Source organism: Mobula birostris, chromosome 3 (assembly GCF_030028105.1).
Source record: "Mobula birostris isolate sMobBir1 chromosome 3, sMobBir1.hap1, whole genome shotgun sequence".
NCBI lineage: Eukaryota > Metazoa > Chordata > Chondrichthyes > Myliobatiformes > Myliobatidae > Mobula > Mobula birostris.
This window is the reverse complement of record NC_092372.1, coordinates 44520716-44664894: the sequence shown is the minus strand read 5'-3', so window position 1 is coordinate 44664894 and position 144179 is coordinate 44520716. Positions and strand designations below refer to the sequence as shown.

The 144179-nt window shown below is 41.0% G+C and overlaps 1 protein-coding gene across 3 annotated transcripts; it reads right to left on the bottom strand.

Annotated features, from left to right (window-relative positions):
* Positions 1 to 65449: 65449 nt before the first annotated feature.
* On the bottom strand, positions 65450 to 134598 carry LOC140194581 (uncharacterized). 3 transcript variants are annotated; one of them, XM_072251801.1, is made up of 6 exons: positions 134367 to 134598; positions 117986 to 118139; positions 105866 to 105978; positions 102938 to 103040; positions 94300 to 94413; positions 79806 to 80484 (listed from the first exon to the last, which is right to left on the bottom strand). In XM_072251801.1, exons 1-6 carry the CDS (start codon positions 134419 to 134421, stop codon positions 80418 to 80420), a joined length of 606 nt encoding a protein of 201 aa, XP_072107902.1. In that variant the 5' UTR covers positions 134422 to 134598; the 3' UTR covers positions 79806 to 80417. The 3 variants fall into 3 exon arrangements, with proteins under 3 accessions (XP_072107904.1, XP_072107902.1, XP_072107905.1); XM_072251803.1 differs by lacking the exons at positions 79806 to 80484; positions 94300 to 94413 and adding an exon at positions 65450 to 65782; XM_072251804.1 differs by lacking the exon at positions 94300 to 94413.
* Between the last annotated feature and the right edge of the window lie 9581 nt (positions 134599 to 144179).

Below are 144179 nucleotides of genomic sequence, written 5' to 3'. Positions count from 1 at the left end.
TACTGCACTTTGTCTGAATCACATAATTTCTCACAGTTTTTAAAAATGAATACAACTATTGATCAGTTGCTGACTCTGCAGTGTACAATGACCTTGGATCTGGATTGCTGCAGATTAACTTGTTCACATCCATTCAATATCATCCATACTTCAGAAATCTGTCGATAACTAAGGTTAAATCTCTTAGGTTAATCATTATATTTCTGTATGCCAAAGTCAAAGAATTGGGGCATTACTATGAAAAGTTGAAAGATATCTTAGATTGAAAATATGTAGCTACGAGTTCATCAGCTCTGCTGTGCAACATTAATAAATAAAGCACACTGAATTATAATTTCAAAACATACAGCTGAACATTGTAAATTGAATGTAAGGAAAATTACAAACACAAGAGATTTTTAGATGCCATGAAATTCCAATTGGTCTGAAATGAAACTGGAGTGTAATGTAATTTCACTGGGGTCAAAACTGAAGATTTATTCCTCCTTTCTCTCTACCTAACCCTCCCACTCTCCTTCCTCTGTGGGATTACCCTTGCATTCCAAACCATTCCACACCACCCTACTACAATATAACTCCTACACAATCTTTCCTAAAGTTTCCCATTCATTTCTCCTGCCTCCTTGCACTAGCATCATTTGGAGACAAATCAGACAGAGATTTCAGCAAACCACTAGAGGAAATTATGGACTGTCCAAAGCTAAAAGGGAGTGCAGAGTCAATAAGGCATTACCTTTTATAAATCTCTTTGTCTCCCTACTTTATTGAATTATGGAGCACATCAAATTCAACTACTTTGAAAATTATTGGAACACTGCATAGACATAATTCTGTTCACATTTAAGAGCAATACCTTCTGATCTGATGTTTATATGCACAATAATTTGATAAAATTTAAATTTAAAATGGTGAAACTCAGTTAATTTCAATAAATAGTAAGTATGTGGGATGAAATTCACAACCCTGAAGAGTGGCCAATGGTATAAAAACATAATTTCTCAGGAATGCCAATAAGAGTGCTCATTAGAATATCATGTACAAATGAAATGAAAATAAAGGCAAGCAAGCAAATGAGAATTGCAACAAGAAATAGCCAGTCAATTTTATTAAAGTGGAACTTCCCAAATGGATGACTCAGAAGTAACCTTTACAGAAATATTTTGAAGCATTTTCATATGAAAATATTTATATATTAACCAGTCACAGACATAATGCAATATTGTGGGTCTCCCAATGATATAGTAGATTGCACAGAGAGAGAGAGAATTTAAAAGAAGTGAGCGGGGGTACCTGGCACATTTCCTGCACCGCAGCTCCTGAGGAAACATTGGATTGCGTAGAGGGAGAGATAGTTTAAAAGAAGTGGGCGGGCGCAGTTAGCACATTTTGCATGCCACAGTTTCTGAGGAGACATAAGTAGGCACTTGGCAAGGTCTGATAAAAAGAAGTCAGGTTGTGGGAGTGGGCCAATGTTATGGAACGTGGGCTATGACTGAAGAAAAGATGGCAGCACTTTTGTGCAAGGGTGTTTATTAGATGCATCAAAAAATCAAACCTACAAAACTTTGCGAAAATAGCGAAAAGAAAACTGCCAATATTTACAAAAGAATATCTACCAGAAAACTCAACTACAGCTCCATACTTTGGCCAATGTGAACTTCCGGCAGCTCAATCTCTTTTTCTCCTACTGATAGTGATCCACCCCATTTATTTAGGCACCAGGACATCCCATCTTTAATTACCCAGAAAGTTAACTTTAGACCACACATAAATCAGATGCGATACACCCCACAATGTAGTTACAATCACGTTACAGAATAAACAGAAGCATCTATCTTAAGTACAGTACACAAACAGCATATAGACATTTACACAACCCCATTACGAAAGAAATTGAAAATTCCAAAGTGTATGGTGGGAAAGGCAACACAAAGTCAAACCCATTATCAAAATATACCAGGTGGGAAGACATTGAAGTAACACACTCAGCGCCACAGCAGCAGAATGTCAAGGCAGTGTGTGTGTGTGTGCGTGTGTGTGTGCGTGTGTGTGTGTGTGTGTAAGGGGTGTGTGTGTGTGTGTGTGTGTGTGTGTGTGTGTGTGTGTGTGTGTGTGTGTAAGGTGGTGGTGAAGGCCTGGTATGAAGCACCCATGCCTTTTAATGGAGAAGTGTACAAAACTAGTGGATCATGAGTAGAGCCTTCCTCATCACTAAGCACATCGACACTGAGCGCTGTCACAGGAAAGCAGCATCCATCATCAGGACCCCCACCATCCAGACCATGCTCTGTCCTTGCAGCTGCCATCAGAAAGGAGGTACAGGAGCCTCAGGATCCACACCACCAGGTTCAGGAATAGTTATTACCCCTCAAGAATCAGGCTCTTGAACCAAAGGAGATAACTTCATTCAACATCAACACTGAATGTTCCCACAACCTATGGACTCACTTTCAAGGATTCGTCATCACATGTTCTTGATATTTATTGCTTACTTATTTATTATGATTATGTTGATAATATTTTCCTTTTGTATTTGCATAGTTTGTTGTCTTTTGCACATTGGCTGTCTGTCCGTCTTGTGTGCGGTCTTTCATTGCGTTTGTATTTACTGTAAATGCCTGCAAGAAAATGAATCTCAGGGTTGTATATGGTGAAATGATTTGTACTTTAATTAGAAATTTACTTTGAACTTTGAACTAAGTAATTATAGATTTATTCTTTATCATAACATCAATAAAAGGCTTATGGATGGAGGAGAAACTATAGTCGGACAGATCTGCAGAACCATTGAATGCTCATTGGCCATCTAACATTCTTACTTGGAATTACAGTGAAATATTGAATTAATTCAAGATAAGAAAATGAAAATTGCTAAATATATTATAAATATTATCAGCATTCAAAAGTTAAAAAAAAGATCAGTTAATGTTTTGAACTAAGACAATCAATCAAAACTGATAAGGGAGAGTATGACCATTCCAAAAACAGGGTGGGAATGGGTAAGAGGGATTAGATAAAGAAATGTTATATATTATCATTCTCTTTGTCTCCAAAGTGTTCTTTAACCTACGAAGTACTTCTGGAGTGTGACACTGCTATATAGGGATGGAGGCAGCCAACTTATACACAATTGTTCGATTTTGATAATGGCCACATAATTTGTTCTGGTGAATGAGGGATAGATATCAGCCAGCTTTTTGGAATAATCTCCCTGACCTTCTGCAAAATTTTGCCATCTTGTCTGCTACATCCACCCTCAAGTATAGGTAATGTCTCATCTGAGAGGCAATATTTCTGCCAAAACAACACTGCCTGAGGACTGCACTGTATTTTTAAAAAAGCAGAGAAGAGGAAGCTAAATATAATTCCAAACATACAACTGAGAGCTACATAATGCTGATCATGTTGATACTCATGTGGCAAATCCGACTGCCTCAGAATGCTGGAATGTATAAACTAAAACTGGCCTTTCAAAGCTCCGTTTTATACAAATTATGTTCAACATGTTTGTTGTTCACTTATAAAGTTGAACATTTGTTTTAAGCACAGCAGCTTGTCTATTATGTACTTTGAATTTATAAACCTCGACTTTCTTTTGAATAAATTGGAATAACATCTACAAACGTTTGTATATACAGACTATTTACTTCTCAGAAGGAAAACATTGCCTCTCCTTTGACTCACTTATGATAGAAAGGCTTGTCATCAAAGTGAAAGTATAAACTTATCTCAGTCCTAAATAACTAAATGACTCTTATAACTGCGGAACGTAAAATTCCTCAGACTGATTAAGTGTGTGAGCCATTAAGTCCTGAGTGCTGCTTTGTAACCCAAAGCAAAATAGTACATTTCCATTTGTGTAGCCTTTGGACTTGTATGAACTGTCCCAATACTTGTAAATGACACCAGACCAACCCACAAGGGAATTTCACTGAACTACCATGCAGGAGCGATCTTCATTTCATCTCTTCATGAAGCATGTATAGCACAGTCCAGGCTGCAGGGTAAGGTCACAATCATTCGACAGAGAAGGTGCCTTATGCACATGGAAAGATGTTGGAGTCAGTGGCTAAGGATGAGGTGATGGAGTACTTGGTGACAAAGGACAAGATAGCACAAAGTCAGCATGGTTTCCTTAAAGGAAAATCTTGCCTGACGAACCTGTTAGAACTCTTTGAGGAGATTCCAAGTAGGATAGATAAAGGGGAGGCAATGGATGTTATACATTTGGACTTTCAGAAAGCCTTTGACAAGGTGCCACACATGAGGCTGCTTAAGAGCTCTTGGTATTACAGGAAAGTTACTGGCATGGCTAGAGCATTGACTGATTGGTAGGAGGCAGCCAGTGGGGTAAATGGAAGTCTGTGCCTTTGCTATTGCCTAAGTCACGCTTGTGCTCGGTGACAGTATCGATGTGCTTTTTTTTGCCGGTGGGGAGAGGGGTATCATTGCTCGCTGCTGCTTATGTGAGGGAGGGGGGACTTTGGGGTTCTCACGTTTAACTATTTTTCATTCTTTAGGGCACTTCTCTGTTTTCATGGATGTCTGTGAAGAAAAATCATTTCAGGATGTATATTGTATACATTTCTCTAACATTAAATTGGACGTTTGAACCTTTTTGAACCTTTGAAAAGGATCCTCTTCTTACATGAAATAATTGATTGCATAAGTATTCACCCTCCTTTACTATAATACATGAAATTATCACTGGTGCAGCCAAATGGTTTGGAAGTCACATGATTAGTTAAATGGAGATCTGAGTTTGAAGACCTGTGTGCAGTCAAAGTGCTTCAATTGATTATAATAAAAATACATCTGTATCTGGAAGGTCCAACTGCTGGTGAGTTAGTATCCTGGCAAAAACTACACCATGAAGACAAAAAAACACTCCTAGCAACTCCGCGAAAAGGTTATTAAAAAGCAAAAGTCAGGAGATGGATACAAGAAAATTTCCAAGTCACTGACTATCCCTTGGAGTACAGTTAAGTCAATCATCAAGAAATGGAAAAAATATGGCATAACTATAAATCTGTCTTGAACAGGCTGTCCTCAAAAACGGAGTGACTGTACAAGAAGGGGACTAGTGAGGGAGGCCACCAAGAGACCTATCACAACTCTGGAGGAGTTACAAGCTTCATTGGCTGAGATAGGAGAGACTGGGGATACAAACCTGGGTGCTTCACCAGTCGCAGCTTTATGGAAGAGTGGCAAAGAGAAAGCCACTGTTGAAAAAACTTACGTGAAATCCCAGCTAGAGTATGCCAGAAGGCATGTGGGAGACTCTGAATCAACTGGAAGAAGTTTCTATGGTCTGATGAATCTAAAATTGAGCTTTTTGGCCATCAGATTAAATGCTACATTTGGTGTAAGCCAAACACCACACATCATCAAAAACATACCATCCCTACCCTGAAGCATGGTGTTGGCTATATCATGCTGTGGGGGTGCAGCAGGCCCTGGAAGGCTTGTGAAGGTAGAGAGTAAAGTGAATTCAGCAAAATACAGGGAAATCCTGGAGGAAAACCTGATGCCTCCTGCAAGAGAACTGCGGAACTGCGACTTGGGAGAAGATTTGTTTTCCAGCAAGACATTGACCCCAAGCAAAAACCCAAGGCTACACATAAATGGCGTAAAAACAACAAAGTTAATGTCCTGGAATGGCCAAGTGAGAGTCCAGACCTCAATCCAATTGAGAATTTCTAGCTGGATTTGCAAAGGGCTGTTCACGCACAATCCCCATGCAATCTGACGGAGCTTGAGCAGTTTTGTAAAGAAGAATAGGGAAAAATTGCAGTGTACAGATGTGCAAAGCTGATAGAGACCTATCCACACAGACTCAAGGCTGTAATTTCTGCCAAAGGCACAGCTACTAAACACTGACTTGAAGGGGGTGAATACATATATAATCAATTATTTTGTGTTTTATATCTGTAATTAATTTAGTTCACTTTGTAGAGATCTGTTTTCACTTTGACACAAAAGAGTCTTTTTCTGTTGATCAGTGTCAAAAAAAGCCAAATTAAATCCACTGTGGTTCAATGTTGTAAAACAATAAAACATGAAAAGTTCCAAGGGGGAGTGAATACTTTTCATAGACACTGTATTGCAGAAAATCTTCATTTACTAGATCAGTTGCAAACACTGATAGTTTAGTCTGTAGATAGTTTCAAAGGAGGATTAAATGTTCCTCCAGTCTTACTTTGATATATATTCCTTCCTTCTGTTTTGCCATTTAACTGTAGTTTCACATGTCAGCACACGATGCATGTTTCATTTTCACAGTGCTTCTGACATTTTAAAGATTTATGTTCAAAATATCTTCTGCTGGTTCGTTCTTGTCTCAAGAAGAAATAGCATATGACCTTTAGTCAAACAACATCTTGTCAACAATCCACTTCAGCAAAGCCATGTCAACTAAAACATAAAAATACAAACTCATAAAGGAGGGTAAAGAAAAACTACACAAACACACAGCTTATATAGAATTGTCCTAAGTTTTTTTGGAAGAAAAAATAGATGGTATCTATAATGCCAATTTTACTCACATGCCATCAAAGAAAAAAATATCCTCTTCTCTCCTTTGTTAACCTATTCGTAATCTGTTATTGAAATGAAATGAATAATTCAGGATCCTATTCTGGGTACACGAAACATTTGTGATTCATTTGCGACCCACCGAAAGGACATCAAGTCCAAATCTACAGAAAATAGTAAATAGGACCCATAATTCTAAGTCCAAAGGAAACTAAGACTGCAGAGATTAATGGACTTTGTCCAATACGTCAAGGGCAGATCCATCCCCACCATCAGTGACATCTACATGAGGAGCAGCCTGAAGATGTTAACATCTGTCATCACAGATCCCCATCATCCGGGCCGAGCCACAGATCCTCACAGCTACCATCAGGCAGAAGGCATAGAAGCCTCAGGTCCCACACCACCGGGTTCAAGAACAGTTACTTCCTTTCAACCATTCAGTTCTTGAAGTAACCCACACAACCCTAACCACTAAAGTATAGCAACACTGCTATCACATTGGTCGCTTGCACGAAAATGAACTTTGTATTTTTGTGCAACACACACAAAATGCAGGAGGAACTCAGCAGGCCAGGCAGCACCTAGGGAAAGAGTACAGTCAATATTTTGGGGGTATTTTTGTTGCTGTATTTTTGTTCTTCCTGGTAAAGTTATGCATAGCTTATATCTAAATTATGTTTTTCTTTGGAATGCTGTTTGCATGATGTGCTTGAGTTGCTGCTGCAACTGATGACTTATTTTTTTCATTGCACCTATGCATACTTGTACTTATGCATATGACAATAAACTTGGTGTTGACATTGACTGTGAGAAAATATTGATAAAGGCAAAAAATAGGAAAATATGTGTTTCATAATCAATTGAAAGCTGTGTTATATAGGAAAAAGTGAACTGTAACTTAAATATCAATCACATTCCTAAATTTTTTTTAAGTCTTGAAAAGAACTTTTAACCCAAGATATCAACAATATTGTGAGGTGAGAGAGGAGATTGCCAGAGTCTTGCCTAATATCTATGTGTTCTCTCTAGCCAAAGGTGGGGTCCCATAGGACTAGCAAATAGCTAATGTTGTTCTATTTCTCAAGAAATAAGCCAGGGATAATCCTAGAACCAATTGATCGGTGAGTCTCATACCAATGGCAAGGAAGTTAACGGAAAGAACTCTTGGAATGGGGTTTATGAGCAGTTGGATAACTATTGGGGAGGGCCAGCATGGCTTTTTTGGGGCAAGCCATGGCTTACTAACTTGATTGAGTTCTTTGAGGAGATGATGAGGGTGACTGATGAAGGTAGAACTGTGAATGCTATTTACATGGATACTTGTACGGCATTTGACTATGTCCCTCATGAGAGGCTCATTGAGAAGATTAAGGTGCATGGGATCCATGTTGAGGTGCTTATTCTTGCTGGAGGTCTGATTTAACTGGTGTGCCCCAGGGATCTGTACTGGGACCTGTGCTGTTTGTGATGTATATAAATGACCTGGATGAAAAGATAGATGGATGGGTAAGTAAGTGAAACCCTTCTTATTGGGCCTCTGTGGAAATGCGGCTCGATAGCCCCTCTCTAACAGCCACTGGACTCGCGGCGAGACACCCACCTTCCTCGGGCTTCATATGTCTAGAGTGCATACGACTTTGGTCCCACCAAATCTGTGAGGTTGGGATGTCTCTCCTACCCAAACCCCTGTTTGTGTGAATGCTGTGTGATTAACTGCCCCCACCGGCAAGAAATAACAGATCGTACACTGCATACAATTATGTAGAACTATATTTAAGAATGTTAACTTAAGCAACAAGTTATTAAAGGAAAAAAAGAAATCAACAAAAAGGATCCATTATACTTAAACATGCAGTGGAGCTCAAATCTACCAGAAGCCATTGTTTTCAATGTACACACTGCCTTTTCCAAATGTCACTTGGAATCCATCTTGAACAAATAGGCTCTCCAATAAGAGCATTGGCCCTTCGTCTTGAAGCCATTCATTTGCACAAAGCACCTTGCGCAAAAGGGCCGACATCCTCAGCCACCTTCCCTCTTGTTTTCTCCCAGCTCCTGCCAACAAAGACCTTGACTCACACCAGTATCCCTCACAAAAACTCCCTGCCCAGCATTCTCTAGAACCTTCTTCCAATTCCACCATCCTGACTGGCTGACACCACATTTCAAAACTGAACAACAAAGCCCCTTATCTCAGCTCAAACCCAAACAGGCTGAAAGCAGAACAGACTGCTCTTACAGAACTACTAAAATGAAATACTTACAACATAACAGTAAAAATCTTAACCAGGATGTTACATAAGTTTGCAGATAATACAAAGATTGACGGTGTTCTGGACAGCATAGATGACTGGCAAAGAATACAGCAGAATATAGATCAGTTGCAGATATGGGCGGAGAAATGGCAGATGGAGTTTAACCGGACCGAATGTGAAGTGTTCTGCCTTGGTAGGTCAAACGTAAAGGGGCAGTACACTGTTAAGAGCAAGACCCTTAACAATGTTGATGAGCAGAGGGACCTCGGAGTGCAAGTTCATGGTTTCTTGCAGGTAGCTACACAGGTTGATAGAATGGTTAAGAAGGTATATGGCATGCTTGCCTTCATTAGTTGAGGCACTGAGCTTAAAAGTCAGAAAGTTATATTGCAGTGTTACAAAACTCTAGTTTGGCCATGGCTAGAATATTACATACAGTCCTGGTCACCCCATCATAGGAAGGATGTTGAGGCTTTGGAGAGGGTGCGGAAGAGGTTTACCAGGATGCTGCCTGGATTGGAGAGCATGAACTCTAAAGCAAGGTTGGACAAACTTGGGTGGTTTTCTCTGGAGCGGCAGAGGCTGAGTGCAGATCTGATAGAGGGTCATAAAGGCATAGACAGAGTAGATAGGCAGTATCTTTTTCTCAGGGTTGAAATGTCTAAAACCAGAGGGTATGCTTTTAAGTTGAGAGGCGGTAATTTCAAAGTTGATGTGAGAGGGAAGTTTTTTTCACACAGAGAGAAGTGGATGTTCTCAGAGAAGTTGGTTCTCATAGACCGACCACAGCAAGTTAGAATTGGTAAGCACACCTCCACCACCCTCATCCTAAAAATAGGCACCCCACAGGGCTGTGTGCTGAGTCCTATGCTCTACACACTCTTCACACATGACTGCACCCCCATCTACACCTCCAACTCCATAATTAAATTTGCGGACGATACCACAGTTGTTGGCCTGATCTTGGACAAGGATGAAACAGCCTACAGGCTTGAGGTGGATCATCTGACAGAGTGGTGTAAGGACAACGACCTGGTCCTTAACACTTCTAAAACAGAAGAGATGATCATTGACTTCAGAAGGTCAAAGAATAGACCCCCCTCCATATATATGGAGAGCTAGTGGAAACTGTGGAAATCCTAAAGTTTCTTGGAGTTACGTTGTCAAAACAGCTGACATGGACCACCAACACCTTGCTGCTTGTAAAAAAGGCACAACAAAGACTCTTCTTCCTCAGAAAGCTGAAACAGGCCAAACTCCCACAAAAGTTGTTGCTTAACTTCTACAGAAACACAATTGAAACCATCCTGACCAACAGCGCCACAGTGTGATATGCCAGCTGCACAGCCGCTGAGCGACAAGACCTGCATCGCGTGGTGAAGGCAGGCGGCCCAGTGGACTGTCAGGATGGAGCTCCCAGTACTGGACACAATCTACTCCAGCAGACTCAGAAGGAAAGCAATCAGCATAACCAGGGACAACACACATCCCAGCCACTCCCTGCTTGACCCGCTGCCGTCCAGCAAAAGGTTCAGGACGCTAAAAGCCAGGACAAATAGACTGAGGAACAGCTTCCATCCCCGAGCTCTGGCCTCCATCACACCACTCCCACAGAACAATGACTAAAACTGTGAGGACACACACGCACACACAAGGACACAAATACTTGCACTAACGGCACTTTGTGCATTACTGTGATGTTCTGGTGCTGCTACAGCTTATTTTCTGCTAATTATCTGTTTAATACTGTTTTTCTATTACTGTCTTGTTTTTATCTACCGCTTTATTGAATTGCCTGAGGCGAAGCCAGACAGAGTTTCATTGTACCTATGTATAATGACAATAAAGATCATTCAATTCAATTCAATGTTTGGAAAGTGCTGCCTGAGGTGGTGGTAAAAGCAAATATACTAGAGGCTTTTAAGAGACATTTAGGCAGGCACGTGAATGTGAGGAAATTGGAAAGACTTTTGTGTGGGCAGAAGATATTAGTTTAGTTATCCATCTAGTTATTAATTTATTTGGCTTGGCACAACATTGTGGGCTGAAGGGCCTGTAAACGTGTCGTACTGTTCTAGGTTCTAATTCCTGTCCCTCCACAGATATTACTCAACCTACTGAGTCGCTCTAGCAGATTGTTTATTGCTCCAGCGTCTTGTGTCTCTTGTGTCCCCTTTTTTCTTTTAGTAGTCAGGTAAGGACGGTGGACTTCCTTCCCAGAAGGGATATTAGTAAATCCCATGAGATTTTACAATAATCCAGTGAATTAGTGATCAATATTTCAGAGTATTAATGGATTTTAAATTCCGCATTTGCTATGTGGGAACTGAAGATGCCAACTAAGCAGATGGTTGGTGAGTAAGTACCACTTGATAGCATTGTCGTTGTGTCCTTTACACTTCACTTTTGGAAGCTCTTTCCCAATATCTCATGCGCGGATGAGACTGGCTGCTGTGTTGGTGGGGACATCAGGACAAGGCCAGGAGGCATTCAGACACTGATACATATAGTTGACAGGATGACGACAGAATGACTGACTAATTCCAAGGGATTAGATGAGGCAGAGTTTGTTAAGTGTGTCCAGGATGGATTCCTGTCACAGTATGTTGACAGTCCGACTAGGGGGAATGCCATACTAGATCTAGTACTAGGTAACGAACCGGGTCAGGTCACAGATCAGGTGAGCATCTGGGGGACAGTGACCACCGCACCCTGGCCTTTAGCAATATCATGGAAAAGGATACCATATAGATGATGATGATTTTGCAGGGAAATGTACTATGGACATGTGGTCGATGTTTAGAGACCTCTTGCAGGGTGTTAGGGATAAATTTGTCCCGGTGAAGAAGATAAAGAATGGTAGGGTGAAGGAACCATGGGTGACAAGTGAGGTGGAAAATCTAGTCAGGTGGAAGAAGGCAGCATATATGAGGTTTAGGAAGCAAGGATCAGATGGGTCTATTGAGGAATATAAGGAAGCAAGAAAGGAGTTTAAGAAAGGGCTGAGAAGAGCAAGAAGGGGGCATGAGAAGGCCTTGGCGAGTTGGGTAAAGGAAAACCCCAAGGCATTCTTCAATTATGTTAAGAACAAAATGATGACAGGAGTGAAGGTAAGACCTATTAGAGATAAAGGTGGGAAGATGTGCCTGGAGGCTGTGGAAGTGAGCGAGGTCTTCAATGAATACTTCTTTTCAGTATTCACCAATGAGAGGGAACTTGATGATGGTGAGGACAATATGAGTGAGGTTGATGTTCTGCAGCATGTTGATATTAAGGGAGAGGAGGTGTTGGAGTTGTTAAAATACATTAGGACGGATAAGTCCCCAGGGCCTGACAGAATATTCCCCAGGCTGCTCCACGAGGCGAGAAAAGAGATTGCTGAGTCTCTGGCTAGGATCTTTATGTCTTCATTGTCCACAGGAATGGTACCGGAGGATTGAAGGGAGGTGAATGTTGTCCCCTTGTTCAGAAAAGGTAGTAGGGATAGTCCGGGTAATTATAGACCAGTGAGCCTTACGTCTGTGGTGGGAAAGCTGTTGGAAAAGATTCTTAGAGATAGGATCTATAGGCATTTAGAGAATCATGGTCTGATCAGGGACAGTCAGCATGGCTTTGTGAAGGGCAGATCGTGTCTAACAAGCCTGACAGAGTTCTTTGAGGAGGTGACCAGGCATATAGATGAGGGTAGTGTAGTGGATGTGATCTACATGGATTTTAGTAAGGCATTTGACAAGGTTCCACACAGTAGGCTTATTCAGAAAGTCAGAAGGCATGGGATCCAGGGAAGTTTGGCCAGGTGGATTCAGAATTGGCTTGACTGCAGAAGGCAGAGGGTCGTGGTAGAGGGAGTACATTCAGATTGGAGGGTTGTGACTAGTGGTGTCCCACAAGGATCTGCTCTGGGACCTCTACTTTTCGTGATTTTTATTAATGACCTGGATATGGGGGTAGAAGGGTAGGTTGGCAAGTTTGCAGATGACACAAAGGTTGGTGGTGTTGTAGATAGTGTAGAGGATTGTCGAAGATTGCTGAGAGACATTGATAGGATGCAGAAGTGGGCTGAGAAGTGGCAGATGGAGTTCAACCCAGAGAAGTGTGAGGTGGTACACTTTGGAAGGACAAACTCCAAGGCAGAGTACAAAGTAAATGGCAGGATACTTGGTAGTGTGGAGGAGCAGAGGGTTCTGGGGGCACATGTCCACAGATCCCTGAAAGTTGCCTCACAGGTGGATAGGGTAGCTAAGAAAGCTTATGGGGTGTTAGCTTTCATAAGTCGAAGGATAGAGTTTAAGAGCCGCGATGTAATGATGCAGCTCTATAAAACTTTGGTTAGGCCACACTTGGAGTACTCTGTCCAGTTCCGGTTGCCTCACTATAGGAAGGATGTGGAAGCATTGGAAAGGGTACAGAGGAGATTTACCAGGATGCTGCCTTGTTTAGAGAGTATGCATTATGATCAGAGGTTAAGGGAGCTAGGGCTTTACTCTTTGGAGAGAAGGAGGATGAGAGGAGACATGATAGAGGTATACAAGATATTAAGAGGTATAGATAGAGTGGACAGCCAGCACCTCTTCCCCGGGGCACCACTGCTCAATACAAGGGGACATGGCTTTAAGGTAAGGGGTGGGAAGTTCAAGGGGGATATTAGAGGAAGGTTTTTCACTCAGAGAGTGTTGGTGCGTGGAATGCACTGCCTGAGTCAGTGCTGGAGGCAGATACACTAGTGAAGCTTAAGAGACTACTAGACAGGTATATGGAGGAATTTAAGGTGGGGTGTTATATGGAAGGCAGGGTTTGAGGGTCAGCACAGCATTATGGGCCAAAGGGCCTGTAATGTGCTGTACTATTCTATGTTCTATGATTTAGGACAGGCAGCAGAAGGAGTCTTTTTAATCCAGAGAGCAAAGAAGTTGTACAACACATTGCCATCAGTGTAATATCAGATCCACACAACTTCAGTACTCTCAGAGAAAAACCTCTATCACCATCTTTCAGAGAAGGTGTTATAGTAAATATAGCTTTGTCAGCTCTTTCCATTACTTGAGAAGAGCATCTCAAAGAAGTCGAGTCAGTGTTTGGTGCAGTGAGCATGATACCTCAGTACATCAGGTCAGTTTCTCAGGATGAAATCAGCACATTTAAGAAGAAATACCCATTTCATGTCAACTTTCTAAATTAGGGAAATGGTAAAATATTGAGAGGTGTAGTTGAGGACAAGCCTGTGCAGGAATTAACATCGTCTGTTTGGCTTTGTTTTCCTGTTGCCATTCCTATGAAATTCAAAGTAGGTATTTGCAAGGTGAAAATAAATTCCTTGTTATAATTAGCACAGGACAGAGCAAAGCTCAGAAACAAGACCGGGGTAAAGGTCACAGGATATCCGAGCTCACTTAATGAGGCAATGCTATTCCAAGAACTAACTGAAGCCCGAGGCACAGGAACTCACAGAGAGGTTGGACAAACTTAGATTGCTTTCTCTAGAGTGTCAGAGGGTTATAAACATTTTATAAAGGCTTATAAAATTATGCGAGGCATAAATAGGCCAGGATCTTTTTCCTCAGGGTAGAGAGATTGAATACTAAATTAGATAACTTTCAGGTGAGAGTGGGAAAGTTTAAAGGAGATGTGAGGGCAAGGTTTTTTATAGAGCAGTGGATTCCTGGGACCAGCTGCTAGGCGTGGTAGAGGAAGCAGATATGATAGACACATTTCGATAGGTACCTGAACATGTAGGGAATGAAAGGATATGAATCGTATGCGGATAGAAAGGAGTTTTTAATTCGGCATCATGCTCAGCCTGGACATGGTAGGCCGAAGGGTCTGTTCCTGAACTGTACCATTTTGTGGTCTATTTCATTATTGAACAATGGAGCCAAAATTCACAAAAGTTTTAGCCATCTTCCAGCCATTCACTGGATTTCCTGACTGGGTTTCCAGCTGACAAGGTCATCGGTACAGAAAGTCAGTGATAATAAAGTGCATGAGTTCCTTTGCCTCAGGCTTCAGTTAGGACTCAGAATAGCAAGGCCTCATTAAGCATGATTTCATTTGACACACTTTACCTTACTGGAGGAAGGGCGGCCTGGTTAGGGGTAAATGAATCATTTTTGATTATAGTTCTGCCTCTCCAGACAGTGTCTTCACCTTTCTGGCATGATCCTAGTATCCCTACTTCTGGATTGAAGGCTGAGGTTGCTGTTTCTGACTCCAAAACTTGAAAAACCCAATAATAATGGCCTAAAAATTCATCAAATTGTCCTTTCTAGTAAGCATTTACCATGGTTAATCTTTGTCAGTAAATGTCAACCAATGCCATAATAAAATTGCTGAAACATTAAACTAACATTCATTGCATCTGCTGTTTTGATCCTTAAATTAGTAAACATCGAAAGACATCCTTGTCATCCTCCTCCTCAAATCATCTCATCTTATAAACACACACCAATAACAGAGTTCAAGGCTTAACATTGCAAACACTCACTGTATACACACTACGTAAAGAGCATTCTGTTGTAAACAAACATGTTCCTCCATGATCTAAATACTCCGCTCACAACTTCAGCCGGCTAACTCTAGAACTCAAGAAATGAAGAATTACTAGCTGAAATCAACAATTTACTCTGTGCAGTTTTAAATTCTTATTGTCCTGCCAACACATGGGATGGAGACTCATGGGTTTCCAGCATCTGTTGTGTTGCTTTTGAAGAGATTGGTGCAGGAGTTGATGGTAGATCCTCAAGCCTGTTCCCCCTTCATAGAACGTAGAACGGTACAGAACAGAAACAAGCCCTTCAGACCACTATGACTCCACCAATGATGATACCAGTTTAACTAATCCCATTTGCCTGAATGGGATTCATATCTTTTTATTCCCTGTCTGTTTATGTGCCAGTCTAAATATCTTTTATCCATCACTGTAAAGTCAATCGTGTACAAGTGTGTCCCAACAAAACCATTCAGAGTCTTTCTCAATCAGAGCCCTGAATGAACCAAGAGATCCTCGATCTGCTGAGGGCCAGATCAGTGGCCCTCAGGTCTGGCAGCCAAGGAAAATACAAGAGGTACGGGTATGACCTTCGGATGTCCAACTCCCCCGAGATCCTTAAATCTAAAAATCTATCTCAGTAATGGATTAAGCAGCAATAATTCAGCAAAAAAATACTCCATTCACATCTCAGCCTCAGAATTAGAGTTAGAAAGTTATTCAGCATGGAAACAAGCCCCCTGGCCAAAATCATCTCTCGCACTCTCTTACCTCGAAACCTAGCAGTTCTAAATTCACATCACCTCTCAACTTATCTCCTGTCAAACCCCCTCAGAATTTTAAATAAGATCACCTCTCATCTTTCTTAATTTGAGTTTATCAACGAATGGTTCTAAATGAGACAACCTCAGTACCCAAGAGTTGATGGGCTCACCTGAACTTAAAATCACTAGTGTGGAATTTGTAGAAGTGAGTAATAAATACGTTACTCTGTGTGACACTTTTAATAACAACTGGCAGACATTTTGTGATGCAGCAGCAAGAAAGGAGGTTGGGGACAGGCTGGTATCCTCAGGGCATAGAATTCAAGTAGAGTGCAATTTCATTATCCAATTTATTTTCTTATTCCATTTACCAGGATGAGATTCTTACAAATAACAACTTAAGCCACATGGAGTATAATCAGAAAAGAGCCCACGGGACACTGGAAAATGTCAGACTGGATTCAGATTTGTTTCAGTAAAAGTAAAGAGTAATGGTCGAATATGTTTGTGACTGGAAGTCTGCCTCCAGTCGGTTTCTGAGTCCTTTACTTGTCCTAATAGTGTTATTTAAATGTAGGAAGCTACAACTAAGAAGTTTGCAAATGATACAGTTATGCCATAACCTCCCTGCTGATATAGTAGTCCCTAGGCTAATGATGGCAACTATCCCATAGGACTTTTTAACCACCTTTTCCAGTCTTCAGGGATCCTGCACACCGAGATCCCTCCGTTCCTCAACATTTTCTGGGTTCTCCCATTCATTGTGTATATTCTAGACTTAATAGTCCTCCCAAAATTCAAATTGGTTGTGGTTGATAGGAAATTGTACATGTAGAAAGATACCAATCCACTGTTTAGGTGATTAAAAAGTAGCAAATGCCTCAGGGGTTCTTTGTGTTACAGCAAACAGATAACTTGGCAAAGGCTAGAGCTGTAAACAGAACATCCTTTATTGAAGTCAGCAGCTCTTAACCAAGCAGCAGTGTCTGGAAGAGCAATGCACCAAACTCGTAGCTAAAGAAATGTATAGAGAGATTAACTGTAGGACGTTTAGACATCAGGTCATATTCATGGAGCAGTACAAAAGAGTACGTTTTCCCCCAATGATGGGAATCACTGAATATAGAACACACTTAAAACCTACTTGCTCATACCCTTGCTCTACCATAAACTACAAAGCTGCAACAAGAGCCGGTTATGGGATGGGTCAGGCATTGGCTGACTTGGACATGGTGCCCAAATAGTCTCCTTCAGAGCCTTAAACTTGGTTGCTAGGATCCTATGGAACAGTGAGTTCTACTCAACCTATAAGATTAAACTATAGGAGTGTTATTTTACTAAAATACCGTCAGTTCAATGAATAAACAAACTGCCTCAGAGCAAGCTGCTAAAATGTTTTTATATTGTGTGGCAAGGCTGCTAGCTATTTAGAAAATAGCTAAATAGAAGTATTTAAAAAAGGTTCTAGCAAAGACCCCTTGGGGACTCCATTGTACACATTCCATTTTTCCAAAGAAAACTCTTCATTACTTCCTTGTGCACTCCAGGCTGCTAGAGTGAGTCAAGAGACAGGTTAGTGGGAACTCGGACAGGAAGTTTCAAATCTTCAACCACAGTAAACACGAGAGATACCCAGAAGATAGTGAATGTGGTTTGCTTATTCAGCGAAGCATTAGGGATAAACAAAGTAATTGCAGGCCGCAGTGTCTAATGTTAGTGGTAGGGAAATTATTGGAAAAATATTCTGAAGGATAAAATAATGATCACTAGATCAGATCAGATTCGGAATAGATTCAGATTCAGATTATTGTCGTATACACCTGGCTGCAATGACATTCTTTCTGCCTGTGAAGCCCACAGTGGTAGTAATAAATACAGCAATAAATAAGGTCTTGAGTGCAAAACAACAATATGGTGCAGAGATTGCTGTGCAATCTGAAGTAATGTCAAAAGAAATGCTAAGGTGACAACAGTGAATAACTGAAGTAAAACTAGGAGTCTGAGAATGTGGCAGCACCACTGGGAAAGGGCTGTGAAAGTGGTACTTGGTTCAGGTCTGATAGCAGTGTGGAAGAAGCTCTTGTTGAGTCTGGTTGCTTCTGGTGGCTTTGCTATGGGGAGATCTGCCTGATTCATTCAAATGAAATTTTTGAAGAGGTAATTGAGTGTGTGGTTTGTATAGGTTACATAGATTTCAGTAAGGTCTTTGACAAGGTTCCTGATGGCAGCCTGGTCCAAAAAGCAAGAGTCCATGAGATCCCAAACAAATTGACAAATTGGATCCAATCTTTTCTTGGTGACAAGAGGTGAGGATGATTTTCAACAGTTGTTTTTACAAAAGGAAGAGTCGTGAGGTTTACTATATACACTAATGACCTGGATGGGAACTTAGGAGATATAATTGGCAAGCTCACACAAGACTTGATGACTGATGACATTATTGACTGTGAGGAAGGTAATCTTTGGCTGCAGAATGAAACTGAAGAGTTGGGGAGATGAACAGACTAATAAGGATGTAAAAAGTAATCCTTAAAATTGTAAGGTGATGAATCCTGGGAGGACTAATCAGGTTAGGATATACACAATGAATGGTAAAAACCCAAAAATACTGAGGGACAGAGGGATCTCAGTGTACAGGATCCCTGAAGACTGGAACAAGTGGTTACAAAGTCACATGGGATACTTGCCTTCATTAGTCCAGGCATAAGGAGAAGAGCAAGAAGGTTGTCGTATAATTGTATAAAATATTAGTTGGGCCACATCTGGAGTATCCTTGCCATTCTTTTTGCCATACTATGAGAAGAATGTGAGTGTCTGGCAAGACTGCAGAGGAGAATCACTGGCATGTTGCCAGGAATGAAATGTTTCTACTAAAAGGGGAGACTGGATGGGCTGACTTAGCCTTCCTTGGAATAAAAGGAAGCCAAGAAGGAACTTGACTGAGGTCCACAAAATTTTGATGGGTAACAGTAGGGGAAAAATTCACTACCTATCCTATATCCAAAAATATTAGGCTTAAGATGTAGGTGATTTGCAAGAAATTTGGAGAAACAATATTTTTGTGGCTGAGATCTGGAAGGCTCTGTTTGAAGTTGTGGTAAAGACAGGTACTTATTTTGGTAGAATTTAGATGTGCATTTGAAATACAAAAGCGGGAAGCCTATGTATTAAAAGAGTTTAATGTCAACAAGCACATTGGAGGCAGCGTGGATCCTGTTTCTGTGCTATATGATTCTATGACTCTATCTCTACCAACTTGTGAGAACTCTACCAAGACTGCTCAAAATGGAGATAGATCACTTAGAATATCACTTCTTCACAAAAGCTCAGCTTCACCCCTCCCACAAACTTCTCACCAAGTACCTCCTGCTCCATCATTGGCATCTGTGGACCCCACATTGTCCTCATCAGTTACTGTAGAACCCACAGAAACAACTTATCCTCAACACTGAGGGACTGCTTAAGAAAAAGATACCCATTCATGTAATGATATCATATAATATATCTTGATCAATTTGCCAACTAGCTTGATCTTCTTATTATATTGTATGAAACTAACTTCTACATCTTTGATCTCCATTGGTTTCTATTTTTCTGGAAGGAGCTTCTGCTAGATAATGTGCCACCTAAAGATGGCAGGATTTGCAAGCCTTTCTTTCCGATTCCAAAAACTACACAGTAGAGATCATGTTATGAAAGTTCTGTTTAGCTGATGGTGGAAGATGCTGTCCAAGTAATTACAGTATAGAGGCTACCAGTAAATGGGATTAATGTAGATAGGTAAATCAGGTGGCATGGATGTGCTGAGCTGAAAGACCCATCTCTGTGACTCAAAGCCAGTTGCTTAATTTCAGTGTTGAATAAATTTTTGGAAACAGTCCGGAGAGGTTGTATAAACTTTCAATTAGAAAGCCACTAATCATTCAAGCACAATCACTATGTATTTATTAAGGGAAGGTCAAATCCAACCAATTTGATTGATTTTTTTTTGTGGTGTGTGATTCATCTGAAATAGTCAACAAAGATTCCAGCAGGAATTCTGACAAGATCCCATATGGCAGGAAGGTCAGAAAAGGTAAAACTGCATGAGATCCAAGGAAATGATGTAAATCGGATACAAAATTGACTCAGAGGCAGGAAACAGTAGGTAACGATTCATGGGTGATTTTATGTCTGGAAAGCTATTACCAGTGAGCTCAGTATTCGGTCCTTGGCTGTCTAGTTGTATCTGTTACGATTTAACCTTTAATGAAGAGATTATGACGTAAAAAAAATGCATATGATGCAATTACATGCCCAAAAATCAGGCAGTGTTTAAACATCAAAAGGTATTGATGGTCTGCAAGTCAGAAAGCTCTCTATCAAATGCCGTCTTTCTGTGTCATAAATTTCTATGATACTGCTAAAGGGACTGATGGAGAAAATCTTCTTTGTCAAGGAAATTCAGTTCTTACAAAGCTTTTAAACACAGTTTGGCCTTTGCTTTTCACATCACATTGTGCAGAGTTTGAGCCTGTAGTTCAGAGAGCTGTCATCAGCTCGCCTGGAGAAGTCAATATCAAAGATCAAAGCCCAAAGGTCAACTAGAAATCTGGAACATGAGGCCTAATGGCTGAAGGCAGGAAAATTGAGACTGGAGGGTTTAGACGACTGTCCTTCAGTGAGTGTGTGTGGGTGGGAGGGATGAAAGGGACTCGTTTTGTTGTTTTTGTTTTGTTGTTTGTTGCATTCTGTTTTGTTATTTTCTGTTTTGTTCTTTTGAGCACTGTGGGCATGCTACTCTAGCACCGGAATGTGTGGTGGCACTTACAGGCAGCCATGAGTACATCCTTGTGTTGATTGTTAATGCAAGCGGTACATTTCACGGTATGTTTAATGTACACGTGAAAAATAGATGGATCTGAATCTGACAAAGAGAAAGGTCAACCCTTACCCCTACTCCCACTAATCTCAAACAATCTAGGAAGAGTTTATTCAGTTAGAGAGGAGAATATACTTCAACTATAAAATAAGTCTAATACTTATTATGATTCTTCAGTTGACAAAAATCATGTTGTTTGATGAGTTATGCTAGGTTTGCCAATGAAAAATGTATGAAGCTTGCAGTGCCAATGAGAATAGAACAATATTTGTTTTGATTACATTGGAGGCTTGGAAGTGTAGCCCAGGAACTGTGAAAGTCCGTTCTAGAGTGATAATGCACCTGGAATTTTCCAAGACGTATTCAAATGGAATGAAAAGACTGAAGTGGTTCCTTGTGCTGCTCCCTCCTTGAATCTAGTTGAAACGGGCTCTTTCTATGTTTGCTTAGAAACAGCACTGCTCCTTTTTTCAGTCAACAGGACTTTGTCATACCCTACTAAAATAATATCCGAACGAAAACTGTCGATTGATTGCATTCAATAAAAAGTTTTGGGCACTGGATGCTGATAAAACAAAAGGCCTTTCAGAAAACATCGTTGTGATTCATTGAAAATCTCAGAGGACTCATTTATCTTGCCTCCACGCTTCCGCGCTAGATCCCACCCAACACATTCAAGGCTGTTGAAGGATCTTTGGCAAGCAACTGAGGTAAAGCTAACCAGCCAAGAGCAGCAAAACAAAACATTCCAGGAACTGCTACACACTGTCCAGCTCCCTATCTGTTGGATGATGGTTTTACTGAAGGCTGAAACAAGTAAACAGAATAGATGACATCAACACAGACAAAATGCTGGAGGAACTCGGCAGGTCAGGCAGCATCTATGAAGGGAAATAAACAGTCAATGTTGTGGTTTGAAACATTACCTGCTAATTTCTGTCTTTAGATGCTGCAGAGTATCTTGTGTTTCGGGATAGACAATGTGATGTCAATGGAGTGAAAGGGAGCTATGCCTATATTTTACCATAAACAATCAAAAAGTAATCATTTGTTATAATGTAACTGAGGGAAGGAACTAGAATGAGATAGCTTCAGGCAAAATGAGAGGAAACATGAAAATATGTAATAAATCATTTCACAGATTATTCCTACAGTATGTTTGGGATTGGGACAATGTTGTGGGGTAACAGTGCTTTCCCTCAGCACTGTAGGCAACACAAGATGTGGCCTACAACGTTCCGCAGTAAAATGAGGCTAAGCAATAAATGCATGACATGCTGTCTACATCGGAACAAAACAAAAGGATTAGAATCAGTAGATTCAGAAAGGAGTTAAGTGGAATTAATCAAATTAAAAACAGTGAAATAAGGCACTTGGCTTTATAGCCGCTGCTCCTGTTTACTTTTATAAATGCAGAGGCTCTACCTGACTAACCCAAAGCATCCTCAGTTCCAGAAGGCCTGCGAAGCCAGACTTCTGGCAAAACACTGTGGAAGCACCCACGCCCTCCCTCATAAAGCTTTCAACAATCCAATGTCCCTCTTATTCACTTCAGTGAAAACAGAAACAGTCAGGAACTTAGACTGCAATGGCTATGCCAAACCATTTTGTGACACTAGCCCACATGAAACTGTACATAAACCGTAGTTTTAATAAACAATTATTTTCTATCGGATATGATACATGTTACATCATACTTCTAAGAAACAGAATGAAGTGATGGTGTTGTGGTTGGATCCAGGCATCAGTAACCAAAGTCTGGGCTAATTAATTTACAGATGTGAATTCGAATCCCTTCAGAGTAGGCTGTCAAAGTCAATTAAAAAGCTAGTCATTAATGGGAGGGTGAACCGAATCTTTACATTGGATGCACTGCATCCTCATGAGCATACACTGCAACATCTTTAGTCCTCCCTGGAGGCTTTAATAGCAATGACCTTAAGTGGCTTGTTATCTCTGCACACATATGCAGCTCTGTCTGAAGTGCGCTGGGAAAAACCTATTCAGTCCCAAGATCATCAAAGGAAGCTCTTTTTCAATTTATGCAATACGTGTCTCAAAATCTGTCTGTTCATATAGGCCGTCAGCTGACTATCCTGCAAGATTAGTGCCCTTTTGTATTATCACATCTCGGCATGCTCAGACTTCCGTAAGATCGACAATAGTCTTCAAAAGGAATTGTACTATGAAAATGGGTGGAGATACATCTCTATTAAAGGGGACGTAAAGTGCTCCTTCCCTCGCTAGCCTGCAGGTCACCCTTGGGCAAGGTGTAGCACCTGCTTAGCCCCCCGATCAGGTTCACGTGAAGCCATAGGAGCAGGTGCTGGATGCCCGTATGAGCAGTTGGTGCATATCACAAGTCCTGGTTATGCAACCACCGACACCAGGCAGACAATCTCTGAAGAGTATTAATAATGGCTGAGGTCACCCTTCTGGTAAAGACACAGCCCAGAAGAAGGCAACGGCAAACCAATTCTGTAGGAAAATTTGTCAAGAACAATTATGGTCATGGAAAGTCCATGATCATCCATGTCATATGACATTAGATTAGATTAGATTATGAGGACATGCAGTCCTTTTTTATTGCATGTAATGCATGCATTAAGAAATGATACAATGTTTTTCCAGAATGATATCACAGAAACACATGACAAACCGATTTAAAAACTGACAAAAACCACATAATTAAAACATATAGTTACAACAGTACAAAGCAATACCATAATTTAATAAGAACAGACCATGGCACGGTAAAAGTCTCAAAGTCTCTTGAAAGTCCCATCATCTCACGCAAACAGTGAACCTCCAGCGCCGCAAACTTGCCAATGCAGCATCCAACCACAGTCCGACTCCAAGTCCGTCCAAAAACTCCGAGCCTCCGACCAGCTCTCTGACACCGAGCACCGAGCACCATCTCTACTGAGTGCTTTGACCCCAGCCCCGGCAACAGGCAATAGGCAAAGCTGAGGATCTGGGGCCTTCCCCTCCGGAGATTCTCGATCGCACAATAGCAGCGGCAACGAAGCGGACATTTCAGAAGTCTCTGCAGGTGTTCCTCCGTGCTTCTCACGGCTGTCTCCATCAACTCAGGATTGTGCACGGCCCCTAGTTACACATACAATATCATTTGGAACGGCCGCACACGCTGTGTCGTGCCGCCATCTTCCCCTCCCTCCAGGCACATAAGTGAATGAATGAACTAAAAAAAAGTACAACACTAAACCTACTCCAAGAACCATTGCCTTTTTGAAGTGTCTGCTTTTAGCCCCAGCTGATTCTCATTAAAATATTAGCCTGGAAAGGCTCCTTGATTTGTTTCGACTGCTTGATCATTGGTGTCCAATTACCTCTATTCCAAACTGAAGGATTACCTAAAGTTAGTGTTCAAAATAACAGGCAATTTATTAGAAACTGATGCATACCAGGAGAACAGCCAAAGCAGGAATTTGGTACAAGTTTTACATTCTCAGTTGACGAGATTGACGAGGTGATAGAACTATATTTTGATAATGGAATAGAACATAGAGTAACTCTTAATTAGTTAATAGACTAGGTCCTGATTACAGAATAAAATGATTATCTAAAGTCTAACAATAAGTCTAATTTTACATTACAGCAATAGGTGCATGCTAGAACATAATTAGTGAAGTTCCTGCATTCGTTGCTGCTGCATTTCATGTCTCTACTTTTGCCTGTGGTTCCCTGTTACCACATTAGCAGGATCCACATCACTATTCACTAGTCCTCACTTTTCTGACCCCTACAAGAAGTAGGTTTGTGAACCTCAGAGAGCTTTGTACTGCTGCGACATCCATTGGGCATGGTATCTCCCTCAACACATTGAATTTTGTCAAATCAAACTAATCAATAAGCTTCAAGACCCAGGCATCAATACCTTCTTGGCCAATTGGATCTTCGATTTCCTCACTTGCAGACCCCAGTCTGTTCAGATTGGCAACAACATCCGATGACTCTTGTGGCTAAACACAGCTCCTACACCATACTTAAGTTTGCTGGTGACACCACTGTCCTAGGCCGAATCAAAGGTGGTGACGAATCAGCATGTAGGAGTGAAACTGAAAACCTGGCTGAGTGGTGTCATAACAACAATCTCTTCCGCAGTGTCAGCAAGACTAAGGAGCTGGTTATTGACTTCATGAGGAGTAAACTGGAGGTCTGAGCCAGTCTTCATTGGGGTGTCAGAGGTGGAGCGGGTCAGCAACTTGAAATTCCTCAGTTATCATTTCAGAGAGCCTGTCCTGGGCCTAGCATGTGAGTGCCATTACAAAGAAAGCATAGCAGCGTCTCGACTTCCTTAGTTTGCAAGATTCAGCATGACATCTATAACTTTTACTAACTTCTACAGGCGTGTGGTGGAGAGTATATTGACTGGGTGCATCACAGTCTGGTATGGAAATGCCAATATCGCTGAACAGAAAATCCTACAAAAAGTAGTGTATATGGCCCCGTCCATCACGAATAAAGCCCTCCCCACCATTGTGCACATCTATATGGAGTGTAGTCACAGGGAAGAAGCATCCATTATCAGGGACCCCCCAGCATCCACGACATGGTATCTTCTTGCTGCTGCCATTAGAAGGATTGCATAGGAGCCTCAGGATAAACCACCAAGTTCAGAAACGGAAACTCAACCATCAGGCTCTTGAACCAGAGGGATAACTTCACTCAATTTCACTTGACCCATCATTGAAATGTTCCCACAACCTGTGGACTCACTTTCAAGGATTCGTCATCTCTCGTTCTCAATATTTATTGTTTATTTATTTATTATTATCATTTCTTTCTTTTTGTACTTGCACAGTTTGTTGTCTTTTGCACACTGGTTATCCACCCTGTTGGTACAGCCTTTCATAATTTTATTATGGTTCTTGGATTTATTCAGTATGCCCACAAGAAAATGAATCTCAGGGTTGTACATGGTGACATATATGTACTTTGATAATAAATTTACTTTGATCTTTAAACTTTGAGATCAAGTATCCCATCAAAAGGGGATAGCTGCACTCATTTAAGGACTCTGTTATATTGTTATGTCATACTCATTATGTATTACTATTTATTTATATCTGTATTTGCACAGTTTGTTCACAGTTTACAGTTCCTGATATTTACAATTATTGTTCTATCAATTTGCTAAGCATGCTACAGAAAAAAAATCTCAGGTTTGTATGTGGGGACATGTATGTACTCTGATAATAAATTGTATTTTGAACTTTCAATGCTATGAACTTCAATTTTTGTTAACTTCAGTTGTATCTCCCAGGATCTGTTCACTCTGGTCCACAACTCATGATCAACCTTGCTCTTTCATTGGTTCCTCTGAGACAAATTTGTCATCTGGTTTTCCCACTGCAACCTTAAAGTACTGCACACAGCTTGAGTCAAAAATAGTGTGTTAAAAATGGACTCTCGTCATCAAGCTTTCAATACCAGAACCCATTCTTTACATCCACTTCACTTAAAGGTTTTTCCCTACTCAGATTTGGCAAGATATCTTCTCTTATCTTCATATTCTACATGTCCTTCTTCAGAACTCCATTAATATCTCTTGGATCTAGACAAATTTTCAACTTCTCAGTTTCTCAAAGCAAACCTTCCCAGCTACCCAGGGGTTACTATTTCATTCTGTCTTTCCTCTGGACCAATCAGAACACATCTAAGTGAACGGCTTCTCAGCCCTTCCACTCACCTTGGACTTGATGCTATTTGAAACAAAAGTAGTAAAAGCTGGAAACACATAAGAAACATCTTCATATTTGTAAAGATTTCCACCTATCATTGCATTGAAGGAACCTTCAAGATCTTGTCATGATAAACTTTAATCCATCCCATCTCTGGATTTCATCATTTCAAGTATAAGCATAACATCTTTCTTGTTTGCTCCAGTGAAGTCCACAGCATATGTCTCTTGATTCTTTAGCACAGCGCTTTACAATACAGGCAACCAGGGTTAGATTCCGCAGCTGCATGTAAGGAGTTTGTATGTTCTCCCCGTGACCATGTGGGTTTCGTCCAGGTGCTCTGGGTTCCTCCCACAGCCCAAAGACTTACCTTTTGGTAGGTTAATTGGTCATTGTAAATTCCCCTGAAATTAGGCTAAAATTAAATCGGGGGGATTGCTGGGCGGTGCAGCTTGAATGACCAAAAGAGCCTACTCCACGCTGTATCTCAATCAATCAATGAATAAATAAACAAACAAACAAACAAACAATCTTTCAGAGCTCACCCCCAGGCCAATATCTTGCTTGCATACATTGTGTTTTTGAAGGTTAATTCTGTTTTACCTAATTGTTATTCCCTTAGGAAGATCTGCCAGGTTCCACAAATAACCTGTAAAATTGCATCACCTTCTAGCAATCATTTCTTTTCTGAAGTAACAAAATATACTCTCTCTTCCTTCTTCTGAGTAACAGTCTGCTGTTTCATTTCTAGGGGATTGTAACGTGTGTGTAATTTACCTAATGAACTCCCAGTTTCAATCACAAGAATAAGGAGGTTCTAATCTCACAATTGCATCCAGATATAGAAATCCTTTTATATCAAGGAAGGTAGAAATAAATTACTTCCTTTGCTGGGAGAATGCAGGAACAATGCACAACAATCTTAAAATTAGACCTACATCACTTTGCAATGAAATGCGCTTGTCTTTATATAACATTTGTCTTTGATAGCTATATGGACAGGAAAGGAATGGTGGGTTATAGGCTGAGTGCAGGTCGGTGGGACTAGGTGAGAGTAAGAGTTTGACGCGGACTAGAAGGGCCGAGATGGCCTGTTTCCATGCTGTAATTGTTATATGGTTATACATAAACCCAAAACCTGGAGCATACTTCTCCCAAAAGGCTTTGAGCACAGGGTCAGCTGAAACGTTTAAGCAATAATATCAAGGAAATGGAGCATAACTAAGCAAACAGCCTCAATGAAATTCGCTCAGATCAAGCTGAATAGCAGATCAGGCTAACCCAGCTGAATAGACCTATGCAATTACTGCATGAGCACAGCTCAGTGAAGACACATCAACACTTCCTCTAATCAGTAATCTATCTTATTGCCTCTATGAAATATACTCAGAAGATGCATTGTTTAATTTTAATGTAAAATAAATAATGAAGGAAAGTTGGTGTTAAAAAACGTTGCAAATATTGCATTGGTGTATTTTCAAGGTATTTTAGGATTTACCAAAGAACATCAAGACTCATTAACAGTTCTGCTCCATTGAATCCCGTTTTCAGAACTCTCCCACACAATTTGCACAAAGGTTTCAGTGTTCACAGCACATCTGGTGCAGATCAGGGAGACTGAGAGAGCTGCTTTTTTATTCAGTTCGTGTAAAAGATACCACATAATTTCATTTCCAAAGCATACAGGTATATAAAATGAACTCTGCTGTTTATATGAAAATAACCATTAGTAAAGCCTCCAAAGGAATAAATGCAAAGCAGCCATTCCAAGCCAAGAGAGCATTCCACAAAATAGATCACATCATATTGCCTTGTTTAATAAATAGATGGAATGAATAATTTCAGAGGAATGTCCTTTTATCATTATGATGGGGTTGGTTGGCTTAATGTGTTACACAGTGTATTTTCATTTCTGATTCCTCTGTTTAAATTCAGATGGATGGAAATCTGTTCTCTGAGGGTTCTAAGTAAAAATATAGTTGGGAAAACTCAGTCCAGTTGATCATGAAAAAAAATGCCTCAGCACAAAACCAAACTGAGTGGAGCATCAGTTTAAATTGTGACAGGGGACATGGATGGAGGATTGAACCAGGAAATTAGCCTTAGGACTAATTGGAGCAGATACTTCTGCATAGAGAAAAGGATCAAATATACATTTTCATGTGAGAAATGAAAACAAAAGCACAAGAATCATTTTTTAAAAAGTTATCTTTAATGAGAACTTCAAACTATTCCAGATAGTTGAATGAAATAAGCCAATTTACTTTCTGTATTCCTAAGTATCTTTTTATTCTTGTACAATCTCACTCAAATGCCAGAATACAAAACTGAAATAATCAATTATGAATAATCTAATTGTGTTGTGGCTTAACTGAGGGTGGCCTGTGCCCATAAGGAAAGTCACATCCTTATCCTTTGAATGCTTTCATTTTATAAAGCAGGACATAGTTGAGAATATATTTTTCATTTAAATTATATATATGCAGGAGTGAAATTGTAAAGTGTGCTTAAGAAAAGAAACCTAGAAATTAGATTCATTTGTAGCTGTTTTTTGCATTTTAATCATGCATAAAAAGCAAAGCTCACCAGCCTTTAGGTTCTTGAATGCTTTCACAATAGGCATCCTGCCTATTAGAAAATTGTAGCCAGCATTTCTGTTGCTATTTATGTTGACATAAGTACACTCATCATGTTTTACACATGATGACTTCATTAAAGGCAGAAGCTGTGTCAAAAACAGTGCTGTACCTGCAACCTTTCTAAATTATTCACAATAAAATCAGGAAAACTTCACACTGAAAGCAGTGGATGCTGCATGAAATAAACAGACATTGCTGGAATACTGTGATGATATTTTAGCAGTCACTCACTGAGTTTTGCTACTTTAGAAATGCTTGCCCGTCATGGCAAAAGATCCCCTTGTGGCTCTTGCCTCATCCCCAGCCTGAATGCAGCCAATGGTAGTTTCCAAGCTCAGGCCTGATGGCTGCCCCAGTCAATACTTATCATGATCATGGCCTGTAGTGGCCACTAGTTCATCCCAAACCAGTTCATCCCCTGCGCTGATCATCACTCATTGAACCCTATAGCTCAGGAGCCAACTTGAGTCATTCTGGTGAGCTCCAGTGAGTTCATTTGGGTCACCCAGGAATTCTGTTACAGCAACAGCAACTGTGAAAACCGTGAGACAGGTTTTAACAACTGTTAAATAAGGAAAACCATGGTAATAATTCCTCAAATCAAGGGCTTCTTGACTGTGATTTTTGTGACATTTAGCTTTGTAGGCATGCCAAAATAGTCCAACGTTCAGTTGCTCCATTCACAACTCCAGTGAATTTAAAAGTAGCCCTCTATTCTACAATTCTACAATAATCCTTTACTGCAAGCATCTGGAGTTCATATGGAAGATGTTACCTTATGTAACTTCACTTACCTCAGTCCTGGGTTTTCCAAGGGATTCCCATTATACTTCGAGCACTTGTTGTAAGCCCTTGGAATCCCAATACTAACATGTGCAAGGAAAATTCTAAATCTGGACTTGATTTAACTAATGTAACTACAGTAATTTTAGACGATGAGATATAGGAACAGAATTAGGCCATTTCGCCCATCAAGTCTGCTCCGCCAGTCAATCAATACCGATCCTTTATTCCCCTCCTCAGCCCCACATCCTGGCCTTCTCCCTGTAACATTTGATACTGTGTCCAGTCAAGAACCTATCAATCTCTGCCTTAAATGCATCCAACAACCTGGTCTCCACCCAATGACCTGGACTCCACAGCTGCCTGTAGTAATAAATTTCACAATTTCACACCCTCTGGCTAAAGAAATTTCTCCTATCTGTTTTAAATGGACGCCCCTCTATCCTAAGACTGTGCCTTCTTGGTCAAGACTTCCCTACCATGGAAAACATCCTTTCCACACCTACCCTGTCTAGGCCTTTCAACATTCTAAAGTTTTCATTCAGAACTCTCCTCATCCTCGTAACTTCCAGCAAGTACAGACCCAGAGCCATCAAACGGTCCTCATATGATAAAACTTCCATTCCTGGAATCATCCTTATGAATCTCCTCTGAACCCTTTCCATAGGCAGCACATCCTGTTTTTGATAAGGAGCCTAAAACTGTTCACAATGCTCAAGGTGAGGCCTCACCAGTGCCTTATAAAGCCTCCGCATCACATCGCTGCTCTTATACTCTAGACCTCTTGAAATGAATGCTAACATTGCATTTGCCTTCCTCACCACCGACTCAACCTGCAAGTTAACCCTTAGGGTGTTCTGCACAAGGACTCCAAAGTCCTTTTGCATCTCAAATTTCTGGATTTTCTTCCCATTTAGAAAATATTCTACATATTTATTTCTTCTACCAAAGTGCATGACCATGCATTTTCCAACATTGTACCTGAAGGAAATATGAAAGATCAGATAATTATTTAAGTGGTAAAAGACTGCAGCATGCTGCTGTGCAGAAGGACTTGGGAATCGCAAAAGGTTGGTTTCCAGGTGCAGCAGGCTGTCATGAAGGCAAATGGAATGTTGGCCTTCATTGCTAGAGGGATTGAATTTAAGAGCAGAGAGGTTATGCTGCAACTGTACAGGGTACTGGTGAGCCCGCACCTGGAGTACTGGGTGTTGTTCTAGTCTCCTTACTTGAGGAAGGATACATTGACTTGGAAGCAGTGCAGAGGAGGTTCACCAGATTGATTCCAGAGATGAGGGGGTTAGACTATGAGGAGAGATTGAGTCATCTGGGACTATACTCGCTGGAATTCAGAAGGATGAGAGGAGATCTTATAGAAACATATAAAATTATGAAAGGGACAGATAAGATAAAGGCAGTAAAGTTGTTTTCACTATTATGTGAGATTAGAACTAGGGAACATAGCCTCAAGATTCGGGGGAGTAAATTTAGGATGGAGGTGAGGAGGAACTATTTTCCCAAAGAGCGTGAATCTGTGGAATTCTCTGCCCAATGAAGCAGTGGAGGCTACCTCAGTAAAATATATTTAAGACAAGGTTGGATAGACTTTTGCATAGTAGGGGAATTAAGAGTTATGGGGAAAAGGCAGGTAGATGGAGATGACTCCATGGCCAGATCAGATGAGTCCATGATCTTATCGAATGGCAGAGCAGGCACGATGGGCCAGATGGTCTACTCCTGCTCCTATTTCTTATGTTCTTATTTGGCACTTTCTTGCCCATTCTCCAAATCTACCTAAGTCCTTCTGAAGCCTTCCTGTTTCCACAACACTACCAGCCCTCCACCAATCTTCGTATTATCTGTAAACTTGGCAACAAAGCCATCTATTCCATCATCTAAATCATTGATACACAGCATAAAAAGAAGCAGTCCCAACGCTGCCCCTGCAGAGAACCACTACTCACTGGCAGCCAACCAGAAAAGAAGCCTTTTATTCCCACGCGCTGCCTACTACCAATCAGCCAATGCTCTAGCCATGCCAGTAACTTTCCTGTGATACCATGGGCTCTTAACTTGGTAAGCAGTCTCATGTGTGACACTTTGTGAAAGGCCTTCTGAAAATCCAAAAATACAACATCCACTGCATCCCCTTTATCTAGCCTGCTTGTAATCTCCTCAAAGAATTCCAAAAGGTTCATCTGGCAAGATTTTCCCCTAAGGAAACCATGCTGACTTTGTCCTATCTTGTCCTACACCATCAAGTACTCCATAACCTCATCCTTAACAACTGACTTCAACATATTACGAACCACTGAGGTCAGGCTAACTGGTCTATAATTTCCTTTCTGTTGCCTCCCTCCTTTCTGAAAGAGTGGAGTGACATTTGCAATTTTCCTGTCCTCTGGTACAATGCCAGAGTCCAATGATTCTTGAAAGATCATTATTATCTTGATATCATTTAATAACTAGCTTTCATATTTCAGCTTTTCCCTCCTATTGATTCTTTTAGTTACTTTCTGTAGGTTTTCAAAAGCTTCCCAATCCTCTGTCTTCCCACAGATTTTTGCTTTATTGTATGCTCTCACTTTTGCTTTTGCTTTGAATTCTCTTGTCGGCCACGGTTGTACTATTTTGCTATTTGAGTATTTCTTTGTTGTTGGAATACATCTATCCTGCACCTTCCTCAATTTCCTCAGAAACTCAAGCCATTGCTGCTCTGCTGTCATCCTTGTCAGCATCTCCTTCCAATTTACTTTGGCCAACCCCTCTCTTACTCCACTGTAATTTCATTTACTCCACTGAAATACTGCTACATCAGAGTTACATTTCTCCCTATCAAATTTCAAGCTGAACTCAATCATATTGTGATCACTCTCCCCTAAGGGTCCCTTTACCTTAAGCTTCCTAATCACCTTTGGTTCTTTACAAAACACCCAATCGAGTATAGCTGATCCCCTAGTAGGCTTAACGACAAACTGCTCTAAAAAGCCATCTCATAGGCATTCAACAAATTCACTCTCTTGAGATCCATTATAAACCTGATTTTCCCAATCTACCTGCACGTTAAAATTTCCCGTAAGTATCATAACATTGTCCTTTTGACACACCTTTTCTATTTCCCTATGTAATCTGTAGTCCACATCCCAGCTGCTGTTTGGAGGCTTATATATAACTGCCATCAGGGTCCTTTTACCCTTGTAGTTTCTTAACTCAACCCACAAAGATTCAACAACTTCCGATCCTATGTCACATCTTTCTGATGATTTGATGCCATTCTTTACCGGAAAAGCCACACCATCCCTTCTGCCTATCTTCCTATCCCTCTAATACAATGTGTAACCTTGGCCATTCAGCTCCCAATTACAACCATCCTTCAGCCATGATTCACTGATGGGCACAACATCATACCCAACAATCTGTAAAAGTGCAACAAGATCATCCACCTCATTTGTCATACTCCATGCATTGAGATATAACACCTTGAGTGCTGTATTTGTTACCCTTTTTGTTTTTGCATCCCTAATGCACTGATACTCACCCTGCCAGCTGCAATTTTGTCCTGTCATCTGCCTGCCCTTCCTGACAGTCTGACTGCATGCTTTCTTTGCTTTTATACCGTCTGTCCTATCCTGAGACCTTTCACTCCAGTTCCCATCCCCCTGCCAAATTAGTTTAAACCCTCCACAACAGCTCTAACAAACCTGCCCGCAAGAATAGTGGTCCCCTCAGGTTCAGGTGCAACACATCACTTTTGAATAAGTCATACTCTCAGCCACGCATTTATCTGCCAAATCATTCTGTTCCGACCCTCATAGGTGCATAGCACAGATAGCAATCCAGAAATTACTACCCCAGGGGTCCTGCTTCTCAGCTTTCTGCCTAGGTTTCTAAATTCGCTCTTCAAGACCTCTTTGCTTTTCCTTCCTATGTCGTTGGTACCAATATGTACCAAGACATCTAGTTGCTCCCCCTCCCTCTCCAAAATGCTGTGAACATGATCAGAGACGTCCCTGACCCTGGCACCTGGGGGAGGCAACATACCATACAGGTGTCCCATCACATCCACAGAATCTCCTGCCTGTTCCTCTGACTATTGAGTCCCCTATTGCTACCGCTCCGCTCTGCTCCCTCTTTCCCTTCTGCACCATGGACCCATGTTCAGTGCCAGTAACCTGGTCTCTGTGGCATTCCCCTGGGAGGTCATCCGCCACAACAGTATCTAAAATGATATACTTATTTTTGAAGGGAATGGCCACAGGGGTGCTCTGTGTTAACTGCCTATTCACATTTCCATTTCTCCTGACCGTCACCCAGCTACCTGCCTCCTGCAACTTCGGGTGACAACTTCCCTGTAACTCTGATCAATGATCTCCTCACTCTCCCATACAAGCCGAAGGTCATCCAGCTGCTGCTCCAGATCCCTAACACGGCCTTCAAGGAGCTGCAGCTGGATGCACTTCACACAGATGTAGTTCCCTGGGGGACTCCGGGTCTCCCGAGACTCAAACATCCAGCATAAAGAACACACAATAGCCATTTAAACTACACTAAGTACCCCTGACACATTAAGTAAAAAGGGAGACTTAACAGAAACTTACCCGGACAACTTACCCAGAGCCAACTCCTCTTCTGAGCCAAAGCCTGACCTTCCCACTGGCCCACTCCCAACAATTGCTGCTCCACTTGTCCCTCCAGTACTTTTATTTACTCCTCTCTGCACTGCTCCAGCAGCTGACTGGGCCGCCAGAATGACACCGAACGCCCGCGAATCTCTCATTTTAAACGAGCACGACCAACCTGCAGGAAACCTCCTCGTTGATAGTTAGCAATGATTTTAATTGCTTATTTTTTTCTATCTCTGTCCTATTTTCCTCATTATTTCTATTGATGAAAAGTTATCAAAATTAGCAATCAAATATCAAGAAAATTATTATAATAGCCAAAGATTGATTTTATCTGTATTTATTAGTGCTGGAAGAACACAGCAGGTCAGGCAGCCTCTGTGGAAGCAAAGGGATGGTCAATGTTTCAGGTCAAGCCATTGCATCACGACTGGATAAATGAAGCAGACTTCCAAGTAAGACAATAAGATCTGTTTTTTTTTAATGTTTTGTTTTGACTTTGCTGTGTGTCAGTAGGCGAGATACACCTCAACAGAAACAACAGTTTCCAAGGTAACAAAGAAGAATTTTAACATGAATAAGTAGACTTGGCTTTAATTGGGAAACTTCCTGAGTGCGTCTGGTAGCTGTCTCCAAGCTAACAATATCCACAAGAGGGAACAAGAGGCTAGAGTGGTCAGTAGAGTGGCCCCTGCTTTACTTGCTTTACACTTACTACTGTTTGGCTAAGCACAGCTCCAATGGGATAAGCACAGTCAGTATGAAGGATTGTAGTGTAAATGGCAGAAAACATTGAAAAGGATGATAAATTCAGAACTGAAGGCATTATATGTGAACCCACGCTGCATACGAAATAAGGTAGATGATCTTTTGCACAGTTAGAGATTGGCAGGTATGACGTTGTGTGTATCACGGACTCATGGCTGAAAGATAATTGTAGATACAAGGATACACAATTTACTGAAAGGACAGGTAGGTAGGCAGAGGAGGAGGAGTAGCTCTGCTTGTAAACACTGAAATCAAATCAGTAGAAAGAGGAAATGTCAGATCGGAAGATGTAGAATCCTTGTGGGTAGAGCTAAGAAACTGCAAGGGTAAGAAGACCCTAATGGGAGTTTTTTCACAGGTCTCCGAACAGTAGGCAGGATGTGGTCTACAAATTAGGGTGGGAGTTTGAAAGAGGATGTCAAAAAGGTAATTTTATATTAATCATGGGAGATTTCAATAGGCAGATAGTTCAAGAAAATAAAATTAATGCTGGATCCCAAGAGAGAGAATTTGTGGAATGCCGCTGAGATGGCATTTTGGAGCAGCTTGAGGCTGATCCCTGTAGGGAATTAGCAATTCTGGACAGGGTGTTGTGTAATGAAATGAATATGATCAAGGAGCTTAAGGTAATGGAACCTTTAGGTAACAGTGATCACAATATGATAGAATTCACCCTGCAGCTTGAGAAGGAGAGGTTAAAGTCAGATGTATTAGTATTACAGTGAAGTAAAACGAATTACAGAGGCATGAGAGAGAAGCTGGCCACAGTTAGTTGGAAGGGGTCACCAGCAGGGACAATGGCTGGATTTTCTGGGAGCAATTTGCAAGGCACAGGATAGATACATCCCAAAGAAGAGGAAGTAACCATGGCTGAAAAGGGAAGTCAAAGCCAACATAAAAGCAAAAGGGAGGGCATGTAATAGAGCAAAAGTTAGTTAGAGGGATTGGGAAACTTTTAAATACCAACAGAAAGCAACTGAAAAAAAAAACATAATGTAGGAAAAGATTAAATATGAAGGTAAGCTAGACAATAATATCAAAAAAAATACCAAAAGTTTTTTTTCAGATATATAAAGATATTGGACTGCTGAAAAATGATGCTGAAAAGGTAGTAATTGGGGACGAGGAAATGGCAGATGAACTAAATACGTATTTTGTAACAGTCTTCACTATGGAAATCAGTAGAACATAGAACATAGAAATCTACAGCACATTACAGGCCCTTCGGCCCACAATGTTCTGCCAACCATGTAATCTACTCTAGAAACTGCCTAGAATCTCCCTACTGCATAACCCTCTATTTTTCTAAGCTCCATGTACCTATCTAAGAGGCTCTTAAAAGACCCTGTTGTATCCACCTCTACCACCTTCACTGGCAATGCATTCCATACACCCACCACTCTGTAAAAAACTTACCTCTGACATTCCCCTTGTACCTACCTCCATGCACCTTAAAACCATGTACTCTTTTGTGTTAGCCATTTCAGCTCTGGGAAAAAGCCTCTGGCTACATACACAATCAATGTCTCTCATCATCTTATACACCTCTATCAGATCACCTCTCATCCTCCCTTGATCCAAGGAGAAAAGGCCATGTTCACTCAACCTATTCTCATAAGGTATGCCTTCTAATCCAGACAATTTCCTTGTAAATCTCCTCTTCACTCTTTCTATAGTATCCACATCCTTCCTGTAGTGATGTGACCAGAACTGAACATAGTGCTCCAACTGGGATCTGACCAAGATCTTATATAGCCATAATATTACCTCATGGTTCTTGAACTCAATCCCAAAGTTGATGAATGCCAACACATCATACACCTTCTTAACAACACTGTCAACCTGCTCTCTGATCCTCCACACTGCCAAGAGTCTTACCATTAATATTGTATTCTGCCTTCAAATTTGACCTTCCAAAATGAACTATTTCACACTTATCTGGGTTGAATTCCATCTGCCACTTCTCAGCCCAGTTCTGCATCCTATCAATGTCCCGCTGTAACCTTTGATAACCCTCCAGACTATCCACAACACCCCCAACCTTTGTGTCATCAGCAAACTTATTAACCCACTCTTCTATTTCTTCATCCAGGACACTTATAAAAATCACAAAAAAGGAGGTGTCCCAGAATAGTTCCCTGCAGAACACCACTGGTCACCAATCTCCACATAGAATATGAACCATCTACAACCACCCATTGTCTTCTGAGGGCAAGGCAATTCTGGATCCACAAAGCAAGGTCTCCTTGGATCCCATGCCTCATTACTTTCTGAATGAGACTCGCATGGGGAACCTTATCATATGCCTTACTGAAATCCATATACACTACATCCACTGCTCTACCTTCATCAATATGTTTTATTACATCTTCAGAGAATTCAATCAAGCTTGTAAGGCACGGCCTGCTGATGACCCCAAATTAGATTATATCTCTCCAAATGCTCATAAATCCTGCCTCTCAGATCTTCTCACTTTGCCCACCACTGAAGTCAGACTCATTGGTTTTCTTTAATCCTTCACACCAACGCCTTTTTATGGCCCTTTTTAGCTCTCCTAATTTCATTCTTAAGCTCGTTCTTGGAAACCCTGTAATTTTCTACAGCTCAATCAGTACCTAGTTTCTTGAACCTTTCATAAGTTTTTCTTTTCTTCTTAACTAGATTTTCTACATCCTACATTTCTACGTTTCTGTTGGACTGCTGGAAAATGACACTGGAGAGGTAGTAATGGGGGACAAGGAAATGGCAGATGAACTAAATAAGTATTTTTGCAACAATATTCACTGTGGAAGACAGTGGAATATAGACATCTACAATTCTTTTGCACTGCCATCCTTTCCCTGCCTCAATGGAACATACCCATGCAGAACACCATGCAAATGTTCCCTGAATATTTGTCATATTTCTGCCGTGCATTTCCCTGAGAACATCTGCTCTCAATTTATGCTCCCAAGTTCCTGCGTAATAGCATCATATTTTCCCCTACCCCAATTAAATGTTTTCCCAAATTGTCTGCTCCTATCTCTTTCCAGCACTATGGTGAAGGAGATAGAGTTGATATCATTATCTCCAAAATGCTCTCCCACTGAGAGATTTGACACCTGACCAGGTTCATTTCCCAATATCAGATCAAGTACAGCCTCCCCTCTGATTGGCTTATTTACATATTGTGTCAGGAAAGCTTCCTGAATACACCTAACAAACTCTACCCTATCTAAACCCCTTGCTCTAGTGAGATGACAGTCAATATTAGGAAAGTTAAAATCCACCATCACAACAAGCCTATTATTATTGCACTGTTCCAGCATCTGCCTCCCTATCTGATCCTCGATGTCCCTGTTACTATTGTGACGGTCTATAAAAAACACCCAGTAGAGTTATTATCCCCTTCCTGTTTCTGACTTCCACCCGCACTGACTCAGTAGATAATCCCTCCATGACTTCCTTCCTTTCTGAGCCATGACACTATCTCTGATTATCAATGCCATGCCCCCATCTCTTTTGCTTCCCTCCCTGTCCTTTTTGAAACATCTAAAGCCCAGCTCACTCAACAGCCAATCCTGCCCCTGAGACATCAAAGTCTCTGTAATGGCCACAACATCATAGTTCCATGTATTGACCCACACCCTAAGTTCACCTGCCTTGTTTTGTCACAGATATGGCTATCAGGGAGGCTGGAAGTCTCTTGGATATCCCACATTCGACACCCAGAGCAGAAAACTGGCCCTACAGTCAAACCCACTGTTCGTAAGTTAGAGGCAAACAAGAAAAAAGTAACTTACCTCCTTACTCTACTTGGGCCCATCCTTGCCAAAGCCCCAATGAGCCAGATCCCAGCTACTCTCTCTCACGCTTCTCCGTCGACCGCCACTTCAACGATCACTCCACTAGGCAGTGTCTCCTTTTTATCCCAGAACCTTCTCAGCTGCCTTGCACGATGATGAGCTACTGCATCTCAAATGAGCTACTGCACCAGTAGTAATATGCCTGAAGTCCAAGAGCATCGGGGGTAGAAGTGAGTGCAGTTGCTATTACTAAGGAGATGGTGCATGGGAAACTGAATGGTCTGAAGGTAGATATGTCACTTGGACCAAATAGACTACTCCCCAGGGTCTAAAAGAAGAAGCTGAACAGATTGTGGAGGCATCAGTAAGAATCTTTCAAGAATCACTGGATTCTGGCATGGTTCTGGAGGGCTGGAAAACTGCAAATTTAACTCCACTGTTGAAGAAGGGAGGGAGGCAGAAGAAAGGAAACTATAGGCTAGTTAGCCTGACCTCAGTGGTTGGGGAGATGTTGGAGTCAATTATTAAGGATGTGGTTTTCGGGATACTTGGAGACAGATGACAAAATTGACCAGTCGTCATGGTTTCTTTAAGGGAAAATCTTCCCTGACAAATCTATTGGAATTCTTTGTAGAAGTAACAAGTAGGATAGACAAAGGAGAATCGGTGGATGTGGTGTACAGGTTTCCCCCACCATCTGAAGGTAGAGTGTTCCTATGAAACGGTTCGTAAGCCAAAATGTCGTAGAGCGAAGAAGCAATTACCATTTATTTATATGGAAAAAACTTGTGAGCGTTCGCAGACTCAAAAATAACCTACCAAATCATGCCAAATAACACATAAAACCTAAAATAACGGTAACATATAGCAAAAGCAGGAATGATATGATAAATACACAGCCTATATAAAGTAGAAATATTTTTCCATAATCATTACTGCACTGTTCTCTGTAGCGAAAATCTCACGCAAGTGCTGTTGGCAAAAACACGGCGCAAGCACTCTCCGGTAACCTTTAAGCTATGAAGCTGCCAAATCATACCAAAATAACACGTAAAAATACACAGCCGATATAAAGTAGAAATAATGTATGTACAGTGTAGTCTCACTTACCGGAATTGGTTCAGTGCAGAGCACACTGATGATAGTGTGTTAGACTGAGTCGTCGCAGGTTGGGTGGTGCAGTGGCCCCTACCCTTTGGGCAACGAACCGATACCAATCCGCGAAGCATGCAGGGGTACAGCGGTAGCCGGGAGGCATCCAGCACATCTTTAAGAAGAAAGCCAAAATGAACACGCTAATTAATTAGGTGCCGCCCGGCACGTAATTGTCAGCCCAGATCAGAGACGATTTCCGATTGCGTCGTCTCTGATCTGGGCTGACAATTACATGTCGGGCGGCACCTAATTAATTAGCGTGTTTATTTCAGCTTTTTTCTTAAAGATGTACTGTGTACCTCCCAGCTACCGCTGCATTCTCCACGAATCGGTATCTGTTCACGGCCTGGGGGTTGGGGTGGTGGGACACTGGGGTGTCATCTTGTCGTCTGTTTCCATTAGAGCAGGCAGCTCATCTTCTCCTATGACTGCTCGCTTCGATGTCGAAGGTCGAGGTTCGTCGTCTGCTGTGGCTGATGTGGAAGGCTTACTTGACTGCTGAGCCTCGCGCATTTTTGTATCACACAGTTCTTTAATAAGGACTCAAACCATCCTGCAAATATCTCCTAAACCGACGTACCATTTCAAAATTAAAGTCATACTTTATCATTACTCATTCGGTTTCGATTGTTATCCTTTTTTCTTCCAATTGCATCAGCTCTTCATCTGTCAGTTCTTGGTCATGGGATGCCAAAACCTCTTCAACATCATCTTCATCAGCTTCCACAAGCCAAACTCACTTTGTCCTTACTTCGTTCACCACGATCGAAACATAGAAACATAGAAAATAAGTGCAGGAGTAGGCCATTCGGCCCTTCGAGCCTGCACTGCCATTCAGTATGATCATGGCTGATCATCCAACTCAGAACCCTGTACCAGCCTTCTCTCCATACCCCCGATCCCTTTAGCCACAAGGGCCTATATAAGGTAGAAATAATGTAAGTACAGTGTAGTATCACTTACTGGAATTGGTTCAGCACCGAGCCAATAAATATAGCCAAATATAGCCCTCTTAATATAAATATAGCCCTCTTAAATATAGCCAATCAACTGGCCTCCTGTTTCCTGTGGCAGAGAATCCCACAGATTCACCACTCTCTGTGTGAAGAAGTTTTTCCTCATCTCGGTCCTAAAAGGCTTCCCCTTTATCCTCAAACTGTGACCCCTCGTTCTGGACTTCCCCAACATCGGGAACAATCTTCCTGCATCTAGCCTGTCCAATCCCTTTAGGATTTTATACGTTTCAATAAGATCCCCCCTCAATCTTCTAAACTCCAATGAATTTAAGCCTAGTCGATCCAGTCTTTCATCATATGAAAGTCCTGCCATCCCAGGAATCAATCTGGTGAACAACAAACAACCTTCCTCCACTATGAGAGCGATGTCCTCCTTTTTTAAAGAAAGGGGCTTCCCTTCCTCCACTATCAACTCTGCTCTCAAACGCATCTCCCCCATTTCACGTACATCTGCTCTCACTCCATCCTCCCGCCACCCCACTAGGAATAGGGTTCCCCTGGTCCTCACCTACCACCCCACCAGCCTCCGGGTCCAACATATTATTCTCCGTAACTTCCGCCACCTCCAGCGGGATCCCACCACTAAGCACATCTTTCCCTCCCCCCCCTGCTTTTCGCAGGGATCGCTCCCTACACGACTCCCTTGTCCATTCGTCCCCCCCATCCCTCCCCACTGATCTCCCTCCTGGCACTTATCCTTGTAAGCGGAACAAGTGCTACACATGCCCTTACACTTCCTCCCTCAATGCCATTCAGGGCCCCAGACAGTCCTTCCAGGTGAGGCGACAATTCACCTGTGAGTCAGCTGGGGTAATATACTGCGTCCGGTGCTCCCGATGTGGCCTTCTATACATTGGCGAGACCCGACGCAGACTGGGAGACCGCTTAGCTGAACACCTACACTCTGTCCGCCAGAGAAAGCAGGATCTCCCAGTGGCCACACATTTTAATTCCACATTCCATTCCCATTCTGACATGTCTATCCATGGCCTCCTCTACTGTAAAGATGAAGCCACACTCAGATTGGAGGAACAACACCTTCTATTCCATTTGGGTAGCCTCCAACCTGATGGCATGAACATCGACTTCTCTAACTTCCGCTAATGCCCCACCTCCCCCTCGTATCCCATCCGTTATTTATTTTTATACACACATTCTTTCTCTCACTCTCCTTTTTCTCCCTCTGTCCCTCTGACTATACCCCTTGCCCATCCTCTGGGTCCCCCTCTCTTGTCTTTCTCCCCAGACCTCCTGTCCCATGATCCTCTCATATCCCCTTTGCCAATCACCTGTCCAGCTCTTGGCTCCATCCCTCCCCCTCCTATCTTCTCCTATCATTTTGAATCTCCCCCTCCCCCTCCCACTTTCAAATCTCTTACTAACTCTTCCTTCAGTTAGTCCTGACGAAGGGGCTCGGCCTGAAACGTCAACTGTACCTCTTCCTAGAGATGCTGCCTGGCCTGCTGCGTTCACCAGCAACTTTGATGTGTGCTGCATCAAACTGGTGAACCTTCTTTGTACTCCCTCTATGGCAAGGATGTCTTTCCTCAGGTTAGGGGACCAAAACTGCACACAATACTCCAGGTGTGGTCTCACCAAGGCCTTGTACAACTGCAGTAGTACCTCCCTGCTCCTGTACTCGAATCCTCTTGCTATGAATGCCAGCATACCATTCGCCTTTTTCACCGCCTGCTGTACCTGCATGCCCACTTTCAATGACTGGTGTATAATGACACCCAGGTCTCATTGCACCTCCCCTTTTCCTAATCGGCCACCATTCAAATAATAATCTGTTTTCCTGCTTTGGCTACCAAAGTGGATAACCTCACATTTATCCACATTAAATTGCATCTGCCATGAATTTGCCCACTCACCTAACCTATCCAAGTCACCCTGCATCCTCTTAGCATCCTCCTCACAGCTAACACTGCCGCCCAGCTTCGTGTCATCCGCAAACTTGGAGATGCTGCATTTAATTCCCTCATCTAAGTCATTAATATATATTGTAAACAACTGGGGTCCCAGCACTGAGCCTTGCGGTACCCCAACAGTCACTGCCTGCCATTCAGAAAAGGTCCCGTTTATTCCCACTCTTTGCTTCCTGTCTGCCAACCAATTCTCTATCCACATCAATACCTTACCCCAATACCGTGTGCTTTAAGTTTGCACACTTATCTCCTGTGTGGGACCTTGTCAAAAGCCTAAATGCTTAATTATGTCTAGTTTTACGCTAAGTGTAACACCCTTACGAGCTCTTTCAGGCTTTTCCGATACCTTAGAACTCATCTTGCAAACGGCTGCTCACAGGCACGTGTTTAAGCAATGCTGGCGAGAATGCCGTTCCGAATCCTGGGGAGAGCTGCTGCTCGGGGCGCGCGCTGCCTTTTATCGCGTGCTGCTTTTTTTTGGTAACAGTGAAAACACCTTCTGAAAGCGAAAACAGGGAACTAATGTAGGTCTTTCGTAACAGTGAGGTTTTGTAAAGCAAACATTCGAAAAGCGGGGGATACCTGTACTATGATTTTCAGAAGTCCTTTGACAAGGTGCCGCACATGAGTCTGCTAAACAAGATAAGAGCCCAGGGTATTACAGGAAGAAAACCAATGTGGATAGAGCATTGGCCGATTGGCAGGAGGCAAAGAGGGGGAAATAAAAGGATCCTATTGGTTTTGGCTGCCAGTGACTAGTGGTGTTCCACTGGGGTCTGTGTTGAGACCGCTTCTTTTTAAATTGTATATCAAAAATTTGGATTTGGATGATGAAATTAATGTCTTTGTTGCCAAGTTTACGGACAATACGAAGGTAGATGGAATGGCAGGTAGTATTGAGGAAGCAGAGAGACAGCAGAAGGACTAAGATGGATTAGGAGAAGGGCAAACAAGTAGCTCACCGTGGTACCTGCACAGCTTGTTATCTTTTGCACACTGTTATCCACATGTTAGGTGGAGTCTTTCATTGACTCTATTATGGTTATTGGATTATTGTGTATGCCTACAAAAAAATGAATCTTGGGGTTGGATGTGGTGACATATATGTACTTTTATAACAAATTTACTTTGAACTTTGAATTTTAGATTCTACTTGACAAGTTTTATATTGAATGCCTTTGCTTCCAGACCTCTGGAAGCCCAGAAGCTGCAGGGCAAGAGAAAAGAGTATTACAGTGGGAGTTTTGCTGTAAGCATTGGAGACAGTGAATCATTTCCGGCACCAACAAGCTATCATCACTTTTTTTTAACCTGTGTTATTTTCTAGGATCCACTACAGTGCTTGTTTCATTGAATTTGATCAGTGGACCACTTTGAAAAGGAGGATTTAGTACCTTTCATAACGTAAGCTTCACCAGAAGTATTTGGAGATGAACTTTAGAAGTGCTGGATTGGTTGCAATGCCAGAATCATGGCAGGTAATTAGTACACAGCAAGACTGCACACACAGCAACGCTGATAACCAGATATTCTGTTTCTTCTGATGATGGTGATTGACTGCCCAGCACATTTGAGGCCACTTAGGGTGACTTCCCCGCTCTCCTTCAAGATGTTGACATGAAATTGTTCACATCTACTTGAGAGAACAACGTTGCCATAAAAAAAACAGAAAATGGTGGAAATATGCAGCAGGCTAGACAGCATCTATGGAGAGAGAAACAACACTTAAGTCCAAGTCAATAATTTTCCATCAGAACTCTTGAGATTGTGCAGAAGTCTCTTTACTATGATGTGAAACTGCATAGCAACCATATGACTGGGAGTCTAAAGAGCCACCACTGAGCCACAGACAGCTCATAAAATTCCTGCAGTGTTACCAACAGCAGAAAGAAACTAAAGCACACATGTAGCATTTACCTAGTCTTTGCCTTCACCACAGTGTCAGACTAAAATTAAAACGTGAGGGGAAAAACAGAGTTCAAATTATAGAAAGCTGCTTCCGTGTTTACACCACAGATAACATTTAAAGATGGGCATTGAACTCATCAAATGCTGCATTTTGTGGGCTGAAATATATCTATTTGGATAGATTTCATCATCTCCTTTCAGTCAACTCGTGACTTTTAGTATTAATACATGGCGAACCGCAGTTTTTCTATTGCCAATTAGCTTCAGCGGGGTCAGGCTTCAGCATATTATTGGCTGCTATCCAGGAAATTCAGCAAAGACCACATACTTTGTTGGAAGTGCATTATTTATATACAGTGTATATAAATTTTAATTTTGCAAAATACTCTGGCAATTGCCCATCGAGCCATATTTCCTGCTCTGCGGCTAAAATTAGCCGCAGAGCAGAGCTGAGGATAAATCCAGGGAAGGCAACGGGCCCAGGTGGCGTCCCAGGATGGGTTCTCCGGGCCTGTGCAAGCGAGCTAGCTGGAGTGTTTGCTGACATCTTCAACTGCTCCTTGCTTCAGTCTAAGATCCCCTCATGTTTTAAGAAGGCAACGATAATCCCAGTGCCGAAGAAGAGCAAGGTGGCATGCCTGAATGACTATCAATCTGTGGCTCTGACATCAATTGCTATGAAGTGCTTTGAGAGATTGGTTATGGCACACATCAACCACAGCCTACCGGTCAACCTCGACACTTTGCAGTTTGCCTACCGGAGCAACAGGTCAACGGCAGATGCCATCTCTCTCACCCTACATTCCTCCTTAGAACACCTGGAGAATAAAGACGCATACGTAAGGCTCCTTTTCATTGACTACAGCTCTGCCTTTAATACCATCATTCCAAATAAACTGATTCCTAAGCTCCGGAACCTGGGCCCTAGCACTCAGATCTGCAGCTGGATCTTCAACTTCCTCACAGACAGGACCCAGGCTGTAAAAATAGGGGACAAGCTCTCCTCTACAATCACTCTGAGCACCGGTGCCCCACAAGGCTGTGTACTCAGCCCCCTGCTATACTCACTGTACACCCATGATTGTGTAGCCAAGTTTCCATCAAACTCAATATATAAGTTTGCTGATGACATAACAATTGTAGGCCGTATCTCGGGTAATGATGAGTTTGAGTACAGAGAGGAAATTAAGAACCTGGTGGCATGGTGTGAAGACAATAACCTATCCCTCAATGTCAGCAAGACAAAGGAATTGGTTGTTGACTTCAGAAGGAGTAGCGGACCGCATGACCCAATTTACATCGGTGGTGCGCAAGTGGAATAGGTCAAAAGCTTTAAGTTCCTCGGGGTCAATATCACAAATGACCTGACTTGGTCCAACCAAGCAGAGTCCACTGCCAAGAAGGCCCACCAGCACCTTTACTTCCTGAGAAAACTAAAGAAATTTGTCCTGTCCGCTAAAACCCTCACTAATTTTTATAGATACACCGTAGAAAACATTCTTCTAGGGTACATCACAACCTGGTATGGAAGTTGTCCTGTCCAAGACCGAAAGAAGCTGCAGAAGATCGTGAACACGGCGCAGCACATCACACAAACCAATCTTCCGTCCTTGGACTCACTTTACACCGCACGCTGTTGGAGCAGTGCTGCCAGGATAATCAAGGACACGACCCACCCAGCCAACACACTTTTCGTCCCTCTTCCCTCCGGGAGAAGGCTCAGGAACTTGAAGACTCACATGGCCAGATTTAGGAACAGCTTCTTTCCAACTGTGGTAAGACTGCTGAACGGATCCTGACCTGGATCTGGGCCGTACCCTCCAAATATCTGGACCTGCCTCTCGGTTTTTTTGCACTACCTTACTTTCCATTTTTCTATTTTCTATTTATGATTTATAATTTAAATTTTTAATATTTACTATCGATTTGTAATCCAGGGAGCGGGAAGCGCAGAATCAAATATCGCTGATGATTGTACGTTCTAGTATCAATTGTTTGGCGACAATAAAGTATAAAGTATAAAGTATAAATTAAATTTCCATAAGACCATAAGACCATAAGATATAGGAGCAGAATTAGGACATTCGGCCCATTGAGTCTGCTCTGCCATTCTTCCAGTCATCTCCACTCCCCTGCCTTCTCCCCACACCCTTTGATGCCCTGGCTAATCAAGAACCTGTCTATCTCTGCTTTAATTGCACCCAATGATTTGGCCTCCACAGCCGCTCGTGGCAACAAATTCCACAGATTTACCACCCTCTGACTAAAGTAATTTCTCCACATCTCTGTTCTAAATGGACGTCCTTCAATCCTGAAGTCGTGCCCTCTTGTCTGAGACTCCCTACTATAGGAAATAACTTTGCCATATCTAATCTGTTCAGGCCTTTTAACATTCAGAATGTTTCTATGAGATCCCCCCTCATTCTCCTGAACTCCAGGGAATACAACCCAAGAGCTGCCAAGCACTTCTCATACGGTAACCCTTTCATTCCTGGAATCATTCTCGTGAATCTTCACTGAACTCTCTCCAATGTCAGTATATCCTTTCTAAAATAAGGAGCCCAAAACTGCGCACAATACTCCAAGTGTGGTCTCATGAGTGCCTTATAGAGCCTCAACATCACATCTATATCTACAGAAATGAATACCAACACTGCATTCACCTTCTTCACCACCAACTCAACCTGGAGGTTAACCTTTAGGATATCCTGCACAAGGACTCCCAAGTCCCTTTGTACCTCTGCATTTTGAATTCTCTCCCCATTGAAATAATAATCCATCTGTTTATTTTTTCCATCAAGGTGCATGACCATATGCTTTCCAACATTGTATTTCATTTGCTACTTCTTTGCCCATTTCCCTAAACTATCTAAGTCTCTCTGCAGGCTCTTTGTTTCCTCAACACTACCCCTCAACACTACCTGCTCCTCCACCTATCTTTGTATCATCGGCAAATTTAGATACAAACCAATTAATCCCATAGTCTAAATCATTGACATACATCGTAAGAAGCAGCGGTCCCAACACCGACCCCTGTGGAACTTCACTGGTAACCAGCAGCCAGCCCAAATAGGATCTCTTTATTCCCACTCTCTGTTTTCTGCTGATTAGCCAATGCTCCACCCATGCTAGTAACTTCCCTGTAATTCCATGAGCTCTCATCTTGCTAAGCAGCCTCATGTGTGGCACCTTGTCAAAGGCCTTCTGAAAATCCAAGTACATCTACTGCATCTGCTTTGTCTACCCTGCTTGTAATTTCCTCAAAAAATTGCAGTAGGTTTGTCAGGCAGGATTTTCCTTTCAGGAAACCATGCTGGCTTTGGCCTATCTTGTCATGTGCCTCCAGGAATTCCGTAATCTTATCCCTAACAATCAATTCCAACAACTTCCCAACCACTGCTGTCAGGCTAACAAGTCTATAGTTTCCTTTCTGATGGCTCCCACTCTTCTTAAATAGCAGAGTAACATTTGCAATTTTCCAGTCATCAGGTACAATGCCAGAATCTATCGATTCTTGAAAGATCATTGTTAATGCCTCTGCAATCTCTCCAGCTACTTCCTTCAGAACCTGAGGGTGCATTCCATCAGGTCCAGGAGATTTATCCACGCTCAGACCATTAAGCTTCCTGAGCACCTTTTCAGTCGTAATTTTCACTGCACAAACTTCATTTCCCTGACACTCTTAAGTGTCCGGTATACTGCAGATGTCTTCCACTGAGAAGACTGATGCAAAATACGCATTCAGTTCCTCTGCCATCTTTGCATCTCTCACTATAGTATCTCCAGCATCATTTCCTATTGGTCCTATATCTATCCTCAACTCTCTTTTACCCTTTATATACTTAAAAAGCTTTTAGAATCTTCTTTGATATTAGTCACCAGCTTCCTCTCATAATTCATCTTTTCCTTCCTAACAATCTTTTTAGTTTCCTTCTGCAAGTTTTTAAAAGCTTCCCAATCCTCTATCTTCCCACTAGCTTTGGCTTCCTCGTACGCCCTCTCTTTTGCTTTTACTTTGGTTCTGACTTCACTTGTCAGCCACGGTAGTGTCCTTCTTCCATTCAAAAATTTCTTCTTATTTGGAATATATCTGTCTTGCACTTCCCTCATTTTTCACAGAAACTCTAGCCATTGCTGCACTGCTGTCCTTCCTGCTCGTGATCCTTTCCAGTCAACTTTGGCCAGTTCCCCTCTCATGCCATTGTAATGTCCTTTATTCCACTGAAATACTGACATATTAGATTTTAGTTTCTCCTTCTAAAATTTCACAGTGAACTCAATCATATTGTGAACACTGTTCCCTAAGGGTTCCTTAAACTTAAGCTCTCTTATCACTTCTGGATCATTGCACAACACCCAATCCAGCACAGCCGATCCCCTAGTAGCTCAACAACAAACTTTTCTAAAAGGCCATCCCTTAGACATTCTACAAATTCTCTCTCTTGAGGTCCAGTACTGACCTGGTTTTCCCAATCCATTTTCATGTTAAAATCCTCAACAATTATCATGACATTGCTCTTCTGACACACCTTTTCTATCTCCTGCTGTAATTTGTAATCCACGTCCTGGCTGCTGTTTGGAGACCTGTATACAACTGCCATTAGGATCCTTTTACCCTTGCCATTTCTTAACTCAACCCATAGAGACTCTACACCTTCTGATCCTATGTCATCCCTTTCTAATGATTTTATATTATTTCTTATACACAGGGCCACACCACCCCCCCTGCCTACTAACTTATCTTTCTGATACACCGTATATCCTTGAACATTCAGCTCCCAATGGCAACCATCCTTTAGCCAAGTTTCAGAGAAGGCCACAACATCATACTTGCCAATCTGTAGCTGAATTTCAAGCTGAATTTAATTTCTTATGTTGCATGCATTCAAATATAACATTTTCAGTCCAGTATTTGTTGCTTTCTGTTTTAACTGCACCATGCCTCTATTGCCCTGTAACTCATGCTGTGATTATGCCTCGTCTCCTGCTCATCCTTTCTATAACTCTGTTGCACGCCATCTTTGATTTATTTCAAATTTCCCCTTCCTCAGCCCTATCACTCTGGTTCCCATCCCCCTGCCAAATTAGTTCAAACCCTCCCTAACAGCTCTATTAAACCTGCCTGCTAGGATATTGGACCCCCTTGGGTTCAGGAAAACCCATCCTTTTTGTACAGGGCGTACCTCCCCCAGAAGAGGACCCAGTGATCCAGGAATCTGAAGCCCTGTCCCCTTCACCAGTCTCACAGCCACGTATTAATATGGCTGAACATGCTATTCTTGTGCTCATTAGCATGTAGCACAGGCAGCAATCCTGAGATTACTACCCTAAAGGTCCTGCTTTTCAGCTTCCTACCTAACTCCCTGAATTCTCTCTTCAGGACTTCTGTCTTTTTTCTACCTAAGTCATTGGTACCAACATGTACCAAGACTTCTGGCTGTTCACCCTCTCCCTTCAGAATACTCTGCACCCGATCTGAGATATCCCATACCCTAGCAACACACCATGCGAGTATTTCTATCAGGCTGACAGAATCTCCTGTCTGTTCCCCTCACTATGAAATCCCCTATGCCTACCGCATTCCTCATCTTCCTCTTTCCCTTCTGCACCATGGAACCAGGCTCAGTGCCAGAGACCCGATCGCAGTGGTCGTCCTCTGTCAGGTCACCCCCCTCAACAGCATCCAAAATGAGAAGATGATTACTGAGGGGGGTGGCCACAGGGGTGCTCTCTACTATCAGAGCTCTCCCCTTCCCTTCCCTGACAGCCACCCACTTATCTAACTCCTGCAGCCTTGGGATGACTAACTCCCTGTAGCTCCTATGTATCTCCTGCTCACTTTCCCTAATAAGCTGTAGGGCATCAAGCTGCAGCTCCAGATCCCTAACACAGTCTCTCAGGAGCTGCATCTAGGTGCACCTGGTACAGATGTGGCCATCTGGGAGGCTGGAAGATTTCTAGGATTCCCAGATCTGGCACCCGGAGCAAAACACTAACCTTAACATTTAATAAAATTAAGTTGCAATTTTCCCTTATATTCCCCCCTTGGATTAGAACCAAGCATACCATTTACAGTCTATCTGCTTATAGTTTTAAATCAGAAAGGAGTCAAGCATCCAGACCTATTCTCCACCTCCATGATAAATGAGCCATCATTAAACAGGAAGAAACCAACTTCTGAGGAAAACTGAGGTTTGAAACACCAGTTATCATTTTTCTAAATTAAAAAAACAATTACCCTGGGTAAACACATACAAAATGCTGGAGGATCTCAGCAGGTCAGGCAGCATCTATGGAAATGAATAAACAGTTGATGTTTTGGGCCAAGGCACTTCATCAGGAATGGAAAGGAAGGGGGAAGAAGACAGGATAAGGTGGTGTGAGAGAGGGGATGGAATACAAGCTAGAAAGTGATAGGTGAGTGGGGGAGGTCTATGAAGTATGAAGCTGGGAGGTGATAGGTAGAAAATGTAAAGGACTGAAGAAGAAGGAATCTGATTGGAGAGTAGAGTCAGCCATGGGAGAAAGAGAAGGAGAAAGTGCACCAAATAGAGGTAATAGGTGGGTGAGGAGAAGATAAGAGGTAAAAGGGGAGCCCAAGTGGGAAATCGAAGAAAGGGGAGGGGGAGAAATTATCGGACGATAGACAAATCGAGGTTCATGGCATCAGATTGGAAGCTATCCAAACGGAACATGAGGTGTTGCTCCTCCAGCCTGAGAATGGTTTCATCATGGCAGTAGAGGAAGCCGTGGACTGGCATGTCAGAATGGGAATGGATATTGGAAATGAAATTGTTGGCCACTAGGAAATCCTGCTTATTGCAGATGAAGTGATAAAGCAGTTTCCAAAGTTACAATGGGTCTCCCACCACCTTCTTATTCTGGCTTCTTCCCCCTTCATTTCCAGCTCTGAGGAAGGGCTTGGCCTAAAACGTTGACTGTTTATTCACTTCCATAGATACTGCCTGACCTGCTGAGTTCCTCTAGCATTTTGTATGTGTGTTGCTCTGGATTTTCAGCATCTGTAGGCTCGCTTTTGTGTTTGTGATACCCTGGGTAAATGTATATTGTTATCAAATTCATTTGATTAAAAAATCCTAACAACTACATGGAAGCCTGACCAATTTCACAAAATCATTCATGATTACAACATAAATAAATGGCATTTGGCACGTCAGTTTTATACAGAGATCTCTCAGGAGATTAATCCCTGTCCTCTCCCCATAGACCTCTGTATCCTTTCCTTCTGGATATTTGTCCTGCTCTCTTCAGAACTGAAGGATTGTATTTTCTGCCATCATCGTGCTTTGTGATTCACTCTCAGCAGTAAGCACTAACTGTGCAAAGTTTTCCTCATGCCCTATTTTGAATATTTGTTTAAATACTTAAACAGGATATTCCAAATTGTAATGATAGAGATGTTTACAAACATTTTTGTATTCCAGGAACTGTTAAACTACTAAAAGATTTTATTTATTAAACATTTTTAATTAATTCTTGGAGGTTGCTTTTGATAGTAAGACAAATATGTTGCACATCTCCAGTTATCTTGATATGTAAGCAATGGGCTCTTCCCGAGTCAGATTTGTTTTGGATGTTCTGAAGTTTTCATACAGAGTGGAGAATGTTCCCTCCACCAGAATGCTTCTCTGGGCATCTGATTCTACACTCCTACCTATCAGCAAATACATTTATGTCGGTGGGATTCAATCTAGCAAATTCAGGTTTTGACCAGTTAAGTTATAGGGACTGGTGGAAGTGCTAAAGTGTCCTTTGCAAAGCAAACTTTTGATGACTTTTGGAGAGACAAGAGGCTGCAGTTGCTCAAAGATGGAGTACCAAACAAAATGTTAGGGGAACTCAGTGGGTCACGCAGCATCCGTGGAGGCAAACAGACAATAGTTGTGTGGAGTGCAGACAATAGTTGTCTGAAGTACAGACAATAGTTGTGTGGAGACAAACAGACAATAGTTGTGTGAAGTACAGACAATAGTTGTGTGGAGTACAGACAATAGTTGTGTGGAGTACAGACAATAGATGTGTGAAGTACAAACAATAGTTGTGTGGAGTACAGACAATAGTTGTGTGAAGCACAGACAATAGTTGTGTGGAGTACAGACAATAGATGTGTGGAGTGCAGACAATAGTTGTGTGGAGTCAAACAAACAATAGTTGTGTGGAGTACAGACAATAGTTGTGTGGAGGCAAACAGACAATAGTTGTGAGAAGTACAGACAATAGTTGTGTGGAGGCAAACAGACAATAGTTGTGAGAAGTACAGACAATAGTTGTGTGTAGGCAAACAGACAATAGTTGTGTGAAGTACAGACAATAGTTGTGTGGAGTACAGACAATAGTTGTGTGAAGCACAGACAATAGTTGTGTGGAGTACAGACAATAGATGTGTGGAGTGCAGACAATAGTTGTGTGGAGAGCAGACAATAGTTGTGTGGAGTACAGACAATAGTTGTGTGGAGACAAACAGACAATAGTTGTGTGAAGTACAGACAATAGTTGTGTGGAGTACAGACAATAGTTGTGTGAAGTACAGACAATAGTTGTGTGGACTACAGACAATAGTTGTATGGAGTACAGACAATAGTTGTGTGGAGTACAGACAATAGTTGTGTGGAGGCAAACAGAGAATAGTTGTGTGGAGTACAGACAATAGTTGTGTGGAGGCAAACAGACAATAGTTGTGAGAAGTACAGACAATTGTTGTTTTGAGGCAAACAAACAATAGTTGTGTGGAGTACAGACAATAGCTCTGTGAAGTACAGACAATAGTTGTGTGGAGTACAGACAATAGTTGTATGGAGTATAGACAATAGTTGTGTGGAGTGCAGACAATAGTTGTGTGGAGTACAGACAATAGTTGTGTGGAGGCAAACAGACAATAGTTGTGTGGAGTACAGACAATAGTTGTGTGGAGGCAAACAGACAATAGTTGGGTGGAGGCAAACAGACAATAGTTGTGTGGAGTACAGACAATAGCTGTATGGAGAGCAGACAATAGTTGTGTGGAGTGCAGACAATAGTGTGGAGTACAGACAATAGTTGTGTGGAGACAAACAAACAATAGTTGTGTGGAGTACAGACAATAGTTGTGAGAAGTACAGACAATAGTTGTGTGGAGGCAAACAGACAATAGTTGTGTGAAGTACAGACAATAGTTGTGTGGAGTACAGACAATAGTTGTGTGGAGTACAGACAATAGTTGTGTAGAGGCAAACAGACAATAGTTGTGAGAAGTACAGACAATAGTTGTGTGGAGGCAAACAGACAATAGTTGTGAGAAGTACAGACAATAGTTGTGTGGAGGCAAACAGACAATAGTTGTGTGAAGTACAGACAATAGTTGTGTGAAGTACAGACAATAGTTGTGTGGAGTACAGACAATAGTTGTGTGAAGCACAGACAATAGTTGTGTGGAGTAGAGACAATAGTTGTGTGGAGTACAGACAATAGCTGTGTGGAGTACAGACAATAGTTGTGTGGAGTACAGACAATAGGTGTGTGGAGACAAACAAACAATAGTTGTGTGGAGTACCGACAATAGTTGTGTGGAGGCAAACAGACAATAGTTATGTGGAGTGCAGACAATAGTTCTGTGGAGTACAGACAATAGTTGTGTGGAGACAAACAAACAATAGTTGTGTGGAGACAAACATACAATAGTTGTGTGGAGTACAGACAATAGTTGTGTGGAGACAAACAAACAATAGTTGTGTGAAGTAGAGACAATAGTTGTGAGAAGTACAGACAATAGTTGTGTGGAGGCAAACAGACAATAGTTGTGTGAAGTACAGACAATAGTTGTGTGAAGTACAGACAATAGTTGTGTGGAGCACAGACAATAGTTGTGGGAAGCACAGACGATAGTTGTGTGGAGTACAGACAATAGTTGTGTGGAGTGCAGACAATAGTTGTGTGGAGGCAAACAGACAATAGTTGTGAGAAGTACAGACAATAGTTGTGTGGAGGCAAACAGACAATAGTTGTGTGGAGTAAAGATAATAGTTGAGTAGAGTACAGACAATAGTTGTGCGGAGTACAGACAATAATTGTGTGAAGTACAGACAATAGTGTGGAGTACAGACAATAGTTGTGTGGAGACAAACAGACAATAGTTGTGTGAAGTACAGACAATAGTTGTGTGGAGTACAGACAATAGTTGTGTGAAGTACAGACAATAGTTGTGTGGACTACAGACAATAGTTGTATGGAGTACAGACAATAGTTGTGTGGAGTACAGACAATAGTTGTGTGGAGTACAGACAATAGTTGTGTGGAGGCAAACAGAGAATAGTTGTGTGGAGTACAGACAATAGTTCTGTGGAGGCAAACAGACAATAGTTGTGAGAAGTACAGACAATTGTTGTTTTGAGGCAAACAAACAATAGTTGTGCGGAGTACAGACAATAGTTCTGTGAAGTACAGACAATAGTTGTGTGGAGTACAGACAACAGTTGTATGGAGTACAGACAATACTTGTGTGGAGTGCAGACAATAGTTGTGTGGAGTGCAGACAATAGTTGTGTGGAGTACAGACAATAGTTGTGTGCAGGCAAACAGACAATAGTTGTGTGGAGTACAGACAATAGTTGTGTGGAGGCAAACAGACAATAGTTGTGAGAAGTACAGACAATAGTTGTGTGCAGGCAAACAGACAATAGTTGTGTGAAGTACAGACAATAGTTGTGTGGAGTACAGACAATAGTTGTGTGAAGCACAGACAATAGTTGTGTGGAGTACAGACAATAGATGTGTGGAGTGCAGACAATAGTTGTGTGGAGAGCAGACAATAGTTGTGTGGAGTACAGACAATAGTTGTGTGGAGACAAACAAACAATAGTTGTGTGGAGTACCGACAATAGTTGTGTGGAGGCAAACAGACAATAGATGTGAGAAGTACAGACAATAGTTGTGTGGAGGCAAACAGACAATAGTTGTGTGAATTACAGGCAATAGTTGTGGGAGGCAAAGTGACAATAGTTGTGTGAAGTACAGACAATAGTTGTGTGGAGTGCAGACAATAGTTGTGTGGAGTACAGACAATAGTTGTGTGGAGACAAACAAACAATAGTTGTGTGGAATACAGACAATAGTTGTGTGGAGGCAAACAGACAATAGTTGTGAGAAGTACAGACAATAGTTGTGTGGAGGCAAACAGACAATAGTTGTGTGGAGTAAAGATAATAGTTGAGTAGAGTACAGACAATAGTTGTGCGGAGTACAGACAATAATTGTGTGAAGTACAGACAATAGTTGTGTGGAGACAAACAGACAATAGTTGTGTGAAGTACAGACAATAGTTGTGTGGAGTACAGACAATAGTTGTGTGAAGTACAGACAATAGTTGTGTGGACTACAGACAATAGTTGTATGGAGTACAGACAATAGTTGTGTGGAGTACAGACAATAGTTGTGTGGAGGCAAACAGACAATAGTTGTGAGAAGTACAGACAATTGTTGTTTTGAGGCAAACAAACAATAGTTGTGTGGAGTACAGACAATAGTTCTGTGAAGTACAGACAATAGTTGTGTGGAGTACAGACAATAGTTGTATGGAGTATAGACAATAGTTGTGTGGAGTGCAGACAATAGTTGTGTGGAGTACAGACAATAGTTGTGTGGAGGCAAACAGACAATAGTTGTGTGGAGTACAGACAATAGTTGTGTGGAGAGCAGACAATAGTTGTGTGGAGTGCAGACAATAGTGTGGAGTACAGACAATAGTTGTGTGGAGACAAACAAACAATAGTTGTGTGGAGTACAGACAATAGTTGTGAGAAGTACAGACAATAGTTGTGTGGAGGCAAACAGACAATAGTTGTGTGAAGTACAGACAATAGTTGTGTGGAGTACAGACAATAGTTGTGTGGAGTACAGACAATAGTTGTGTAGAGGCAAACAGACAATAGTTGTGAGAAGTACAGACAATAGTTGTGTGGAGGCAAACAGACAATAGTTGTGAGAAGTACAGACAATAGTTGTGTGGAGGCAAACAGACAATAGTTGTGTGAAGTACAGACAATAGTTGTGTGAAGTACAGACAATAGTTGTGTGGAGTACAGACAATAGTTGTGTGAAGCACAGACAATAGTTGTGTGGAGTAGAGACAATAGTTGTGTGGAGTACAGACAATAGCTGTGTGGAGTACAGACAATAGTTGTGTGGAGTACAGACAATAGGTGTGTGGAGACAAACAAACAATAGTTGTGTGGAGTACCGACAATAGTTGTGTGGAGGCAAACAGACAATAGTTATGTGGAGTGCAGACAATAGTTCTGTGGAGTACAGACAATAGTTGTGTGGAGACAAACAAACAATAGTTGTGTGGAGACAAACATACAATAGTTGTGTGGAGTACAGACAATAGTTGTGTGGAGACAAACAAACAATAGTTGTGTGAAGTAGAGACAATAGTTGTGAGAAGTACAGACAATAGTTGTGTGGAGCACAGACAATAGTTGTGTGAAGTACAGACAATAGTTGTGTGAAGTACAGACAATAGTTGTGTGGAGCACAGACAATAGTTGTGTGAAGCACAGACGATAGTTGTGTGGAGTACAGACAATAGTTGTGTGGAGTGCAGACAATAGTTGTGTGGAGGCAAACAGACAATAGTTGTGAGAAGTACAGACAATAGTTGTGTGGAGACAAACAAACAATAGTTGTGTGGAGTACAGACAATAGTTGTGAGAAGTACAGACAATAGTTGTGTGGAGGCAAACAGCCAATAGTTGTGTGGAGACAAACAGACAATAGTTGTGTGGAGTACAGACAATAGTTGTGTGGAGGCAAACAGACAATAGTTGTGAGAAGTACAGACAATAGTTGTGTGGAGGCAAACAGACAATAGTTGTGAGAAGTACAGACAATAGTTGTGTGGAGGCAAACAGACAATAGTTGTATGAAGTACAGACAATAGTTGTGTGGAGACAAACAAACAATAGTTGTGTGGAGTACAGACAATAGTTGTGAGAAGTACAGACAATAGTTGTGTGGAGGCAAACAGACAATAGTTGTGTGGAGGCAAACAGACAATAGTTGTGTGAAGTACAGACAATAGTTGTGTGGAGTACAGACAATAGTTGTGTGGAGTACAGACAATAGTTGTGTGGAGGCAAACAGACAATAGTTGTGAGAAGTACAGACAATAGTTGTGTGGAGGCAAACAGACAATAGTTGTGAGAAGTACAGACAATAGTTGTGTGGAGGCAAACAGACAATAGTTGTGTGAAGTACAGACAATAGTTGTGTGAAGTACAGACAATAGTTGTGTGGAGTACAGACAATAGTTGTGTGAAGCACAGACAATAGTTGTGTGGAGTAGAGACAATAGTTGTGTGGAGTACAGACAATAGCTGTCTGGAGTGCAGACAATAGCTGTGTGGAGTGCAGACAATAGTTGTGTGGAGTACAGGCAATAGTTGTGTGGAGTACAGACAATAGGTGTGTGGAGACAAACAAACAATAGTTGTGTGGAGTACCAACAATAGTTGTGTGGAGACAAACATACAATAGTTGTGTGGAGTACAGACAATAGTTGTGTGGAGTACAGACAATAGTTGTGTGGAGACAAACAAACAATAGTTGTGTGGAGTACAGACAATAGTTGTGAGAAGTACAGACAATAGTTGTGTGGAGGCAAACAGACAATAGTTGTGTGAAGTACAGACAATAGTTGTGTGGAGGCAAACAGACAATAGTTGTGAGAAGTACAGACAATAGTTGTGTGGAGGCAAACAGACAATAGTTGTGTGAAGTACATACAATAGTTGTGTGAAGTACAGACAATAGTTGTGTGGAGTACAGACAATAGTTGTGTGAAGCACAGACAATAGTTGTGTGGAGTAGAGACAATAGTTGTGTGGAGTACAGACAATAGCTGTGTGGAGTGCAGACAATAGCTGTGTGGAGTGCAGACAATAGTTGTGTGGAGTACAGACAATAGTTGTGTGGAGTACAGACAATAGGTGTGTGGAGACAAACAAACAATAGTTGTGTGGAGTACCAACAATAGTTGTGTGGAGACAAACATACAATAGTTGTGTGGAGTACAGACAATAGTTGTGTGGAGTACAGACAATAGTTGTGTGGAGACAAACAAACAATAGTTGTGTGGAGTACAGACAATAGTTGTGAGAAGTACAGACAATAGTTGTGTGGAGGCAAACAGACAATAGTTGTGTGAAGTACAGACAATAGTTGTGTGAAGTACAGACAATAGTTGTGTGGAGCACAGACAATAGTTGTGTGGAGTACCGACAATAGTTGTGTGGAGGCAAACAGACAATAGTTATGTGGAGTGCAGACAATAGTTCTGTGGAGTACAGACAATAGTTGTGTGGAGACAAACAAACAATAGTTGTGTGGAGACAAACATACAATAGTTGTGGGGAGTACAGACAATAGTTGTGTGGAGTACAGACAATAGCTGTGTGGAGACAAACAAACAATAGTTGTGTGAAGTACAGACAATAGTTGTGTGGAGCACAGACAATAGTTGTGTGAAGCACAGACAATAGTTGTGTGGAGTACAGACAATAGTTGTGTGGAGTGCAGACAATAGTTGTGTGGAGGCAAACAGACAATTGTTGTGAGAAGTACAGACAATAGTTGTGTGGAGGCAAACAGACAATAGTTGTGTGGAGTAAAGATAATAGTTGAGTAGAGTACAGACAATAGTTGTGCGGAGTACAGACAATAATTGTGTGAAGTACAGACAATAGTTGTGTGGAGTACAGACAATAGTTGTGTGAAGTACAGACAATAGTTGTGTGGAGTACAGACAATAGTTGTGTGAAGTACAGACAATAGTTGTGTGGACTACAGACAATAGTTGTATGGAGTACAGACAATAGTTGTATGGAGTACAGACAATAGTTGTGTGGAGTGCAGACAATAGTTGTGTGGAGTACAGACAATAGTTGTGTGGCGGCAAACAGACAATTGTTGTGAGAAGTACAGACAATAGTTGTGTGGAGGCAAACAGACAATAGTTGTGTGGAGTAAAGATAATAGTTGAGTAGAGTACAGACAATAGTTGTGCGGAGTACAGACAATAATTGTGTGAAGTACAGACAATAGTTGTGTGAAGTACAGACAATAGTTGTGTGGAGTACAGACAATAGTTGTGTGGAGTGCAGACAATAGTTGAGTGAAGTACAGACAATAGTTGTGTGGAGTACAGACAATAGTTGTGTGGAGTACAGACAATAGTTGTGTGAAGTACAGACAATAGTTGTGTGGACTACAGACAATAGTTGTATGGAGTACAGACAATAGTTGTGTGGAGTGCAGACAATAGTTGTGTGGAGTGCAGACAATAGTTGTGTGGAGGCAAACAGACAATTGTTGTGAGAAGTACAGACAATAGTTGTGTGGAGGCAAACAGACAATAGTTGTGTGGAGTAAAGATAATAGTTGAGTAGAGTACAGACAATAGTTGTGCGGAGTACAGACAATAATTGTGTGAAGTACAGACAATAGTTGTGTGGAGTACAGACAATAGTTGTGTGAAGTACAGACAATAGTTGTGTGGAGTACAGACAATAGTTGTGTGGAGTGCAGACAATAGTTGAGTGAAGTACAGACAATAGTTGTGTGGAGTACAGACAATAGTTGTGTGGAGTACAGACAATAGTTGTGTGAAGTACAGACAATAGTTCTGTGGAGTACAGACAATAGTTGTGTGGAGTGCAGACAATAGTTGAGTGAAGTACAGACAATAGTTGTGTGGAGTACAGACAATAGTTGTGTGGAGTACAGACAATAGTTGTGTGGAGTACAGACAATAGTTGTGTGAAGTACAGACAATAGTTGTGTTGAGTACAGACAATAGTAGTGTGAAGTACAGACAATAGTTGTGTGCAGTACAGACAATAGTTGTGTGGAGTACAGACAATGGTTGTGTGCAGTACAGACAATAGTTGTGTGGAGTACAGACAATAGTAGTGTGAAGTACAGACAATAGTTGTGTGCAGTACAGACAATAGTTGTGTGGAGTACAGACAATAGTTGTGTGCAGTACAGACAATAGTTGTGTGGAGACAAACAGACAATAGTTGCATAAAGCACAGACAATAGTTGTGTGGAGTACAGACAATAGTTGTGTGAAGTACAGACAATAGTTGTGTAGAGTACAGATAATAGTTGTGTGAAGTACAGACAATGGTTGTGTGCAGTACAGACAATAGTTGTGTGGAGACAAACAGACAATAGTTGCATGAAGCACAGACAATAGTTGTGTGGAGTACAGACAATATTTGTGTGAAGTACAGATAATAGTTGTGTAGAGTACAGACAATATTTGTGTGGAGACAAACAGACAATAGTTGTGCGAAGTACAGACAATAGTTGTGTGGAGTACAGACAATAGTTGAGTAGAGTACAGACAATAGTTGTGCGGAGTACAGACAATAGTTGTGAGAAGTACAGACAATAGTTGTGAGAAGTACAGACAATAGTTGTGTGGAGGCAAACAGACAATAGTTGTGTGAAGTACAGACAATAGTTGTGTGGAGGCAAACAGACAATAGTTGTGTGAAGTACAGACAATAGTTGTGTGGAGTACAGACAATAGTTGTGTGGAGTACAGACAATAGTTGTGTGGAGGCAAACAGACAATAGTTGTGAGAAGTACAGACAATAGTTGTGTGGAGGCAAACAGACGATAGTTGTGAGAAGTACAGACAATAGTTGTGTGGAGGCAAACAGACAATAGTTGTGTGAAGTACAGACAATAGTTGTGAGAAGTACAGACAATAGTTGTGTGGAGGCAAACAGACAATAGTTGTGTGAAGTACAGACAATAGTTGTGTGGAGACAAACAGACAATAGTTGTGTGAAGTACAGACAATAGTTGTGTGTAGTACAGACAATAGTTGTGTGGAGTACAGAGAACAGTTGTGTGGAGGCAAACAGACAATAGTTGTGTGAAGTACGGACAATAGTGTGGAGTACAGTCAATAGTTGTGTGGAGTACAGACAATAGTTGGGTGGAGGCAAGCAGAGAATAGTTGTGTGGACTACAGACAATAGTTGTGTGGAGTGCAGACAATAGTTGAGTGAAGTACATACAATAGTTGTGTGGTGTACAGACAATAGTTGTGTGGAGTACAATAGTTCTGTGAAGTACAGACAATAGTTGTGTGGAGTACAGACAATAGTTGTGTGGAGTACAGGCAATAGATGTGTGGAGGCAAACAGACAATAGTTGTGTGGAGTACAGACAATAGTTGTGAGAAGTACAGACAATAGTTGTGTGGAGGCAAACAGACAATAGTTGTGTGAAGTACAGACAATAGTTGTGTGGAGACAGACAATAGTTGTGCGAAGTACAGACAATAGTTGTGTGAAGTACAGACAATAGTTGTGTGTAGTACAGACAATAGTTGTGTGGAGTACAGAGAACAGTTGTGTGGAGGCAAACAGACAATAGTTGTGTGGAGTACAGACAATAATTGTGAGAAGTACAGACAATAGTTGTGTGGATGCAAACAGACAATAGTTGTGAGAAGTACAGACACTAGTTGTGTGGAGGCAAACAGACAATAGTTGTGTCGAGTACAGACAATAGTTGTGCGGAGTACAGACAATAGTTGTGAGGAGTACATACAATAGTTGTGTGAAGTACAGACAATAGTTGTGTGGAGTACAGACAATAGTTGTGTAGAGTACAGATAATATTAGTGTGAAGTACAGACAATAGTTGTGTGAAGTACATACAATAGTTGTGTGGAGTACAATAATTATGTGAAGTACAGACAATAGTTGTGTGGAGTACAGACAATAGTTGTGTGAAGTACAGACAATAGTTGTGTGGAGTACAGACAATGGTTGCATGAAGGCAAACAGACAATAGTTATTTCAGATTGAGACCCTTCATTTTACTTGATGACTTTTACCATTTTTGATTAACTTTGATTAACTACAGCGAGAGTGCAGAGGAGATTTACAAGGATATTGGCTGGATTGGAGAGCATGCCTTATGAGAATACGTTGAGTGAACTTGGCCTTTTCTCCTTGGAACAACAGAGGATGAGAGGTGACCTGATAGAGGTGTATAAGATGATGAAAGGCATTAATTGTGTGGATAGTCAGAGGCTTTTTTCCCAGGGCAGAAATGGTGAACACGAGGGGGAATGGTTTTAAGGTGCTTGGCGGTAGGTTCAAGGGGGATGTCAGGGGTAAGTTTTTTACAGAGTGGTGGGTGTGTGGAATGCACAGCCAGCGAAGGTGGTAGAGGCAGATACAATAGAGTCTTTTAAGAAACTCTTAGATTGATACATGGAGCTTAGAAAAATAGGGGGCTATGCATTAGGAAAATTCTAGGCAGCTTCTAGAGTAGATTACATGGTGGGTTGAAGGGCCTGTAGTGTGTTGTAGATTTTCTGTGTTTCTATGTTTCAGTACCTACAAAATTAAATTACCTAAATATAATGCTGGGAAATAGAGCAGGCAAGATATTTTAAAAATTGTTGTGAAATAGTTGTGATTTGATTCACAACATTAATACTAGAATGTTATTGTAAACAAGGTGGAACAGCAGAAACCTAATTGAATGATGACTCACCAATCAGGGAGGGAAGGACAACAGGGGTATAAATACAACTGGACAAGACATGCCCAGGCATCATCCCTGATGAAGATGGCAACGTTTGTCATCAAAATGTTGATTATAATCAATGCCTGTACTCAACTGGACACCCAGGAAGAGTTTATTTTTAGAACGTCATTAGGTATCATTTTTGAAAAAATTAAGTATACTTAAATACATTTTATTTTATATTTAAAATTTCTAATAACTTAACTTCTAATGGTTTCAATACAGTTAAATTTGATTACTCCTGAACATTGGTAATATTCAGAAAAATTCATTGTATTTTGAACATCCTCCAAGATGTATCTATTGCTTAAAAACTTGTCAAATTTTATTCACGGTTATATTCGTGGGTCGGACTTCTGCAGCTTCCTACTGCCCCTCTCCAGGTGGGAAGTTCTAAATGGCCAATCCTCACAAATTCAGAAAGTGTTTATGTCTCCTACTGACAAGAAAATCCAGGTCAAGCTCTCTTTGTTTTTAACGACCGCATTCAATTAAGATATATCTTTAATTAACTTTGCAATAATCACATGTATTTACTTTAATTTATTGACAACTGTAAAAATAATATACTAACAATGATATCAGTTTTTTGTGGATTGTTAATGGGTTTGCTGAAATACAAAATAATACACTGTACATCTCTAGTAGTTTCGCAAGGATTAATTTTCAAGATGATATACACTCCTAAAGACGTAAATTGTGGTTTTAATAGCCTTATATATACATAAATCAACGTGGTTATATTATTCTGACTCTTGTTACAGCCTAGGCGTATGCCAAGGGAATTGATTAATGAGGGTAGCTCAGGGCATTCGCAAATCAACAGCGCAAAATTGTTGTGTTTTGATTGCAGTATGGCACCATTAAATAATGCATGGTAATTAATCCAGAGTCTGTAAAGTTAAAAAAAAAGCTGAACATTCGGAAGCTCATTATTCCAAATGAGCATGCAAGGTGACTAGTAGTTAACCTCTACCTCATGCATAATCACGAGTTCCAAAACATAACACTTTTAACAAGGTGTTGAATTTATTGAAATCGTTAAAATTCCTTTATTGTGTTTTCAGCTTCCAAAATTGCACTACAATCAAAGAGACACAGAGTCATAAAACACAGAAACAGACCCTTCAGCCCATCGAATCTGAGTCAACCACCACGTATTCCTCTTTCTTTCAGTATTAACTGAAACCAGTCCACTCAGTCGGTTGAAGAGTGAGAATCTCTAGATATTGGAGTCTGAAATATCCCCAGTAATTTCTGTTTTATTTCCTCTTTAACACATTTTCTATTTTAAATAACAAATAAAAATGTGTAGCTATAAGGCACTTGGATTTAAAAATACAAATGTTCTTGCATAATTTGGACACATTCATGAACATTTCATATAATACTTCAGTATAACATGTCACGGACCCCGTGACGGGAATAAAGAACCAGCAGAGATGGAAAACACTTTGGAGTCCAGTACTGCTATTGACTAATAATATTTATTAGTAACTACGCAATACAGTAATAAAAATGTAGATAAATCAAACAGGTTAGCAATGATTATATATATATATATATATATATGTGTAAGTTTTTCAGTAAGTGTGCAAATATATGTATGAAAAACCAAGCTTCTTTAAGTCTAGGGGTAAAAAGATACAGTCTTACAATGAGGAGTAAAGTTCAGTTCATTTCAGTTCATAATATTGAGTTGAGTAGTGATGGAGAGAGAGGGAGAGATCTGAGTCTTCAGGTGAGCTGACGCCGTTGATCTTCTTGTTGTTCTTCGAAATCCTTTAAAAGCCATTGACTGTGACTTTAACAAAGGGGACCGATTTTCTGTGGTGGAGCTATCCCCCAAGCGAGGGTGGACACATGGATAACTCCCCACCAGTCAACCCCTTTTCTCTTTCCACTGCAAGAGCGAGGGATCCATCCGCCTGATCGATCCTCCAAAACCCACTTTTCCTGTGGGCACAATGTTCATTCAGTGTCCAAACATGTGTCTGAGGTCTATCATCTGACCTCCTATTTTATCTTCCTGTGCTGAGCATCAACTGTCATTCAAATAACTCCTCCTTCCTCTCTCTGTGAAGAAAGGCACAAGCAGGCGAACTGTCCTTGAGAAGTATCAACAACCTGTCTTCGGTCACCAGAGCAACTTTCGAGCTGCTCGGTGCCATCCCTCTCTCCAACTCAGCAGAAATCCAAAAGTTAACCAGTTCTTTCTCATGCCTTAAAGTGACAGTCCAACAGTTAATCTTCCTCTCTCTCTCTCTCTCTCTCTCTCTCTCTCTCTCTCTCTTTCAAAACAAGATGTTGGTGTTAAATAACTCTCTCTCTCTCTTTTCAAAAGCACAGTTAATAGGGGTAATTCAGGACCGTCACAAACATTACAAGTTGCCCACCAGTCTCAGGACCATTGTTTCCAAAGGTTACTTTGAATATGTTAGCGCAGCTTTGTCAGTGAGTTTCTGTGCTTATTCAAGTCCTTTACATAAAGTAAAAGATGCATTTGGTAGAGACTATAGGTTCTGATTCAGCTTCTTGCTGTAGTTTAAAAAAAATCATTTTGGTTCCCTCAGGGGATGATAGTATTTCACATTTAAAGTATTAAGTAATTTCATTTCATAAATCATTCTCAGGATGCAAGTGTTACTGGCATTGTTGGCATTCATTGTCCATCTGGTTCAGCTGGGTGGCATATGAATGTCAATCACATAATGTACAAATGCAGCCAAATATGAACCAGACCAGGGGAGAATTGCAAATTTCCTTTCTGGGTCCATATGTGAACCGGCTGGGTTCCTTTGATTAATTTGACTATTTCTTTTCCTGATAACATTCCTTTAAATGAATTTAAATTCTCAAACCTCTGCACTGAGTATTAACCAGGTGTAAGAAGTTTGCACGTCCTTCCTGTGAGTGTGTGGGTTTCCTCCAGATGCTCTGGTTTCTTCGTATGTTGTGGTGTGGCTCGTTAGGTGGGAAGGGCTAATTCCATGCTCTATCTCTAAATAAATAACAGAAGTACTGCAGAAGAGGACTAGTGAAGTATTGTTTATGGACCGACCAGAAACCTGAAGGCAGAAAGGAAGAAGCTATTCTTAAAACACTACGTGTCAGCGTTCATGCTCCTGTACCTCCTCCCTGATGGTAGTAATGAGAGGAGGGCATGTCCTGGGTTGTGAGGGTCCTTAATGATGGATGCCGCTTTCTCGAGACACTGCTATTTGAAGATGTCCTTAATGGTGTGGAAGCGTGGTCCCATGATGGATCTGGCTGAATCTACACCCTCCGCCGCCTCTTTCCTTCCTGTGCATTAAACCCTCCATACCAGGCAGTGATCCATCCGGTCAGAATGGTTCTGTTGAAATTTGCAAGAGTCTTTGGCGACAGACCAAATTTCCTCAAACTAGAAAGCAAAGCACAAAAACAACCAGGCCACACCAGATTTATCTTTTAAATCTGCCAGGCCACTGCTGAGCAACTGGCCAGCGAGATGTGGAAACTAGCACTTTTCCCAATAGGCAGTGGAGCGCCATCTAGTGCTTGCAGCTCATTGGCAACAAACAACAAAGCGGCCTGATCCAGGAAGAAGGTGTAACCGGAGTAACACACACACACACACACAAAATGCTGGAGGAAATGAGCAGATCAGGAAGCTTGTATGGAGGGGAATAAACAGTCAACAGTTCAGGATGAGGCACTTCATCAGTGCTGGAAATGAAAGGGGAAGAAGCCAGAATAAGAAGGTGGGAGAAGGGGAAGGAGGTCAAGCTGGAAGGAGATAGGAGAAACCGGACGAGGGGGAAGGAAGTTGGGTGGGGGGGGGGGGAGTGAAGTGAGAAGCTGAAAGGTGATAGGTGGAAAAGGTAAAGGGCTGAAGAGGAAGAGTCTGATGGGAGAGGAGAGTGGACAATGGAAGAAAGGGAAGAAGGAGGGACCGCAGAGGGAGGTGATAGACAGATGAGGAGAAGAGGTAAGAGAGGTTCAAGATGGGGAATAGAAAAAGAGAGATGGGCAAAATTACCAGAGGTTAGAGAAGTTGATGTTCATGCCACCAGGTTGGAGACTATCCAGACGGAATACAAGGTGTTGCCCCTCCCACCTGAGAGTGGTCTCACCATGGCAGTAGAAGACCATGGACCGACATGTTGGAATGGGAATGGGGATTGGGATTAAATGATTGGCCACTAGAAAATTTCCTTGTCGCAGACAGAGTGAAGGTGCTGACCAAAGCAGTCGCTCTTTCTATGTTGGGGCTCACCAATGTAGAGAAGGCCACGTTGGCAGCACCGGATACAGTAGATAACCCGGAAAGACTCACAAGTGATGTGTTGCCTCACCTGGAAGGACTGTTTGAGGCCTTGAACGGAGGTGAGGGAGGAGGTGAATGGGCTGATATAGCACTTCCTCCACTTGCAGAGGTAAGTACCAGGAGGGAGACCAGTGTAGAGGGATTGACTGGACAAGGGAATCACAGAAAAAGCAATCTGTGCAGGGAGATAAAGATATGTTTAGTGGTAGGATCCTGCAGCGGTGAGCGAGAATGATGTGCAGGTTGTGGAGATCATGGGATGGTAGGTAAGGGCAAGAAGAATTCTATCCCTGTTAAGGTGGTGGGAAGGAGGGGCGAGGGCAAATGTCTGTGAAATGGAGGAGAAATCATTCCATCACTTCCTACCTGTTTCAGTAGAAACCAAAGATTTCTACCTCTACTGTTTTGAAGAAATTTAATGAAACTTTATGATTACTCCATGAAAATTCATAAAGCCTGCTGACATAAATACATGAAATGGAAAAGTAATAGATGCCAAAGACTAAGAAATTGCTTAAAAGGAAAAAAAATATTAAAACAACCACAGGACTATAGCCAGGAAAAGCATAACTGGGCAAATGAATATTGGAGATTCATGGCTTGATTATGGTTATTTGCTTGCTATATGCTGATTCTTGGTGTTTCCAGTTTGTTCTACTGCCAAATTAATTCTTCATTTCTGTGACCATGTATAAAATCATCTCATTTGACTTTGCTTTGTCACTGCTACTGTGAAAAACTGAAGTTAATTTCACAAGTGCGTCTCTGACTTATGAAAATTATCCCAGTGAGGTCTCGTCTGTGTGTTCCAGCTGGAAGACAGACAGCTTATATTGGGAAAAAAAAACAACAGCAATTTGAGGAAGCCCAGGCAACCTTTCTTCAAAACTGGGAGAAGTTAGAGCAAAAACAAGCTTAAAAATGTGAAAAGTAGACTGGAAAAGAGAGAATAGGTGAGGTCTGTGCTAGAGCTGAGAGTGGGGGAGATTCAATGTTGACATGGATGCCGGAGGACTTGCCCATTACGTTCCAGATTTAATTTAAGCTGTACACAGAGACTTGCTTTTGACAACTTCAGACCACCATGGATATTTTTTTGCGTCATAGTTATAAGTATATTTATTACCAACATATGTATACTATATACACCCTTGAAATTTGTCTCCTTATGGGCAGCCACGAAACAAACCCAATAGAACCCATTTTTAAAAAGACTGTCAAACATGCAACGTGCAGAAAAAGAGAACAAATCACGCAAACAATAAAAGTAGGCAAATAATATTCAGAACTGAAGTTCATGGAAGTGAGTCCACAGTCACAAAGCCAGTCATCACCGTAGCTGATCCAGGTGTCCGCTTGTTGCAGGCAGGCCACAGCCTTAGCTCAGTGCACAGATGGGTAAACCTCACGAAGCAGCCAGATAAACTGGCCTACTTCTCACCTCCTGCCCTGGCACCCTGACCTTTTCAATCTGGCCTGGTGCTAAAATCATCAAAACTTTGGGTCATTCCTCATTCTCAGACCAAAGCCTTGCCGCTTTGATACGCTTTTCACCCCAGGCCCCACCACCTTGATTCTGCCTGCACCCGACTTTTCCAATTTGGCCTGGGACTTAAATCAATCAAACCTTGGGTCTCACCTTGCTGTCAGGCCTGGGAACAACAACTTTATTTAGTAAATTTATTCTTATGCAAAGGAGCCTGCGATGTCTGTGTCGGAGGCCAACATCAGAACAGCCTTCAAGAGGCTGAACCCTCAGTAGGTGCCAGGCCCCAAATGGCATACCCGACAACATACTGAAAACCTGTGCTGACCAACTGGCTGGAATGTTCAAAACCACCTTAAAGCTCTCACTGCTGCAGTCACCTGCTTCAAAGGGGCATCAGTCATACTAGTACCGAAGAAGAGCAGGATGAGATGCCCCAGCAACTATCACTCACATCTACTGTGATGAAATGCTTTCAGAAGTTGGTGCCGGCAAGGGTTAACTCCTGCCTGAGCAAGGACGTAGACCTGCTGCAATATGCCTTCTAGCAAACCAGGTCTACAGCAGGTGCTCTTCACTGGACCACCTGGAAAAAGGAATACCTATGTCAGGCTATCAAGCACAGCTTCATATACAACACCATTATACCTCAGTAATAAGTTTCAATACCTGGCCATCTACAGCTCCTTCCGCAGCTGGATGCTTGACCTCATCAGGAGATCACAGTCAGTGCAGGTTGGGAAAAAAACATCTCCTCACTAGCAATCAAGGATATGTGTTTAGCCCACTGTTGTACTCTCTGTACAGCCATGATTATGTGCTAAGGACAGCTCAAACACCATCTATGAATTTGCCGATTACACCACTGGTGTTGGCAGGATCTCAGAAGCAACAAGGTGGTGTACAGAGGCGAGATAGATCAGCTGGTTACGTGATGCAGGCAACGTCAGCAACATGCAAGAAAAGATAGTGGATCTCAGGAAGGAGAAGTCTGCAGAATGCACACCAGTCCTCATTGAGGGGTCATCTGTGGAAAGAGTGAGCAGCTTTAGTTTCCCGGCTATCACCGTTTCAGAGGATATCACCTAGTCCCAACACATTGATACAATCACAAAAAAGGCACGTCAGCAGCTATGCTTCATTAGGAGCCAGAAAGAGTAGCGACACTGTGGGTGTGTTGGTTGTGAACACAGACAACACATTTCACTGTATTGTTTAGATGCACATGTGATAAATAAATCTGAAGCTGAATCTGAGAAGACGTAGCAAATTTCTACAGACGTCCTGTGGAGAGCATTCTGGCTGGTTCCATCACCATTGGGAGTGGCGTCTCCAATGCACAGGATTAAAAGAGGCTGCAGAGGTTCATAAGCTCAGCCAGCTCCATCATAGACTCAAGCCTCCCAGCGCCTAGGACGTCGTCAAAATGCAGTGCCTCAGAAAGATGGCATCCATCATTAAAGGACATTCACCACTCGGGACATGCCCTCTCCTCAATAGTATCCCCAGGGAGGAGATACAGGAGCCTGAAGGCCCACACTCAATGTTTTAGGAACAGCTTTATCCACTCTGCCTTCAGGTTTCTAAATGGTCCATGAACACAATGTCGCTATTCCTCTTTTTCACTCTTTATTAATTTTTTTATATAATAACTGATAGAAATGTTAGCTGTACTGTCCAATTACACTTATGTGACCAATCAACCTACTAACCTGTACGTTTCTTGGAATGGGGGAGGAAACTGAAGATCTTATGCTGTAATTAAACTTAATTGTGATCTTCCTTGGTGTTTGATTGGCCTTGGACAGCTAAATTATAATAACATCTAACTTTTCTAACCCAGAGAGGAGTTAGTCATTATTAGGATGACAGAATCCTTAAAACGAAAGTTATCATTCATACCTAGCATTACACATATATGAAGAGTAAACACATTTCAAAATAATTCAATATTTCTCATGCAAAACATGACATCCTGAGACATACAGTGATGAACAAAATAGAGAGCTTTCTTATTTATGAAATTAACACGGATTTGATAAATTCTGGAGACATGAAAGTTTCAAGGTTTTGGGAAGTGTTGAGAGAACACACCTTGGCCATTCTTTCCCATAAAAAGCAGGTTTCTCTTTCACTGGTCATGACTAAATATCAACAAGTATAAAATAAGTATCCAAAATAACGTAAGGATCAGAACTTAATTGGAGACACAGGTTAACAGGGAAGATCTGGGCACTGGAACAAGCTGTGAAAGCAGAGAGTTAGATCAGCTGCTTGGGTGCACATAGTGTCTGAGAAGTCTTCAGTCTTCAAAATAGTTTTTAATACATTGTGGATGTTCAAAGGGAAAGGAACAAACGACTGCAAGCAAAAATTAGGAGTTGCAGATGGTATAGAGTTAACTGTGGTAACTGAAAGAACTCCTTGGGAGATCATCAGGTTGCCTACAGGCGTTGGAAAAGAATTTTCCAGAGTTTACTTACTCCCAAAGACTGTTGCTCTGTACTTAATGCCTTCACCATGAGAATATAGATAGAATATTGGGAGAACATAAAAAATATATTCATATTACCTGGACCTCACAAAGCATTTTGCAATCAAAATATTTCATACTTTACAAGCACTTTTGAAATGTTATATAGAACATGGTATCTAATTAGCAGAAAGCTAGAAACACAATTGATATTTTTCTGGGATTTATATACTTCCATTTTCATTTATTCAAAGATGATATATGTCTATGTTGTAAATTCTAATACAAGTAAACTTTATACTTTAAAATACAGTGGATTCTGATTAATTGGGACACATCAGGGACCAGTGCGTTTTGGCCCAATTAAGCAACTGCCCCAATTAGCCGGTTTCATGGAAATAGTTAACAATGTATAGAAAAGACAAACTTCCATTTTAATAAGTAACCTATTATATATTGAAATAAAATGAAGAACAAATTAGAACATTTCCAATGCGACAACAGTACTATAAAACAAAGTATTAGTTTCTAATAGTTTTTGACAGAGTAATTCAACAAGTGTATGTTGCCCTGTATGGAGTGTCTAGGGAGCAGTAGCACCTCTGGTGAAGGGACTTCTCGTGCCCATTCTGGGGCAGTTCAATCACCTTTGCTCCCCACTGAATATTCAGCTCTCACCTGTGGCTCCAAGTAGATGTTTGTGTGCGACGACAGCCATACCCCATTACACCACTTCGACAGGTAGGCTAAACCAGGTGAGGGTAGCTGGCAGGCCTCATACCCCAGTGAAATAGGGACATGCCTGTCTGAGCACATGAAGTCAGCTGCAGCAGACTGAGCGGATGAGATCAACAGCAAGATCCAATGGCCAGAAGATGGTTCTGCAATGCTTCATGAAGAGCGAAGGGCGTGATAAGTCACAGATGTAGTAATGGTTATCGCTGAAACCAAGGAAGACCCCATTTTGTACCAACTACTTATGCCACTAGATCTGAACTTCTGAGGTGGAGAGAGTGGAAATGGCCCAGTGCAACAGCTTTCCTTTCCTCTTTGAAAGCTCTCCCACACAGGTTTCACTGTCGTCATTGGATACGATGGACAACCAACACATTGCTATGTTCTTTTGCTTGACTGTAACTGAACAACATTAGTGCACCTACTGAAGATAATGAACAGTTTCATACAATGTTTTAGACAATTGCTTCCTCCAAATCTTCATTTTTATTGTAACATTCAAGATGATTGTCAATATCTTCAAATTCTTTGTACAGTTCTGTGCAAAAGTCTTGGGTAGATATATATAGCTAAGGTGCCTACAACTTTTGCACAGTACTGTAAAATAGGAAGGTGGCTGGGAAACAGAAATAAGAGTATTTATCTTTGTATTAGCTCAGTAGTATTAAGTGGTATTTGGTAACTGGAAAGTCATAATATATACAGTATTGTGCAAAAGTCTTCGTTATCCTAGCTAGATACACATACACACACCCCTAAGACTTTTGCATAATACTGTAGTTCCTAACTTGAAGTAGTGAAAGCATTTTATTTTCACTGCCACCAGTTTGTGACATCTCCAAGCCTGAATACTTGAAACTACAGTGAGCAAAACAGTTCACAATTGCCTTACTGCTTATTTTCACCATCAGTGACAAAGATCACTTTTTTGAACACAAACATACGCAACTGTTGCTATTTAAACACTGTTCAATCTAACCTGTCTAGCAGCCACACAAGTTCATGTGACTGACACTGATTAGAAATTGTTCAGTAACAGTCTCTTTATCCAAATTAAGTGGTATAGTGTCCCAAATAAACAAAGGGAATCCTGGCTATTTTCTTGATTAGTTTTTGTTCTGTAAGAGTTGTCCCAAATAAGCAGCTTCCCCAATTAACCGATGGACCAATTAACTGGAATCCATTGTCTATGAGGGAAAACATGTAATATTCTCTCTCCACTTCCTACTTACAGATACTAAAGTATAAAGCATTTGTAACATTGACATTGTCCGAGATGTGCTATATGAAACTGCACAGATCTGTTACCAAATGAAATGGGGTCAAAAATGGTATATGTGGAGATTCATACAAGAGTAAATGGAACAGAAAAAGGAATATTATTTCAAGCTTGATAAGCAGTGGGTAGTATTGGGACAAATGAGTAAGAGACAAGTTTAGAACTGGATCCTTGAAGTACAGCTGTCTCCAAAATACTACTGTAGTTCCTTTGACTGGTCCAGAAAGCACACCAAGAATCATTATTATTATTATTGATGAACAACTGGAATAATTTACCAGAAAGGCGATTGCTGACAAAACCACACAAGTCATGCAAGAAGCTGATCTAGAAGGATCCATTGGTTTCTATGCATGGGATAGTCTGAATGATCTTCAGTGACCTCTGACAGGCTGTAAGCAGCGATAGGAACAAATAGAAAAAGGATATGGCCATCAATGACAAGCAAGAACATATATGGCTAAAAATAATTTGTAGCTGTTACAGCCAAATATTTTCATGTCTATTTCAGTCTTTGCGAAGGCTATTTAAGTAGCAAATAACTGCCAAAATCCATTTGCTACCAAAATAAATAAGAAGACAGGAAAGGATGAAGTGATGGAGTGGCGTAATACTTGAATGGTCTGCTTAATAGCTGATAAAATGAATGAGCTACTGCAAAAAGTATCGGTGGTCTTGTTTGTTGATCCAAGGCAACTTCCCTTTAAAACAACAATGCAGCTTGCCAGCAAGAAGGTAGCGGCAGAAACCGCAGCTGAAATTACATTGCACTGGCAGTTCTAGCCCTAAAGTACACATTAGCTGTCTCCTTCCCTGCAGGAACTGGTCTACCTCAGTCTTGATCTCACTGAATATCCAGAGTTTCTCAGGAAAAGTCTTCTGACAAATCTGTTAGTGTCTGTAAGTGTAAGAAAAAAAGTGATGGGTTCTATCGCTGGTACATCCCAAAGCAGCTCTCTAATATTCCCTCCTTTCTCCTCTAATGAAAATAGGGATAGAATCAATCAAAATTAATTTATAATCAAAGTGCATATATATGTTGCCATATATTACCATATATGTTTCCTTGAGATTCATTTTCTTGCAGGCATTTCCAGAAAAATAAAGGAAAATGATAGAATTTATAAAAATTATACATAAACAAAACAACCATTGTGCAACAGAAGACAAATTGTGCAAATAAAGAAGCATAATTAATTAAAATATTAAAAATAAATTTAAAAATAAAAATGTGTGAAACATTTTCCCCCACTATTGTCACATCCCTATAGGTTAGGGAAAAGGTTTTATTAAAATTTAAAAACTAAATAAAAATTCTCTTCATGATATTTGATCCACAGGAAAATATGGTGCAGATTTTATATAACTGGGGCAACAACAATGTTATTTCAGCTCAAGCTGCAGGAGAATTCATGGGTGTCCAACTATACGACTCTCATTCACACATATCTTTTCAAAAGTTAATTGTATTTCCTGAGCTGCTTGTAAACTTGAATGTAATATTAAATTATGCGCTAAATAGACATAAGTAGTATGCTGCTGTAGGATTTTTTTAAAACTGCAAATAGTGGAAATTTGAATTAAAAGCAGAAATTATTTCAAACTCTCAGCAGGTCCCACAGCTTCTGTGGGAAGAGAAGCTAAGTTCCACCTCTGTGTTCTCACTTTGCTGCAGAAAAATGCCTTAAGTAATGTAAGAGCTTCCTCAAAACAACACCAATAGTCAACAGTATGACTACATTCATTCACAAGGAGTAAGTTTAGCCCCCCGGTATGCCTCAGGCTCACTCAACTCGCTGTCATGTAGGGGAAGCAGCCTTCGGCCCCACCAAACTGGGTAATTAAGTTTGTGTGGATGCTGTGCGATGTACCCCACCCCACCAAATAACAGACAATACGCCATATGTGATTAAATGATTACAATTTATAGATATTACTGGAACTATGTAATTAATGGAGATTAAATATAAAAGGAAAGTAAAAGGCGCCAAACTTATCAAAGTTCAACGACTACATGCACAACAATTGGAGCTCAAGTAACGGGGTCCTCTTTCCACCATTCCATCCCCTCCAACCCCCTCGACCCGCCACCTGGGACCAACCACGGTGGTTGACCAGATGCTCCACACAAGTCTGTCTTCGTCCCCTCTCCTCGCCAAAGACCCTGGGCCTCAGACTCCCACTCAAGGTCCATCCCGTCGGCCAGCTTACAGCATCGCGCCCACTCTCTCCGTCCCCATCGCGCCTTCTCCCCCAAAAGCCCGCGCAACACAATAGCCCGCAGTTGCCCTGTTCAGCCACTTAGAGCTCTCCACTACTCTTCCTTACTCAGCTAGAGAAAACATGTGAAAAGGTTGATTCCTCCCTTTGAATGGCCTTGAATTTATGTCTTTTTCACCGGTTACAACACTGTCCTTCCCAAACAATAAAAATGCTACCTAATATTCCAAAAATTATTCCAAGTCAATGCAAAACTTAAAGCAGTAACATCATAAAATGAGGTATTTAAGATGCAAGTTGCAAGGCAACTAGCTCACTACTCAACTTTTGACATTTATGCATTTCTACTGAAATGTTTTGGACTCATTGGCATGCGAGGACCCTGAGCCAACTGAGCTTTCTATTTGTTATCATTTGCACATTTTTATCCAACAACTCTGCATTCTATTAATAGCTGATCAAACTAATAATTATACAGACTAACCGGTTCTTTGGCTATTTGAGAAGTGATGAAGGATCATAATTGCAAAGTGAATTGTGGCTAACTTTTCACAGTTGCGAACTCAGTTTGATATGTCACACATCGGAGAGCTACATGCTTTTGTTAGATATTTAGATGATGCTTTTTTATTTATTCATTTATTTAGTTAGTTATTGTATTTATTTGGATACAGTGAGAAATAGGCCCTTCAAGCTGTCGCCTAGCAACCCCCGATTTAACCCTGGCCTCTGAGAATTTACAATGACCAATGATGGGAGAATTTACAATGACCAATTAGCCTACTGACTGATATGTCTTTGGACTGTGGGAGGAAACCAGAGCACCCAGAGGAAACCCACGTGGTCACGGAGAGAATGTACAAACTCCTTTTAGACTGTGGCAGAACTTCTTTTCTCTGGTGACTGGTCTCAAAGCCCTCAGAGGCAGGTAGAACTTGCAGGAGAAGGCAACGTTTCCTCTTGTTATTCACATTCATCTTCATTGCAGTCCCCTGCTTTAGTTCAGAGTGTGCAGGCAGCAATCATCTCTCAGCCTTTCACGTTTTGACCCGCTTACACATTTAATCAGTGGGTGTTTTGCATTTTATTTAATTCGCCCACTGATTTAAAATTGTTAACTCAAGAGATTCTGCTGATGCTGCTAATCCAGAGTTACTCACACAAAATGCTGGAGGAACTCAGCAGGTCAAGCAGCATCTGTGGAAGGGAATAAAAAGTCGAAGCTTCAGGCCGAGACCCTTCATCAGGATCGGACAGGAAGGGGAAAAGAGCCTGATTAAGGTGGTGGGGGAGAGGAAGGAGTACAGGCTATAAGGCATTACATCTATGATGCAGCATTCATTATTGTCTTAATTGCTTTTGCCAAAAAATATGAGGTCTTAGTAACATTAATGCCAAATAGGGGATGCCTATGATCTGCTGAACAAGATTCATTTGACTTGATAAAATATGCAGGCACTGGAAATGTACAGCCCTTTTTTATGGTGGATGCTACCGAATATTCCATGAGTTTCTCCAAGACACAGCACAGTAGTATGGTAAAGGAACAAAATTATGAAAAGCAGTTTTTTAAAATAAAAGTTATAAAGCAAAAAGCACACTACATTAGCACTTCAGTAAACCATTTTTAAATCCACTTTTGAAATTTATATATTTCTACTAAAATGTTTTGCAAATCCTTATGAAATGTCAGTCTTCCCAAGTCCTGCGAAAGCGTGAATTTATTTTGGAAGGTCAAATTTGAAGGCAGAACATGGGGTTAACGGCAAGATTCTTGGTGGTGTGGAGGAACAGAGGAATCTTGGTGTCTACATCCATAGGTCCCTCAAAATTGCCGCACAAGTTGATAGAGATGTTAAGGCGGCATATAGTGTGTTGCCCTTCATTAGTCAAGCGATTAAGTTCAAGAGCTGCTCTACAAAACCTTGGTTAGACCAACTTGGAATATTGTGTTCAGTTCTGGTCACCTCATTATAGGAAGGATGTGGAAGCTTTAGAGGGAATTATCAGGATGCTGCTTAAATTAGAGAACATGTCTTATGAAGATAGGTTGAGCTAGCTATGGCTTATCTGTTTGGAGCAAGAGAGGATGGGAGGTGACTTGATAGACTTGTACAATTTGTTAGCCAGAGATAAGTACTTTACAGAGAGTGGTGGGTGTGTGCAGTGGTGGTGGTAGGAGCAGACACATTAGGGGCATATAGGAAACTCTTAAATAGGCACATGGATGATAGAAAAATGGAGGGTTATGTGGGAGGGAAGGTTTAGATTAATCTCAGAGTAGGTTAAAAGGACAGCACAGCATTTTGGACTGAATGTTCTAAATGTGGGATGGGTTAAGAAATTTCTAATGTGATTGAGTAGGGACTGTTCTTAATATATATTTTAACAATGAAGTCTATGATTTAAAAGGTTAACTTTCAAGAACTGCATTTTTCAGAAAGCTGACAGCTAGGAAGTTCTTTAAGAAGCAGTTACTTATAAAATTTCTGAATTTTAACATTCCCCATCCAACTACTCGCTTGCAGGTTGATTCCAGGCTTCCTCCTAACAGGCTTCTATAGACTTGCTGCCATTCCACACGCCCACAGGTTGGAAAGCATCCAAGCCCCCTTTCCTCTCTCCATTTTTATATGGAATGGAAGTGCTTGTCTGGGACATAAAAATCCTCTCAGGAAATTCATCAATCCTCAATACCAGCTTTAAGTTCCTGACTGGAATCACTCATTTTCAAGTGCAAGAATGTTCTCTATATGCGCTTTTTATATTTAAAGGCCACCGCTAAGTGGCAATCAGGATCGGATCAAAATTGTCAGCTGTTTTCCTTTGTTCTAAGGAATTGAGATCAATTGCAATTTCTCCGTTTTCACCCAACCAAATGGGTACCACATCAAATTACCTGACAGGAGCTGAAGCTCTTCCTAATACTGTAACAGAACGATTGGAGACCCAAGTATTGTGCCAGGTAAAACCTCTTTAACTTAGCAGAAAATATTATGGAACCACAAAAATATTTATGTTACACAATACCAAACAAAACCAAATCTCCTCAACCAGGGACTCAATCAGCACCCTATCGCTGTCAATGTGACATCCTATTTATAAAGTTAACAGATAATATACTTCCATTTAGTTCCATCATTTAAAAGCTATTAGAAAAGATATAATAGTGTAAAAATATGAAAGGATATACAGCATTGTGCAAAAGTCTTAGGTACATATACAGTATATAGCTAGGATGCTTAAAACTCTTGCACAGTACTGTATGCCAATGTGGAGCAGAGAGAGAGTTTGTAAATCTAGCAGGGGCAAAGGACGTTTGGAATGGTGAGGGTGCCACGGTAGAGGTGTGGGACAGGCGGCAGAGAAGGAGTTCCAGGGATGGGAGTTGGCGCACGTGCAGGCACACCCAATCTTGAGTCACGAGGCAAGGTCATTTGATTCCAAGCAAGTGGTTTATTGATCATTACAGGATGTCTCTTTGGTGCTTCCAGATCCCTTCCTTCTTCCATCCCCTTTTCCCAACCAACCCTCTCCCTCCTCCTTCCCACTCTCAGTCCACAACAAAGACCCACATTAGAATTAGGTTTATCATCATGCACACGTCATGAGACTTGTCTTTTGTTTCTGGCAGCATTACAGTGCAATACGTAAAATTACTACAGTACTGTGCAAAAGTCTTAGAAACCCTAGCTATGTATAAATGTGCCGAAGACTTTTGCACAGTACTGTAGGTTTGAATTACTGTCAAATAATCGAAATGAAACACATTTTGAATGAATACAGAGTGACTGAGATGCAAAAATGACTCATAACGGTTGCTCTAATTCTCAACAGAAAGAAACCTACTTCTACTTAAAGATGAAATTTTTCAGTATAAATTTATCATCAATTGGGCAATGAATGAAATCAGTCTTCAAAAGGTTATGCTGGATGATAGCTGATTCACCACGCTCACACATAGATAGGCACTTCATTTATTTTACGATATGTGAAGAACAGGCTCTCTCTGTTAAGTAAAATAACAATCAAAAAATCTAACGTGCAAATAAGGCATCAAAGTTATTCTGTGCAACAGTCTCTGATAGTTCACCCAGCATTTTCTTCATTCATGCCAAAAATAAAGTAAGGAGCAACTTCTGCATTTCGATGGAGTCTAGATAAGAAAAAGAACCACATTGTTAGTCTTCACATTTAACACTTGTTTTACCAATGCAATGAATTCCTTAAAAATTATGACAAATTCTATTCCAAATGACACACAATTTTCATCAGGAAAACATATATACGGTATACTGACACTAGCTGAAAATGAAACTGGAAGTGCTTGAGGTTAAGCTAATTTTTATTGTGTTTAAAATTATACCTTGTGTATTTGGAAATAGTAACAAGAAGTTTTAGCAAGGCAGCCGGAAATAGGTAGTTTACACTTAATGTTGGGTACCAAGTCTGCTATCTCTGAGGAAGCCAATTTAAAGGCACTGAAAAAGACTTCAAAAAGAACTGCACTGAAGCTTTGCAGGTCTTGCCGCAGTACACAATTCTGCACTTGGTCCAAGTGAATTTTAAAGTGTAGCCACTAGAGTTATGCAGCAAACAAAATTATCACAATTTAAACACCCTGACTGATTCACTGTAATAAATTTCATTTAGGGTATTTTGCGAGTTTGAGTGCAGCCTAGAACTTCAATGTCAAAGATTATGGAAACACAACACAAGGTCTTTTGAGCTTAGATCTCAGTTCATGTTTTCAATTCATAGATCTGTTGCATTGGTTTGATAAGTTACAGTCGAACCTGGTACAGAATTAACAAAAAACTAGAAGGAGGAGGTACGGTGCACACGCTCCAGCCAATAATATCCAACTAGAAAGTCCAGCAATCACACACTGAAATTCTATGGCATGACCATCAAGTAGTCATATACACTATGTGGCTCCAAAAGCAGGACCCAGACCATGCTGAGTAAATCACCTCATAACACCCCAAACTTACTCATCACCTACAAGGATCACATCAGCAGTGTGATGAAATACTCCCTACTTACCTGGATTGGGCACATTCAAAGACAACACTCAAGTAGCTCAAAGCCACACAGGACATAGCAGTCCACTTGATGGGCACCCCATCCACAACTGTTCGCTCATTCCACCATGGACACACAGTAGCAGCAGTTTGCACCGCAAAAGCCTACCAGGACTCCTAGGCAGCATCTTCCAAACCCACAACCTCACCAGCTAGAAGGACAAGGACAGCAAAGACATGGGAACACCTCCAGGTGGAAATTGCCCTCTGAGCCACACACAATCCTGACTTGAAAATAGAATCGCCATTCCTTCAGCTTTGCTGGGTCAAAATTCTGGTACTCTCTCACCCGAAACATTGTGGGTAAGCCCATAACTCAAGGACCACAATGATTCACAAAGGGAGCTCCAGACTACTTTCTCAAGGGTGATTAAATGCTAGCCCAGCCCACAAAAGTCATATCCCTTGAATGAACAAGTCATTAAAAATCCATCATTTTCTTTGAGGAAAACTAATCTATATCATTTCAGTTGCTGTGCCTATGTACAACATAATGACGTTCAAATTTGAAAAGAATAGCTCTACCCTTTAAATACTTCTGGGAAGTTGCAGTAGATACAACTGCAGTTGTAGCCAAGGATTGAACTACTGATCAGAAAACACAAGTTTGAATCCTACCACAGCAGCTGGGAAATTTAATTTTAAAACTTATATATATTTGGAATGAAAAAGCAGTTTCAGTAATGAACAACTTGAAAGAATTAGATTTTCATAAAAAGAAACGATCAGATTTACAAATAACATGCAGGATGGGACATCTGCCAATCTTAACTAGTCCTGGCCTATATGTGATTTTACATTAATCAACACAGATAACTCTTCTGAAAGGACTCAGTGGCTCTTAGTTCAAGTGATAATTAGGGCACGATACAAAACCTTGTATCCTAAACAAAACATAGATCACTTTCTATGATCCACTTAGAAGTAGGGAACGAAAAAGATGGATTTTCATTTCTCAGACATGTGCTGCAACCATTTAGTAAGAGAAAAAAATGTTCTAAAACAACCAAGCATTTTATCTCTATTGGCCTAGGTACCAATGACGATTACCATTGAGATCTACAGAAGGAAAATGCATTAAACTGTTCAGTTATAGGTAATCCTTCATTAAATAATTTGTTAAAAAGCTGAAGAACAAATATTCCACTTAGACACAGAAATTTGAGTGCACTCTTGACAAGAGCATTAAATGGCCAGATTAGAGGTCTGCCAACTATAATTTGGGGCAGGAGCCTGCCATTTTAAATGTGGTGCTGAAGAGGGTTGCACCACCTTCTTCGGGCCAAAGGTTGGCCAACTGGGACCAAAGTCTGCTCTGGAGGAGAGAAAACATGAATGACCATGGACCCAACCTAAGAGGTGGAGGCTTGAGCAGATTTGGGGTAGTGGGAGCCTAATGAGAGCGAAGGGACAGGGCTCGAGATATCAGCAGCAGTGGAGATGATTAACATCATATATGTGCATATTATTTAGCTATCAAATCCCCAGTCCAATGCTGCAATATGAGCAGCTGGTTCTCCTGGGAGTGCTCAATGATGGTCAATGTCAAGGATAAATAGCCTAAACTCCCTTGCATTGCTCTGAAAGGAGCATTTCACCAGAAGCCCATCTGTTGTTGAATTCATCTCAGGCATATAATTGAGACCCATGCCGTGAAGTGCTTGATTGAATTTCCCAAATGAATTGGAAGGACCTGTGTTTGTCGGCAACTGCATTCTGTACTGTGTTAAATACACTCTCAATCACATTGCAGTGAAGCAGACAGTGCTAATTATTCTAATTCCAAGGCCATCCTGTGTTGTGACAGGGTACCTATAAATATTTGAAGATTCTGTGAACACCCAAACCTGACACACAAGCAACTAAAAGCCAACTTGATGCTAAATGACAATGGAATTAAAATGATAAGATACAAAGCATACACCACTGCCCAAGAAATGGGAAAATGTCTCTGTAATCTACTGAGAAAATTGATGTAATTGACCAGCAAGTACGGTGTAATAGTTAAATTTGGCACATTTAAGCATATGTCCCTGAAATAAGATGTTTTATTTTATAATGAGTACTTGTCCTTCCCTCAAAATAAAAGATCAGATAATATAGCTAGAATCTGCTGAATTAATAGATTAAACCTTTTGTTCAAAGTCTCTGCAAAATACAAATAGAGGTGTTAACCTACGTCTCGATAGACAGGGCTTAATCTTTGCTGGAAATCTGAAACAGATCTGATGAACAATCATTAACCTGAAAAGCTGTGTCCCTGCCTGACATGCTAAGTACTGCTAGCATTTTCTGTTTCAGATTTCTATTTATTTTAAATTTATCCTCTCACTTTAAAGTAAGCATGTTAACACTGGTAAATTACTTTACTATTGTCATATGCATCGAGATCGAGTGAAAACCTTTGTTTTGCATGACGTCCATACAGATCGTTCCCAAAGCATGTTGAGGTTGTACAAAGGAAAATCATAACAGAATGCAGAATAAGTGGTTTCGTTACAGAGAAAGTGCAGTGTAGGTGGACAATAAAATGCAAGGTCATTATGAGGTAGATTGCAAGACTTACCCTCCATTTTATCGTACTAGGCAGCCATTCAACAATCTTGCAGCAGTGGGACAGAGGCTGACCTTGACACTGCTGGTACGTACTTCCAGGCTTTTCCATTTTCTGCCCAGTGGGAGGGGCAAATAGCGACAATGTCCAGGGTGGATGGGAACTTGGATTATGTGGCTGCTTTACTAAGGCAGTGAGAAGCATAGAAAGAGTCCACGGGGAAGAAGCTGGTATCAGCTCTGTGCAGTTTCGTGCAAGGGCAGACGTCGTACTAAGCCGTGGTGTCTGTGGATAAGATGCCTCCTTTGGTGCATCTATAAAAATGGTCAAAATGGACATGCCAAATTTCCTTAGCCTCCTGAGGAAGTATAGACACTGGGGCACTTTCTTTCTTAAGGCCTCTACATGGAATGACCAGGACCGGCTTCTTAGTGATGTTCATTCCCAGAAACTTAAACAAGTCTGATAAAATTGTGCTTCTAAGCAGTCTTATTCGGCAGTGTGAAGTTCAGGATTCGCCTTTATTATTGACTAGAAAGCTTACAGCCTACATTCAGAATGTTTGATATTTTCTTTTTACTAAGCACACAAGTAGAAGCCAAAACTTTATACTCCATGGTTAATGAAGGCAAAGCAGTTTCGGAAGCAAACATTAAAGTAGTATCTTTACTTGCCAATAACAATGACTGGATGACGCTAACACACAGCTTTATAAGTAAACTGGATGTTTAAAATGGTACACCCACATATTGCCTGAATTACATAAATGTGACGCATCTCTGCTGGTAATCAACACTTTTTGGTCAGACAGTAACCCATCAATATGTGCCAGAGTCCAAACTGAAACCACAGGCAATTTCTTGTGTAATTACACAAACATATAGCAGGAAATTCACAACCTGGACTAATCATAACTTCTCCCAAAATACACAAAAACTTTTTTCAATCAATTTCACACACACAGCCAAAGACTTCCCAAATTTCTTCAAATAAATACACATGCTATTTTATATTTTTTTATATCCTTCTTTGAAAAGCAATTGAGTGCAGGTGAACTTTTCAAGTTATAGCACAGAAAACATCATTTTTGCTTGATTTCTACCTGCTGCTTCCAATTCCAATCCAGGCTCTTTGCCCCTTTTCCATATCTTTCTTCACTTTTTCTTTCCAAATACTTTTTTGAAAGTACTTTTGTTACAGTCTCTACATGAATAATCATGTTTCAGGAAACTACTAGGAAATATTTAGTTTCTTCTAGCAAAAGTATTTAGTCCTCTCATTAAGTCACTATTTAATTGTAAATTCACAATCATTTATATTCAGTTTTTCTTTTAACCGGGAAAACTCTTGCTCTCTTTAAACAACGAGAAATCACATAAAAGCAGCCATGAAGGTTCAAAGTAAATTTTATTATCAAAGTACACCATATACAACCTGAGATTCATTTTCTTGTGGGCATACTTCAGCAAATGTATACAGAAGTAACTATAATAGGATCAATGAAAGATCAACCAGAGTGCAGACGACAACAAACTGTGCAAATGCAAATATAAGTAAATAGCAATGAATCATTAGAACATGAGATAATGAGATAGAGTCCTTAAAGTGAAACATTGGTTGTAGGAACATTTTATTGCTGGGAAAATGAGTGTAGTTATCCCTTCTATTCAAGAACCTGATGATTGGAGGGGGGGGGGGTAGTAACTGTTCTTGAACCTAGTACTGTGAGTCCTAAGGCTCTTGCACCTTCTACCTGATGACAGCAGCAAGAAGACAGCATCACCTGGGTAGTGGCAATCTCTAATCATGGCTGCTGCTTTCCTACAACAATGTTTCATGTAAATGTGCTCAATGGTTGGGAGAGGTTTACCCGTGATCCACTACCTTCTGTCAGATTTTCTGTTCAAAGGCATTGGTGTTCCCATACTAGGCCAGTCAATACACTCTCTAGTACACAGCTACAGAAGGTAAATTGAGGATTGCTTTAAGGTGAATCCAACATTCACAGGTTGAAGCATTGAATATAAAAGTTGGGACATTACTACAACTTTACAAAATAATGATTAGCCCATACTGGGAATATTGTGTACAGTTTTAGTCGTCACATTATAGAAAGAATATGGTTCTGCTGAAGAAAGTGCAGAGGAAATTTAGCAGGATGTTATCTAGATTGGAGGACTTTATAGTTAAAGGTTATAGGGAGAGATTAGATAGGTTGGGCTTGTTTTCCCCAGAGTGAAGAAAGCGGAGGAGTGATAGATGTATATAAAATGATAATGTAATTTGTACAGATAGGTGGAGAGTCAAGTTTTCCAATTGTATGATTATAAAACCAATAGGGAAGAAGATTAGGAGAGGGGAAGGAGTTTTAAATATGATCTAAGGAGAAAGTTTAGATGAGATATGGACTGCACTTTTAGAATCAGATACCTCTTTGTTTAAGGGTCATAAAAGACAGGCACTTGACGAGGCAAGGTGTAGAAGGATACAGATGTAATCAGGCAAATGTGATTACTGAAGATTGCCAGAAATGTTGGGATTGGACACAATGGGCTGGAGAGCCCGTTCTTGTGCAGTATGACCATGATGCTATGACCATCAAGAAACTAACAGGATTGAATTAGCATCTAGGTCGCAACACTTCCAGTCATACTTTCAGTTGACCTCCATCGAGCTCTCGCTGAACAGTGCGAAAGTACCATCAGTTTTCCTGCGTCTCTGTACGTAAATTTTGGCCTAAGATTTTACTATTTGGAGCACACCTCTATTCCATGTTCTTTTTCTCCCTTCTCCAGACATTCTACCCTCCTACAGCATTAAACATCATTTGTCATCTAACTGTCCAATCCACCATCCTGCCTATAGATTCACATAATCTCAAAAGTTCGCAAATACCTAGGAATCAAAAACTGTTATCTTTGTCCCGTCTAACATATATACATGAACAATACCGCAAGGGGCATCACATTTCCCATTCTACCAACCTCAAAATATCTACTTTCGTCCACTATCTCGATCCATTCATTTAACCACAGCAATAATACCATTTGCTTTCATTTTCATAACTACTCTGATATGCTACTTACTACACATCACAGGACACTCACTTTTTAGATGCTGTCACTTTGTTTTTTAAATGAAGCATGACCTTCATTTTCCAGATGCATGCCAGCTGTCCCAGATTAACTTATGCCCTTCCAAATGTTCACAAATTTCACCCGTACATCGAGTCTTTAGGCAAAGCTAATTGATTTGTAATTTTCCAGTCTCTCTTTTTTTTGAAGAGGGGAGAACATTTTCCACCCTGCAGTGCTTTGGCTAAATTCACATTGCTGAGGCTCATGTTTTTAATCATTATTGCTATAATTATTTCTTCTCTAAACTATTTGGAAGCCCACACCATTCAGATTTTGTCATGACCTCAATCCTAACTGAGTTTCTTTTGATTGCACCATTTTTTTTGTTAAATTCTTACCTTAAGTGCTCTCGATCCTGCTGGGATTTCCGACATTTATGTTGTTTTATTAGAATGAGCATATTGCATTCAAACATTATTTTCTAGTTGATTCACGACTTCCTCCACCATTTTAACCCCAAGCAATTAAATCGGGTTTTAACCCCAAGCAATTTAATCAGGTTTTACCCCTACGCATTTACAGAGCACACAGGAATACTTTACGCAACAATCTCACAATTATGACAAAACTAACTATCTTATAAAGTTACTCTATTTCACTAAATTATCAGAAAAAATATTTTTGTACAAATCGTCTTTGTACATGCATTTTAGTTTATTCAAAATGAAAAGGATGCATTTTCAAGATTGAAATGCAAAATAAGCCAGAAAAATGTTCAAAATTGCCTCATCTTAAAATTAGCGTTGCAAATACTGAGCAAGTGATTGGAACAAATGTCAGCAAATGAAAGCAATATTATAAAACTGTTAAATTAATGCACTAAATTTATCAAAGCTTTTCCACAAATCCAAAGCCTTGCCAGAAATCTAGATCTTTGCTACACATATGCCTGACTTTCCTTCCTTTGTTATTTTAATAACTTTGAAAATCAGCATGAAAAAAAGTTAAATTGATGTAACAATAATGGAATGCATTTCAATAGTGAAATGCTCTGCATGTTTATTTCTTAAACTAAAGCTGTAAAGACAGGGTTAGTCCAATTATATTTGACTTTTATTTCAAATCAACCCTCCTTCTGCCCAATAAGCAGATGAACAATACTTAATGCTTCCTGTCACTAATAGGCATTCATTATCACCGGTCCATAATTTTCTACAGCTGCATGAAGCAGATATCCAATAAGGCAAAGAACACAGCTTAGCTGCTACATTTAAATGAACTTCTATTCAAAATGAAATTATTTGGCAGAAACAGCTACTGAAAGCCAATTTGTAAGGTTTTATATTTTTGCATTTATATGGTCATGTCTAATACTATCTCTGTCTTTAAATATTTCTCTCTATCCCAATCACTTAAGTTCCTTCCCTACATTTGAGTAACTGAAGCAGGATAGCTTATTTGGCCCTTGAGACATTTATTGCATTACTGTTCATCCTACAGCGTGCAATTCATATGCCAGCTTGCTATATGAACACTTTGTCCTCAGTCACTGGTTCATTCTAACAAAATCAATGCCCAATAAAATTGTTACAAGTCATTTCCATAGTGAGAAACGCGACACATTTTGACATATTGCCTAAAAAAATCACCTGCTGATTTAGTAGTGTTGTTACATAGCACTCCAAATATCACTTCAATTCTGAGTTCACCACAGTTAAGTTCAGCAGCACCCAAGATGCAAGGTGTCAGATCTTTGTTTGCCAGTTTCCTTCACACCCAAATGAAAATCGGGAAAAGCTGGAACCATTTGCAGATTGGTTGGAAGGGAGAAGGCAATTGATCCCTTGAAAGGCGGGTGGCTGGAATTGGAGCTAGTGAGATTGCCCGGATTTCACCCCAGTCCTAAACATGTTGCTGTTTTGTAACTATTTTGTATTTTTCAGTTTAACTTTCATGTTCAAGCGCATTATATATACATGTAGCAAGACAGAAATGCAAGAAACAGAAATGTGGCCATATTTAGATTAAAAAAATAAACATTGGTCTCCCAAAATTCAGCACATTTTGACATCAAGGAAACCAAATGACAAGCTGCAATAATAAATGGAAACCTCTTGTTGCAAAAAGTTTGTGGCTTTATAGGGAATAACCCTGTTCAGAAAATATGTTTAGGTAAATTAACTACTGTGACGAGAATACACATAAAATTAAGATGTTTGCTGGCCTGGGTTAGCATCAGTGGCATCAGCAGTTGGTCTGCCACCTGTCCTCAGGGGGAAGAAGAGATAAGGAACATGAAGCAGCATGTGGAGGTGTTAATGAAGGAGCCATCAGTCTGGGTATTGCCAAGATCGGTTCCCCCTTTGAACCCTGAACTGTCTGAAGTGATGGACAGGCGATACCCCAGCAGGGGGATAAAAAGGGACAGGTTCGCTAAGGCAAGACACACGACACCCGAGGTAACAAGACCCTGGAAGCGGTGCGCCTCTCACGAGTCGGTGGGAAGTACCGGACAACGCACAGGGTGGAAAGGTACGATCAGTGGAAACCAGGTGTGTGTCCGCCCTTGTTTGGGTGCCGAGTTCACTGCAGAGGATCGACCGCATCTGGAGGAGGGGTCACAGTCGGTGACCTCAGGTGACATCACCAAGGACCCGCCCGAAAGCTGCTTGTGAGCCATATCGCTGGTCTGTGAGTGGAAGCCATGTCTGAATGATCAGTCGTTCCCGTTCTCTCTCTCTCTCCCCCCACGTTGTCCATCGCCATGGCAACGATTACTGCGCACTGAACTAAATTGGACTGAACTTTTGTGTCACTTTGAAATTTGGTCATTTACCCCTAGACAATGATAGAGCTTGATTGATGCTGTTATCTTAATTCTGTGCACATGTGTGTTTATCATTGCTGAACTGTTGCATTTATTATCCTTTCGATTACTGTGTTGCTTGTTTCTTTAATAAAACTTTCTTAGTTCTAGTAATCCAGACTCCAACTGAGTGATCCATTTCCGCTGGTTTGGCAACCCAGTTACGGGGTACGTAACATAAGTGGGGTTCTCGTCCGCGATTTTGAACACTAAATTTGGGACGGAGTAAATTGGTTGGGTTAAAATTCCCGAAAGAAAGAAAAGACAAACAGCAGAAATGGAGGCTGAGGAATTTATAAAGGCGCCGACCTTGGAGCTGTGGCCAAACGGTTGAATCTTGCTAAGGTGAAGTCGACAATGAGGAGAGAGGAGATACACAGAGCTATTGTAGAGCACTATGTATCTAAAGGTGTGTTCCCCCAAGGCGAGCTGGGGGTGGTGTCTATTGAAAAACCTGCTGGAGACGCGGTACAGGTACAGCTTGAAAAACTGAGACTCGAGCACGAGTTCCGGGTACGACAGTTGGAGCGAGAAGAGGAGAGAGAGAGAGAAAGACAGTTGGAGAGAGAGGAGAAAGAGAGGGACAGACAGTTGGAGAGAGAAGAGAAGGAGAGAGAAGAGAAAGAGAGGGACAGACAGTTGGAGAGAGAGGAGAAACAGAGGGAAAGGGAATTCGAACTGGAGAAGTTAAGGTTAAGGGCAGAGCAGGGGCTTGTGCCGAACCAAGGTGGAGGGTTCCGGGCGACCCAGGAGGTTAGGCTGGTTCCCCCATTTGACTATACCGACGTGGATCGGTACGTTCTCCACTTTGAAAAAGTGGCTATAAGTCAGGAATGGCCGAGGGATAAGTGGGCTGTGTTACTTCAGAGTGTACTGAAAGGGAAAGCCCAAGAAGCTTACTCCGCTTTGTCCGCGGAAGATGCCCAGAGGTATGAGGTGGTAAAAGAGGCCATCCTCAGGATTTATGAGTTGGTCCCGGAGGCATACCGGCAGAGGTTCCGGAATGCGAGGAAGCAGTGGAGTTGTATTTGGAGTTTGCCCGTGAGATGCAGACATATTGTGAGCGTTGGTGCGCCTCGAAGGGGGTAGAGGGGGATTATGACAGACTGCTACAACTGATCCTGATTGAGCAGTTTAAAGGTTGCGTCCCTGAGGGTATGAGACCCTACCTCGATGAGAAAGAGGCAGCCACGTTAGCCGCAACTGCTAAGTTAGCGGATGAGTATGCGTTGACGCATAAAATGAAGTTTGCCCCGAGTAAAGGCTACCAGAAGGGTAGTCAGGACGGCGGGGAGAGTCCGCCGGAAAAGTCAGAAAGTAAGCCGGGGACGAGTGAAAAGGATAAGGTAGACCGGGAGCAGTCTGGTAGGAAGTCTCCTGGGATCGTCTGTTATAATTGCGGGAAAGTCGGACACTTTGCGTCCAGGTGCTTTGCCCCAAAGAAGGAGACGGGAAAAGGAAAAACGGCAATTTTGAATGGCTGTATCGAGCTGTTAAGCGAACCGCTAGGGAAGGACAGGTCTGAAAAAGTTCAGGAAGGGCGCGAAAGGTTTATCTCGGCCGGATTGGTGTCGGTGAAGGAGGGGTTAAAACCAGTTCCAGTGCGGATCTGGAGAGACACGGGAGCGTGTCAGTCACTAATACTGAAGAGTGTATTAGAGTTTAGCTCAGAGACCCAGACTGGGGAGGTAGAGGTCAAAGGTGTTGGGGAAGGGACAGAGTCAGTCCCTTTGCACCAGATACACTTACAAAGCAACCTGGTCTCTGGACTAGTCATGATCGGGGTGAGGTCCGAATTACCGATGAAGGGCGTGGAATTCTTGCTCGGTAATGACCTCGCCGGGGGAATCGTGTTCCCAATCGAGAGATTGACAGGTCAGCCTGCCAGCAGTGAGGCCCCGCCCATGGACTCACAGGTTCATCATGGGGCTGCGGTGGTAAATTTAGCTGAAACGTTTCTGCCAACCTTGTACGAGAAGAGGGTAGAAAATGGAAAGAAAGAGTGTAGTGAGACAAGAGGCAGTGAGGGAGCTGGGACAGACGTAGCAGTAGCCAGGAAAGAATTTGTGCCGACGCAGGAGCGAGACGAGGGGCTGATGGTTCTGGCAGAGACAGCTCTCTCCGACACAGCTTTAACAAGGGAACTAGTAGGCTATTGTGCGGAGGACGAAGTGCTAAGGAAAAAAAGGAAATCAAGTACAGTACCTGTAGATGAGGAGTGGGGGGTGGTGCAAAAGAGTTATGGGGATGAGATTTTTAACCTGGCCCACAAGGTACCCCCCGGTGGACATTTTGCGGTGCTGGAGGAAACGGTTGGTGGAATCATGAAAGAGGTTTACTGGCTGCCCAAGGGGAAGGATGTTATTGATCATGACCGACGCGAACTGAGACGGTCACAGGCTTTTGATATGCTAACAAACCTAGTCGGTGTTAGCATGGAAATTAATGAAGCCAGGGGCCCCCTGATAAGAGGAAAAAACCATTTTGAAAAGATTAGTATGGGATCGATCAGATGGGAGAAGGCTATTGTTTTGGCCAGGTCTACTGATAAGGTCTCTCCCTTAATCCCCGAACAAAGCGAATCTTTAGCAGAAGTAATTAAACGACTCGCACCCGTGTGCTTGATTGTCCCGAGGCGATGCAAAGAACTGGGACGTTGGGTGATGTCTGGTACAATAGGGCAGCCTAGCAAACAACATCCATATATAATGAGTAATTCAGTGATTAAAGGGCTGATGAACACAGAGGTGTGTATTGGCAATTTAATACAGCTGTCTGAAGCCAGCTTGATAGTGAACCTTGAAAAAAATGAATTCGGCCACACGAGGGTCACTTACCTGGGAATTGTGGTGACACAGGGGCAGCTGGCAGCGATGCAAGCTACAGTGCAGGCTATCGCTGACCTCCCAACCCCGACAGACAAGAGGGCCCTCAGAAGGCTCTTGGAGATGGTGGGGTACTGTAGGAAGTTTTGCAATAACTCTGCGGTCACTACCCCTCCCCCTCCTACTAAGCCCTTGCGAGAGAAAACTAAGTCGGAATGGGACGACCCTTGTTATTGTGGTCCGGGACAAAACCAAATGAGAGGTTACATTGATCGAAATTCATCAGTATTTTTGGCCACTATGAAGGTTGCTGAGTTGGAGCCTGCTCTAAGGGATTATTAATAACACATATAAAAGGGACAGAAAATGTGATGACTGTCTGTCAAGGTGCTGACAACTTCAAACTCGCTGTGTTAGCCAAATAGCTGATAAAGATGTATATTTGTGTGTGTATCAAATAATGTATTCATGTTTGTAATTTTTACCTCCCGGTAAAAATCCTTAAAGGGGGGGAAGTGTGACGAGAATACACATAAAATTAAGATGTTTGCTGGCCTGGGTTAGCATCAGTGGCATCAGCAGTTGGTCTGCCACCTGTCCTCAGGGGGAAGGAGAGATAAGGAACATGAAGCAGCATGTGGAGGTGTTAATGAAGGAGCCATCAGTCTGGGTATTGCCAAGATTGGCTCCCCCTTTGAACCCTGAACTGTTTGAAGTGATGGACAGGCGATCTGGAGATGTGTAATGAAGGGACGGTAGAGAGAGCTGTCTGGAGCGGCTCCCCCTTTGAACCCTGAACTGTCTGAAGTGATGGACAGGCGATACCCCAGCAGGAGGATAAAAAGGGACAGGTTCGCTAAGGCAAGACACACGACACCCGAGGTAACGAGACCCTGGAAGCGGTGCGCCTCTCACGAGTCGGTGGGAAGTACCGGACAACGCACAGGGTGGAAAGGTACGATCAGTGGAAACCAGGTGTGTGTCCGCCCTTGCTTGGGTGCCGAGTTCACTGCAGAGGATCGACCGCATCTGGAGAAGGGGTCACAGTCGGTGACCTCAGGTGACGTCACCAAGGACCTGCCCAAAAGCTGCCTGTGAGCCATATCGCCGGTCTGTGAGTGGAAGCCGTGTCTGAATGATCAGTCGTTCTCGTTCTCTCTCTCCCTTCCCCCACGTTGTCCATCGCCATGGCAACGATTACTGCGAACTGAACTAAATTGGACTGAACTTTTGTGTCACTTTGAAATTTGGTCATTTACCCCTAGACAACGATAGAGCTTCATTGATGCTGTTATCTTAATTCTGTGCACATGTGTGTTCATCATTGCTGAACTGTTGCATTTATTATCCTTTCGATTACTGTGTTGCTTGTTTCTTTAATAAAACTTCCTTAGTTCTAGTAATCCAGACTCCAACTGAGTGATCCATTTCTGCTGGTTTGGCAACCCAGTTACAGGGTACGTAACACTACAACCTTAAGCAATGTTAAGTTCAGCCAGATAGAAGAAATCATGATCCATAATTTACTAAAATAATGTAAAATTCAAATAATCCAGACACCTTACCTTAGAAATGCCCGTAATCGCTCATCTCGTCTCCACTTTTTATAAAAGGAATAGGACAGGTACATCAGGATTACTCCACCAATGCAACCAAACACAGCTCCAGTCAGCACATCACTACCCAGAGAAGAAAACAAAATATCCACTGAGGCAATGAAATTACACTTAAATGCTGCTGTACTAAACAGAAATGTCAGCATGACAAAGTCCCACTTTGGGTTTGCTAAGAAAACCTTTCAAAATTAAACTGCATTAAATCAAATTATAACTAACAACTTCTGAAAAGGTTTCATTAGCTCACCAATGAATACCAGGTCATTGTCTCTTGGACAATTGCATCCTCATTTCCCTAAGTGTGATGCCGTTGTGGCAAGGCACGCCAACCTCTAACTCGCAGAGCCAATCACCAGCTTTCAGATAGCTCCTCATTGCTCCATTAACCTAGTGGTCCCCAACCTCCGGGCCGCAGACCAATACCGGGCCGCGAAGCGTGCAGCGGTGCAGCAGTGGCCGGGACACACCCAGCACATCTTTAAGAAAAAAGCCAAAATAAACAAGCTATTTAATTAGGTGCCTCCTGGCACATAAATGTCAGCAATCACCTCTGATCTGGGCCAACATTTACGTGCCGGGTGGCACCTAATTAATTAACTTGCTTATTTCAGCTTTTTTCTTAAAGATGTGCTGGGTGCATCCCGGCTACCACTGCACCCCTGCATGCTTCATGGCCCAGTATCAGTCTGTGGCCCGGAGGTTGGGGACCACTGCACTAACCCACCAATCGATATCTCCTGGACAACTGTATCCTCATTTTCACAAGTTTTCTTCCTGATAAAGATACAAGATGGTGCCAGTGACCAACAGAGGCATTTTCAGGAGGCTCACAAAACTGCTAGAAACCCTACAAGGTATACTTCTTCTGATCTGCGATTGCTGCAGTCTGCAGCCTGTAATTTCCTTTTTAAGGATGTACCTTTTAACTGACTAAATGGTGGCACTTTTGTGATCTCCTGGGGGATTCAGCAAACTAGACTCTCGGGACTGCAGGTGTGGCCAGGGTAACCTTCACTGGGGAGTAGGCCCTGCATCAAGGTGTGATGGCAGAAAACAAACCTGTTGTCGGCTCTGTGTTGATTAAAGCATCAAGCAAGATTAAAATAGCTGAGGATGAAAACAGAAAACGAGCAGGTGATCAATGCTCTCTGCCTGATTGGTCTCTCACTCTCTCTCTCAGGTCCCACAGCATTAGTTTTGGGAGCAGTCGCTGCCCTGCAGCCATCAGGCCCCCGGACGGGCTTCACTCACCTCAGCACTGAACAGGCCCCACTTCCAGAGACTCTGCAGCTCATGTTCCACGTCTTTTTCTTGGTCTACTTTTTTCTCACTGTTTGCTCGATTTGTCCAAGGCATCAAGGGCGAAGGACAAACCAGTGTTCAGCTCACTTCTCTGCCAGGTTTACTCATTTCAGCTCTGAACTAACTCTGTAGCTGTTGCCTGCAACCATCAACACTAGGCTCAGTGCTGAACCGGCTCCATGGCTATGGTCTGTAGCCATCAGTCTCCTGGACCATCTTCACTCACCTCCCTAGCTGTCTTTCCCTCTCCCCCGCCTCTGCTTTTCGCAAGGATCACTCCCTACACGACTCCCTTGTCCATTCGTCCCCCCCATCCCTCCCCACCGATCTCCCTCCTGGCACTTATCCGTGTAAGCGGAACAAGTGCTACACATGCCCTTACACTTCCTCCCTCACTACCATTCAGGGCCCCAGACAGTCCTTCCAGGTGAGGCAACACTTCACCTGTGAGTCGGCTGGGGTGATATACTGCGTCCGGTGCTCCCGATGTGGCCTTCTATACATTGGCGAGACCCGACGCAGACTGGGAGACTGTTTCACTGAATGCCTACGCTCTGTCCACCAGAGAAAGCAGGATCTCCCAGTGGCCACACATTTTAATTCCACGTCCCATTCCCATTCTGATATGTCTATCCACGGCCTCCTGTACTGTAAAGATGAAGCCACACTCAGGTTAGAGGAACAACACTTTATATTTCGTCTGGGTAGCCTCCAACCTGATGGCATGAACATCAACTTCTCAAACTTCCGCTAATGCCCCACCTCCCCCTTGTACCCCATCCATCTCCCGCTGTCCCCCTCACTATACCCCTTGCCCATCCTCTGGGCATCCCCCCCCCTTTTCTTTCTCCCTAGGCCTCTTGTCCCATGATCCTCTCATATCTCTTTTGCCAATCAACTGTCCAGCTCTTGGCTCCATCCCTCCCCCTCCTGTCTTCTCCTATCATTTCGGATCTCCCTCTCCCCCTCCCACTTTCAAATCTCTTACTAGCTCTTCCTTCAGTTAGTTCTGACAAAGGGTCTTGGCCCGAAATGTCAACTGTACCTCTTCCTATAGATGCTGCCTGGCCTGCTGCGCTCGCCAGCAACTTTTATGTGTGTCCCTAGCTGTAGACTCACTTTCGGGGACTCTGCAGTTAATGTTCTGTGTGTTATTTGTTTACTTTTTTATTGCTTGTACAGTTTGTTCTCTTTTGTCACCATTGGGTGTTTGATGATCTTTGTTGTCTGTGTGTGTTTTAATGGGTTATATTGTGTTTGTTTTGTGCTGCCTGCAAGAAGATGAATTTCAAGGTTGTACATAATTTACATACTTTGATCATAAATGTACTTTGAACTTTGACACAGCTCCCAGTGTGGTAGCCTGCTCTAGTCTTCTGCCAAGTTTCACAAGTAGAACTGTTCAGGAAAAGTAATATGCAGAACATAACTTGAGGACTGGTTACTCAGGATACATATTCAATGTGGGGCATACTGTATAGACATGGCAGAGAGGAGACACACAGCTAAAGTCCAATATTAATCTTTCAAAGAAGAACATTGATTTTCAGTTTTGGCATCCAGGAGTCAGAAAGCAGCACTGGAGAAATATTTAAACAGTAGGAATGTAATGAACCTGCAAAATTATATTAAATTGTTGGGATGGTATAAAGTGAACACACTATTTAGATATGAGGGCCGGGGAAGGGGTGGGGTGTGGTGGTGAAATCGGTGACTGACCGGACTCCTGGGTAGAAATGTGAAAGAAGCAAACAGACGAATTATTTATAAAGGACAACTGGCTGCTGCAGCTTGGGTGTAAATCTTTCACATTTTTGAAGACTGAATCTGTGTCATTGTACTTATTTTGAAATAGTCACTAGAGGGACTAATGGGGGTCTGTCGTTTGTGGACGGTGTTAAATCAATGGGAGAGTATCAGCTACCAGTTGCACACACCTCCTTACACGCTGCTTTACAACGGAACTCATGCAAGGGTGATTACAGCCAGTACCCTTGCACATATTTAGTTCCAGCTCCTGATGACCAAGTTCATCACGACATTGCCCAAAGCACACAGCACTTTTCAAAGCAAAGGGAACACAGTGCAACCCCACTTAGCTGACACGAACACCAACTGCACAAAGTGTCAACATACACTCATTGTTGAACATATAATGCATCATACTTCATCTGAACTGAAACAGATGTGGTTCCACATGAATTTCATAAACATCTCTCCAATTTACAGGAAACACTTAAATTTTTTAATCAGGAAGCACAGCTCATCTTTGAGAAATGGTTTTGCAATTTAACCACTAGAAGGAATTACACAAAAATCAGTAAAATCATTCCATGTCATTTGTATAGTAACTAGCTATTTACATGTGACTAAGCCATTGAAAATGGCTCATGTTTTGCTGCTAGCTTTTGTGTGCCACCATAAAGAAATGGAAAACAAATAATGAAACTTTAAAATTACCATTTGTCAATGTGAATTATAAAACTGCGACATGTATTTATTTTATGCAAAAGGGATTCTGTATCACTGCAAAAATTAGATTAATTCTGGAATACCTTTGTACCATACCACATTTTCAAGCAGAACAGAAATCCAAAAACATTTGCCAGATCTCTCATTTTGAATGCTAATCCATGCCCAATATGCACAACTTTGAAATAATAAAAAATCATGAGATACTGCCGTTGGGTCAAACTACATATCTATAAAGTACAAGTTGCAGTGACTTTTAAACTGATATTTAAGACTGTTCAAAGAATCTGCATAAATATGATACACAACAAAAGCAACAGTTAATCTATTCTACTAATATATAAATATGTATAAATGAACATCTGCACATCTTAAAGCAAGCCCCAACCATCATTGTCAGCAATATTCTATCCCTAATATTTATTTTTCTTTGAGTATATTATTCCAATTAGTCCCCAGAGAATCTTTGAAAAGGAGTTGAGATTCAAATAAAGCATTATTTGATGCTCATGTGCTCTTTCCTTTCCTTCTCAATTACTAATTTTTCATATGCAAATATATCCCAGCTGTTACTAAATACTAATATACAGACTAAATATACAATAGCAGAAGCAGCATACCGAACCGTATATAATACTAAAGGACCATAATTAGCTGTCATATTCATCAAACCAACTCATTTACAATGGTGTCACATTCCCTCAATTCAGAAATCAGGCTAATTATTCCAGTGTTCTTTTCAGTCACATTAAATTCCAATTGAGTGAGCATCTGGGCTGTTTATCCAATGACAATATTGCTTGAATATATTTAATGTGTAATTCACTCATACATCAATATGCATCCCATGACTGTGATAGGAACCAATCAAAAGATTCGTACAGGTTGGAAGGTGAACGAGATGGCAGCTGGAGAGCCCTAATTTGATTTATAGAAACATGATTCAATATAGCGGCATGGGACAAAACAGTCTTCCATTTTTTTATGATAATATGGATTGAAATTTCAAAGGTAATGATTTGCTGGCCTCTACTGGTGAAAGCTAAAGAACTTGTAGGCTGTCAATGTTATTCAACAGCAAATGAAAAATAGCAGAGAAAACTTAAAAATTAAACTTTAAAGTGGTTTTAAAGAGTCTCCATATAAACATATAAAATGACCAATGAAATTAGGTTGAGTAGGACCTTTCTCATTACCTCATGCCCTCTCTTGGACCAGAATCAGAATTATTATCACCGGCATGTGACGTACAATTTGTTAACTTAGCAGTAGCAGTTTAACACAATGCATAATATAGAAGAAAAAAATAATAATTAATAAATAGGTAAATCTTATTCAGTATACTTTATACAGTATATGTATATTGAATAGATTAAAAATCGTGCAAAAAACAGAAATACTATATAATTTTTAAAAAGTGAGGGAGTGTCCAAGGGTTCAATGACCATTTAGGAATCGAATGGCAGAGGGGAAGAAGCTGTGCCTGAATCGCTGAGTGTGTGCCTTCAGGCTCCTGTACCTCCTACCTGATGGTAACAGTTCCTACAGACAAATGTAGGAACTGTTTAGTGAGGAAGAAAGTTTCTGAACTCTCTCGCAAATGATCATTTAAATGTTAAATTTCATACCTGTACAAAAAAGATTCTACAATTGTTTTTAACATCCTATAACTTCTTACCCTTTTTATGTCAGTCAATATAACCCTGCATTACATTATCACAAAACATAACCTTACCCTTGGCTTTCCGATAATATTTTGCTGAATCTGATATCTCTCTCCTTTAAAGGCCAGTTACCCTGACGTCCAGAGCAGGAACAATGCAAGTACTCCTAGTGTGATCGAAGCGGGGATAGTTTTTCAACCATAGTGGATCACTCCCTCCTTAAAGCTCCCTCTTACAGTGAGTGGTATTGCTTCTTGAATATTCTTGTATTTGACAGCAATGTTCAAGTAAATTGGCTACATAGACTCTCAAATTTTGAGCTCCATTACTCCAAAATCCATCAGTTAAGAAAATACTTAGATTGAAGTATACATCTATCTTCATGGCAATTCATCTGTCACTACTCTGAGTCATAGAAAAGTACAGCACAGGAGTTGTAGAAAATTTGGCCCATCTAGTCCATGCAGAACCATTTAAACTGCCTGCTCCCATCAACCTGCACCCTGTCCATAGCTCTCCAAACCCCTACCATCCACGTACCTATCCAAACTCCTTTTAAACGTTGAAGTTGAGTTTGCATACACCACTTGTGCTTGCAGATCGTTCCACACTCTCAGTACCCTCCGAGTGAAGATTCCCGCCACCAAGCTCCTTTTTCACCTTTCACCCTTAACCCATGACCTCTAGTTGCAGTCCCAGCCAGCCTGCTTGCATTTACCCTATCTATACCCGTCATAATTTTCTACAACTCTATCAAATCTCCCCTCCATCTTCTATGATCCAAGGAATGAAGTCCTAATTAATTCAATCTTTCTTCAGGTCCCCTAGTTCTGGCAACATCTTTGTAAATTTTCTCTGTACTCTTTCAGCCTTATTTACATCTTTCTTGTAGGTAGCTGACCACCTTTAATATCTTTATTTTTCCGTTTCAGGGTTCTTTTGAAGACCCTAACCTGGAGTTACACGCAGGCTTCGGTTCTTTGTGGGAATGGGACCCGTTCTCATGGTTCCACGACTGGCCATTGTTCGACGTGCCAAGAGTTTGGCCTGAGAGTCTCGACTGTGTTCGGAAGCCTAAGATCTCAAGGCTCTGGAGACGGGCGGATCGAGGGTCAGTGTCATGGCAGGAGACTCATGTGTCGTCGGGGAGGCTGGAAAATCTTTCACTGTTGGCCCAAAGACCCAAAGTCTTTGCGATCTTGGGACACAGAGCTCGAAAAAAGTGACGAAATGGACTTTTAACATTTGTAAATCAGCGGGTTGTTGTTATGTCTACTGCTCGCTGTGAAAATGGGGTCACCTCCCTCTCCCTTGCCAGGGAGAGAGAACCTGTGTTTTGTCAAATGTCGGATGAAATGCGAAGCCTTTGGGGTAACTTTGGTCTGTGTCTTTGCTATTGCTCAGCACACGCTTGGGCTCGGTGACGGTACCAATGCACTTTTTTTTGCTGGTGGGGGAGGGGGGGTTGTACTTGCTGCTGCTTACATGTAGGAGGGGGAACGGGGGGGGGGACTTTGGGGTTCTCATGTTTAACTCTCTTCATTCTTTGGGGCACCTCTATTTTCGTGGATGTTTGCAAAGAAAAAGCACTTCAGGATGTATATTGTATACATTTCTCTGACATTAAATTCGACCTTTGAACCTTTGAAAACTTCATGCAATACTTCACATTAGGCCTCACCAGTGTCTTATACAACTTCAGTATAACATTCCATCTCCTGTACTCAATACATTGATTTATGAAAGCCAGTGTGCCAAAAGCTTTATGACCTGTGACGCCATTTTCAATGAATGTCAATGTTTTCTTGTAATTTAATGTTTCTCGTCATTTTCTAACAGCCATCAACTTCTATGCCATGAGTAAACTTGAGTATATGTCTAATAACAACTCATCAGTTAATAAAGAAGATGCTAGAGATCACTTCCCTCTGGGACGCCACTTGTCACTTCCTACTATTCAGACACACCATCACTTCTGTTTTCATCTATCTCAGAACCAATCTCCTAAACCAGATCACAAACAAGAGAAAATCTGCAGATGCTGGAGACAAAGTAACACACACAAAATGATGGAAGAACTCAGCAGACCAGGTAGCATCTACGGAAAAGAGTGTTGTCAGCGTTTCAGGCAAAAACCCTTCAGCAGGACCTAAGCAGATCATTGATTTTCCCTTAACACCTTAAAGAAACAAAAACTAATAGAGAAAATAGCCAGAATTCTCTTCGTTTATTTGGGACACTATGCCGCTTTATTGGGACAGGAGACTGTTGCCAAATAATTTCTAACTAGCATCAGTTGCATGTCATTAAAATGCGAAATCAGGTGTTTTTTTCTAATATATATATAGAAATCACGTGAACATTAAGCACTGCATTGCGTTTCATGCGAATGGTTTTTAAATAGCGTCAGTTATGTGTGTTTGTGTTCAAAAGTAATGATTTTTGTCACTGAAAGATGGCAAGAAATAAGCAGTGAGACAACTCAGAACTATTCTGTTCACTGCGGTTTCAAGCGTGAGTCTTGGAGATGTCAGAAACAGCTGGGAGTGAAAATGAAATGATTCCTCTACTTTGTTAGGAACAATTAAGAATTTGAAGGCATCAGCAATAATCTTGAATGTTACAATGAAAATGAAGATTTGGATGATGCAGTCATCAAACTCATTGCATGAAGGCAGTCCATCATCTGTACTCGGTGTCTCCGCTGATTTTGTTCATTTACAATCAATCAAAAGAATGCAGCAGCATACACTGGATGAATTCCTCGGTCAATAACTATTAGGAACTAATGCACAGTTTTCTGGTACTGTAGCAGTATTGGTAATGTTCTAATTTGTTACTCAGTTAAATGGTAGTTTGTCTTTTTTATACCTTTTTAACTAATTCTATGAAACTTCGACGAATTGGGGCAGCTGCTTACTTGGGCCAAAATGTACTGGTCCTGCTGTGTCTCAGAATCCCCTGTATATGCAATTGATAAATGTCTTTAACCACCAGATTCTACGTTTGATTTCAACATTTTCCCTGCTACTGTAAAATACTTAAACCAATTTTATGCAATGTTGACGAAAAACGCCAATACACATAGTTAGAATTGATCAGTTACACATAATCCCACTTTGAAACACCAATATCTAAGGTTTACATACGAGTTGAGTAGCTTGGCGTGGTTCCAGCGGCCATCAGAATTGGACTGTGCTTTTGCTCTTGATATGGATTGTGAGGTTAAAGGTTGAATACTTGGCTCCATTCCTGAAATGCAAAAAAAATGCACTTTAAAATAATAGGTACCAAAGCTGATTAACATTTACTCTTTGTAACTTTAAAAGCTACGATGAAGGCACTTTTTTCCATGTTGGATTGATAAGGTTCCTAAAGACCACCAGAGTATGTTATTCTGTGTGAAATATGAATTTTTTTTACTTCAAAGTGAAGAATGGTACTGAAATGATGTTGACAGGAGGATTTAAACAGTTCTCATCAACTTATGAATGTGGCCCAGGAGAAAGTCCAATCGGGATTTCTGGGTCACCAAGTTAAAAGATGACATCAATGGAAAATGTTGTGGGGCTTGTTAAAATGACGACAGGTTTACACTCTACCTGAATAGGCCGATTTATTGTCGGTTCATTTGGACTACAGAATACACTGTGAACAAAGTGTAACGCTGGGAATTCAATCAACATGGTAGTTTAGTGCAGAGGAGAAATGTTGCTACGTGTCTCTAATATATGCAGTAATTTTCATAACCTTGAGATAACTATTATTTCAAATTTGACAAGAGCTGCAATGTTTAATACACGTCTGTGTGTAGGGAAAGAAAAAAATTGCACTTGAGTTAAAAGGTTATAAACGAAACAAATCAAGAGTACACAATAAACACAGTAGAGTGGGTTGGGGGTCTACAGTCAGAAAGCATGACTAGATCACACCTGGAAGGCAGATCTGGATACCTTAGGAAGCTTTGGCAATGGTAGGAGTTATGAATAAACTTGCCTGTATGGTACCTAGACTCCAACATTAAATTAGGAGTGATCCTCTGTGATTTATTTTGTTTAAGGAATTAACTTGCAGCATAGTATGTAGTCTTTGGGGCACAATGTTGTGCTGATCTTTTAACTTAAACCATAATTAATTTAACCCTTCCCACCTACCGTCCACTGCCTATCTAAGAGTCCTTTAAATGCCCCTGTTGTATCAGTCTCCGCTATCAGTCCAGCAGTCCACCCCAGGCACCCACTACTCTGTATAAAAAAAGCATCTGTAACATCTCCCCTAAACATTCCTACATTCATCTTAAATAGATATCCTCTGGTATTGGCCATTGCCACTCTGAGAAAAAGGTATTGGGCCACTCTACCAATGGCCCAGGAATCTCTTCTCTCACTTCCCATAGTCACCTGTCCAGCTCTGGAGAATGAGATCAGCAAAGTTTTGGAAGTATTAGTGGAGAACAACAATCTCAGTGGAAAGGAATTATTTCGACAACATAGTCTAAATGCTTGTTACCACTGCCTTGAACTGCGCATTATTTTGGGTCAATTTTACTTTTTTGACTTATAATTCTCATTAACCAAACGTGTTAAAAGATATAGGCTAAAATTATCTCATTGGGCCAACATACTAAGCTAAAAGCCTACTTTTAGTTCTATAGAGTAGAATAACATAGCATGGAAACAGCCCAAGTCGCCCATGCTTACCAGGGTACCCACCAAGCTAACCCCCTTCTTATTTATAAACTTACCCAAATGTCATTTAATATTGTTATTGTAGCTCCTTCTCAAGCCCTTCTACTGGTAACTATTATTCAATATTTTCCATTTCTCCAGGCAGTAATGACAAGAATACCTCCTATTCTGACTTTGACAAATGCATACAAGTTATCACTATTGGCAGCTAGGTTACTTGTTACTGAATAGTTGCATACACTATGATCGGTTATCACTATTGGCAGCTAGGTTACTTGTTACTGAATACCAGTAGTTGCATATACTATTATTAGTTCACAATGGCCCAGAGACAACACAAGGCATACCATAGAATCACAATATTGTATCAGGGGATTAAAGGTTACAAGCAAAAAAACATGCAAAAGTACAGTAATAGTACTTTTATAAAACTGCTTTGGCTGGAAATCTGCAATAAAAACAAAGTACTGGGAACGCTCGGTATCCATGCCACATCTTTGGGGATGATTCCATTTAAAAAGTCAGTTTACTTTTTCCACTCCTAACTTTGTCACAGATTCTAGCAGTGTTACAAAGTAGATGTGCTTTGTCATAGATTAGATTATAGATTATTGAACTAAAATATTCTAGAAGCCCTGAAATAGAGAGGATCCATTTCTGCTATTTATAGCGGTTAGCATAACGCTGTCTCAGCACCAGCAACCCAGGTTCAATTCCTGCCGCTGTACTTTAAGGAGTAGGTACATTCTCCGCGTGACCACGTGGGTTTCCTCAGGATGCTCTGGCTTTCTCCCACTTTCTAAAGATGGGCAGGTTAGGAGGTTACTTGGGCAAATGGGTGTAAATGGACAGGAGGTCCTGTTACCCTGCTGTATCTCTACAAAATATATCTCTTCTTCTTCTCCTCTTCTTCGGTTGTCCATCGAAATCCGATGACGATGTCCACTCCTTTAACGGTGAGATCTTTGATGACTATACAAGTCCTATCCTGGACCCACAAGCTCTATTGCAGCCACATACACCCATAGAAATCACAAGTGCAAACTCACCAGTCTTTGAGTTCATTCTTTCTTTACATTTAATGAACTAAAGTTCTTCTAATTCCTGTCTTATTTGCTGTGATAGCTATACACAAGATATAGCTAAGATCTGGAAACATGACTACCAAACTACAGGCAAAATACCATGGATGTTGGAAATCAGATAGAGCAGAAAATTCAGGACACATGGCTGCATCTGTTGAGAGGTGCACAGTGATAATGATTAGTGTTCCAAATAAAACGTAACTGCTTTCCTTTCCACAAATACTGATTGTTCCTAGCATTTTCTGTTTTATTGAAGAAAACAGATCTCCCTTGTAAACAGTTGTTAAAACGTTACATAGGATACCTGTATCAATGGTGACATTTGAAGATTTGAGAACCGTCTCTCCATTAAAACAGGTCAAGCTGATGGTGTAAAGTGTCCCCGGTTTTCGATCTGTTAGCTTCAGGCTTCCATTTCTGAAATTTTAAGGAGTTTAATTGAATATACAGACATGCTACCAAACACCTGTAAAGTGCTGAAAACATGAATTTTAACATGAAAGCAACACGTGATGGGTATGGTGATTCATCATGCAGAATTTGGTGACAAATCAAGCTTTCTTAATTTCATGCCTTGTTATCTTAAATTGTGGCAAATGACACACTGGGGTCTCAGCGCCCACAAGTCCCACGCAGAACTAACTGCAATTATGAAAACACACCAGACAGTAAATTAATAATATGAAAGAGAAAACATTTCAGAAGAAACGGTTCTTATTCAGAATATTACCATGGTTTGCGTTTTGATTATTTGATAAAGGTTTTAGTTTGATTTCCCGTGCAAAAACAGTATGGTGACATCATTTGGCATAATTGACATCCAGTATCAGCACAATTTAGCCAAAATGAAATTAAATGGTACATGGATTATTAATCTCAAAACAATTCAGTGCCCAGCACTTTCTGGTTACATTCTGCTCTTGGGGCTCAGATCAGAACCTCAATGTCATCATCTCCAGCAACTTACTCAATGTTACATGAATATAACAGGCTGGAATCCACTAGCTTCTCCGAAAGCCAATGCTCATCAACATCCACTTTGATCCTTCTAAATACATTAGCTATATCGTTCTCCTCAAAGAAAACTGGACAGCATTGGTGAGGATCAATAATTCCAAACAATCAAGGAATCTAAACTGACAGATAATGTTCTAACCTCTGGAATATTACCATTTTTAATCCTTTTCTGTCAGTTTTCCAAATGACTTACATTTTGATTACACCTTGGCATCCTTTTCCTAAACCCGTATTTGTAACATTGCATGTTTAAAAATACTACCGTGTCTTATTTATTCTGTCTTTTTCAGTCATTTATTCAGACACAGCAAAATCCAGTGGGCTAGGAAAACACAAAGTACCTCAGAGAGAAGTCTGAAACTCAAAGCACCTGTGCTTCCAGCACCAGTAGTTTATTCCTTCAGTTTACCTTACTTATAAATTATTTTGGTTTGACTAATTTATATACATCTTAATGAATTTGCTTCATTTCTTTCTTGTAGGGGCGATAGCTTAGAATCTGCTCTTCTCCATAGGGATCACCTTAAATTCAGGATAACACATTTAATTACTTTTTATTTATTCTGAGATTAATGCCTCGAAATCCCTACGCTAGCTTTTCCACCCTGCTTCAACTAGTCATAGAAAGGGTAGTGGCGCCATCTACTGATCAACTACAAGAATTAACATTTAGCAACCCCAATAATCCAGTATCCTATAGTGCCAAACTAATGGACATTACTCTTAATGTTACAACACGTATATTTGACTTTATTTACTTGTTATAATGTAATAAATTATCCAGTGAACACAGTGAGCTTAAAAGAAGCAAGAAATACATGAGCATTCTAGACTCCAGCCCTCCGTGTAGACATCCAGGAGTTGGTTGCACATTCTGTTCACATTCTTGAACCCCGACGAGAGAGTCAAATGCCAAAATATAAAGATTTATGAACAATTGATTGCCGGGCCAGCAGAGTTTTATTGCACTTTAAAGCTTACATTTGAAAAGTGAAATTATAAAGTAATGAATGCATGAAGCAGAATATTGCAATAATGATAGTTAGCTAAAGCTTTACTGTCGTTGCTGAGGCAACAAGATTGCAGTGCCACTCCATTCAGTGCAAAGCAGCATACTGGCAATTCAGTCACGGAAAACATATTAAAATAATGTCTGAGTTATTTAGAGTGGCATCTCAGTTACAACTGAATTAAAAATAAATAACTCTAAAATGAAAAGAAACAATGGCTACCCCATTCAAGTATTGCACCTGCCCTTGTTATAAAATACAATAATCAAAGTAGTATCAAGAATTAAAACTGAAATTTAAAAAAAAATAAAGGGCTTTGAAATCAAAGTACCTATGGACAATGGGAGGGTGGAAGGGAACATTGTTCAGTTGCACGACAACCCTGGTAGGGGAAAGGCTTCTTTTTCAATCTGGATGTCTCTGCAGAGATGTTTCTGTATCTCCTGCCATAAGGTAGGAGATGAAACAGGTGATTACTGGGGTAGGGTGAGTCTATCATGATTTTGTGTAGACAGGGTCAATTATAGATGGTTTCCATACCTGGTAGTTGTGCCCCAGTGATGTTCTGTACAATCCTGATCACTCGTTGAAGAGCTTTTTGATCGATCTTGTTGCAACTACTGTACCATGCTGTCATGGAGATCAGTGTGCTCTCAATTACACATCGGTAAAGGCCTACCAGCAGATTTTCTCTCTTTAAATTTCTGAGATAGTATAGGCACCATTGAGCCTTCCCTACTATTCGGGAGGTGTTGGTGGTCCAAAGAGCTGCTCTGCGAGGTTCACTCCCAAGAACCTAAAGCTGGAGACCCTTCCACTGCTTCACCGTTTATGTAGTGGAGGTTGTTCATAGCTCTTGATCTCCTGACGTCAATAATCATTTCTTCGTTTTTTTTTAAATGTTGAGTGAAAGGTTATGGTAATTGCATCATTCAGACAGTTTCTCCACCTCTTCTCTGTATGCTGTTTCATTGTTATTTGTAATTAATCCAATCACTGTGTTGCTATCTGCAAATTTGGTGATGGAGTTGGTGGCATAGTCATGGGTGAAAAGAGTGTAAAGGAGTGCACTCAGTACACATCCCTGTGGTGTACCAGCGTTCAGGGTCAGAGAGGTCGATGTGTACTCGTCTAGTCTGACTGGCTTTGGTGTCACTGTTTGCAGGGCAAAAGACCTTTCCTTTATATCAAATGATGGGCCTGATGCATGTCAGGGGTCAGGGCCACACATGGCAGGGGTTAGTGGTGTTACTGAAGAGTGTCTCTGTCTGTTGATGGTACAGTATCTGTTTGTCTGTCATGTGCTGTGTCATATGACATAGGCAATCATGGTCTTTCCATGAACACTATTGTTCTTGGCAATTTTTCTACAGAAGTAGTTTGCCATTTGCCTTCATCGGGGCAGTGTCTTTACAAGACGGGTGACCCAAGTCATTATCAATACTCTTCAGAGATTGTCCGCCTGGTGTCTGTGGTCACGTAACTAGAGCTTGCTCATATGACCATCCACCACCTGCTCCCACGGTTTCACCTGACACTGACTGGGGGACTAGGCAGGTGCTACACCTTGCCCAAGGTGACCTGTAGGCCAGCAAAGATAAGGAACACCTTACACCTTCTTTTGTAGAGATGAATCTCCACCCAACCTCCCTGTTTGTATCTGTACTTGGCGGTTTCAATGCCTCTTTTAAAGTTTGACTTGACTTCACTGTATGCTGCAAGGTCACTGGATCTGTAAACAGTAGCCCGAGCCCTGTGCAGGTTCCAAACTTCGTTCTTCAGCCGTGGCTTCTGATTCAGGAATAGACGGATGTTTTTATTGCTAATGACATTGCCTACACATTATTCGATATAGCGCATGACATGGTGGTGTATTCTTCTAAGTCAATTCCAGAATCATGCTTGGATACGTTTCACCAAGTACGAGGGGTGATTGATAAGTTTGTGTCCTAGGGTAGAACGAGTCAATTTTAGAAAACCCAGCACATTTATTTTTCAACATAGTCCTCTCCTACATGTACACACTTAGTCCAGCGGTCGTGGAGCATACGGATCCCTTCTTTGTAGAAGTGGTCCACAGCAGGAGTGATTGATAAGTTTGTGGCCTAAGGTAGAAGGACGTGAGTTATACCGCTCTCATTACATGCACGTGCAGTTGAACTCTGAGTGAAAATGCAGAAAGTTTGAAGTTAATAACTTATCTCCTTCTACCTTAGGCCACAAACTTATCAATCACTCCCGCTGTAGACCACTTTCTGGAGGTCCAAGACACCAACTTCTACAAAAAAGGGATCTGTATGCTCCATGACTGCTGGATTAAGTGTGTAAATGTAAGAAAAAAACGTGTAAGGTTTTCTAAAATTGACTCCTTCTACCTTAGGCCACGAACTTATCAATCACCCCTCCTAATAGACTACATAGAACTAGGGTGACATGCTAATGTAGTGGTTAGCACAACGCTTTGCAGTACATGTGACCTGGGTTCAATTCCTGACACTGCCTATAAGGAGTTTGCACGTTCTCCCCTTGACTGTGTGGGTTTCCTCTGGGTGCTCCAGTTTCCTCCCACAGACCAAAGACATACCGGTTGGTAAATTAGTTGGTCATTGTAAATCGTCCCGTGATTAGGCTGGGATGAAATCGGGGATTGCTGGGCAGCGTGGCTCGAAGGGCCGGAAGGGCCTATTCTGTGCTGTATATCAATAAAATATTATTTGTAAAACTGGAGTGTCTAACAATGTGCAGTACTTGTTCAGAAAAGATGTCAAAACCATACACCCATATTATATAGAAGAATTTTTTTTTTTTTTTTTTTTTTTTAAAAAGGACTGTTTACATCTGCTGTTTGTTAGACCTCATTGTGAGGGTGGTTCAATCGATGTTGAGATTTGAGCACTCCTAGCACCCTGCCGAGTGCTGACTTCAGAGATCCCAGCGAAAGAGAGCTTGCTCTCAGCTAAATGAAATTTTCACATCTATGATAGAATTTGTTGAGGACAAATGATCAGATATTCATTTTCGACAACTTCTCGCCCAATAGGACAGCAGCTTATGGGAAGAGAAACAGGACAGTAAATCACTGATTTTTTTTTGGACTGAATGAAAATATTTCATCCCACTCTTGGTCCTTAAACTTCTGTCCTGCTTGCTTCTGCTCAGGTCAAACTGAAAGGAATTGACAGAAGGGGTGCTGAGTGGGCATTTTCCCCTTGCAAGGGGTCTAGAAAGAGGGAACATTAATTCAGAATAAGAGATCACCTATTTAAGACAGATGAAAAGAAATGTCTTCTTTCAATTGGCCGTGAATCATTGGAGTTCCCTCTGATAAGACATTTTTCCCGCTCCACCATTTTTCATGAAAAAATAGATTTTTTTTAAATAAGTGAAAAAGCTCTCATCGCTTTCCCAAATGATAGTGGAGATGGGGGGCAGGGGGAGCATGTGCAGATAAAGGTTACTGAAGGCTTCAATGGGATATAATTACTACTATACTAACTAAATGCTGGGTTTTTTTTAAAAAAACAAAAAACTATTATTTTCTAAACTAATATTTTAAAAGAAAATACTGTCTAAATCTAATTGAAATGCATTCATAACCTATGAAAAGATTGAATGATGACTGGAAACTAATGTTAAATTCCCAAAACAGCATTTCACTTTTGGATGTGCAAGAGCAAAGATGACAGACCAGTGGGCATTTTATTTAGAATAGAATAGAATCACCAACCTGTGATTCACCTGTGTACCTGTGTTCTCAACATCATTTGAATGCATACGGATGTGGCTGCTTAAAGAATACTATAGAACAGCTTTAAAACCTTTAGTCTCCTACCCTTTCAGCATTCCAATCACAGTGCCTTCATCTGCTCTTCCATCTCCACCTTGCATTAGATTAGACTGCATAATTGTTATTTCTTTGCAGTTTAAATTTTTATATAATTACCTATGTATATGCAATTTTTCAGTATGTTTTCCAGTCGTCAGTATGTATCTGATTAGTACAAGTTTGAATGGAATGTTCGTTATCTATGGAATAAATGCAAAGCACGTTAGCTTGCTATCTCTTTTCTTTTTTGTTCTTTCCTGCTATCATCTTCTTTCCTTTCTCAATTCCTTTGTAGTAGCCCTTAAAACAATTATGAAGCAACAAGTTTTATGCCTTATTCTTGACTTCTGAGAGAATTTCGGATCAAAACCACCAAAATCAAACACTTCTCAAGGTACTTTCCCTTGTAACTGCAGAAGGGAAAAAACTTGTCCTCTTGCATCTTCTCTTCCTACCACCTGGGATCCCAAACAGTTTGTTCAGGTGAAACAGAGACTCGCTCGCCTTTCTTCCCAATCCCATTCACTGTAATCAGTTCTCACAATGTGGTTTCCACTGCACTGGAGAAATCTAAGAGGCACTAGGTGATCGCCATGTGGAGCATCTCCTTTCATTCTTTAGGGGTAGCCGTGAGCTTCCTGTTGCCTTCTACTTTATTTCATTATCCTGCTGCTAATTGTTTTCTCTTCCAGTTGACCTGAAATGCCAGCTGTCTCTTTTTCCACAGATGCTGACGAACTCAGAGTGGTTTCCACCACTTTCTACTTTTATTTCAGATTTCCAATATCTGCAATATTTTGATTTTTGAAGCAGAAGGATGAATTTAGGAAGGTTGCATTTTACTGCATCTGTGTGATACTACTTCTGACAGGCAGTGCTAAAAATTCAGACCAGGTCAGACCATCTCTGTGGCAAGAGTAACAGAGTCAAGATTACAGGTCAATGGCCTCTCTTCAGGACTGCTGTATATTAGTTCCATTGACTTTGGTAGTATTCCCCCCATTACATCTTTTCTAAGATATGAAGTATAAAAAATATATGGCCACATTCATCCTCCTTCATGTTCAGTACTCTGTCACTACTGTAGCATTAATTTTCTCCTTGCGAAGGTATCTGGAAAGAGGGAACATTAATTCAGAATAAGGAATCACCTATTCAAGGCGGATGAAAATAAATTTCTTCTTTCAGTGGGTCATTAATCTTTGGAATATAACAATATAATTTTCTCTCTCTACCATTTTTCTTGGTGGAGAGATTTTTTGATTAATTTTGTGAATTTTGATTAATTTAAGATTTCTTTTGAGAGGGGTACCAGTGAATAATAAATGCCAGCTGGTGGCGTAGTGGCATCAGCACCAGACTTCGGAGCGAAGGCTCCCGAGTTCGAATCCAGCCGGCTCTCTTGCACGCTTTCCATCCGTGCTGGGCTGAGCATCGAGCTAGAAACTCGGCCTCGTAAAAATAAGAAAGCCTGCTAAAAAAATGTTGTCATGACGGCGTCCCGGTGACTCCACTCAAGAGTTAAGGGCTTTCTTCTTTTCTTCTTCTACCAGTGAATAATGCAACCTAGTCTTAGCACTCCGAGGAAAATGTGAGCTCATTCCTAGGCCATTCACTTTCCTCTCCAATAATCACCACATCCCCACAGAATTGTTATTGATTTTCTGATGATGCTCTCTTTGACATATTCTATTATAAAATTAGACCCAACAATAATACCATCCCTTTTAGATGTGAAAAATACTCGTATGATTGTACTGTGTTGGATTCTGTTATTTAAATCTAAAGTTCTTTTTGAAGTCAGAAAAGAGGCATAAAAACTCATTGCTTCACGATTATGTCATGAGAGCTGATGGAACAAAAGGATGGTGAAACAAACATGCTCAGAGGGTTTTACTACTTGAAAAAGAGAGCAACTGCAGATGGTGCCTAGCTTAAGCCCAAAGTTAAGAAAAATACCATTCAAATCAATAGATAAAGGTGAACCAATTGGAAAGCAGTTAGTCAATACTGCAGTAAAAAATAACCAATGACAAAGTACTCATTCACTTAAAGTAGTACAGAGAGGCTTTCAGAATTATACTTTGTATAGACAATAGAGGAATATTGCATATAAAGGCCACTTAAAATACAAGCAGATGATGAATTGTTAAACTGCAAAGAAAATGGCAATTAAACTTAAGCAGTCGAATCCAACAACTAATTCTTATTCATCTGGTTTAGCTAATTCAAAGTCAGTTAGTCGTAAAATACCACTATTGCCTTTTATACATCCATACACGTACACTATTTACTAATTTAAGTATGCTTTCCTAATTGAAATTTTAATAAAAGAAAATGCAATTCTTATGAAACAATAAACACTCATAACATCCTGATCAATAGAAATAAGGAGATATTCAACAATTGAGTCAATACCTGTGTAGGGAGAAAGGAGATCGCCTCTTGGCAAATCATTTTGTGTGAAATCTTAATGATTCCTTCTCTTACCAGTCTTATAGAGTTCTCTACCAATTCGCAAACAATCTTATACAGCTTTGAGGGAAACACCAGGAAAGTTGATGAAGGCAAGTCAGTGGATGTTATCTACATGGATTTTAGCAAGGCTGTTGACAAGGTCCTCCATGGGGAGTTATCAACGTTCAGCCGCTTGGCATTCAAAAGGAGGTAGTAAGAAGGATTTGATATTAGCTTTGCGAGAGAAGCCACAGAGTGGTAGTAGATGGTTGCTCTCTGACTGGAGGCCTGTGGTGAGTGGTGTGTTGCAGTGATTGGTGTTGTGTCCGTTATTGTTCGTCATCTACGTCAATGATCTGCATGATACATAGAAACATAGAAAATAGGTGCAGGAGTAGGCCATTCGGCCCTTCGAGCCTGCACCGCCATTCAGTACGATCATGGCTGATCATCCAACTCAGAACCCTGTACCTGCCTTCTCTCCATACCCCCGATCCCTTTAGCCACAAGGGCCATATCTAACTCCCTCTTAAATATAGCCAATGAACTGGCCTCAACTGTTTCCTGTGGCAGAGAATTCCACAGATTCACCACTCTCTGTTTGAAGAAGTTTTTCCTAATCTTTGTCCTAAAAGGCTTCCCCTTTATCCACAAACTGTGACCCCTCGTCCTGGACTTCCCCAACATTGGGAACAATCTTCCTCCATCTAGCCTGTCCAATCCCTTTAGGATTTTATACGTTTCAATAAGATCCCCCCTCAATCTTCTAAATTCCAACGAGTTATTAGGGAGAGTCAACATGGCTTTGTGCGTGGTACGTCATGTTTGACCAATCTATTGGAGTTTTTCGAGGAGGTTACCAGGAAAGTGGATGAAGGGAAGGCAGTGGATATTGTCTACATGGACTTCAGTAAGGCCTTTGACAAGGTCCCGCATGGGAGGTTAGTTAGGAAAATTCAGTCGCTAGGTATACATGGAGAGGTGGTAAATTGGATTAGACATTGGCTCGATGGAAGAAGCCAAAGAGTGGTTCTAGAGAATTGCTTCTCCGAGTGGAGGCCTGTGACTAGTGGTGTGCCACAGGGATCAGTGCTGGGTCCATTGTTATTTGTCATCTATATCAATGATAATGTGGTAAATTGGATCAGCAAATTTGCTGATGATACAAAGATTGGAGGTGTAGTAGACAGTGAGGAAGGTTTTCAGAGCCTGCAGAGGGACTTGGACCAGCTGGAAAAATGGGCTGAGAAATGGCAGATGGAGTTTAATACAGACAAGTGTGAGGTATTGCACGTTGGAAGGACAAACCAAGGTAGAACATACAGGGTTATTGGTAAGGCACTGAGGAGTGCAGTAGAACAGAGGGATCTGGGAATACAGATACAAAATTCCCTAAAAGTGGCGTCACAGGTAGATAGGGTCGTAAAGAGAGCTTTTGGTACATTGGCCTTTATTAATCAAAGTATTGAGTATAAGAGCTGGAATGTTATGATGAGGTTGTATAAGGCATTGGTGAGGCCGAATCTGGAGTATTGTGTTCAGTTTTGGTCACCAAATTACAGGAAGGATATAAATAATGTTGAAAGAGTGCAGAGAAGCTTTACAAGGATGTTGCCGGGACTTGAGAAACTCAGTTACAGAGAAAGGCTGAATAGGTTAGGACTTTATTCCCTGGAGCGTAGAAAAATGAGGGGAGATTTGATAGAGGTATATAAAATTATGTTGGGTATAGATAGAGTGAATGCAAGCAGGCTTTTTCCACTGAGGCAAGGGGAGAAAAAACCAGAGGACATGGGTTAAGGGTGAGGGGGGAAAAGTTTAAAGGGAACATTAGGGGGGGCTTCTTCACACAGAGAGTGGTGGGAGTATAGAATGAGCTGCCAGACGAGGTGGTAAATGCGGGTTCTTTTTTAACATTTAAGAATAAATTGGACAGATACAGGGATGGGAGGTGTATGGAGGGATATGGTCCGTGTGCAGGTCAGTGGGACTAGGCAGAAAATGGTTCGGCACAGCCAAGAAGTGTCAAAAGGCCTGTTTCTGTGCTGTAGTTTTTCTAAGGTTTCTGTAAGCCTAGTCGATCCAGTCTTTCATCGTATGAAAGTCCTGCCATCCCAAGAATCAATCTGGTGAACCTTCTTTATACTCCCTCTATGGCAAGGATGTCTTTCCTCAGATTAGGGGACCAAAACTGCACACAATACTCCATGTGTGGTCTCACCAAGGCCTTGTACAACTGCAGTAGTACCTCCCTGCTCCTGTACTCGAATCCTCTTGCTATGAATGCCAGCATACCATTCGCCTTTTTCACCGCCTGCTGTACCTGCATGCCCACTTTCAATGACTGGTGTATAATGACACCCAGGTCTCGTTGCACCTCCCCTTTTCCTAATCGGCCACCATTCAGATAATAATCTGTTTTCCTGTTTTTGCCACCAAAGTGGATAACTTCACATTTATCCACATTAAATTGCATCTGCCATGAATTTGCCCACTCACCTAACCTATCCAAGTCACTCTGCATCCTCTTAGCATCCTCCTCACAGTGAACACTGCCGCCCAGCTTCGTGTCATCCGCAAACTTGGAGATGCTGCATTTAATTCCCCCATCTAAGTCGTTAATATATATTGTAAACACCTGGGGTCCCAGCACTGAGCCTTGCGGTACCCCACTAGTCACCGCAAATGTGGCACATGATAATGTGGCAACTTGGCTGGATCAGCAAATTTGTGAATGACACCAAGATTGTAGGTGTAGTGGACAACGAGAAAGACTGTCAAAGCTTGCAGCAAGATCTGGAGCAGCTGGAAGAATAACAAATGGAATTTAATGCAGACAAGTGTGAGATGTTGCACTTTGGGAGAACGAAGCAGGAAAGGAATTTCCTACGAGTTGTGGGTTTTGACCAAAGAAAGAAAATGGCTGGAGTCGCTTAGCACTTCCAAGCAAGGTTGTTTATTCAGTATGTCAAAAATCCAACTCAGGAAAATTAGCAAAAATAGCGAAAAGAGAACTGCTAATATTACAAAAAGATATCTACCAAAAAACACAATTATAGCTGCATACTATTTCATCCTATGTGAACTCCTGGCAGCTCAATCTCTCCCTCTCTCATACCAAGAGCAATCCACACTTTTTTTTAGCACCAGGACATACCCTCTTTAAATAGCCACGAAGTTAACTTACACATGAATCAGAATATGATGCATCCTACGATGTAATTACAATCATATTACAAAATAAACAGAATTATCTACCTCAAATGCAATATACAAACGTGTACACATCATTTACACATGCCCATTACTACAGAAACAGAATACTCCATGTATGGCAGGCGGGGCACCATAAAGCCAACCTATTATAAAAGATATAGAGGGGAGGAAGACATTGAAATTCACACACTCAGTAAATGCATTCACACACACACTGCCTTGTCATCGCACCGAGTGCTGCCCGTCACAGATTTACAGTAGTCTTCATAAATCAAAGTATCGCATACAGAGGATAGGATGTTATGTTGAAGTAGTATAGGATGTCGCTGAGGCCTAATTTGGAGTATTACATGCAGCTTTGGTCACCTACCTACAGGAAAGATATCAATAAGAATGAAAGATTGCAGAGAAAACAATCCAGGACTGTTGGACTCGAATATTAGGTAAAGGTTGACCAGGTTAGGACATTATTCCATTGAGTGTAGAAGAATGAGGGGAGATTTGATAGAGGTGTATAAAATTATGAGAGGTATTAGATAGGATAAGTGCAAGCAGGTTTTCTCCCACTGAGGCTGAGTGAAACTAAAACTTGAGGTCATGGGTTAGGGTGAAAGGTGAAATGTTTAAGAGAAATGTGAGGGGAAACTTCTTCATTCAGAGGGTGGTGAGAGTGTGGAACGAGCTGCCAGCAGAAGTGGTGCATGCAGGTATGATTTAAACATTTAAAAGAAATTTAGATAGGAACATGGATGGGAGTTGTATGGAGGGTTATGGCCCAGGTGTAGATTGATCGTACTAGGCAGATTAATAGCTTAGCATGGATTAGATGGGATGAAGGGGCTGTTTCTGTGCTGTAGCATTCTATGACACTAATTCCCCTACTAAGTCATTATCTTACCTTGGCAATAAGAATATTTCATCTTCCTTTCTTCCTTTTACAAAGACAAGGAGAACACATTCAAATACGGAAAACAGATGTGAATCCCACTCAATTTGGAGGGTAGTAGAGTTTTCCACTTCCAACTGCACATCAACATGTTTTTCTGTGACTCCTGTAACATACAAGATTAATAATTGAGCTTAGTTTAACTTCTTCGGTTTCCAAGTTTATAAGACAGGTATGGAGCTGATGAGTTCTGGCAAATACTCTTCTTTTAAACGTGATACAATTACCAAATCACCAGGGGGCTACAAGCATACAAAAAGACTTAATAATCTAAGGCAAGAATTGTCTCACATTGAAAACCTTCATACACCACATCTTTCCTCCGAACACCAACGTCAAATCGCACTTTTATTAATCATGCATAAACCAGCTCTAATTGGTAATCACTTAACAGCAACCCCCTTTACATGTACTCTCAGGCTCAATACATGTTGCTGAGCTCAACACCATTCTCTACTTTCCTCTGGAATTCTACCATCTCACAGTATGCCAGCTATCCATCACCTACTTCAAAAGCCAAACATCGTAATTGCTGAAAATTTCTAATGACAACAGAAATTAATGGAAGTACTTAGTAAATCAGGTCGCACCTATCAAGAGAGAAATAAAACACCTTTATTGCATTTTACCGCCCAGACCAGAGATCCTCTTCATCCAGGCTATGCTGTTTTCTCACTGCTCCTATCAGTTAGAAGGTACAAGAGCCTCAGGACTCGCACCACCAGGTTCAAGAACAGTTACTACCCCTCAACCATCAGGCTTTTGAACAGAAGGGGACAACAACGTTCATTTTATTTCTGGTGTTCCCATGACCAATAATTTCACTTTAAGGGCTAATTATCTTGTTAAGTCATGCTTTCATTTTTATTGCTATTTATTTATATTTACATTAGCACAGTTTGTTGCTCATTGATCCTGTTTACAGTTATTGCTCTATAGATTTGCCAAATATGCCCCGAGGAAAAAGCAGCTCCGGGTTGCATGTAGTGACCTACATGTACTCTGATAATAAATTTTACTTTGAACTATGAACTCCTTCCTGCTCCTCTGGTAAAGTATTTGTTTCACTTGTTGAAGATTTACACTGTAATCATTGGGATAAAATTGAGGAAGTATGGCCCTTTCTAAAAATGCCACACTTTCTCAATTTTAATGATCACAGTGTATGGCGTCACTTTCAGTACATCATGACCTTGCGATAATTAAAAATTTGTTAATCATTGATTTCCCCAGGAAATTTCTATTTGTTTCTTTGTTCAAATCAAGGACTGAAATTGTAATAATTTCCTAAGTATTGACAAAAAGAAAAACATTACAAAAATAACAGATTTTCTGTGATCGTCATTGTATCATAAGGATTTGACTGACAGCTTTGAGTGTTCACAATGGTGCTGGGCCTCTGATTAATATCAGAAACTCTATAATATTCACCAACTGCATATAGAGAAGAACAGAGTGAACCCGTTGACTTCAAAGATTCAATCCCTTTTATGATAGAGCTTTAAATAGAATAAACTTGGAGGTCTATGGGGAAACACCAGGTGAATGGGATTAATTATGTCTCTTCTGAATATCCAGTAAAGAGGCAATGTGCTACAAACCTTCTTCAGTGCTCCATGATTCTATATAAAGCAAATTTACAAAAAAATATGGAAAACAGTTTACCCAAGAGGAAACTGTATAATGTTTCAAAAATTACCATCGCGTTTGCTTTAATTACAATACCTAAACTTGCATTTATATATTTTAACCATTAAACATCCAAGCTGCCTTTAGGAGCTACTATCAGACAAAAATCAGCACCCAGCCAATAAACTTATAATGTGGTAGGTGACCAAATATTTGGTCAAAACTGTGAATAATCATCTGCATGGGTTCTAATAATCAAACACTGAAACTTTTCCATGTATAGATAAATGTATTTCTGATATAATTTGGGGGATTTTTCTGTGCTCTCACCCAACCTCGAAAATATTGTGAAAAAAAATACTATCATGCAGTATTCTTAAATATGGTCTAACCAGGTTTAACACAACGCTCCCTTTTACCCCCCAGGTTCTTTTTTTAAATTTTGAGAAATAAAGTTTACTGCTTGTTTTGCCCTTTTTTTAGAAAAAAAAATGACCTCAGTGTCCTGTGGCATAACTTACAGCGATCAGAGTATTAGTATTCCAAAATTCATTTATTCCTGAACTTGTAACTTTCATGTCATAAAATATTATTCAAAATGTCCAGTTCCATTCAGCAGTCCATTTCTGCTGAACCTCATTTGCTAATTCTTGGCTTATTGAGATAGTTCATTAACTTCGGAGTCAGAGAGACGTACAACACGGAAACAGGCTCTTCGGCCCAACTGGTCCATGCTGACCAAAATGCATCATCTGCTAGAATTTGGCCCCTAACCTTCTAAACCTTTCCTGTCCAACTGTCTTTTAAAAGTTGTTATTTTACCTGCCTCAACCACTTTGCTCTGGCAGCTCAATCCACATACGGTGTAAAAAAAGTTACCCCTCAAGTTCCTATTAAATTCTCACTTTAAACCTATTAAAGTGGTGAACAACAGGATGTTCAAGGTCTCCTTTGAAGACCAAATGCAAGAGTTCTGCAGTGGTTGCTCAATTGACATTTGGTTTCTCCAATACAGAGAGAGACCGTGTTGCGAACACCGAATGCAATATATTAGATTGTAAGAACAAATGAATCACTGCTTCACCTGGGAATACTGTATGGGGATTGGTCCCTGGGTGGTAGAAAGTTGAAAGGGCAATGTTGTATCCACCCTGGTTAGAAGGGAGAATGTCAAAAGGAGGTGGTTGGTTGGCAAGAGTAGATCGATGAACCAGGAAGCAGGTTGCAAAGGGAAGAGTCTGTGACATGGTGTCAGGTGGTGGAATCTCTTTGAAAGTGGTGGAAATTCTGGAGAATGTGGAAACTGATGGCATGGCAGGCAAGGGCCAGGGGACTGTATTCTTGTTCTGTCCTGAAGAAGGGAGATTGAGAGCAGAGGCGCAGGAAATGAATGAAATGCAATCAAGGGTTTTGTTAACAATGGTAGAGGAGAAGCTACAGTTCAGAAAAAGGGAAAGACATTCAAGTGGTATCTGTACGAAAAGTCTCAGCACTGGAACAGATATAATGCAGACAGAGGAATAATGGAATAAAGTCCTTGGAACAGGTAGGATGAAATAAAGAATAATCGAGATAACTGTGAGATTCAAGAGGCTTGTAACAGACGTTAGTAGCTAATCTATCTTCTGAGATAGGGAGAGGTCCAAAGAGGGAAGGGGTCAGAGAAGGCGACAGCAGGACAAAAATAGGTAGCAGAAGTAGTAGTACAGGAAGCAGCACCTACACAGATTATCAAGGTCTCAGAAAAAGTGTCAAGGGAGTGGGCCCAGAGAGGCCTGAAACAAATATTCCACAGAAAGATAAACATAGTTTAAGCATCAATATTGTTCGGCATTCATCCATGACCCTTATACTCATGCCTAATGCTGAAATGGAAGCACTTCCCCAAGGAGTAAGTTGCATCTTTTCTTCCTTTTAAAAAGGGCATGGAAACAAACCGATCAAGTGCAATTGGACTATTCTCTGCAGTGGAGAACATACAATGATAAAGCTAGTTTGACTGCACAACTTGCTTTCACACCGAAACTTGTCAACTTGCAGGTCTTACCAGCCAGGGGTTTGTACATTTTCCCCAGGAATGCGTGGGTTCCTCTGGTTGCTCCAGTGTCCTCCCATATTCTAAAGATGTACACTTAGTGAGTTGTGGGCATACTATGTTGCCGTCAGAAGTGTGGTGACACTTCAGGCTGCCCAGCACAACCCTTGCTGATTTCCTTCAATGTAAACTGACCATTTCACTATGTTTTGAGGTAATTGTGACAAATAAAGCCAAACGTTATTGCTCTTTACTCCTTTATAATGCATCCTAAAAGCTATTACATAGAGAAAGCTCGTGTTCACCCTTTTGTTGTTCCCTGACAAACTTTGTTCTCATTCTCGTGACATGCCTTGGGAGTTTTTGCTATGTGAAAATGGCTGTAGATATTGTTTCATGAACAGTAAACATGTACTTTGAAGGGGAATGAAAGTAAAATATATAAAGTGGGCTCAGAGTAACATATTCATAAATAATCTTGAGGTTGAAATATCCACATAAAACACACTCAATTTTTTTCTGCATCAGTGTGGGGCTTTCAAGTGGAACTTTTAGGAGTTGTACATTAATGAACACAGTCTGTGGACTAATTTAACTATGATGCCATATAACACTGAAATATGATTTAGCTTATTTTTCTGGAGACATTTACAGTGTATGGTTAAACCTGCACCAATAGTAAAACCTGAAATACCAGATTTGAAGAATGTGCCCGTATTGTTTGCTAGCGATTCTAATTGTAGACTTCCCTGAAGCATTATTCTCTGCCAAGTCTACTGTACAGAGAGCAAGAACAAAGTACTGACTCAAAAAAAAATGCTAAAGGAATCCACTAAGATATTTAGCAGGGATAGAAATGTCACACTGAAATCAAGAGCATAGTCTCACTCGCCCTTTAAACACTTTGATATTTGGTTTCACTGAATTCATAGGTAAATAGGGCAAGTCAGATAATGTGCAGGCACTGCAAGACTGCTAGCGAGACATCTTCCACCTCAAAGACAAAACTAGAAGTAGTATTCCTTCATAATTGGATTCTGATAGATAAATAATCTGGGAGTGAAGAAAGGAGGAGGATAGGGCATAAGACATTGGAGCAGAATTAGGCTATTTGGCCAGTAAAATCTGTTCAGCCTTTCCATTTTATCTGATTTATTGTCCCTTCAACCTCACTCACCTGTCCTGTCCCCATAATGTTTGATGCCCTTACAAATCAAGGCCCCGTCAACCTCTATTTCAAATAACCCAGTGACTTGGCCTCCATAGCCATCTGTAGCAATGAATTCCACAGATTCACTTCCCTCTGGCTAAATAGATTCCTCCTCTTCCTCTCCGTTCTAAAGGGACAACCTTCTATTCTGAGGCTGTGCTTTTTGGTCCACTATAGGAAACATCCTCTCCATGTCCACTCTATTTAGGCCTTTCAATATCTGAAAAGAGTCAATGAGACCCCCCTCTCATTCCTCCAAACTCTAGCAAGTACAGGCCCACAGCCATCAAACTTGCCTCGTACATTAACCCTTTCATTCCCAGGATAATTCTCATGAATCTCCTCGTCTGTAGGGAAGAATGCTGCAGGAGAGATTACAGAATCTCAGTGGTATGATAATTATACCTACCAACAATTCTGACTTTGAGTCCATTGCCTTGATGTGCAATCACATTATTGTAGGGTTGTGATGAGCTCAGGCATAATCTCTTAAAAATCACTCACAAGAACTGACAGTATGGACTACTTATACAAAGAATGGCTATTGTGGAGCTAGTGAAATTTTGGGCACATTTTATAAACTTTTTTATGACTTTGTTTGGAATGCAGATGTGCATTTGAGAAACATTGAGAAAGGAGGGATCTTTGGAAGAGCATGGCAAAATCAAAGTCCTGGGAGGGCGGAAATGGAACAGGCAAACAGAATAGATGAATTACGTGACACGGCATTTTGTTACAATGAGAACAAAAGGAAGAGGTAGGCAGCAGTGCAAAACTTAGTATGAAATTTAAAGAGACAAAGTATGTACTTAATGTACCACTGCAGTTACTCTTGGGCTAATGCTAACTGAAAATGAAAAATCCCGAGAATGAAAACAATAAAGAGTTTGTTGTTTTGTAGAACTGCATGTAGTCCAGCAAATGGAACTGTAACAAAACGGAGAACCCATGAGAGTATAGACGAAAGATGCAAAACAGGAAGAAGCCCTGCCAGAGCATCCTTGCGTGAAGGAGCAGTGAATCTCTTCATGACTGAGGTGAAAAAAAAAACTATTTACAAGAAGTTATGGTAAAATAATAGTTGACTAGATAGTCTACTTTAACAGGAAAAAAAGGTATTCCACAATCCACATCATACCATACACAGTCCAGTGAAAAGGTGCAGACACATGCCAAGTCACTTAGAATGGCAAAGGATTGTGCACAGAGACTGTTGAACTGCTGAGCCACTGAATGAACTTGGCATCATCATAAGTTCCAACTAATTCAATTCACTCCACACCACTAACTGAGAGCACTGGATGTAGAAAAGGCAGTAGGCATCCTATCTGCTGAACTGAAGTCTTGAGTTCCAGAACTATAACTATCTGTGTCTCTAGCCAGGTTGTCCCAGGACAGTTACAACACTAGCATCTATGTACATGGACATTTGTAATTACACCTTCAGCTGCTTTGTTAACTAAATTTCTACTGTCATAAAGTCAGAAGTGGGATGGTTAATAAAGCCTGAAAAATGTGAACTTCATCAGCTATTAAGCAGTACAGATCTGCATCCAGCAAGACCTCAGCAACTTTCAAGCATGGTGATAAGTGGCAAGTAACACACCACAGGAAATGATGTCACCTAACAAAGGCTATGGAAAACATCAAAGCCAACGATGAGCTCCCAGAAGGTAACCCCAGCCCTCATGACAACCTGTGACAAATCACCAACTAAAACACCTACATCTAGAGCAGATGTCAGTCAAGATCCATACATTAAATTGTAGCACAGATAGGTATATTTAGGTACTTTGGATTTTGAAACAAGAACAGAATAAACTGTTTTCAATGTTGGAATAGGACACATAACTAAATATAAAAGAAAAGATGTAAGTGATATTGTGATGCTCACATACCACTCAGTTGCCACTTTATTAGGGACCTTCCGAACCTAATAAAGTGATCACTGAGTGTACGTTTGTGGTCCTCTGCTGCTGTAGCTCATCTACTTCAAATTTTAATGTGTTGTGCCTTCAGAGTTGCTCTTCTGTACACCATTGTGGTTATTTGAATTACTGTTGCGTTCCTTCAGTTTAAACTAGTCTGGCCAGTCTTTTCTGACCTCTCTCATTAACACGGCGTTTTCGCTCACAGAACTGCCACTCACTGGATGTTTTTTTTGTTTTTCCACACCATACTCTATAAACTCTAGAAACTGTTGTGCGTGAAAATCCCCGATCAGCAGTTTCTGAAATGCTCAAAAGCAGCACATCTAGCACCAACAATCATTCTACAGTCAAAATCATTTAGATCACATTTCTTCCCCAATCTGATGTTTGGTCTGAACAACAACTGAACCTCTTGACCATGTCTGCATGCTTTTATGCATTGAGGTGCTGCCACATGATTGGCTGATTCTATACTTGCATTAATGAAGTGTACAGTTATACCTAATAAAATGGCCAGTGAGCATATAATCAATTGTAAGCATCAGATACTTCTGGGTCAGGGGATTTGCTTAAGATTGAAGATAACTAACTTTGCAGGGTGTGCAGCTCAGAAAAATCATTTAAAAATAACTTCCCAAGATCCCACGTAAAACAAAAAGGAGTAATTTATTTAAAGAAAGAACAACTGTTGAAGACAGCATTGTTTACATGGCACTGCCATGGAACCTGAAAAGTTTTTGGATGATGCTGTAGAAGGACACAATATGGGTAAGAACAAGGAGAGAGTAAAAGGCACAACCTGAGGAAGATCCAGACTAATGGTGTGAGAAAGGTAGAGGAGGAATTACAGGTTATTTTCTAACTACAGTGGAATAGAATTCAACTGTTGCTAGAAAAGGTGCAGACAAGGTGAAGGAGAATTCTGAGGACTTCTGTATATATATCAAGAGCTAAAAGATAGCAAGAGACCAAACTGGTCCTCTTGAAGATCAGTATGGTCATCTATGCATGAAGTTGAAAGAGATGGGAGAGATCTTAAATAGATTTTTCGCATGAATATTTATTCAGGAGATGGACGCAAAGTCTATTGAACTAAGGCAAAACAGCAGTAGGTCATGGACCATATATGGATTACAGAGGAGCAGGTGCTTGCTGTCTTGCAGCAATTATGCAGGATAAATAGCCAGAGCCTGGCAGAGTGAATCCTCGGCCCTCATAGGAGACCAGTGCTAAAACTGCAGGATCCCTAGCAGAGGCATTTAAAACACCCATAGCCACAGGAGAGGTACCAGAGGATTGGAGGATAACAAATGCTGCTCTGTTGTTTAAGAAAGGCTCTAAGGATAAGCCAGGAAATTATAGGCCAGTGAGCCTGATATCAGTAGTTGGTAAATTATTGGAAATTATTTTAAGGAACCGGATATATAAATATTTGGATAGACGGGGATAGGCAACATGGCTTTGTGCATGGTAGATCGTGTCTAAACAATCTTAGAGAGCTTTAAGGTTACCATGAAAGTTGATGAAGGAAAGGTAGTAGATGTTGTCTATATGGACTTTAGCAAGGCCTTTAACAAGTTTCCACATGGAAGGTTAGTCAAAAGATCCAGTTGCTTGGTGTTCAGGATGAGGTAGTAAACTGGATTTGAGGTTGGTTTTGCAGCAGAAGCTAGAGAGGTAGTAAATGATTGCCTCTCTCACTGGAGACCTGTGATCAGTGATGTGCTGCAGGGATCAGTCTATTCTGTTTATTATCTATATCGATGATCTGGATGATTATGTGGTAAGCTGAATCAGCAAATTTACAGATGACACCAAGACTGAGGCCATAATGGACAGCAAGGAACACTATCAAAAGTTGCAACAGGATCTGGACCAGCTGAAAAATGGGTTGAAAAATGGCAGGTGGAATTTATTACAGACAAATGTGAGACAAATGCACTTTGGGAGCAACAAACCAAGTTAGAACTTACAAAATGAATGGCAGGGCACTGGGGAATACTGATCCATAATTCCTTGGACTTCTTGATAGAAAGACTTCAGACAGTCTGTGTTGGCAGGAACATCTCTAGCTCCATCACTCTTAGCACTAGCTTCCACCCCCACCCCCTCTTTCCCAGGCTTCATGCTTAGCCTACTGCTGTTCACATAGCTGACCCAGCTTCCAGATCCAGCATTTACCACATCAAGTTCGCTGACGACACAAGTGGTTAGCACCATCAGCAACAATGATAAGTCAACATACGGAGAGGAGGAAGAGAGCCTTGAGCACAACGAGTCTCAACATGTACAAGACTAAAGGGATGATTGTGGACTTCAGGAAGATGCAGGCTGAACTACTCCCTGCTGTATATCAACAGCTCCTCCATGGGGACGGTCATTAACACTAAGTTTCTTGAAGTGCCCATCACAAAGACCTCACCTGGTCCCTCAACAACACCTCTAGTCGAGAAAAGACAGCAGCACCTTCACCTCCTGAGAAGCTTGAGATTAGTGAGCCTCACTGCCCCCATTCTAACCACATTATACCAGAGCACCATCCTGACCAGCTGTTTCACCATCTGGTGTGGGAATTGCAAGGAGTCTGACCGCAAGACCCTGCAACGGATTGTGACAACTGCTGAGAGAATCACCAGGGTCTCTCCCCACTCTCCCACTGAGAACGTATACCAGAAGTACTGTGTTCGCACAGCCCTCAGCATTGTCAAGATTCCCTACCACATCAGTGATGGGGCTCACCACAATCAACGATGAGACAGCCTACAGAGAGGAGGTAGAAGAGCTCGAGGTCTGGTGCCAGGCAAATAACCTCTTACTCATTGTCACTAAGACAAAGGAGATGGTTATCAACTCCAGAACTCACACCACTCGCTCCCCTCTTTACATTGGTGGCACAGCAGTGCAAATTACACATCTTATACAAACTCTCATGGTCCAGAACAGACCCTACCCAATCAAGAAAGCTCAACAACGCCTCTACTTTCTGAGGAGGGAGGCTGAAGAGAGCTGGAGTATGCACATCAATACTCACGTCCTTCTACAGTAGAGAGCATCCTAACATGCTGCATCTTCGTATGGTACGGAAACTGCATCGCAGCAGATAGATGGGCTCTACAAGGGGTAATCAAAACTGCCCAAAGCATCACCAGCACGAGCCTACCTGCATCAAGAACATACATACAGAAAGCTGCCAGCAATATCATGAAGGATCCCTCACAACCTGCTCATGGACTGTTTGTCACACTCCCATCAGGGAGGAGGCTATGTAGCATCCATGCCAAGACCATCAGACTTAAAAATAGTTACTTTCGCCAAGCAGTAATGTTAATCAAAACCTCCACCAACTGACCCACCTCACAACAATCCCCATCTCCACTACTTATTTCCCGTCAAAGTCACCTTATGTACAGACACTCTTGCATCTAGTATTACTTTATGTACAGTCCAATCAATTTATAGTGTTTTTTTTATTATTCTGATCTTTATCTAACTTTTTTTGTGCAGCATCAGATCTGGATTAACAATTATTTCATTCTCCTTTACACTTGTGTACTGGAAATGACAGTGACCAATCTTAATCTGTCCCACAATCTCTGACTTCCCGCCATTAGGCAGGAGTACTGTGCAGTGCAAGAACGTGGACTGTTAGGCTGGATAACAGTTTCTTCCCCCAGACTGTGAGACTTCTGAACACCCTGCTACCACCCAGTACACATTATTTATGACAGTGCTAGTAACATTATACTGTTACATATTTCACTATATGTCGTATATGCACTTGATGACAACTTGTACATCTACTGAGTTTTAAAAATTTTTCCATTGATATTGTGTTAATATTATTTTAGCGCGATGCGGTTACAGCTCAGAGTCACTAAATTCTGCCGCTGCAAGAAGTTTGTACATACTTCTCATGAGCGCATGGGTTTCCTGTGGGTGCTCCAGTTTCCTCCCACATTCCCAAGACGTCCCAGTTAGAAGGTTAATTGGTCATCCTAAATTGTCCTGTAATTAGGCCAGGGTTAAATAGGTGGGATGCTGGACAGTGTGACTAATTAGGTCGGAAGGGCCTGTTCTGCACTGTATTCTAAATAAGTAATGTGCTGTATGTGATATATGTACCGCATTTTGCACCTCAGACCCAGGGGGACATTGTTTCATTTAGCTGAACACACGTGGACGGTTGAATGACAATAAACTTGGACTTAGATTATGAGGACACACAGTCCTCTTTTATTGTCATTTAGTAATGCATGCATTAAGAAATGATACAATGTCCCTCCAGAATGATATCACGATATTATTTCGGAGCGGCCGCGCGCACTGCATCGCGCCACCATCTTCTCCTCCTCTCCTTACTTGAAATGTCATAGCTAGATAGGGTCCTGAAGAAAATTCTTGGTGCACTTCCTTCATAGATCAAAGTACTGAGTAAAGTTGTTGGGGTGCTCTGTACAAGACGTTGGTGAGGTCCAATTTGGAGTATTGCATGCAATTCTTGTCACCTAGCTACAGGAAAGATATGAATAACATTGCAAGAGTACAGGTGAAGTTTACAAGGATGTTACCAGACCTTGTGGACCCAAGTTACAGGGAAAGGTTGGATTGATAGAAATTTATTCCCTGGAGCATAGGAGAATGAGGTTGACTGAGGTATACAAAATTATGAGGTGCATAGATAGGTTTAATGCAAACAGTTCTTTTCCACCAAGGCTGGGTAAAAGGTAACATATTTAAAGGGAAGCTGAGGAGGATATCTTCACTCAGTAGAAGGTGCGGGCATGGAATGAGCTGCCAGTGGAAGTGGCGGATGGCTTGTTTCAACATTTAAGAGGCAGAAGGGGTATGGAGAGCTATGGTCCAGGTGCAGATCAATGGGACAACACCGAATAACAGTTTGGCATGGACTGCATGGGCCAAACAGACTGTTTGTGCTGTGAAGCTAACCAGTCCAGCGCCAGCTACTTCAAAGATTGCTCAGCAAAACCAATAAATGGAGCCATCCGCTGTTGTAGCTGAATTAGTCTGTTTAGTACTACACGTTGAAATAGTGGAAACCCTAAACTAGATAGAGCATATAGACAGGAGGAGATGACTCCTTGCGAATCAAGCAAAGTGGGTGCCTTGAGATGCTTAAGAAAAAGCATCTTTACAGTTCAAAGTAAATTTTATTAGCAAAGGACACACATGTCACCATATACATCCCTGAGATTCAATTTTCCTGTGGGCATTCTCAGCAAATCTATAACAGGATCAATGACAGATCAGCCAGAGTGCAAACAACAACAAACTGTACAAATACAAATATAAATAAATAGCAGTAAATAATGAGAACATGATATAATGAGATAAAGAGTCCATAATGTGAGACCATTGGCTGTAGGAACATTTCGATGATGGGGCGAATATAGTTATCCCCTCCTATTCAAGAGCCTGATGGTTCAGGGGTAATAACTGTTTTTGAAGCCAGTGGTGCGAATCCTGAGGCTCTTACACCTTTTACCTGATGACAGCTGTGAGAAGAGAGCATCACCTTGGTAGTGAGAACCTCTGATCACGGATGCTGCTTTTCTACAACAGCATTACAGGTAGATGTGCTCAATGGTTGGGAGGGCTTTACCCATTCTGGGCTGAAGCCACCATCTTTGGTAGGACTTTCAAAGGCATCTGTGCTGACATATGAGGCCATGATGCAGCCAGACAATATACTCTCTAACAAACTTTTACAGATGTGTGGTGAAGTTTTAGATGTCATGTTGAATCTCGGTAGACTCCTAAGGAAGTGGAGGCACTGCCGTGCTTTCTTCACAATTGCATTTACATACGGGGCCAAGGACAGGTTCTCTGAAATAGTAACGCCCAGGAATTTAAAGTTGCTAACCCTTTCCACCTCTGACCCTCCAATGAGGACTGGCTCATGGACGTCTGGTTTCCCCCTCCTGAAGTCTATAATCAGTTCCTTGGTCTTGCTGATATTGAATGAGAGGTTGTTACTATGATACCACTCAGTCAAATTTTCATTCTCCCTTCTGTATGCTGATTTCTCACTACCTTTGATTCGGCTTATGACAGTGGTGTCATCAGCAGACAAGAATATGGCATTGGAGCTGTGCTCAGCCACACAGTCACAGGTGTAAAGCGAGTTGAGCAGAGGATCTAAGAACACAGCACTGTGGTGCACCTGTGTTGATAGAAATCCTGGAGGAGACAAGACGTGTAGGAGTAGAATTAGGTTATTCGGTTCACTGAATCTGTCAATCACTCCATTGTTGCTGATTTATTGTCCCTCTCGACCCCAATTCTCCTGCTTTCCCCCCATAACCTTTGATGCCCTGATTAATCAAGAACCTCTCAACCTCAGGTTGCCCTATGACTTGGGCTCCACAACTGCCTGTGGCAATGAATTCTATAGATTCACTACCCTCTAGCTAAAGAAATTTCTTCTCATCATTTCTGTTCTAAATGGGCACCCCTCTATTCTAAAGCTCTCTCTACACTCCCCCACTATAGGAAACATTCTTTTCACATCTACTCTATCTCAGTCTTTCAATATTTGATAGGTTTCAAGGAGATTCCCCTTCATTCTTCTGAACTCCAGCACATACAGGTCCAAACACTCCTCATACATTAACCCTTTCATTCCCAGAATCATTCCTGTGAACCGCCTCTGCATCCTTTCCAATGCCATCACATCTTTTCTTAGGTTAAGAGGCTCAAAACTGCTCACAATACCCCAAATGAGATCTCAACAGTGCCTTGCAATTCCTTTACATTATGGCCTTGCTCTTGTATGTTAGTCCCCTTGAAATGAATACTAATATTGCATTTGCCTTCCTTACGACTAACTCAGCCTGCAAGTTAATCTTTAGGGAATATTGCACAATGACTGCTAAGTCCTTTTGCACCTCTGATTTTTCCTCCCCATTTAGAAAATGGTCACACCTTTATTCCTTCTATCAAAATGCATGACCATACACTTCCCTACAGTATATTCCACCTACCACTTCTTTGTCCATTCTAGTAAGAGATCTCTTACTCACTCTTCCTTCAGTTAGTCCTGACGAAGGGTCTCTGCCCGAAACGTCGACTGTACCTCTTCCTAGAGATGCTGCCTGGCCTGCTGCATTCACCAGCAAATTTGATGTGTGTTGTTTGAATTTACAGCATCTGCAGAATTCCTCGTGTTTAAGGCTCACTTTATCCCCTCTTTACCTACTGCCCGTCAGCCAATCTTCTATCCACTCTACCATGGGCTCTCATCTCAAGCAGCACTTGGTCAAAGGCTTTCTGAAAATTGAAGTAAACAACATCCATTTGTCTGCTTTGTCTATCCTGCCTGTTATTTTTGTCAAAGAACTCCAACAGATTTGTCAGGCAAGACTTCCCTTAAGGGAAACCATGCTGCCTTTGGCCTATTTAATCATGTGCCTCCAAGTACCCAGACACCTTATCCTTAATGATGGACTCCAACATCTTCCCAAAAGATCAACCAAATTTGCCTATAATTTCCTTTCTTGTGCCTCCCTCCTTTCTTGAAGAGTGGAGTGACATTTGGAACCACTCCAGAATCTAGTGATTCCTGAAAGATCATCACTTCAGCCATTTCTTTTAGAACCCTGAATGTCGTCCATCTGGTCCTGGTGACTTGGGATCTTTCAGTTTACCAAGCATTTTCTCCTTAGTAATAGCAACTGCTTTCACTTCTGCCCTCTGACCATCTCGAATTTCTGGCATACTGCTGGTGTCTTCCACAGTGAAGACTGACAAAATACTTATTCAGTTTGTCCGCCATTTCCTTGCTCCCCTCTCCAAACTCTCCAGTGTCTTTTCCCAATGGTTGATATGCACTCTCATCATATTTAATTATATATATGAAAAAATTGGCACCTTCCTTTATATAATTGGCTATCTCACCTTCATATTTCATCTTTTCTCTCCTTATACCTCTTCTTTCATTACTCTCTCCTTTTTAGTTGCCCTCTGTGAGTTTTAAAAGCTTCCCAAACATCTAACTTCCCTTGTCAGCTACTGTTGCATTATCCTCCCTTCAGAATATTTCATTTTTCAGATGTATCTATCCTGCAACTTTCGAAGTGCTCTCAGAAACTCCAGCCATTGCTGTTCTGTCGTCATTATGTACATATTAAAGAATTCTGAAGATCAGTGGAATTCAAGACCATCCAGAGTATTTATCTGTAAATAATCTATTATGGTCAGGTCACTCGTCTGAGTCCTACTGGTACCATGTAACCCGGCTCCCCCACCAGGCTTGCCTGATGAAGAGAGTGGCTAGGCACCCTGCAGGACGATAAACAAGACCTGTCAGAGGGCGGATGAACCCTCTGGCTCAACGGCCATCTAGCAAACACGTGCCGGGAAGCGCGGAAAGGGCATCCCTTGCATCGAAGCTTGGTCTGGCCATTCACTGCAACAGAACTTCCTTCAGCCGTCTTGGACCCCACCATGCCGCTGGATCCGGGAGGGGATGTCGAGAGGGTGGGTCTGGACCTGTGCCACACACTGTTCCTTTGAGGAGTGGGGTACCACCCCACTAACTGACTGAAAGGAACCATCATCATCCTATGGGATGGATAGCCAGAGAGGGAAGTAATCTTAGTGTACAGTCAGATACACGTAAGTAATTCATTGATAGTGTTAGATAATATGTTGGTATACGTTGTAGAACTAAAGTGATGACTTTTAGTACACCTCAAGTAGTTGAGTTTTGCTTGTCATCAATAAAAGAGGCAAGGTTCGATGTTACTTGCCTTACTTATACCAGCACAGATAAAAGCTCGGAGGTTTCAGTAGCTAGTGCTGCATTACCACTCGTAAACCCCATGTTTGATTTTTATCCCAGTTATGTCAGTGCTACGTACATGACTTTGCCCTACTGCCCTAATATATCGATAACTGAACACCAACCCGCAATATTTTAGACTCATTTACTTCCCTAACTATTTGATTCAATTCGCAGTACTCTCCCCCCTGTATCCCGAAACTGAAGCCTCAGGTCGCATTTTAATCAGCCAATTTAATTACAAAGTCTTAAAATACAGCGACACACGGGAGATTCCACGCTATTCTAAAATACTTGAAGTTACCTTCATATTGAAACAATATATCTAAAGTGAGCAAGTGAGGTGGGGTTGGATGAAGAATTACAGTAGAAGTTAATTCCATCACACAAATCAATGCATGGCCAATGATCAGGTCGTGTTTTCCCTCTAGCTACAGCCTGTGACAAAATTAATGGACAATGACCTCCATCGTACCACTAAATGTTATCACCATCCTCCTGAAAACGAATAGCGCTGGAAAATCTGCTATTACTCTCAAATTCATCTATTTACAGGAAGATCCGCCTACTGGACACTCATTCGTCCGAATGGCATTGCAACCCGTTGTTTAATTAGACACAGAGCGCATCAATCAAAGGCAAACGACCCTTTTGTTTTCACGGGACCCTACCGCAGTTCTTGTTGTTTTTTGTTCGGAGACTTAATATTTTGATGTTGTGAAACTTACCTGCAGTGCGCATGATGGGTGCCAAGGATGCCAGGAGCAAGACGCGAAGGCTCATCTTGCCCGGGACTCGGTGCAAAGTCTTATTGCTGCCGGGAGTTTGACTGCCTCTCCATCGCGCGGCCTCGCTTACTGACCGTCCTCTAGGCAGAAAGCCAGCGACGTGCGCTCGCAGGGCATCACTACTCACAGCGTACGAGGCGGAGTTGGGCCTTCACTCCATCACCTTAGCTTTCAATAGAGAAGGCAGTGTGTGTGTGGGGGGGGGGGGGGGGGGGGGAGGGGTGGAATCTTTCTCCGATGTTTCCGCATCAGGTGAAAAAGCTCCTTCTCCATATTAAATCCAATAGCCTATCATAATAATGCCAAAACTTAGTACTTTGTAATTATGCATTCCAGGCACTGAGTAACAGCTGGCTTTTCATTACGACAAGTTCCGCAAATTGTTTTACATCAGTAATTGGAACTTAAGTTTTACAGTAATTACAATGAAGATACAAACAAAATTCTTTATCTGAGTACAAAATCTGCTCTTCCTGCAAAGTGCGCCAGAAATGGAAAACTATTGCATACCATCTTCAGCACTAGCTTATATTGTATTGAGAATATCATAGAATCAGTCACGTAGAAATGGACCCTCTTGGCCCATCTGGTCTCTGCTGGCCATTATGCACATTCACAACAGCCCCATTTCCTTGCATTCATTCAACCCATATCCCTTCATCCAAATGCAACGTGTAACTGTGCCCCAGCCATCACCTCTGCCAACTCAATCCAGATGATCACCACCAAGCTGTGTGAAAAGGAAACTGTAAAAGGAATGTAGAATACAAGAGTAATTGTTCTGAAAATGTACCTCACTTTTATCCAGAACTGTCACATATATGCAATCTGGGCACATATTGTTTGAGATTCTACTGCATGGCAATTAAAAAACTAATTGTTAATGTGGACCTGAGCTCAAGTACCAGAGGAGTTTGAGATGGTTGAAAGTTGAACAATTTTTCATCAGCAGCAATATTACCTGTTTACTGATGATTATTATACAGCTCTACTGGAAATTAAATAAATTGCTCCCATGAGCCAAACTGACCACATCTGTCACATGCTATTAATGATCATCCCAAAACAAATCAAGTATTTTGTCATTCAGCAGAGTCACAAATTGCACAAATCACACAATTGAATACAAGCTTAATTGACCCAGCCATCTCAGCACTAACCATGCATCATGGTAGCAATTTTTCAAATAGGCAGCACATCTTATTTGATTGAAGAAAGGGCATTTGAAGATGAAGACAACAGACCTGACACAAAGCTCTTGGTTGACCTAGTAGCATGGTCTACCTTCCCCTCCAATATGCTTCTGACACTTTAGAGTACTCACAGCAGGATCTTGAAGCACTGAAAAATAACCCTAATGCCTCAAAGAATTTTCTAAATTCATCAGGATGAGCAAATCAAAGTAAACATCCTCCCCCAGGCCAACATCCCCAGCAATTGGTGCCGCTTACCCTCCATGGGAGGATACATTGGACTGGCTATGTCATTTACAAAGCCTGACAGTTGAAGTTTTAAAAGGTCCAGTTCTTCATTCTCCAATATGATCAGCAAAGACCACATTAGACCACAATGGGAGACAACTATCCAACACTCCACCTGAACAATCCTCAATGATCTTTCATATACTGCAATGTCACCTGCACTGTTGGTAAATGTTCCATTGTCTGATGACACTGACATGTAGTATAGTTTCAGACTCTAATAAAAAATATAGTTTAAGATTTTATTGTCAAACAATCTAAGTTATCCTAAATTGCTCTAGGATCTTGATATCATCACTATATTACTGATAAAACAATGATAAAATAAATGAGAAAAGTCAACAATTCTTGCTCAACCTGCTGAGTTCCTTCAACAGTTTGTTTTTTGTTGCAATTGACAGTAATGCCTGTTGAAATAACTAGCTTTGCCCTGAAAATGTCATCATTTCCCAGGTCTAAGAAATCATTCTCATGCAAGATGTTGGTATCAAAGGTGTTTATTTTGTTGTATTGGGAATCAAATTCTCATTGTCCAGTGTTCTATTAAATCTGAATGAGAAGCCTTGTTTATGGCAATGGACATGGGGAGTCAACCAGCTATCAAACAGATTGAGCGAACAGAAGAGGTCATTATCAGCATATTTTACATAAATTTGTTGAACTTTATACAGGATGGATTATCATTAGGATGGATGAAAGTGAAATGGAGCATTGTTGTCGATGCAGGAGGATTGATTGTGGAGTAGATTGTCACAACATCGTTGACTAAAGGACCCATACTGTTGTATTGTTCTCTGTAAACCTCAATTCACAACTAAATAATTAGTTAAATTAGTCCAACTCTGATATGAGGATTCTTTTCTTTGAAATGGGAAGATGTAGCTTTGTAATGAAGTGCTGGTGTTTGCTAATATCTGAACCTAGGTGTTGCAATGATACTGGCACGCAGGGCTTTGGTTTATACTTGTATAAATGATCAGACTGAAGACAAGTGGGCAAGGCATTGGTATGGGGAGATGATGAGCCAGTTTTGTGAGCATAAGGAAGGAAGCTCCTTAGATTATGCTTGTATAAATTTGTAAAAGATTTGTTACGCATGAGAATCATAAGCACACATGATTACAGGTTCAAAATGTTGTCAAGCATTCTGAAGTCTAACATGTAGTACTAATTCCAATTATGATCTAAAATTAACTAAAATATGTAGTAATTTCACCTTATCAATGCAACGTGTATGATCTCAGGATGAAAGATTATTAATTTGTGATTATGCAATGAAATTTACCAGCAATCTGTAATGGAAACTAACCAAGGGCAATATAAGAGCATCTTCTAATAGCACTTTCCTGAACGAGCTATTAGAAAATCCCAAACTCAGTCATACGTGTATATTAATAACAGGCTGCAACATGATGCCTGATGGAACATAACCTCATATCTTCAAACTAACATGAATAACTTTTAAAGAGCAATGGAAGATTTTTTTTAAAAAAGAGAGAGACAGAGAAAGAAATCCTGAAATTCTCATAGTCCTAAAGTAATCTCACCAAATGGTCCGCAGTTGCTCAAATTAATCCTGGCTGTAATCCTTGATTCAGCTTTGAATTTTAAATCCCACATAAAGAAAAGTGACCAGAGCAGCAAAATATTGCAAAGCTGTATCTGTTTTCGTCACGTAATGTTGCTGAAAGCAAATTCACACCTTTATATCTAATATACTAGATTACTACAACACACTTTTTAATTGGCCTTACAAAGCAATTTAGTGACAAACTTCAACTTATTCAGAACATCATTGCTAGACTTTTAAAACCATGATGAGGGAACATATTACTCCCATCTTAACTACTCTGCATTGGCTTCCTGGATCTTTAAGTATTGATACTCAACTTCTAAATTGTCTAGTATCAGAGTATACCACAGAATTGTTTTTATTGTATAATCCTGCACAAGCTTTCAGGTCTTCTTTCACTGATCTCTTAAATTTAAACAATCTCCCACAAAAGAAAGTTGGCAGGTCAGTTTTTTTTTAAAAAAATGATACTCCTCAATACCTAACTATTAGGGATGCAGACTCAGTTCACACTTTAGAATACCAGCTCAAAACCTAATTATTTAACCTTGCTTTTAACGAACTTCATTTTGTCCTTTTTTTTATGTTTGCACTTTACCCCATTGTAAAGTACTTTGAACTACATTTGTTTGTATGAAAAATGTTCTCTAATTAAGTTGTTATTATTATTCTTAATAATCACTCAGAAGTACCTCTGGGATCACTTCTACGTGCCCTGAACCTACATGTACACACACACAAAAATTAAAAAGTATATTCAATATATAGAAAAATACAGCATACAGTAAAATGAAAATATTGTCAGCATTGCGTGGTGACATAATTCTAATGAAGAAATGCTGAACAAATGTAGCAACATACAGTGAAACCAATAGGTTACAGATACCCAAGGGGCTGTAATCAATAGCCAGATTTCCAAAATAGTTACTTTGTTTGGAGATTCAAGAGTTCTATTGTCAGCATTCATAGAAGCAAAATAATCAATCTACCTCTGGAACAGAATTGTGCATCATTCAATCCAGGGAACAGATTAGATTCCTTGTTGCTAAGGAAGAGCTTCCATTCCACAATATATTTAATACTTAAGACTTATTGTCAAAATCCTCTAACCTTCATATACAACATTTAATGCTACAAAAGTAGTTTATAAGTCTTCAAAATTTCTTAGTATATTTGAAGACTGATTGTACCTTATATTTTGCAAAGGGCTGGGTCTGTGTTTCCAAAAAAAAGTTTGATAATTTCACGCACAATTTGTTTCTCTCAATAGGATATATTATGGGGTATACATTTATTCCAGTTTTAATACACCTACAATATCACTCATAGCCCTGTAAGATTTCCTGCAATTCGATATTAAATAAGTTTACCTTTGTTTCATTCCAAATAGCATTACAAAGTATCGTAGTGTCAAACTGAACTAACAGTATAGGCCACACTTAAAACGAAATGTCTAATTACACCTCACTCACAGGCTTCCTAGACTTTGGTTCCAACCTGTATCATAATTGTGCGATAATCAAAGTAAAAATATACTGACCCAAAGTGAGAACGAATTGTCTAGGAAGCTGACAATTGAGAGAATAAAGCACAAGAGGCAACTCTTATCATGCAAGTTAACAGAACAAACAATAGCTCAAGATATTTTGCACGGCTGGTTTGAGCTATTCGTTGTTTGCTGGTTTGATAGATAGATAGATAAATATAAAAAAGCAAATTATCAAACACATCTGGAATGATGCCTTCTATTGCAAGGGGGAGGGGGGTTCAGAAATAGGAAAGTCTTGCAATAACTGTTCAAACCACTGGTGAGGCAACAGCTGTCTGCAAAATCAAGTGTTTTATCTCCCGTATTCAGAGGAATATACCCAAGGTGTTTTTTTAAAAATACAGATTCTAGAAAATGTAATGAATAGTGAGAAAATGCTGGAAGCACTCAACAAGTTAGAGAGACTTGTGAACAAGGGAACTGTCAGCATTTCAAGTCAAAGATCCATCATTAAAGCTGGGAAAGAGGAAAAGGTTACAGGCAAACCCCCAAGTTACTGTGCACAAACAAAAGAAAATCTGCAGAAGCTGGAAATCAAAGCAACACACACAAGATGCCGGAGGAACTCAACAGGCCAGGCAGCATCTATGGAAAAAGTATAGTTGATATTTTGGCCTGAAACACCAACTGTACATTTTTTCCATAGATGCCACCTGGCCTGTTGAGTTCCTCCAGCATTTTGTGTGTGTTGCCCAAGTTACTGTGGGGCTCTTTCCAGAAAATAGTCTCTTGTTCTCTGGAACACAATGCCATATCATCTGTATGTGCATCAAGAAATGTGAGCTGAAAATAAAAAAATCATACATATATATATTATATGGATGCCCAGATAACCTCAATGCTTATAAAACCATCCAGCTTTATAGATTAGTTAGGTCTGTAAGATAGAGGAAACAACCAAAGCATATGGCGCCTTGAAAAAGTATTCAACCCTCATTTCACTCTCTCATTTTCTAAATTTAAAATATATTGAAGTAGGATTTTTGAGCTAATCACAAAACACACATCATGTCCAATCAAAAAAATTCCAAAACCTGTTAATAATTTACTAAAAATGAAAAAAAAACAAAATTGTAAGGCTGAAAAAGTACTCCCCCCCCCCCTGTAATTATGTGAACTTTCTTCAGATGCAATTTACTCATCCAATTTGTTGATGCACAAATTTGGAGGATCACCTGTTTTTAATGAATTGATAAGAAAAAAAATACTCCCTTTCTTTGTAAGAACAGTATGCTGGATTTTGAACAGACCAAACCCAAATGAAGACAAAAGAACATTCAAGACAAGTCGGGGAAATGATAATACAGACGCTCAAATCTGGGTAAGGTACAAGACCAATGCAAAGGCACTGAACATACCTTGGAACTCAGATCCGTCAATCATGAAAGTGAAAAAAGTACAAATCATAGCCATACTGCCAAGGTTAGCCAGTCCCTCTAGACTTAGTCATCAGAGAATAGCACTTGTAAGAAAGGCTATTGTGACAGACACCAAGTGAGCTGCAGAAGTCAGTGGCTGGCTGCAACTGGAGATTAAGTTCATGGCTCCACAATCTCCAAGGCTTTGAACAAAAATGTTATTTATGGAAGAATGGCAAGGAAGAAGCCCTGGCTTTTAAAAAAAAAACCCTTGCCCATAAAGACCTTGCAAAACATCACTTAGAAGGTGATTCCTTAAGGTTGTTATAGCTGGGGGTGGTAATGGAGACAAGCTTCCACTACCTATTAAATGCTCCAATGGTGTGTGCCTCAAATAGCCTTTAACAACCAAGTCCAGCTCCTGTCATACACATATTGCTTAGCTACTAAGCCCAACAGAGCCATTTCTACTAACAGGAGAAGGGGCAAAGGCGGGTTACTGGTGCCTTAAAACTAGTCTCTTCTGGCAGATGGGTCTCATCTAGGAGTAGGAAAACTCTGATTTCAAACCTCCGCTGCCTTGCAGCTACTGTATACCCACTCGTGGGGAAGACTTCGGGAGTAATCCCACAGGGAAAAATCCGAAGCTGGAGTCTTTAAGGCAGTTCTACATTGAGTTCAATGCTAAAAGGCAATCCCTGCAACTCTGCTGGTACCAAACTGTGTCAGCCTCTGTCCGTCCCTTTGGGTTCATCAGATGTGTGGAGAAGGGGAGCTTTCTACCTGGGCAACAGCTTGTGTATCTGGACTGCTAGGATGCAACATCCATAGTCACCCCTGACCGATGGAGGCGTCACTCAGCCAGAAGATACTGCAAAGATGTGGAAGGTCTTGTGGCCGGATGAGACTAAAGTGAAACTTGTTGTCTCCAACAATAAGCAGTATGTGTGGCGCAAATCTAATACTGCGCAACAGCCAGTAACCCCATCCTTAATGTAGAGTATGGTGGAGTAGCATCATGCAGTGTAAAGCAGTAGAGACTGGAAATCTGGTCAGGAATGATGGGAAGATGAATGTTGCTAAATACAGAGAGACCTTGGATTTTAAAAAACCTGGTAGCTTCTGCCAAAAAGCTTAAACTGGGGAGAAAGTTGATCTTTCAGCAGGACAACAACCCAAAGCACACTGCCAAAGCAACCACAGAGTGGTTTCTAATGAAGAAAATTGATGGTCTCCAGTGGTCCTGTCAGAGTCCTGATCTTAATCAGTTTTAACATCTCTGGGAAGATCTCAATAATATTAAAGAGGATACCAAAAGTTTCTTTGGATAGATAAAGTGTAAAAGAGAGGAGAGAGTAGATATCGGGCTGCTGGAAAACGATGCTGCAGAGGTAGTAATGGGGGACAAGGAACTGGCGGATAAACTGAATAAGTTTTTTGCATCGGTCTTCACTGTGGAAGACACTAGCAGTATGGTGGAAGTTCCAGGGCTAGCTACTCTGACCTTAGTGGTTGAAATGATATTGGAGACTGTTGTTAAGGATGCCATTTCAGGGTACTTGGAGGCACATAATAAAATAGGCAGCAGTCAGCATAGTTTCCTCAAGGAGAAATCTTGCCTGACAAATCTGTTGGAATTCTTTAGAGAAATAACAAGCAATATAGACAAAGCAGAATCGGCTGATGTCTATTTGGATTTTCAGAAGGTCTTTGACAAGGTGCCACACAAGGCTGCTTCACAAGTTATGAGACCATAGTATTACAGGAAAGAAACTAGCACGGCTAAGGCCGTGACTGAATAGCAGGAGGCAAAAAGTGGAAATAAAGGGAGCCTTTTCTGGTTGGCTGCCAGTGTCTAGTGCTGTTCCACTGGGGTCTGTGTCAGGACAGATTATTTTTACATTATATGTTAATGATTTGGATGATGGAATTGATGGCTTTTTTGCAAAGTTTGCAGACGATATGAAGATAGGCAGAGGGGCAGGAAGTAGAGAGGCTACAGAAGAACTTAGACGGATTAGGATAAAAGGCAAAGAAGTGGCAGATGGAATACAGTGTTGGGAAGTGTATGGTTATGCACTTTTGGGAGAAGAAATAAAAGGATTGACTATTTTCTAAATGGAGAGAAAATACAGGAAACTGAGGAGCAAAGGAACATGGGAGTCCAGTGCAGGATTCCCTAAAGGTTAATTTGCAGGTTGAGTCTGCAATGACAAAGGCAAATGAGATGTTTGTATTCATTTCAAGAGGACTAGAATATAAAAGCAAGGATGTAACACTGAGGCTTCGTAAGGCTCTAGTGAGTCCTCACTTGCAGTATTGTGAGCAGTTTTGGGCCCCTCATCTATGAAAGGATGTGTTGAAGCTAGAGATGGTTCAAAGGAGGTTCACGAAAATTATTCCAATATTGAACGATTTTTCACATGCAGAGCAATGGCTCTGATTCTGTATTCACTGGAATTCAGAAGAATGATGAGTGACCTCATTGAAACGTATCCTTGATAGAAAGGCCTTGATAGAGTGAAAGGCCTTGATAGAGTGGATATGGACAGGATGTTTTCTATGGTGGGAGAATCTAAGACCAGAGGACACAGCCTCAAAATAAGCGGTGTCCTTTCAGAATGGAGATGAGGAGGAATTTGTTTAGCTAAAGAGTGGCAAATCTGTGGAATTCTTTGCCACAGGCAGCTGTGGAGGCCAAGTCTGTATGTATATTTAAGGCAGAGGTCAATAGATTCTTGATTGGTCAGGGCATGAAGAGATATAGGGAGAAGGCAGGAGTTTGGTGCTGAGAGGAAAAATGAATGAGCCACGTATGATGAAATGGTGGAGATGACTCAATGGGCCAAGTGGCCTAATTATGGTCCTTTGTCTTATTGCTGCCACCACTGTTCCCCAACTAACCTGGCACAGCTTGAGCAATTTTGCAAAAAAGAATAGATATATCTTGCTCCATTACATTGTGCAAAGCAAATAAGAGACATATCCAAAAAGACGACTGACTAGAATATATGTGAGAGGTGGTCCAACTAAGAACTGAGCAGAGCTATGAATACATTTGATCTGCTGACATTTCAGGTTTTAAATTTTAGTTTTTTTACGCTTTACAACCTTCCTTGTTTTTTGGGGTTCTACTGTGAGAAAAGGAGCATGTGATTCACAAATAAAAATTCTCAGTTAAATTGATCAAAATCCCTGATTGTGATACTCATTTATGTGAACAAAGAGTTGGGGGCCGAAAACTTTTACAAGGCTCTATAATTTAAACAATATTTCAAGCATTTCTATGATCCTACTGCCTAAATCATTGCAAATGAGCAAGAGAATTCCTGTGAAAATTCCAGACTCCAATTCCAGAATTATCAACATCACACATGGATTTCACAGAACTGGGCTTCTGCTTAAAAAAAAAATACCATTTGAACATGCAACAATAGAATTTGGTTTGTTAAATCTCAATAAAATCAATGATGATATTATTTTCAATGTATAAAGATTAAAACTCAAAAGAACAATGCTAAGATCTGTTATAATTTAGACTGTTGAGTTAAGGATCCTAATAAATGTACCTGTCCAGCAATTTGCATGGCTGTGTACTAAAGTACACATTTTCACTGCCAAACAATAAACAGCTTGGTTCTTTGAAGCCATTAAAGAGATCAATGCTACTCAAATTGTAATAATTCAATAAAAATTTGACACATGCCTAACTTCCTCATAATTAAAACAACGCCATTTTGAACACAACAGAATTAGTAAAATAGTAACATCTGACTACAAAAAAAAGCACAC

What these genes read in the sequence shown, in the direction of transcription:
- LOC140194581 (XM_072251801.1), bottom strand. Translation starts at nt 134,421, where the DNA reads ATGAGCCTTCGCGTCTTGCTCCTGGCATCCTTGGCACCCATCATGCGC. An exon ending in GAAATATTCTTATTGCCAAG is followed by an intron (nt 105,979 to 117,985) that starts GTAAGATAATGA and finishes TTAAAATTTCAG; the next exon opens with AAATGGAAGCCTGAAGCTAA. An exon ending in CGATTACGGGCATTTCTAAG is followed by an intron (nt 80,485 to 94,299) that starts GTAAGGTGTCTG and finishes TTTCTTATCTAG; the next exon opens with ACTCCATCGAAATGCAGAAG.